A 144,179-nucleotide genomic window follows, 5' to 3' on the forward strand; every position below is an offset into this window, starting at 1 on the left:
CTAAAACTCAATCTAAAAAAAAAGTGAAATTTAATTGAAATTAATTATTTAATATATTATAATTGATATAGATAAAGATAAATCTATACCGGGATTAACAATTTTTACCTAAGAACGTATATAGATATGATTTTAATTTTTAAATGTCATAAAATATATGTAATAAACTAATAAAAATGTAATAAGATGCACATAAAACAATAACTGACGAGTGTGATTTTGTGAATAAAGAATTAACCTATCTAATAATAAAACATTTTTATTTTAACCACGATAACGTAAATGATAACAATATCAGATTTTTGTGTTTTATAAGGAGATGATATTATTTTGATCAGTTGTATTCTATTTTTTACATATTATTATACTTATGTTTATACATATCATCAGACTTTTAGAAAACAAAACTATTTCTTAGTATTAATTTATTTTTTAATAGGTAGACATGATACCAATTATACCCTCTGGTTATAGGGGATATTTAAATATTTTATGTAGTTAAGTATCATTTTTTGATTAATCTATGAGTTTTTATTATTAACTCATTAATGAGGTATATTGTGTATTTGTGAATTAAGCAATTTAACTAATAGCAAACAATAACATGTGTTAAATAATTTAAAAACCCAAAATAATGTTTAAGTTACTTGAATGTTAACATAGTTCTTAAGTGATATGGATTAATGAGATATGTCTGTCTGTCTATCTTATTATATTTTGTTTTATAATTGGGTACCTATACAGTCATACGGGAATACGAGCAAGTTTTGGTTGACATATTAGAGTTGAATAAAAGCACATGATACATTGATACCTATACTAGTTACATATTTTATAGTTTTGGTTTTGTAAAATCAATAGTTTGAAACTAAATTTTTAATCATAGTAATCAAATTATTGTGTTAGTCAATTGTGAATTACTTTTAGTGGCCATTTTTAAATTTGGACTTAATTCCTTACGACGGGAAAAAACTCCGATGCCATTGTAAATCTGACGATTTTACATTATTAACATAATTATTATATGATATGCTGTGCTGCTTAAAAATAGTGTAACAATATTTTTTGAATTTTTTTAAAATTTTTGATGCAAAGAAAAGTAATGAATTATCGCACTTTTCAAATTTAATATTTCTAAAAAACCATTATTCTGCTATTCTGCACAGAGATAACCCCAACAAGACAAGTGCCTAGTACATTGATAACTGTATCCGATTCAATTTATTCTATTTAGGAATTTAGAATAGACATTTTATCGTTCGTAATTTGGTTAGTGATAGCTGCTAGAACGCGCAAAAACAGTAAAACAAAGATTATTAAAACTGATAAGTCAAACTAGATAATTCATTTGTATAATTATATCATAATAATATATTATTAATATGTTTGATTTACATTAGGGCTTGCAACCATAATCGGAATAATTTTAATGGGTATTATTTAAAAGTAGAGAAATTATGTGTTTGGTTAAAGCTTTCATTTATATTTTTTTTACTTTAGTTCCTTTTTAATTAATATTATTTTTAGAGTTTAGGTTATCAGAATCAAAGTAAAATACTATTACCTCAGGCATTTCACTGAAAAATGTTATGGTATTGCAGAATATAATATGTTTAACTTTTGAATATGGTATCACTCAGTACCTTTCTATAGTGTCTTACATCTGAGACTTAATTTTAGATAATATAGATCAACGAGCAAACCTTTTTTAAACATAATATTTTAGGGGCAATTATTACTTGATTTTCGTTTATAAAATTAAAACAAATTTTATGCAAATTTATTATTTGAAGTTTAAATCGAAGTACATTTTTAAGTTTTGCTTGATTCATTTTAATTAAGTCAGAACTCGGAAGTTTAGTAATCTAAATCATTGTTTACGTAATTACATAAGTTTTTTTTACATTATTCATATATTGACATAATAATATAGGTGTTTTCTATTTTATTAACTGCCAATATAATATGATCATATATTATATAAAATATCTTCAATGTTCAACTGTATAATTTATTTTATTCTTATTTAAATATTTTCTTAATTTTTTAATCGTTAGTATTTTACGTGACTAATTATTTAAAAAAATCTTTTGAAAAATGCACTTATGTTTATTTAGAAATATTTACGACCTGTATAAATATACATATTATATTATATTTAAATTAAATGATGTATTTAGTACCCAATTAAAATAATATGATTAGAGAAAATATCTATAGAAATTATTTATTGAATAAAATATATATACAAGTATAAAAATAACAGTAATATAACGATAATAATAATAACAAGATGTTTTTATGAAAATATTTTAATTTTTTTTCAAACAAGTAAAATATCGTCCAATACTGGAGAACCCCAGGACGGTTTAATTACGTCATAAAATATGTAACACAATAACTCCATAGTAACGTGAATAAGTATCCGGAAGGTATCCGTCAATGAGAATAACAACGAAAAAAATCGATTACCACCAGAAATACAATTTATACAAACTTTATAATATTACAGATTTTTACGGTTATTTCTTATTCGTCAAACATAATACAACAAAAATACTACAATAATTTAAAATTTAAAATTGACCAATTGTATTGCACTGAATAACATTTTTTAAATAATTTCTTAGTCATAGTAAATTTTAAAAAGGTAAGCAATTGATCTGCTGTACATTATAGGTGCCCAATATAAATCTAAATCGTTATTGAGTAAATCACTATAATTGATTTTGTTAAATTTGAATTCAATTTTAATCAACTGGATATGATGAAAAACAATTCCGAGCGAAGATTGTCTAACATAACCTAGCCTAACCTAGTCATAGTAACAAAACAATTATTTTAATATTAATATGGGATTTGCGTAAAAATTCTAATTTTTCATTATTTTTTTGTATGTTTTTCTCGATTATAAAAACAGTACTAAGAATTTTTAATTTTTACCTTTCTAAAGTAAAAAATTAGACCCAGTTTGCTATCTAAAACCACCCTCAAAGGGAAAATTGAAGCATTTTATTGACTATATTTATCGTATACACACAGACAAAAAAACACACATCATTGTAAAATCAATACATTCACAGCTCCGCTCAGAATCTAAAATAAAATATAGAAGGTAAGACAAGTATTATATACACATTTTTAATAGTTTGCCACTGAATATGTGCTAATTATAACGATAACAGTAAATAATAATACATTTGTTTAATAATAATTTTTTACTTCGTTTTTGGAGAAATTTAATATTTAGGTATTTATTAATCATATTTCTTTTAACTTAAATAAAATAATTATTAAGAATAAAATATGTATCTATTTAGTTTTTGACCAATTACACTCCCAACAACACAACATTGGGTTGTGCCTATTTAGGCTCTTATATATTTGTGTGTGTGTGTGTGTGTGTGCTTTGACATCACTGCTTAGTGTTTTAATATGACTTATTTTTCTTTATTTTTTTTATTTAGTACATACATCAACATTTTGTAATTTCTACTGAGGAACCAAAAATAAATAAATAATTAATATTATTTAAATTTAGGTTTATTAGTTTGAAATATATCCAATTAAAAAATAAGTATGTTATTAAAGTAGTATTAGTATTATATTACCTAATACATATAATATAATACAATTTTATTGGTTCATTATTTAATACATATATTACAAAAGTTATTTTAATTTTAATCAAATAACGTAATGAATGGATATGAAATATTTTATAATTAGAATAACATACGTACTTGAATATTCTCAATTACGGTATACCATTAAAATGTATCTATTTATTAAATTTAATAACATAGGTACTAATAAATCATATTAATTATATTTCAAGCATAGAGCATATTTAACTTCATTAATATAAATCGTGAAAAAAATTATTTTGACTATTATTTATATAAGTAATTTAAAAATATTAAATCCTAAATGAATATGTATACGGTACATGGTAATAACAATGTATATATGTTTATTGTTTATACATTTCGAAAATCGGTTTTTCATCAAATTCCAAATACATATAACATTGGATTACAGAATTCACATGATGAATTTGGGAACGTAAATTACCATATGTACCTAATATTATATAATATTATATAATCTAATCGTATAAACATTGAGTATATCGTGCGTCGTTGTTTTGATTGATAAATTATTACATAGGTATAATGACATCACCAAAATTGACCGTGTGTACCAGAATTGTAATTATAAACTACCGTGGTGGTAAACAATAATCATTTGATACGATCCTTTAATTATCTATTCATTGTCCTAAAGATACAAAATAAATAGCGTTGTACGACGTGCATATAGCCCATATAGGTACTATATAGTTACACTTAGGCAGGGTTATAATTTAAAATTACCGTAGTATTATACTAAAATTCGCAACGTATATCTTAGTCAATAGAAATTACAATAACAATTTATGATACTATAATATTATAATATAATAATGGTGTAATGAATAATAGATTTATTTATGACAATTTTAGTGCGTTGTAATTATTATGACACAATATTTATAGGTGTAATAGCATAATGGCATAAGTTGTGTATATGGACTATAGTGCATGTTTATACTTACATAAGATTTTTGGCGTTATTTAACAATTAAATACACGACAACATTTAAGATATTCAATTTTTATCAAACAACTAATTGATTATAACATTAATATTATTGCTATTTTGGAATTTATTTATTATACAAGTAAAAAAAATAATTACAATCCAATGAACCAATAGGAAAAATCATATTTTCGCCATTAGATTTGTATTTGTTCGAAGTTTAACCGGTTTCAATTTTTTCAGACAAAATGATTAATGATTATATACTAAATAAATAAAATATTTTAAGTGTTTTTTAATATAGTTATTGTATATAAAAAGATAATATACAAATGACAAAGTATATTAATATAATGTTTTATTTATATTATATATTGTATAATAATCTGCAACTATTATAGATATGTCAGAACGATACATAAATTACAGAAAATTCGTAAAACATTTAGTGCCTAATATGACCTCCGAATCACCAACATTGAAGGTATACGAATACGAATGAAATTTTTTCTCTCACGTGGTTTTCCCGTTCAAAATTATCAAAAAATGGCGTGACACGTCATGGTTTTGCAATAGTTTGGCCTCGGATCCTTATAATATTAGTTAAAGAGACATTGAAATCAATGAAAACTATAAATGCATTTTAATTATAGTCTAAAAAAATATTGTGTAGGGTATAATTAAATTATTTTATCATATGACTATATTATAACTGTAATTATTATTATTATATAACTCACGTATAAATATTTTAATAAATTACGCATAATAACCGTAAATTATCATATTATACAATTAATATTACCTACTTATAAGTATTTTTTATTTATATATATTAACATAATATATGTTATTAAGTTCGTTTGTTAGTTTCTTTTAATAACAACATAGGTACTTATACTACTTTATTTGCATATTCATATTTTAGAAGAAATTTAGAAACTTCTTATTATAGTATCAACTACAAATTACTAGTATAATATAGTGTGAAATAATAGCATCACTGAGAGATATAATTTAATACATTTTGAAATGATGATTTTCTTTAATAATTGTAATCTATTGGTAAAAGCTTTTTAAATTTTAATTTACTAAATACAATTTCTATTCATAACACCAATGAAGTAAGAACAATAAATCCCAAACTTATAACTTAATTACTGCAGCTATATGCATTTATATATTTGTAAAGCTTGTAATTTATACAATCCCTAAAATGAGAATAGTTAAAGTATATCTATTGATATTAAATTATTTTGTTTCGATTACTTTCAGAAATATAATTTATTGTATATTTGAAATATTTTTCGCATACCACATATAGGGCCAAATGGAAATTTGGATGAAAAATAAAAAATTTCGGTTTAGTATAAATACATTAAAATATAAATAATAATACGTATAGGTATATAATTTATATGTATAATATACATTTTTTGCAATAGTTTATCAAATATGTTAATTTATTATCTGCCTGTAAATGAAACCGGGAATACCTATACTATTTATTATTACAAAATGATTAAAAATTGTAAATAACATGTGAATATGTGATAATTAATTGGTACGCGTTAAAGTGTAATTCTAATAAAGTATAATAGTATAAATAATATAATAGAACAATCGCGGGAATTTAAAAAATATCTAGTTAAATTATAAATTATATGGTTTATAACTAGGACTGGGATTTTGATACACTTTTCATTATTTTCCAGAGGTTGCTGTACGATGCTCAACTGGTCATAAATCGGTAACGTGTACTTTTGAATGAAAATAAGAAAATTTATTTTGAATTTTTTGACAAATTTTGATTTTAACGTCATTTTTTCGTTTTTTTAGGACATTATTGGAGTTTTTGGGTCTAAAATTCAAACTTAAAATTTCATTTTAAGATTTTACACACTAACGCGAATTTTATATAAATTTGTTATTTTTTTTGTACATAATAAACAATAAAGTGGAAAATCTTAGATAACGAGTTAACGATTGGCAACAGCGTAGCAAAGTATATTTAGAATTACTATAATATATTAATCTGTTTAATAATCTGTCATAGCAATAAAATCGATACTGACATCTGATGATGATATGGTTTTTAATACAAGTTATATTTTTATACTAAATTTATACTAAATTTATTAAAAATAAAAATAATTTACCTGCATTTTTTCGTGTATTATTTAGAATTTTTAGGGCACTAAAGCATTTTTTTAGGGCATTACATTCCCAGCCCTATTTATAACCTTAAATTGGTTAGTGTATAAAGTATTTCGATTTTTCATGAATAACGCCATTTCATGCCTTTAACGCTTGCAACAGTTTCCCAATTATTGTATAGGTATATACACAGAATGAAAGAATTAAAAATTTAAAAAAAAACTTGATAAACCACCATTTTAAAATATTGGAGAAAAGTGATGTAGATACTTAACTATCTAAAAAAACTGAAGTAATGAGTTTACAGTATAGCTAAAAGAATCATACTGTTGTGTACAAATAAGTGTCTCAATATGTTTCGATTTTTTTTTTAGTTATATTTTTAAAATATACACTGAAAATAACGATTGATAAGTAGCAGCTACTACTTATATTAATACTAACTCTATTTATTTTAATATAAAAATTAATTAAAATTAATAAAGAAATACTTAAAAATCTGAGATAGGTAATTTATGTTAATATTTTAAAAGTTGAATTAAGTCCATTAAGTATTCAAATAATAATCTACATTTTGAAGAGTAGACAGCTGCAGTCTGGTAGATCAGAATATATATAGTAAACAGAATTATTTTTTTAACATAAGACACTAAATATTTCGGTATTAAATTTTTACTGTTTTTATCATTCTCATTATATTATTTAAGTTTTTATTTTTTTTAATGAGAATACATTTTTTATTTCATATTTTGAACAACAGTATTTATGGAGTATTCCTATGTCAAAAAATTTAACTTTTTATGAATTGTTAGTTAGTTAAAAATGTAAATACTATTATAACTAATATTAATTGTTAAATATTAATTGATTTAAATATATCGAAATACTCTAAATAATATTTTGTTTAGGAATATATAATAAAAAATGAAAATTACTTAATGTCATTAAAAGTAAAAAACAAGGGAAATGATAACGATAAAAGTATAATTTTTTAACTTTAAATCAAGAGAAATAATATTTTTTTAATTTTAATATAGTTGTCAAAGGAATGGTATAATGTTGTACGTTACAAAAAATACTTTATACATAGGCCAGTGTACCTAACACAAATTCACAAACATGGTGAAACTATAAACACTTTATTTACGTATAAAATATAATCTATAATGTATAATATATATATAATGTATTAAATTATAATTGAATCTACCTATACATAATATAGTACTAAATAATAAATACCTAAATATTATATCCTATACGTATATTTTTAAATCAACATTCGTCACTTGTTTTTAGATTTATTCGTACATTTATCCATTAGAAAATTTTGAACGTCATATTAATTCTTCAATAAATGTTATGTAAGTAGTTATAAGTAGGTATATTATAATTCGTTAATAATTTATTACAAAATTTTATTATTCTATAAAAAATTGAATTACCTTTATATTATGCTGTTTTAATGTAGTTTAAAAAAGTGTTGTATTTTCTTAATATTGTCAATAAACCTTACAGACTCTATATTTTAATATTTAATGAACAAAATTAATTTATTACTTTTATTATAGGTAAATAATAAAAAAAAATTGTTGCTTTGTAATTACTTCAAATTACGTAAAAATAAAATATTTTCAAAACCTTTAATACTTTTGAGATAATGATAGTGTATTACCTTTAAAGGAATCACCTCTTGTATTCAACTGTTAACTATAATGATATATATAATTTAGACATTTTAATGTTTCAAAGAAAATATTAGTTGTTTGAATTAAAGCACTTTCATTGTAATTTTCTAGAAAAGTACCTAATACTAAAAGTAAAAGTATATCCGCAATCATTATTGTTTATCGTTATTAATTCTAAGCCACGACTTTACAGCTTATATAATTCAAATGGATATGGAAAGAGTAAATAACAATTGTCTTTAATACTTTAAATCTTATCAGCAATAACAGTTTCAAATAAGTATCCGATACTGTTTCACGATATATTGAAATGAGAAAATATAGGGGTTCGTTGTTGTTGATGCCACCTGAATACTTCTTTGTCCATCAAAATGGCCGTGCTAATAAATATATAACGTAATAAAAATCGAGATTAGTAGCATTGAAAATAATTCGTAAAAGAAAAAAAAAAGTTGTAGATGTAAAAGTAAGAGACAATATTAGGTATTCGGAACTTGAATTCATTATTATTTATATTAGAACCATAATATACTATACAAATATAATAAAATCTACAGTAGAAGGTCAACTGCAGTGAAAGAAAGAGGGTCAGATAATTTTTAACATTTGAGTATATATAATAATTAATAGGTACTTATAACCCAGTAATTAATACACAGTCAGACTGTAGTAGTGTAGTATTGAAATACATTTTGAAGCATATATGTATAGTTAATTACTATAAGATTACTTATGCATTACTGAACCATAACATTAAATCGATTTCTTTGTAAAACAAAAAAAATAAATTACACATAATATAAAACAAATTCGAATGAACTATATATGTTTCTGTATGACCTCATTATTTTGACGTAGATACTAATCAAACATATAGTTTTAATGTAGTATATAACAATTAACCATGTCTAATATTAAACAATACGTATCTTTATTATAATTTATTCTTAATATCATAACATAATAATTAAATAATACAATTCTTGGTTCCAGAGACAACGTTATACCTATGACGATTTCATTTAGACATTTACCTATAAATAGATTTCTAAGTGTAATAGATATACTATAGGTACAGAATATCATATATCTATTATTTAATGTTACAAGAACACTATATAGTATATATTATGCATACAAATATTATAAAAGGCTCGTATAACCTGCAGTTGTATTCCAGCAGATATTTAGATATGGCTGATACGGCCGTAATAATTTTCTTTTAAAAATGAGATACCGTATTTTTTCACTATTAATTTTGTTCAATTTTCACCCTTTTATTAATCTGAACAAGTGCCAATCATTATCTACCAAGAATAATGTTCTCTATATTTTTACGTAAGGATAAAAACATCAAATATTCTATCATTATAATCAAAATATAATATATAATTTTTTTTTCATAATAATTTAGAACTAAATAATTATAAGGTCAAAATAATTAAAATATATATTATACAAATGTTCGTCAAATTTTGAATAACCGATACATTATTAATATTATAAGTGTTATAGATAAATGTAGGTACACATATAAGAACTTAAATCAAATAATTTGTATCATCATTTCATTTATAAGACAAATAAATTTAATAATTCAAAAATCAATATATAATTTTAATATTTGGTGAAAAAAGAAATGAAAAAATGTCTAAATGTCCAAGAATTTGTGGAGGTAGATAGAAAATATCTTTAATTTTTAGAGAAAAATGAACAGTAAAGAAAAACGGTATCTCATTTTTTTAGGAAAATAATCCTTTTTACAGATACAGTAACTCAATATATAATTATATATGAATATAAGACACGTGCCATTTTGACAACTTGAGATAAGATGGCAAACAGCCAGGAATGCAAGGTTAGGTCGTTAGGTGCAATATAGGGCACATTTTACATTGTATACCGTTACTGAAATGTTATTTTTCAGCTGACAAAAAAATTTAAAAATTAAATAATATGTAAAAGTAATTTTTTTATGTGCAAAATTTTAATTAGTAGGCGTATGTAAATTATATTATAATATGATATAATATTTACAAATCCTACATCGAGAATGTCTTCCCAAGAATGAATTAAACTATTAAACAATAATAATGAATATATAGGTAAAAATAATTTAGTTTTTATCAAATTGAAAGGTAAACTGTATGGTACAAGTACCTATACCTACATATTTTATCTATAAACTGAAATCAAATTTAGATTATAATTAAATTTACCACTTACACATTTTTTTTTTTCATCATTTATTAATGCCTTGAAGTATGTTTGTTAAATGTTAAGTTGTATACAATTAACTGAAAATATTAATTTTAAAAAACAATTGAAACAACATCAATGAAAACTATAGAAAATTATTTATTGATAGTATTTTCAAGTATCTTGGTACCGTTAAATAAATTAATAATCCATTGTCAGTAAAAAAGGACCGTATGGGTTTATGGAAAATTATAGGTACCTAAAAACCCTCAAATTAACCTAATTTTATAAAAATGAAGTAAGAAAATATAAGCAATTATAAAATATATACATAATACAATTTTAATTCATGCGTGTATTTGATAAAAAAGGAATAATGTAATTAAAATATTCTGTAAATAAAAATATCCAAATGACCACTTATATATTATGATTAGTAAATATATAATATATATATATATAGGAATAGATTAGTTTCACAAAAAATATTTTAATTTCTAAATAAACAACAAGTTTTATACTTTTGAAATCATTAGGAGTGGAGCGATGAATGTATTGGTTTTACAATGAAGTGTTTTTTTTATGAAAATATACGAATTATGTTGTATTAAATTCATAATTTTTTTTTAATTCTTAAAGCCTTAACATTTGATACAATTTTTCTCGTAATTATTTATTTCTGAAATTAAAAAAAAACGGTTTAACGTAAAGCCACATACATCTTAATGAGCATTGAGCAATGAAATTCAAATGTCTACAACATTAGATATTCAAACGTATAACAATGATTTGTCTACAAAAATCTTTTGTTATTTCGTAATAATTCAAAAAATATTAATGTAGGAACTCGAAATATTCCACTTATACTTTAACTCTCGTTTTCTATGTACAATTAAATTTTCAAAATATTTAAATTAATTTCAAGCTATTTATAAACATTTGTAATTTTGTAATTGTTTTATTTTTTCTATAAAATGTTGATATACATACATAAACAGTTATAATTACTTATAGTTTGTATTTGTAAGTTATAAACTTATAAATCTAAAACTTAAATAATTGTATGAATACTTTTATTTTGATTCAATACTTATGCTGTTACGAAGCTAGTACTAAACCATATATTAAGCTTTTATATTATGCTTTTCATATAAAGAGCTGATTTAAAGAGTTTAAATTTTATAATAAAATTACATTCATTAATTTTTGGAGTCGACCATAATCCACTTTTTTAATATTATATTATACAAAGTTAAATTAATTATACATAATAATCATAGAACATCGCATTATAAAACCACTATTCGAGGATTACATTTTATGAAAGTAAAGATTTTTTTTATAACGTACATATTATAGCCTTTTACTTTTTCGTTCTTTGATAAGTTTCGTTATTAAAATGTTGTTAACACCAACAAGTTAAAAGAATTTTCCACCTGTAAGATGCATTAATCAAAAGTACTTTAATGATTTCAATGTTTCAATGTTTTTGTCTTTTATTACAGTCATATATGGAATAAAATGTATTATATTATTATTTTCATGTTTCTATTATTATTTTAAAATAGCGGAGTCAAAGAAAATGTGAAGAAAAAACCTGATAATGACAGATGAAATGTGCCAAAGGCTTGTACACCACTACTTGTAATTCAATTTTCTTTCCTTTTTTTTTTTTTTGTATATGATGGAGATGATTATATTATCTTTGCTGGTCCCTCAATATTTTCTTTGACCTTTAGCAAAATAAACCAGAATTGAATTGCTGACGTTGATTACGTGCTGACGTTGAAAGAATCTTATATTTTAAATTATAAACTTAATGTATATTTCAGATTTCTATTTTAAAAAGTTTACTTAAAAAGTAGAAAATACTTATCATTGTCATAACGTTATTAGTAGATACTACACTTTTTGAAAAAATTTACAAATTTAATGTAAAAATGCATATGATGCACATAGCACATACTTGTATAAATATACTTCATTTAAACTATACTTTAAACTTTTAAAGACAAGGTATTGGATCATTTTCCTACACCAGTTTATAGTTTACACAGTAGATTATATATTATATTAAATTGTTTATTACGAATATTTTTAATAACTGTTAGAATAGTTGTCACTTTATCAGTCGAGATTTTTGAAATTTCGATGGAAAAATAGGAATATATATAAGAAGTTAAATTAATATTTTTAGTTTTAAACATAAAAAACCTTCAGATAATAATACATAACAATAACATAATATATACGTTTGTATAATTATCAAAAAAATCTCTTAACTCTCTTAACTTTTACACCCACCTTGTATATATAAAAAAAAAAAAAAACACTGTATTCACTATAGTACCACCTAGCTAAATTACGTTTATATAACTACTTTTGTTTCTTTTCTAGGCCAATAACCTATGTTGTCGAGGCCTTTATTTATAATAAATAAAATAAAAAAATTATCAAAATAAGCATAATAATACTATAATACAGTATAATACATCCAAACTTTTTCCGTGGGTCCCTATTTTGGACAAAATTCAGCCACAGCGCCCTGCTATGAATATTATGAAAGATAGAACAAAAATATACTCATGATTTATTATGATCCGTAAACTTCGGTGCCTCTAGTAAATCGCGGTACACAGCTTGGGAATCGCTGGTATAGTGGTATAATACATATCGTTGTGAATTAAAACATTAAAACAAATTCAAAATACTTATAAATTATACCTACTAAAATATATTATTGCTTGTATTAATATTTAATAACCAATATGGTACTAGCATGTAATACATTTTTTAGTAATGAAACTATAAGAACAAATTTAGGATCGCATATATATATAGATGAATATTTTTGAAAATAATGTAGTTAAATGAATAGAATAATTAAATGATGTTAAAAAATACAAAAATATAATGAATTTTCTTAATAATTTGAAGTTGTAACAGACTAAAAAATATATTTTACTGCCTTTTTCGTATTAATGTTTGTTGAAAAACTTCATAAATGGTACGCCTTGTCTCGTTTTAGAAATATCTTTCAAATGCGACAGCTTTCACTTTCAAATTTAATATAATAACACACCCATCCTTTTGACATACCCGAAACATTGGCGTTAAATGTCGTGTAAAAGATATTCGCGTATTATTTGATTTTGTGCTGAGTGAAGAATGTATTGGTTTTATACTAAGTGTGTTTTTTCTGCATTATTTTTTTTATAGTAAAAAATTTTTGAATTGAAAAATGGTCCAAAAGTTTGTAAACTTAACTTAGATGTTACTATTATAGCTATATAATATAATGTTATTTTTAAATTTTTTAGATAACTGTTCTTAAAAAAATATGTTCACATCTATGTAATTTGTAAATAATGTAACTGGTTATTAATAGTTAATTAATAATAATAATAAAAAATAATTAAAAAAAATAATAATTATTATTATTATATATATCATAATATTAATACATGTAGTTATTAATCAATGTATCTATGCAATGTATCTGATACTAGCTTACATAGTTGTATGCGAATAGAGATGAGTGATATTTGTATTTTAAAATGTTAGTAAGTACCACTATAATTCACTAAAAGTGTGCCATTTATTTTCTTTTAATAAAGAAAAGATTTTTATTGTTGTATATTAAAACTTAAAAGTATCAATTTACTTATATTCTGTTTACACGATATTAAATGTTTGTTTTCGCCAGTGTTTGCATTAAATATTAGAGTTTGAGTTTTATATTTATATTTTGGTAAGGCAGTTTAAGTATAATACAAGAATAATTGAACTTTTAATATTTATAGTACCTATAGTCTTCGTACGGCTCAATAAGTTTATAAGTGCTTTGATTGAAATTCAATAACCAAAAACTTAATAAAGATTTTTACTCTAATTTAGTAATATTTTTGTGGGAAATTACTAACTAATATTTTGGAATAAATAATAAGATAAAATAGTTTTATATTTTTCTTTTAAATCATTATTCAAAATATAGGTATAGCAGGTATGTAATGAATTACCAAGCATGCTCACCCTTCTTTTACCCATTAATACTGCATTTATTCAAGTTATAATTTTTGAACATTTTATGTATACTAAAAAGGACCATTTACTTAACTTAACCATACTTTCAAGTTGTTATTCTTTTAAACCATATTTAAACAGTAACTTGTGTCGATATAAACTTCTTTTTTCAAAATAGTGTTGCTTCCTTTTTTTACTGTAAATTATTGAATTTTTTTAGATAATGTTAATAACGTATTTAAATCTTAATTTTTAGGAGTAATTATTATATATTATTTAAATGTATGCATTAAGAATAATATTCCTTAATAACGGTTTCATTTAAGATATAAAATATATTATATAATATTTTGACAAGTATTTACTATGCTCAGATAATTTTTAACACTTTATAAAATGTCATTTGATTTATAAACTAATACAATGTTAACCACGTATCACAGCCCCCATATGTTTTACACATATTATCTATGGGCTATTCGGTAAAATGGGTGGTTTGCATTTTGAGAAAATAATTTTGTACTGTCACAGGGCACTGATTGCATAACAAATCTAAGTAATATAAAAGTTGTTTTTTTTAATAGTCTTACTTAAAAATATAAGTATATAAAAATCATAATTTGAATAAATGCATAGTTAAAAGGAAAAGTGGCACTGAGCATTGAGTATGCATAGTTAATATTATATAACTACCTATTAAGGATTCAATACAAATAAATAAAATATATTATCATTTATATTATCTATATAAAAAAATAAAAATTTAAATAATATGGCAATAATATATAAACTTGTATAATAACCACGGTATATTATACCGTGATAATAACTAAACCTATATGATTTCGAGAGACAAGAACGTGAATAATCCATTATAATAATAATACGTATATAATACGACCAATGTCCTTTCATAATTTATAGATATTTTGTAAAATTATAAGCAAGACAAAAAAAAAACAATAACTTGTGTAACAATTACATTTATAACAGGAAACATAAATATAAATACAATTTAATACATAATATCGAATTCAAACCATATTATGTAATAAAAATAAATCTATAAAAATATAATGATATAGGTATTATAGACTCAATATTATGGAGTTATGGAGATCTTTATAGATTTTTATAATTTAGTCATAGGGTGGGACGTGGAGTGTGTAAATAAAATCCCTTCTTAGAAATCAACATTCGTTGAATTATTTTAAAGAGCTAATGTGAGAACTATACATAGCAATTTAAAAATTCGTCAACAATTCTGGATTTTAAGGTTTACTTATTATAGATGTGGTGCAAAAAACCTCTTTTCATTGACATTCTCTCTCTTTTTTTTTAATTCTATCAATTTACGTCTCAATCCCTCGAGCCTCGTAATCTTAACGGTACCAAGTTAATATACACTGTCAATTTGAATAGATAAATTATAATATATTTAGATTTGCTCATTGTCATCACCAATTAAATTTATATGATTAATATTTATTTCTAACTTTAAAAGGTTTAATTAGATTTTAAATCCTAAAAACGTATAGAATTATCTTTTCATATCATTATTTATACTTAGATAGATTCTATATATTTTTCTGTGAGTTTAATATCTTAAACTTATAAATTTATGATACATTACATTGAGCTAGTTCTTATCAAATATTAAAAATATACAAATAATGTCTTTTTAGTTTTACATTAAAATGTTTTATATATCACTGGATTAGAATAAAACTTACAAACGAACGACCTATCCTTTAACTATATACCTGCACCATCATGAAATGAATTGTTCTATTATTTTAATAATATATTTGTAAAAAATAGTTTCTATTTTTATTGTAAATAGTTTATAAAGTATGCATTTCGTGAGAAAATATAGATCTCATGAAAATATAAGTTAATTGGCATTTAAAATTAAATTATATTAATATAAGATACCTACTTGTAAAATGAATATTTTGTCTTAATTGTTATTATAAAACAGTATTTACTTACTAATTTAAACCGAAATACAATTCTAAATGAATAATAAGTTTTAAACTGTTGTTATTATAAAGCAGTGTTTACTAACTCATTTAAACCGGAATAAAATTTCAAATAAGCAATAAGTTATAAATATTATTTCAAACTGTTTATTTTAAAGTTGTTATTATAATCAAGATTTAAAAAGTAACATTTATATTTTATATTGATTACGAAACAGTAATATTTAATTTTTTTTTAAATAGCTGACGATATTCTACTGAAAAATCAAAATAAGTAAAAACACGATAATATATAAAATACATTCCCAAGTGGACAATTTTAATGAGAATTTGAAGTTACGTAAATACAATGATATATACTAATAAAACACAAAAAATAAATGAACGAATTCGTATAAAAAATAAATAAAGCAATTGATTTCTAACTGTTCTGTTTGGTATTCCGTAGCCGAAATCGGACCTTCGGGGTTAATAAGATCGCGTTGTATCACAATCTTTGGCCAACATTTATATCAATTAAATATCATGTCGAGTTTGGACATGAGGGGGCTTTTATAGCTTACGATAAACAATGACTAGACATCTAAATTTTTTGAGAAAATCGAAATACCTCCAAATCGTAGGTATATATAATATTAAATACCTACACCATTCAGTCCCTACATTATACTGTAATATATTTTCTTTCATAAGTACATTTAGTCGTAAAATACATGGGGCAAGCGAAACGTGACGAGTGCTTATACCATCCGTTTTCTGTATCCAGACGATTTAATTTCCTTTATTTTTTTTTATCTGTCAAAAATAATTTTTTTTAAATCACGTCTACTTTTGTTTAAACATTTACTTATATTTATTGTAAATTTTGTTAGTTAATTTGTAAATTGATAATAACGAAAAATTATTAATTTGATTTAAAAACTGGTACTGTTATAAACTTTAATTAAAATCTTAATTATAAAAGTAACAGAAACCTCATAAATACATTGGTATTATTAGTTTTTACTTAGTTTAATTTTGTTGATGAATTTTAAAGTTGAAAACTTTCTTAAAGTATTGTTTTGACGTATACATGTGTTAGATATGAGTTATATTGATTAGGTAGGTATACCTAATATCTGATACCTAGATACCCGCAAGTGTCTTATAATAAATATACTTTTATAGTAAATTAACTTAATTAGTTGTAATACACATAATAACCCATATTCCCTCAATTTATTGTAACACTGTCTTCTAATTACAGGGTATAGTAAGGACGTGTACTTATACTAACACAAATATTATTTATCAGCAGTGCAGTATATTGTATATATTGTGTTGAAAAACACTGAACTAGTTTATATTCTCAGTTAGGTACTAAATAATTTTAAAAAAGAAATTTAAAAAATATACCATGCACTATAGTTTTGAATTAAAATGTTGTAATGATTAAAAATTGTGTACAATATATCATATACGTTAGTATTATGTTATATTGGTTAGAATAGATCAAAATATGCAAATATATTTATGATTATACATTTACCAGACTATAACTTATATAATCTAATAAAAAATACTATTAACTTTATAAATTAATAATTAAAAAAGGCGGATAAGTGGGTATCGCTCTACAGTACAATAGGTATCAAGTGAATCATTGCTGTAATGGATGTGTTAAATTTTTGAATTAAATGATATAGCATTGTATATTTATATCTAAGTATATTTCATGGCATGTTTTTTGATATTGATATTTAAGTTATTTTACTATTAATATTACGGTAGGTAATTATTATTATAATTATTTATTTACAAAATATTACATAATAAAATATAACACATTGTAGTATAATGGGCACCACTGAGTAAGGTCATATTGGGGCCCATGAGTCTTAACTATAATAATTATAGGTTTTATTTATACAATCATTAATTTAATTTAAAGACTATACTTAAGATATTTAGCCCTTAAAAATATAAAAAGGTTAAAATATTGTTGATAAGAAATTAGATTATACAATTTATAATTAAGGTGAATAATCAGCAGTTCGTTGTAAGAGGCAATTTATTAAATTTATTAATTTGAATATAACATAATTTGTTTAATCACATAATTCATAAGGTAGGTCTTATATATATTTGGACCAATATAAAGAGAAGAAGATTGAATGGTGAATTTTTGCACTTAAGGTGTAATAATATTTTTCAATTTCCGTCTGGTGCAAAAATGATGAGAAATGGGATTAAATAAATTATTTTTAACTAAGAAAGTAACTGTTGTTTTGTAAAATAGTTTTTACTGTTAGAGTATTTAATTCTTCATACAGATTTTTAACATGAAAGTCACGGCTTTTGATAAAGATTATTCTTAGGATATTATTTTACGTAATTTGTATTTTATTAAGATTACTTTTATTTTCTTCGCCATATGCAATTATACCATAAGTCAGTGTTGATTCTACTAGTACCTTATATACAGTTTTATTTTGGTTTTTGTTTAAAAGATATCTAAGTTTTTAAAGACGTTAGAGAGTTTCCTTATTTTTGTAGACAAAGAATTGATGTGCTCTGTTCATTTTGGATGATGTCACATTTCTATCTTCTATTATAGAAATTAATTTGTATTTTGTTATTGCAGGGTCATAAGTCTGAGGTTTTAGTACCAATCAATTGAATATAATAATATGTGGTAAATATTTGTAAAATTTTTGTTGATTAGGTAGTGTGGTAAAATAAATATTCTTTTAATTATATTTAAAAATAAACTATATTTTAATAGCCACAAATATATATATTTAATATTAGTCTGGATTTTTTGAAAAATTCTTCCTAAGTGTCACCTGGACCTGGTTACGATTAAAACTGTGTCATCTTCACAGCAAACGAATTCTTCGTTTAATGTAAGTGATGTGATGTCGTTTATATGCACATTAAATAGTAGCGGAGATAGTGCAGTGCCTTGTGGAAGTTCACATGTGATATATTTATCTGGAATTACTGTCCCATTTATATTTACAAGTTCTATGAAATAAGTAAGAATCAGTCAATTTGTTAGTTTTGATAATAATACCAATTATTTTCGGCAGTGTCAAAAGCTTTTGCCGGGTCTAAATATATTGAAGCACATTTTTTTTTTATCTATAGTGTAGTTACTACACTATAGATAAGTATAAACTGTAGTATAAATTGAATCAACTACTTTGTCGATTGATTGGTTAGTGCCTCGTTACGGTCTAAATCAAACCATATAGTTTGGGAGACAAGCGATTTTAAGATTCAAGACTATTATGAAAATTTGATTTTATTATTTTCTCAAACACCTTTATAACATTTTATACAAGTGAATATAATTTTCCACACTAATCGTATTCTTTTAAAAAAAAAAATGGGTAGATTTGGGCAGTTTTAATATATTAAGTCATATTGCTTAGGAAATAAAATAATTTAATATATATATGATAACGGTTTTTTAGTATTTAAGGTGTTGTTTTGCCATAACCAGAAGCTTTGTTATTTTAGTGAATTAATTACTTTTATGATTTAGGCGTTAACTATTATTTTATAATTATTTATTGTAATCGTTGAATTTATATCTAACGAGTTATTTTTCTGGTGTTTGTTCATTCAATTTGGTTGATTTAATTTTCTTCGAAAAAGGTTCATTTATTTTATTACTAATATTTAATTATTATAATAATATATATTTATGCGATATAAAATTCCTCAAATGGTATGAAAAAATATTTTAAAAGTATTTAAAAATATAGTCTTGTATGTACAATGTAGGTACCTAGAAATTCCAAAAACCAAAATTTGAATAAATTTGTTATTAAAAAAAAAATAGAGATGAGCTCGCTTAACGAGCGTATTAATATAAATAGAGGTTTTTTATAATCATAATGTGTACATTCTACAACACACATAATAATAAAAATATTATTGTTGAAAAATAACTACCTTATAGTGCAATGATGTTTTAATTTACATTTTTCATAAGTTCTTATGTTCTATATAATAAACGATCCAATCAATATAAAAAAATGTCAATTTCAATAACAATAAACATATTTTTAGTCATTTTGTACACATGTGTTTGAGAATTTGGTGGCGTTTTAAAGAAACTAATTTTTTAAAGTGGACAATAAATATTGCTTAGAAATAATGATGATATACGTGACATTTTTCTTCAAAAACACTCAGAGCATATTACAATCATAAATTTTTTTACATAATAGGTATTCTTATTACTTCGCTGTAATAATGCATATGTATTTTTAAATTAATATACATTGTAAATATTCATGTCACTATCATTAATAATTTGCTAATATTTTTATGGTAAATAAAATGTGTGTATTTTAAATGCTGAATTAATTTATAATAATTGAAAAACACTTTTACAATATAATTTTAGAATTATTTCTTAATTATATTACATATGAGTAGTAAAACTATCAAAACATCTCAAGATATTTCACTGAGATAAGCTCTTTTAAGACTTCTCCATGCTATACACAATTCTCGAAAAAATATATTCAGAAGCAATCAATAACAACACTGACAATTATTATTTGTCTCCATTTTTATTTTATATTATGTATCCAATTCATTCCATTTTCATAATTTATATTAGGTATTAGTTCACTATTTTTTCTCCTATCAACAGTTTTAAATACACATTTTTGATTTTTTTCCATTTTCAAAAACGTTAATACTTATGTGATAACTGATAATGAACAATATCATTAAAAGAATCACACGCTATTATTTGTCACGATTATTTTTGAAATTGAAGTGTTTATTTTTATAGTATAAAAGTCTATAAAACAACATGTAATACTTAAAAATTGCTAAAAATATCATATATAACTTATAATTCAATACTGATGTACTAGAAAACGATGTGAATAGGTTCGTAGACCGTATTATAGGTAAATAACTTAAAATTAGGAAGTATAAATATTGAAAAAATTTAATTCATGTATATGGAATATGATAATATTAGTGATAGTGGAATGTTTGTTTTTCAAGTTGTTTACAATGTTTTTTCGTCATCTTTTAACAGCTGTTAAAACAACTCACGAGGAAATAGGAACCCTTGAGATAAATTGTCATGCTTTTTGGCTGAATACAAAAAAATATTCAATTGACATAAATCGATAAAAGGAGGTATTTTTAAGGCACTTTTTTTTATAAATAAATACTTTTAATATCAATGTTATGTAACTGTATACATTTAAAATGCATAACTTTAATACTATAATATATTTATAGTATATTAGTTTATTATAGTTAATATGAGAAAGTCTTTTAAATAAAATACCTGATGCATATTTTTATTTCTATTTTGCATTGTTTGCATGAATGGAAGTGTTAAGAAAATATATTGAATACTGTAAAATAGAATTAACCACCAACAAGTTTCCGGCAACGAGAATGAAAATTGTTTCTTCGTAAACTCCGTGCCGGAATAAACATCACGTTCGGGCTAATGAACGCTCTTAATAATACCGTATATTATTATAGTTCATTGATGCAGTTTTTAATGAGAAAATGTTCGATGTGGTCCTATAGGTATCAATTTTGCACGAATAAAAAATAATAAGTAATATATTTTCAATAATCATAGTTATATGAAGAAACGATCTTTTAAAATAAATTAGTACAAAATAATGTTTTGTGATATATCGATTTAAAAGATTATACACACAAATCAATATTATAATAATGATATTTTTGTTTTTACCAAAATCATTGCTTATTTGTAAAACAAATTTTAGAAAGCATACTAGCCAATTTTAAATAAATTATTGAAAGTTAAAATCGTATTATATTAGGTACATATTATATTGTTGAATATTAGAAATTTTTTTAAATGTTTTTTGGTGCAATCAAAAATAAGATCACAATGTATTAAGCATTTTTAATACATAACAAACTAATAATTATAATAACATAGAATAATATATACTGAACTTACAATACAATATTTTTGTTTGATATGTTAACAATAATTTTAAACAATTATTGTTTATACATATAACACCCATTAATCATTATAAAGAGTTGACCTTAAGGTTATGGACATTTGCGCCTAAAATAAAAAAAAAACCATTATATCCTGATATATAGCCTTTATGTGCGCATTTAGCATGAGACGTTCCAATCAGTCAATGTTTAAGAAAAAATTGAAAAAAGTTAATAATTTCAAGTCAAATAGGAGCTATCGGCTATAATATTATTATATCATGATAAAGGATAAATACTTATAAGTATTTGGGGAATATAAATTTTATAATTTTATGTATAATTCATATCGAATATGGTCGGAAAACAAAACATCCAACTCATATAACTATAATATTATCTATTGAAAAAACTTGGGAAGTTGGGAAAACATATTATTCATTAATTATACAAAAATAATATTAAGAATGTTTTTTTAATAAAACATTTGTCTTTTCAAACTTACTTTGTATGAACTGTGAGTAAATATTATGTTTAAAACATACACCGAAACGCTCAAACATACTGTACATTTTTATAATGGGTAGAAAATCAATACCATATAAACTAGAAAATTATCTTAAAAACCAAAGTTTTCTAATATCAATATTATATAGGTATGATGCTATTAAAATTAACCTTTATTTTATTGTATTTAAAAATGTAATATAAAATAAATTATATTTTTAGAATTTATTATTACACTATTTGTGGTTATGGGTGTTATGACTTATGACTTGATTACTTGAATAGTTTTATAGTAGAGTAAAATACTAAATGAATGTATTAAATATTCTTATAAAAAATAAACTACAGATATATATACATTTTTTTTAAATCTTTTAACAATCGATTTTGGAAAAAAATACTTATTTTTTTTGTGAATAAATTATACATGTTATTATCAAAATTCTAATTATTAAACAATAATGATAAATATTTTAGTACTATTAAAATTTTAACCTTTTATAAACGAATATGAAAAAAGATATTAAAATAATTATATAATATTTGTCATACACAGTACACACATACGGGTTATGAAAGTAATTTATTTAGAATAGACAAAATGGTTATGTCTTATGTTACAATGAAAATTATAGAAGTTAAAATACATTTTGTAACTGTACAATTGAGAACCTATATTATAGCGTAGTTAGATCCCAAAGCTACATTTACAAATATTCTTGCTATTTGAATATTTTATTTAGTTAGGAATTTAGAATAAATATAGATTTTATAAAACATAAACATTTATTAATCACAAAAGCATTCTTATATTAAGTTTTCAATTAATTCTAAAAAAATAATTTGTTAGTTATCAATTTATCATCATCAATCTACAGCTACATATTAAGTTAAACTTAACTATGTTTTTTTAATTATTTTTTTATAATATGGTAATTTTCAATTTATTGTTGTTGTTTTAAATAACTACGATTACTAACTCGTTTTAAATTTTATTTTTCCAATAATTAATTTGTTTAGTTAATCCTGAGTATTATACTCATATTTGCTAGCAATTGGTATTTTATGTGCATATATATTATATATATCTTGTTTCAATTTGTTACAGAATTTGGTTAGTGCCAAAGAAGTTTACTCACTACCTACTAACTTATAGTATAATTATTAAATTATTAGTAAAACCTCGATAAGACGGAATCGCTTGGGACCATGCAATTTTTCCGTTTTAACGGGGTTTCTGTCTTGACGGGGTTCAAAAAAATTAAATTGAATTAAAATAAAGATTATTTATTTTAAACCAATATAATAAACATAATAAATTTTATATTTATTTATTTATAATTTAATATATTTTATTTTTAGCCAATATACATTAATAATTATTATATTTTTTGAAAAAAATCGGTTATTGGTTTTTCTTTTTTAGTCCGTAAGGCCTACTATTGGACACTATTGGACACTGTGAGGGACAATTTTTGTAGTTCTATACATATCAAATTTATTAGTTTTAAATGTCATCGTAAAAGTACACGCATGTATAGTGATTATCTTGGGTATCGACAATACGAAAATAAATTTGACGATTATTCTAAGTTTGGTTTTTCATGTTATATTTACGTCTTAGCAAGGAATTTTTATCAAATTTTTATACAGAACCGTGTCCGTTTCCGGCTTGGCGAGGTTTCCGTCTTGGCGGGATAAATTTATATATATTTTAAAAAAGGACTAAAGAAATTGTCCGTATTACCGGGGTTCCCGTTTTACCGAAGTTCCGTCTTATCGAAGTTTTACTAATATAATGTACCATATAAACTTAAATTAAATTATAAAAAACTCATTCATAATTGATCATATATGCATACGCATTAATAAATCGTGATTTTAAATACAATTTTAATAATAAATAATGATAACAATAGTGTAAATTATTAATAATAATAAATGTGTGATAAGATTTTAATAAATATTTTAAGATAATTATTAAATGCAATGTAATTTTAATAAATTTTATTTTATTTCGTAACTAAAATTTAATCTTGAAAGATTACACATCAAGACTCAATTATTATTACATGTAGATCATGTGGTTTTATATAGAGTAATTCATAAATTATAAATTATTTTTTCATACTGTTTTTAATTATTTATTTTCCTTAAATCTACACTAACTTGAATAAGTAAGTTTTAATATTATTTTTTATGTACTATGATTAAAGTATTATATACATATATTAAGCAATGTTTAATGGTTTATTCTTTTACTACAAATTAATAGCAACTAAAAATGATAATTTGATAATTTTATTTTATTTTATATAAATAGTTTTTTTTTTACATATTTTAACAATATGTCACTGTGCCTATTATCAACAATTTAAATTTAAAAATAAATTAAATTTTACATATTTGTTAAAAATGTTTTGTTATTTTTCAATTTCAGGGTCTGGAGCATTTTTAGCATAACCAAGTTTTTGTAGCACCTGTTTAATGCCCATATATACTGAAGGATCTTCTATCGTACCTGATATCTGAAACAATATGTTGATTTTTAATATATTACAATATTGAATACATAAACGTTGATTAATTAATTAGGTATTATAACATCAATGTCGTATATTTTATTGTAAGCTTGGTGGACTTAATTGAAAGTAATTCGTTGCATTAAATTACAATAATAGGAATTAGAATATCAAATCATGAATAAATGTGTGAATGTTATTCATATTTTTTTTATTTTTTAAATAATTAGGAACGAACTTGTCTACCATGATAGTTTTTATTGTAAAATGTTAAGTTATAGTTTGAATTCTGATATTGGTTATATTTTTTATAATATTGTTTAGTGTTGTGTTTTTTTAGGTTTCAGATACTTCCATGTTTGGTGAAACTGAATAAAAAATAATTTTAAGTTAAATCATTACGAGTTATAAATTTTAAGTTATGTTAAGTTATATGTTAGTATAGATATACTGATTACTGGCATACCTTATACAATTTATTATGATATGTAAGTAAGTATTAAATTATTGACTTACAATCACTTTTTTTCCACTAGCTAAATTTGATAATGATTTCCTAGCAGTTTTTCCCGATCGCGTTCTTGGCAACCCTTGCACAGGTGCACATAAATGGAACGACGCAATTGGTCCAATTAAATCTCGAACATTTTGTACGATTTCATTGTTAATATCTTCTTCTTTTTTACTGCAATCTAATTTCATTATGTTCAACTTACAGACATTAAAAAAAAATTATAAATAAAAATGATAAACCAACTTTTATTTTTAATATAAAGACATAATGGTATTTCTCCTTTCGTAGTTTCCGGGACGCCAAATACAGCTGCATCTCCAACATCCGGATGAGATAGGATTACGTCTTCTAATGCCGATGTTGACAACCGATGTCCAGCTACATTAATAACATCATCATCTCTAGCTGTAACGTATATATAACCATTTTCATCGGTGTAACCAGCATCCATTGTGTCATAATAACCCTGATGTAATATTTCACAATATTAGTCATATATTTTTGTATATTTAAAAATATTTATTAGAAAATATATAGTTTTACTATGAAGTTATTGAAGTATGTATTAATGAATCGTTCTGGGGCTTTGTACAAGCATGACATGACTCCCGGTGGCAATGGAAGTTTGACTACAATTCGACCCAGTTCCAATAGCTGACACGGACTACCGTCTTCTTTTAAAATTCTCACTAAAATTAAAATTAATTATAGTCATTAATTTTTCTATGCAGGTTGAATATTTGTATTTGTACATTTTATTAAAATCAAAAATTATTTCACTTCGTGTTATTTGAGTAAATTTGTAAGTACATAAATGTTATCAATTGACCACCTATATTCTAAAAAGTTACCGTCATATCCAGGGAACGGCATTCCAGCAGAAAACATAGGAGGTTTTAGATTATGTCCAAATCCCAGACAACTAGCTGTAATTGAATGACCAGTTTCAGTTTGCCACCAGTGATTCAAAACAGGTACCTAATCAAATAAACCAAACTTAAAATATTGTACCTATTTGATAATATAACTAATATATAATATACATTTGGAGTGACTCATTTAATGTAATATTTTTTATTATTAATAATTACTACACTTACGTCTTTGAAAATATTTCTTATACATAATTAAGTCATTATGAACAACATTTTTAGAAATGTTTTCATCAAAAAAGGTAAAAATTAAAAAATGTTAACGATTTAAAATTATCGAATAAAAATATTTTCAAAATTGTTAATAGTTTTTGAAATAATAAGTATCTTACGTGAAATAGATTACTCAATATTGTATAGTTTTATAGATAACATTTTTATTTTTAAACCTACATTCAGAGCTTTTCCAGCCCAAGTTAATGTTTCATGATCACAATGTTCTCCAGCCACAAATAATGTTCTTAGCCTGAGATAAAAAATATTTTAATTTATAAATTGATTTGATATTTTTTTATTTATAGTGGAACCTCGATAAGTCGAAATTCAAGAGAAATGCAATTTTTTCGACTTATCAAGGTTTTTGACTTATCGATGCACCACTGTATATTATATTATATTATATTATAGTATAACTTACGATTTAGTATTATATTTACTACCAAATTCCAAAACTGGATCTTCTCTTTTGATAACTCTTAAAGCAGTCGGTGCCGTGAACAATCCATTCACTTTATGGTCTTGGATTACTCTAAGATAACAAATTTGTTTATAATACACAAAACTACACATATACATATTTTAAATTCAAATCGTGTGTTATAAAAATAAAATTAATAATATAATAGTATATTGTTAATAATAATAATTTGAGTTTTCTATCATAATATATATATATATATATTCATATATAAATTAAATAACTAAAATTCTAGTGATTATTTCCGGAATATCATTAATTCATATAAGTATGCGATTAATAAATCCTATAAAATCTTAGATAGTATTAATTAAAGTGTTTCAATGATTATTAGATAATACACAAACCATTTTGTTGATATAGGTATTCTAACTAATTTAAATTATCTATAAAATCATGATTTACCTAAAATATTGTCCAGGATCTGGTGTCCTATCCGGTTTACCTTCATACATAACTGATGTGATTCCTGCGCAAAGTGGACCATAACATATGTACGAATGTCCTACTACCCATCCCATATCAGATGCAGTCCACCAAACATCATCTTCCGTCATACCATAAATGCAGCTCATTGTCCAGCATAATGTGGCAATATGTCCTCCAGTTGGTCTAACGATTCCTTTAGGTTTATCTAAAAAAATTAATGTATTTTAACTTTTAAGTATTACACTCAATATAACTTTAAGTATTTATTTAACATATTATATGCTGCAATTTAAAAATGTGTAAAGTAAATCATTGACATTTTATTAATTTTATTAATTTGTTCGTTTACTCTTATATATGTACATATAGATAAGATACATGCATTAACATAATGTATTTTAAACATTAACGATTTTTAAAATAATTTTACTAATATATTTAAAAGATAATATACAATACAAGTATAATGTAATACACAAATAATTAATTTGAAAAAATTGTTTTAAGAACTAAAGGAATATTTGTCCATAATATATCTTATTAAATTAATGCATTTAATAATTCAATTTTCATTATTATACATCGTTTAGAAAATATTTTGCACATACCCGTGGTGCCAGATGTATATAGTATATAAAGAGGATGATTTGCTTCCACAGGCACACATGGATGATGTTTAGCTGTTGATAATGCATCAGACCAAAGTATATCAATTCCTGGAGTTAATGGAGAAGGTTCCATGTTTGGTCTTTGGTATATAATGCAATGTTTAGGTTTTTCTGACACCCGGTCTAGAGCAGTGTTTAAAATATCTTTATACCTAGATTAAACCACAACATGATGAATAATTATTGTTTACTGTTAATTTTATTTAGTAGTATAGTTTTTTTCTTTCAAATACCTTACTATTTTGTTCGGTTCAATCCCACAATTTGCAGCTATTATAACCTTAGGAGTAGCATGATTGATACGTGCACAAAGTTCACGAGCTGCAAAACCTGAGAAATTTAATGCATTTCATAATAATAACTAGGTATAGTTATACATTTATTGTATACATTTTAAAATTTTTTACACGTATTATTAAAATTAATAATTTCAACATTTCCTAAAAGTTCACTAAATTTCTATACAAGTTTCATATCAATATAAATAAGGTAATTTGATTTAAATATTGATATTATATAACTACAATAATCGTATCATTAAACACTAGAGGTACATGCTTGAGTTATTTTATAAGACATTTTTTTTTATCGATCTTAAAATACATCGTCAACTTGGCCATTGGTATATGACGTGCATTTTTTTCTTACCAGTGTTTTTAATTAACTAATATTATTCAATTTGTATATTGTATCGATTTTTAAGAAATAAAATTAAGTTTTTAGTGTCTTCCTTCTTAAGAGTTCGGCTCAAGAGCTTGGCAGATTTGTTATAATATGTGAAATTGATTGTGGTAATAAAAATTTGTTTTTTCTATTTTTGTATTTCATAAGATGTCTTTAGTCTTAATATTACTTACAACTAATAAATATAAAACCTAGCTAAGATATTATTTTTAACTATCAATCATCGAATATGTTACTAAAAAATATTTTCCGAATTCCATTGATCGTGAATTATATACTCAGTCTTAGTGTCTCGGTAGTTAGAATGTATACTTATTATATTTTGTATATATTATTATAATTAGTTTGCCAAAAAAAAAACAAAAAATATATGTATTACATACATATTTTTTCAATCATTTATACATATTCATACCAATAATATAAATTGGTATACGTATACACTAACCTAAATATTATTTTTTTTATCTTTATATAATCTTTATATATCGTTTTTTTAAGAACTTGATTTATGAATCAAAATTTTGTCAATTGCTGTTATAAATTAGTTAAAATATCATTATAAAACATAAAATTCTTTAAAGTGTATCATTTTTAATTTTACGAAATATACACACCTAAAATATAATAAGTAACATTAAAAATGTATGTAAAATAACAAATTTGTATCTTAAATTTACTTTTAATTTGAATGGGGTAAGGAAGTCAATTATTATCATAATACAACTTTACCTCCGAAAACGACAGAATGAACGGCTCCAATGCGAACCACAGCTAACATTGAAATTATTGCTTCGGGTATAAGAGGCATATAAATCAAAATACGATCACCTTTTACTACACCTAGATTTACCAAAGCACCAGCTAATAATGATACCTTAAAATAAAACATAAGAAATTGTATATTTTTACAGTTTGATTTTATCTTTTAGTACAAACTTTTTCATATAGATCTTCATAAGTAATTTTTGTCACGGATTCAGTCACGGGGCTATCGTGGATTAAGGCGACTTTTTTACCTTTACCTGCCTTGATATGACGATCGACTGCATTGTAGCACGCATTTATTTGTCCCCCAACAAACCTAAAATATTAATGGAAAATATTAGCTTTTACTTTAATTTGTATACAGTTATTGAATTATTTCAAATAATCTGTCTAATATGTAATTTTAAGCCGGTCAATAAATAAATATATATTTATGTTTGTGGGTGTATTTGGGAGAGGATATGTTCAATATGCCATCGCTCCCGGCTTAAAATCGGTACCTACTTTCCGCAGCCCTAGTGTAAAAGAATGGAAAACTATTGACTCTTCCATAATAACACAATACTCTAATATTTTTAGAGAAATTGATTATTGTGAAACTAATCTGATGAGATGAAAAAATAATAATGAAAACCTCTTTTAGATTGGCGTTAATAGCTGATAAATGTTATCAAACTAATTTATTTTTAAAATAAACCATCGCATTTTTCATATGATTCTCAACTGATATGTTTACTGTACAATTAAACATATCACTTATAATATATGTTGAACATGTAAAGTAGGTATTTAACACTTTAACAGTAGGTATATCCTACGACTAATTTCCTAATAAATAATATATCCACCTATTTAATGAACACATAATCGTTGGCTGAGTAAATGTTACATGACGTATATTATTTAAAAAAAAGTGATTCTCCTACTAAAATAATAATAAAGTAAACGCTTAGCTTTATAGTTACCGATCATAAGCGAAGATGAAACAAAATATAAAAGTAATTTCTAATTATATTCATATAAAAATGATTTGTGATCAAACCAATATGAAAACTTATTTAAGACCTATGACGATTGCAGACACAGTATCTAATTTTTTTTTTAAATACTAGAAATTCTTTTTCAAACCCGTTTATTTATTATTTATTTCCAATTTAATGTTACATTATTACACCTACTATTTGCCAAAGTAAGCGATGGTAGACAAGTCCACGACTTCTAATTTGCAGTGACTATATCCTGTAGTATTATTATTTTCTCCTATAATATTTTGGCAACCACATTATAATTTAATGGAATATATATTATATTTATATCAAAAGTAAATGTATAAGCAAGCTGCTAAACTATGCAGTAGATAGAACAATATTCGTAGATAGCATATGACACCAAAAAACTTTATATAATTATAAACATTATATATAATTTGACACGTCATTAAGTTTTTCATTCCTTATAATCATGTAAGATCAAAATAATTTAAACCTGATACCAAAACTTAAACAATTTTGAACTTTTAAAATATTAACCCATTCTGAGGTACTATAAAAATTTACAATTAAAAATGAAAAAAAAAAATCTAACTAGTTGACTCAAAATAATAAAATATCTTAGTGCTGTTTTAGAGTAGGCACCTTTTATATAGTATTAATAATGTCCTGTTGTGACTTGATCACTAATGATTTTCAACCTTGGGTAAAGTCTTTAACCCTTGGAGATCTTGTTTAAACCTAAAGTAATAGTTTTGATTGTATATACCTTTTTATTTATTAGAAGCTTTGTAAATAAATATATCTAATACACTTCAAAAATTATAATATATAAGTATTATATAAGGTATAAATTTAGATTTAAAACACAAAAGAATTATTTTATATTATAGTTATAGATTATATCTAAGTCATACTCAAAAAATTTTCATAAAATAATTAATAAATAATTTAAAGTATGACTTAGTATATATAAATATAAAATAAAATAATATAATATTTTAAATTAATATTAAACAATTAACCTACAGATATTGTTATAAAAATGTTTGTACTTGTTTTATTTTAAAAACCATAGGTATTAAATGTGTATAAGACACATAAACTAAAAGTACCTATATTTATATTTTCTATTAAATCAACATGGTTATTAATATAAGCTCAAGGTACCCAGGTTAAGAATCACTGTTTTAGATAATTTTGTTATTATAATAATATTCTGAAATATTATATTTTTGTAATATACTTAGATATATATAAATATAACTATTAAACATTATTCACCAATATTATACTCATAATTATTATTATAAATTGTATAATTTTGTTAAATATAAAATATAAGTGTTTAATTATTATTGTATGAAAAAATATATACAAAAACAAGATAAATATCTTGTATTTAAATCTGAAATCATATGGGAAAATAATTAAACTGTTTTAATATTTACCAATCAGTTAAAGGTTGAGCACTATTGTCTAAAACTTTATCCCAGGGCTTATACCAATCGACTACAGTGCCGACTTCAGCCCAAAAACCTTCAGGATCTTCTAAAGATCGACGGTATGCTTCTTCATAATTTGTAGTTGTATATGTATTTACTATAATAACGAAAAATAAATTGTAAAAACTCTTAATAAAACAATAAAATTCTGAATACAATAATTGTAATAAAAGAAAATAAATTATTACCATTTTGATTTACACGGAGTGATTTGTTTCGATTTGGTACCATATTGTTGTCCACGAAATTATTGTAAACTAAATTAGTGGAAATGTCCATAATAATAGAGAATGAAATGTGTAATGTTTATGCAAAAAATAATTTAAAAATATGATATACGTACATATAATAAACAATAAAAATAACAAAACACAGAAACAAAATGTAAGTTATTACTTCAACGTATAAAGAAATAAACAGAATTTAACTAAATAAGACACTCCTGCCAGTAATTAAAATTAATTTTCTTTATTACACCCACGACTGTTTTTATTTAAAATAAATAATTAACATTAGAATTTTAAACAAACACATTGAAATTAAAAAAAAAATGATACTAAAATGATTTGAAATGCGGTGTCTAAAGCTTTGACAGTGCTGTTCGATTAACGACCTTTGTTTAGTTAAATTATTTATAATTATATGTAGATTAATTCATATTTGTAATAGACAGTTAATGCCATGTATCTAATTTCATTGATGAGTTAATATTTATATCAATTGTTATTATCATTGTACGAAAGAATTATAAAATAAGCAAAAATACTTAAAAAAAAATAATGTAAATATTATGTTTTTTTTTTTCAATTTAATTTCATTTAGTACACGTAAAATATTTAAGACTAAAGTATGTTTAATGGCTCTTTTCAATTTATTAATTACAAATTTACACGGAACATTTTTTAAGCTGCAAAACTATCATATAATTTTATACTAATAAAATGTACATATTTCTATTTAGTTTCACGTTTAAACCAAATGGTTTATTCCCAATAAAAAAACCGGCAATAATAATTACTATAGGTTTTATATATTTTTTATAATATTTATTTAATAATTTCATTTTTTTAATTTGTTATTTTAATTAAGTCATAAAACCGTGTTCGGAAATTTTACCAAATGAACTCGATGAAAAATTATACGTGTAATACAAATGTCCCCATTTGTAATTATAATTCAAACAATCAAACTCACATCCTGGTATTGTTTTTGCCCTATGACATACCTACTACTATACATGATGTATATTATGTCATATAGTTTAAAATAAAAAAAACCTTTTTTTTAAAGAAATCCTATATTCATTGTTATTATATGTACCTATGTCAAATAATATATATATATATGTATATGTGTATATAAAACAACGATAAAGTTGATTATTTCATATCAATGAGTTATATAAGATTTTTTGTTTCATAATGGTTATACATAGTTAAGCGTAGTAAGTAAAATCATATACAAATATGTATTAATTAAAGTAACTCTTTTCAAATTATTATTTAACGAAAATGTTTTCAATTCTTTTTAATTTTTTATTATGTATTAAATCAATTATAAAGTTCAAAAGAATTATAGAGGCACACTATAGTTTTGAAGTTAAAATATACTATGTTTCTTGTTTCTAGGCGTGTATTATTGTAATTATCCAAGTGTTTATTTGTTTAAATTCTTTTTAAATTGTAAATGAAATTTTATTTTATTGCGTGGTATTAAATATTTACGAAAATGGTAATTTAGCACGGTTGAAAAGTAAACTTTCCTAATTTGTTTTAATTACTTAGTAAATTTTTTTTTATTTGATTCACAATTTTTTCTCGATACAAAAACTTTGAACTTATAATTTCTATAAGAAAATTATGATTATATATTTGGTTTCCGAATAAAATATTTATGAAGAACTCTTTTGTAACCTGTTATAAATTTTCAACTGTAAAATAATTTGCAAATTTTTGTCATTTTGTTAAAATTTTAACTCCAAATGCTTATGAAAATAAATTGCTTATATATTTCAAATATTATATTTTTATATAACTGTAAGAACAACTTATGTAATGTCTTGTATTGAATTTTTAAGGTAGTATTTTCTCCAAGAAAATTTTTTATCGGCATTTATGAAAAAAGAACTAAAAATTAAAAAATGTCTATAAATAAATCAAAAAAGTTATTTTGAAAATTTAATCACAATAAAAATTATCATGGATCATAAATCAACATAAATCCAAAATTAATTATAAATTCCAGTAAAATTTTTTTTTAATATAAATTGAAAAACTTTTGACGAATCTGGTATTCAATTTTAATATCGCAAATATAAAAAAAAACCATTTTCAATTTTTTATGAATTTCTAACTACAAAATTACTTGAATATCTTCGAGATTTTACGAATTTTTCCAAAATCCTAAGTTTAATATTGATTATAAGAAATATTGTGACTGTGTATTTTTGATAATTTTAAATGAACAGCTTATACGAATCTTTGTATTACATTTTTGAGTATTTTTGCTCAGCAAATAATTTTTCATTGTCATTTATAAAGAAACATTTTTTAAAAATATTGGAAAATTGCAAATGTCTATAAATAGTTTAAAGAGATTCAAAATGTTTTGAAAATTATAATATCTATAGAAAATAATAATATAAACATTTGGTGAAAATTTCAAGTACCAACAATTATTTTGTAATTACTTCAAACAAACAAAATCGGATTTTTTTATTACCGGATTTGGGTAAAATTTCCGTTTTCCTTAATTTTTTGTTTGTTTTTCCCGATTATTTTGATAAATACTAGGAATATTTTACCTCGCTTAAGTACAAACTATATCCAATTTCCTATCCGAAATCACCTTCAAAGTTTAAAATAAAAGCATTTTTCGATTACTTACCGGTTTTATCGTGTACACTGAAACAAAAAAACACACATCATTATAAAATCAATACATTCATCGCTCAGCTTAAAATCTAAAATAATTAAAGAATTCAATAATTTGACTTGATTAATATTAAATAAATAAAAATAAATTTTTTTTTAAAGTACATTTTCTAAGATAATTGGCAATAATGTAATATACGTATCATGCATACAGATGACATGCATTTTATTTTTAGACAAGAGAGTCAGCTTTTTTATTTTACTGTCGAAGATATTTAATATTTTATTACATAATGAAATATGTCACAAAAACTTGAAACATAGAATTTTTTCAACACAAATATATAGATCATTTTAATGCATTGAGTAATTGGGTACTATTATAAATAAATTATTATATTTAAGTATATATATAAGCATAAAATACTATTGTAATAATGTAAGTATTCAGTATTTCTATGCATGATACTGTATTGCTTAAACATTTTGAAGATATGTTTTTTATCAATATAAAAATTTTAAAACACTTAAATAATTACTATAATGTCAAATGTACATAAAAGTAAAGCATTAAAGTATTTCATGAAATTTTCAAATACTTCTCCTAATTTATTTACAGTCGAAAGGTCCAATTTTCCGCTTGTTACGTGCTCATAGTTTGTAATTTTTGAATAAACGAACCATAGTGACGTCAAGTCGGATATAATATAATATATTCTTTATTATTATACAACATGTAAATCGTACGTTTTACATCTTTATTGTTATTATCGTTTTTCAATTTTACAACCGGAACCTACATGTAGATACGAAATATCGCAAAATATCAAATTTATTATGTCAAAACATAATGTAAACGTTTCGAATAGAAGTAAGAGTATATATACACATCTATACGTTTAAGAAATACCAAGAATTAAATTCGGTAATTTTATAATGATTCAAAACAATTATTATCAAAGAAATATTAATTATTGACAATTTCACCAATATATAACTGCTATAAATAAGGAGCGGCATGTATTTTTTTTTGCATCTCAAATTTCTTCTGCATCTTATTATAATAAGCTACCATACAATTTACAAGCACAAGATGGCTAATGCATAAAAGTTAAGTTATATTGTGACAATACTGATAACTATAAGACTTAAGTACAATATAATATAATATGTACTTTTGTCCTATAGGTATTATTGGCATTTCGTATGCTTAACAAAAGCTATTTACAACTTTAAGCTTTTATAATTTTTTAATTCATTAAAATATTAAATGCATGACAGTATAACCATTCAGCACCGTATATGCGCCACACATACATAAAATACATGTATCTATTTTACCTACTTAGTATGATTAGAAAAAAGTGGTCTGACAATAACAAAGAAATGGTCTATTGAAAATTTGAGAACCCCTATGAAAATTATCCAAATGACAGCACTACTAATGATGCTATAGGCCTATAGACCGTTAAATCTGCGTATAAACAGGAAGAATTTAGTTTAAAATAATTTAAAATTATAAATTCAATAATACCTATGTAATATATAATCTTATATTTTTAATTAGTATGTACTCATAAAAATCTATGCCAAATTTCGTATGCGTGCTAAAAAATTCTGGGTCCCAATAATTGGTACGTACCCCAAAAATCTGGAGCCGCAATTCGAAAGAAAATTTTACCACGGGATACAACTAACAGCTACACCTAATTACGCCAATATCCGAAATGATAAAAAAAAAATTAATCGTTATAAATAACTTTTAGTATTTGACCATTAGCAATACTGAAGTGCTTTACAACAAATCCGGACTTAGGATTTCTAATTATTTCTATTAAATTATGTACCTACCACCCTTGTTTTTATTTATATAGCCATAAATATACTTACATTTAGACTTTAACTTTTAAGTATAAACAGATACAAATAAATAATAACTAATATAACTAATACGCTTGTTACCGTAGAAGATAAAATATTTCAGTGTACGATTTGAACTTAATCACCGACAAAGTGACAGATGTAATTGAACGAAACAATTTGTTCCGGAAACTAACCGAAAAATAATAAACCACATTATACGTTGGAATTGACTTTTATACATTTCAGGAAGCCAAAACATAGAACATACGATATTGTAATATCTATTTACGTTAGACAAGTTTGACGAGTAACTTGTAAAATTATATCATAAACGTTAATTTAATCATATAATTTAATTTATTTATGGTGAGGTACGTTCTGTTTTAGATTTGGAGTGGATGCTATGAATTTATAGATTTTACAATGATATATGCATTTACTTTTTTTTATGTTAACTGCACAGTGCTACGGTGTATTAGTGTTTGTACTAGAAAAAGTGTTTTGATCTTAAACTCTTAAAGTGGTTTCTGATACCAAATTGTATTTATAGTTGGTACATTTGGAAGGTCAAATTTAAAAATGCTAAGTACCTACTTTTCAAAATAATTGAAAAAAATAAAAAAAACAATTAAGGAAAATGAAAATTTTTACTCAAAACCATTATTCAATAAAACTGATTTTGTTTTTATTATTCAAAATTTAAGATTTGAAAAAAATTATAAGCACAATCATTTTTTAGATTTGAAAGTTCAAATTTGGACAAAAATTGATATTTTAATGAAAAATAACGATTCAAGTTATTTTATTGTAATTCAAAAATTGTATTGATATAGAGACTTGAAACTTTTACGTATATTGTTATAATTAAAAAAGAAGAATGATTAATAATATGCTTTTCACTCGTGTTTTAACTCATGCCTCAAATTTATCATTAATATAATATTATTATTTTTTAACAAAATATGATCTTAATATGAGTGAATGCAGCTTAAATGAGTTATTGTATACACATAAATAAATGATTTAAATTCATAATCTGATAGAATATTAACGTAATCTCATTATTAATTACGTATATTTTATTTATTTTATTTTATACAAAGTATATACAATACACTGTATACATAAAAAAATATCGTTGGAATTTATCGATAAATTATATCTGTAAATGCATGAAAATGCGATAATAACAAATTACCTAATAATTAAAAATTTTCGACTGTTCTAAAAATGTCAATTTTGAAGATATCAAAAAACTACAAAGATTACAGCTGCTCAGAAAACATAAATCAATCTAAATCTAGTGTCAAAAATAGTGGTTCATATTTAAAAAAAAAATTTTACTGCGCATGCGCAGATAAAAATATTTAAAAATTATAATTTATCAAAAACTGATGTATTTATATGTCCTGTATGAATTAAAAAAACTCCAAATCAAACTCAAAGTCATACGTTCGAAATATTTCCTGTTACCTTTAAAATGTAACACACGGTATACATAATAATTTATGTTGTAGTACATACTATATTGTGATAAAAAATTTAATTATATGGATTGTGCAGGACGCCCCTTATAAATCTAGCCAATAGCCATGATTATTTTATAACTATTAATAATATTATTGTACCTAAAATAGATAATATATTGTTTAATTAGTTTCTAAAAATAAAACGGAAATTAATTAACTTTATGTTATTATTTATAACTGTTTTTTTTTTATTATTAACTAGTTTGTAGTCATTTTTTTACAGCCAATAACTTATTATTTTTTTCTGAATTATATACGTATTTAATCTATAAATATAATAATTATATGAATAATAATTTTAATATTTTATTACCAAATCTTTTTATTCCATTTAAAAGAATATTTACAATTTATACTAAAAGTTGCATAACAAATAAATTAGATGATATGAAAAAATGAAAACTCTTTAAGTATAAGTATACATAAATATGTATGAACTATAATGAAGATATGATTAAGGAGTCAACCCATAAGGTATATAGTTTTACATTACAATAGAAAAATATACCTACATTTTCTTTATGTCAAATAGTAATATTCGAATCTTATTCAATTATACTGAATACAAAGACTCAGAAATATTAAATTTAGATAGTAACAATATTTATTTATTAAACTCATCATAAAAAAATTTAATTTTCAACGAAAAAAAAATTATATATAGGTAACAATAATGCTGAAATTCTGGCTTGTGTCAGTTTTAGTTATCGTCAACTTTTTTATATGAAAATTCTCAACCTATAATAAGTGTTGTTCGTAACTATGATGAAATCAATATACCATCCAACCACCAATTTAGTCTAAAAATAATAATACAATGTAGGTATTCAAGTTCTTTATTTACTTGTTTAAAAAGAATTACCTAAAAATATTATAAGAAATCTTCTTTTATGTACATAAATTATTATTTTTTATACATCATTTAACATTGAAATTATGAATTTAATTCAATTTCAAATAAAACTATACGCCTAACAAAATCAAATGGAAAACTCCCAAATCGTTTATTTGAGCAAATAAATCATAAATAAAAACTTTTATCGAAAAATCTTTTAATGGGTATTATGTAATAGACGATATAGTTACAGGGTCTATTATAGTCATTTTCATCAGAATAAATATAAGTACCTATAATTACAATGACAGATTTTCGTCTAGAAATTTCTAAAAATCTTGTATCTAAAAGCTACAACATTAGTGGAAAAATGAGCTACCTACTTAAAATATATATTAAAAATAATCCCCAAAAAATAAAACGCAAATAAACCGTGTATGTCAAACATAAAAAGCTTTATTTATATATTTATAATTTAAAAAAGCTGCTCACTAACCACAGAGGTACAGATGTGCCAGATGTAGCACTAAAAAAACGAGGTTCGTTGGTTCGTACTAAATGGATGTGCTCCACATGTTATGTTCCATTGCTTTTGGTAAAAAATAAAAACTACTTTAAACTTTGTCATAATACACACAACACATTGAAAGGGTAAGACTTTTAGTAAAAAAGTATAAGCATTTACATATATAGCCCTGTATCGTTATTATATAAAAATTTTCTATTCCAGATTTTGTTCAAATTATTCATAGACCCTAATATAATAGTACCAATGGTGGTTTTAGAAGGAATTCAGGTCATCTGATCTACAATTAATATTTATTGATGAAATTGAACACTTTTTAGTTTTTAAGTCCCTGAAATAATATTTTACTTATTAGCCATCATTATTCGTTATTCAATTGAAAATGAATTATAATTTTTGATTATAAATGTAGGTAGATACTATATTATATTATTTATACAATTAAATTATAACTATAGTCTATAATATATAATACTTATTATTTATATATTATATATTTATATATAATGGCCTGTGTTCTTAGATTACCTTTTCGTAAATAATCATCATAATAATATTAACTTTCGTAAAATCAAAAACCCATAAAATTTATTGATATATATAAAAAAACATACATATAATATCAAATATATCATATATTTATTAGAAATAAGTGTACGTTTTTTAGTTCTGTCACAGAACTTCTGTGTTATAAAAAAGTAAATATTTGGGTGTTAAAAATAAAATAACTTAATAACGTAACAAGTTACAGTTTAACTATTTAAACACACTAAAACTACACCAATCTTTTTTGCTGACTATAAAAAATTATCTATTTATAAATGAATTATTAAATTCGGTTAACAAATTAAAAACACATTTTATTGGAAAACAATTTTTTTATCGATTTAAATTGTATTTTACTATTTTTAATTATTTTTTATTAGTATATAAAAATACATATGTACATGTTACCTGATAAATAATATATATTATAAATTTAATCATAAAATAAAAGTTGTTTATAACAAAATGTTATATAATTTTTATTTCTTTATTAGAACATAAAGGCACATTTCCCACCTAAAAGCTAAAATAAATTTATTTCAAAAAATATTTGATTGTTTTACATAAATCGATTTTTTCCTTAAATAGGGGGTGGAGGTGACTATATTATCGCAGCACAACTCACTCAACTATTAAAATATATTCTTTAGACCTCTAATTAAATACTAGAAAGAGTCCTGCTAGAATGCAGGCTTAATTGTAAAAAAAAAAATTGAGTTATACATTTTTGTTCAAGCACAATCTAAATATTATATATAATGAAGAAGGTTTAATACTTTTCCCAAATCGGCCAAATAATGCGCGACTATTAACTACAGTACTACACTATTCGTCACACCCGCTAAACATGAAAACTATTTTCCCAGTTTTAAAATACATGATGATACTCGTTTGCTTACAGTACGCAATTTTTACTTGTAAACTGACAATTCGTTTGCGTAGGTACAACTAATCTCATTTTCAATTTAGAGTAATATTGTAACTCGCAGTACTTAGTGCTATTTAATGAAAATATTTATTTTAAACATTTCGATATAAGATACACGTATTAATTGAATTGAGTACCTATAATCAAGTTACAATTTTTACCAGTTATAATTTGGCTACGTTTTGTATTATTATACAGAAATATAAACCTATTTTAATTTAACGTGTAATGTCAACAAGACACGAATGCCAATGCTCTTTAATAAGTTTTTTGAGTTTTGGTAGACATTTTCTATTGTTGATTTACGCAAACGAGTTCTACTTTTTGGTCATTTAAATGCATGTATTAAAAATTTGTGTGCGCAATTGAGTTGTACATTTGTACGCAAACGAGTTTCAAAATAGAGAAATGTACGCAAACGGGTAAAGTCCAAAAAAAAAAAACAAGTCAACAACAAACTTACGCTTTTAACGCCATACAGTCCTATTCAACAGACAACAATTGTAAATTTAATTTTAAGAGTTCATTGATATTCTTAGCAGTTTTTCTAAGCAAATGGAAATGAATAGTTTAAAATTACCTAGGTACTTACAAAATATACCTAACAATATTGTAGCAAAATTGAATCTTTTATTGTCATTTTAAAAATGTTATAATCATAATTTCTATTCATATAAATTTTCAAATTATTAACTGAAAAATAATCATAATGAATATGTTTTATCAGTTGTCGTGTAGTCTTCGAATACAGAAAATATTTCATTGTTTGTAAAAAACCAATATAATATACCGTAAAATGGGGGTGAATTGCAACAATTTTTAGATTTTATTTAACTTTGAACTTAATTTAAAAATCAGACATTTTTACTACTATTAAAGAAAACAATTTTTTAGAATTCTTATTACCTTGTTTATCATATAAGTATAATTCAGAAATATAACTTGTTAACTTTTTTTATTATATTTTTTTATATGACTGTTGCAATTAACCTTTGAATGGGGTGAATTGAAACATTGGTTTAAAAATCATGTTTTATTCATTTAAATCAATTCATGGGCGAATTGAAACATTTGAAACATTAAAATATTTTGTTTTTTTAAAAATAGTCAATTTTTCGAATTCATTGGTATAATTTCAATTTTTTCTGATTATTTTAGACAACTGTTGTCTGACAACATAATAAATTAATAAGTATCTCAAGTATTATAAACTTAAAAATATCACAAACAAAATTTCCGTCTTTGAAATCGCTTTATTATTTAATAAATTATAACAGATCAGGTACGTATGCAGGGAGGGGGGTTGGTGTTCAACCCTCTCTCCCCGAAATATTTTCGTTTAACGAGAAAAAAATTGTTTTATTATGTTGCGGCACAATTTATATTGCTAAATTTTGTAAGCCCCCCTACCGAAATTTTTTTTGTATACGTGTCTATAACATATGTACCTCCTAATCACTATATATATATTAAAGTAAGTAATATATTAAAATTACATCTAAACATCATAATACGACAAATTAAACAAATTTCAATCTTTGAATTTACTTAATTATTATATAAATTTAAAAAAAAAACAAATTGAAAAATGTATTTACGCTATTGTTCTGTAAATTTCAGAAAAATTGGCAATATTTTCTATACAGAAAAAAAAATTATTGTGATAGTGATATTTTAACAATATTAACAGGGCTATAGGATTTTGGAGGTAATAAAATGAGTAAATTCATAAATCATAAGCGTGGACAAATTATTTTTCCGGGGAGGTAGTAATAATCCGATCATGATGATTTTTTTTTCAATTGATAACATTTATTATTATTAGGTACTATGAATTTAATTCTTATTATATCAAGTTGATAACATTAAAATTTAATATTCCTCGACTTTAATAAACAAAATATTTGTTGCCTTGTTACCATTCGCCTACCAATTGCAATTCACCCCATTTTAGTATTTTACGATAGTATTTACTGGTTAATTATTGTAAAATGTAATCGCTAAATGACGTAATCAATAAATGACATCATAATATATCAATCACATTAGAACAAAAAAACGTCGGGTGTTAAAAACTCGCTACTAAAATTAACAAATTAAAATTTCGAAATTTCTAATTGAATCTTTAAATTTAAATCAGTGATTTTAATTTAATACATTTAAATATTAGTAGGTGAATTACAGTTTAGTTTGATTACGTTTAAAATTAATTATTGCAAATATCATATTTTTACAAAATTGAAACTTTTTAAGACTGATAGGTATAAGTGATATATTATTATGTTTGATGAGATAAATTATTGTTTTAGGTATTATTATTTACTTTTGTAGTTTCGTAGGTTACTCATAAGTCATAACTCATAAGCAATTCTCAGCTAAATATACCTACCTAAATTTGCATATTTCTTATTAGGAACTTACACATTCAAAATATAATACAACTCCATCAACGAGCCAGCTATTCCTTTTTTTAAAGAACAGTATCAAATAAGCAATGATGGCCTTTTGTTCGGGGTACGTAGAACCACATCGCCTATGCTCAGACTTTCAAAAAAAAATTTACTAGAATTAAAAAGAAATGTGTCTAACTGTCATGTGTAACATGCTTTAATATTAAACATCAACACTTATGTTCCTAATATTTTATCAAATTATGCAAATTACTAAATTAGCATTTTATATTTTCTTTTAATATTAATCTAGACCAGAGATTCCCAACCAGGGTGCCACGAAATTTATTTAGGTTGCCGCGAAATTATTTGAAATATATTTTTAGTCTATATAGGGCATATGGTGCCTTTGGATTTTTAGAAAATGACTAAGGGTGCCGTGAGTCAAAAAAGGTTAGGAACCTCTGATCTAGACTGTCATATTTAAAAATAAATAGTATTTTAAAATTACTTCATATTATAATATATTATGTGATATACCTACTTTAACTGTTTGTATTGTAGGTATATAGGTAATGTTATATTGTTATCTATATTTTAAATTTGGTAACAACTTACTATCTCTGAATATTTATATCGTGTCATGTTGACACCTCAACTGTCGATGTTAATAAAAGTAATTTCTCTCTATAACTGTTCAAACAAATATACCAATATATTTAATAGGTACCCATATGGCTATATAACTTACTAAATCTAAAACGACTAAAACGAGTATAGTGACTTTTTGCAAAAAAATACCATAAAGGTTATATTACTTAGTCATAAAGATAAAAGTTTTAATCATAATAATTTTTGGTAGTTGGTACACAACTAAGGAAAAACATTATGGCGACAAACCATTTTGCTTAAATTGTATATTTTTTTAAATAATAATAATATATTAATATCAATCTATCTATATACAGGGCCGTCCCGAAGTGGTTTTTGGGGCTGTCCCACCCCCAAGTGTACAATATGTATATGTCAGTTGGCATATTGATACATTAAGTATTTAAGTTGGCACTTGCCAAATTATAATTTTTTTCATACAATTAATAAATAATTTTGTAAATACTACAAAGTACAAATATGCCGGCATAATAATTTATTAATTGTATTGTAATTTATAATAATGATGAAGGTATATAAGTTAATTTTCCGATTACCAATTGTCCAACACAAATACTATAATACAATTTAAGTACTAAAATATAGTTTGTTAAATAATTTAAAACATTTGAATTTTGATTTTTCAAATAGAAAAATTAAATTTTTTAAGTAAGTTCAATTATTATTTTAATTAAATTTAACTTATGTTCAAATAGTTAAGTTTTAATTAAAACCAGTTACCTACCTAATTTTTAAGTTATTATTTTATATTTAAAAAAAATAATATAATATCATTGTAAAAGATTAGCTCCTAAACAATATAATTCTAATGCCATAACTCAAGCTGAATTCACAATGCATCTATTTTATAGAAAAGAATTTAAAATAGTTCTCGATACTCTGTTGAAACTAACAAATGAAAATTTAAAATCATGTATTTCTTCTATTCAACCACTATTTACTTAATTTTCTAAACCATTTAATAAAAGCAATATTATATTATGTTACCAAGTGGCAAATTATAATAGTTTTATAAAAATACAACAGTGTTATACATTTTGTTATTGAAAATATTTTATTGTAGTATACTTGTGAAGATATTATCAAAATATATATATAAGAGATAGTAAAATATGTTTACTGACTACTATATGTTTGTAATCTGTAGGTAGCAAATAGTTGTTGAGCAAAGCAAGAAAATTTTTTTTAAGTTTGCACATTAATGCATCTCAGCCCCCCCCCCTCACCCTTATTATTTTGTTCAGGACGGCCCTGTCTATATATCTATCTATCTACCTATTAATATAGTTATATAAGCCACAAAAATTAAATAAACTAATAATGACTCAAACTACAGTAAGTACTTATTTATTAATATAAGTAAATGCACAATAATAATTTAAATTAATTATAAATCTTGATTCTTTATAGTTTAGTGTTTATACAATAAAAATATACATATAATAAAAAATTTAAAATTTATAAAATATTATACATTAATAATTCAATAATATATTTTAATAACTATAGAATAATTCTTTAATCTATTTTTATCATTATAAAAATAAAGAAAAAATTTAATTAGTTCTAATAGCTTTTAAACACATTTTGGTGACCTTTAAAATGTATAGCGTGGAATCCACAGTTAAAACTAATTTAATTGCTATAATTACTATTGTAATTTCATTTTTTTATATTGATGTATTTTAACTAGACCTACCAAAATGCATAGTGTGGTGGAGCTTACATATTGTATGTCTTTCAATCTAACTCACGTGTCATACAGTGTATATGCATACCAAATTCTTACTATAGCTTATTTATAGTTAATATAAAAGCAAATTGATATATTATCAAATCTGTGAGAATATAAACTGCTTAAGAAAAAACATAGTTTATACTCTTTTTTATAAATTTAATATTGAGAAAATTGTATTTAATATTAACTGTAAATAAATTGTGGTAAGAATTTTATATATATATATATTAGATATGTTATTTTACGCACGAGTGAGATAGACACAATGCTTACATTTCTAAATTGTTGGTACTTTTTAAAATAATCTTATTTTTACTATATTGGAGCAAACTAAAATTCTATAATAATATCACAATTTTTTTAGTTATATTAGTTAAATTATTTTAATTAAAAACAGATTCTAAATAAGTTTAATGATTAATCGTACATTAAAATGACTGTAGTTTTATAGATAATCTAATCATTTACAATCAATAACATAAAAAAAAAAAAAGAAAAAAATAGACTCAGTTATTTAAATACTATTGTACTATAAAATGTATAAAGTATGTATCTATTAAGAGTATTTTTTTTCAGCCAGTTCTATTAAACCACACAAATACATATCAGTTGAAATTAGTCATATTTTTTAGATTGTAGGTATAGAATAAAAATATTAGTTAACAAACCAATGAATTGTGATTTCATAAAATTATCACACTTTCATATATTGAAGAGTAGGTTTAACATTTATAAAAATTAATTTAAAAAAAATCATCTTAATATTTTTCTTTTTATCTCAGAATCTTCTTTTATAAATGCTAGGGATCTAAATAAAATTATCTTAATTCTTAAAATCATACTTTAATTAACTAAGTCCCATAAAAAACAAAAAATATACACAAATAATATGTAATCACATTAATTACAACTTTATTAAAGTTTTAAAGTTCACTTTTTTTATCATGCACCTTGGTTGTTTTGAAGTGCTTGATTCTGTTGCAAAGACAAAAAAGCTAAATGCCCCTTTGGACACTTGTTTGCATAATGACCTTTAAATCCACACTGAAAAAAAAATTGTTTATCAAATAAATGAAACAATGTGAATTTACTGATTCTATATAAATTAATTTCTAATAAAATGTAAAAATTGTATTATTACCTGGTATTATAACATTAATCAAACACTTACATATTATTACAACATAACATGTAGTTAATAAAGAATTAAATACTTTTTGATAATAAAATTAGTTAAGTTTAAGAATTTAAAATAAAAAAATTAATATATTTAATAACATAAACTAAAAAATATATTTTCATACTATAATAATTGGAAATTAATGTTTTTGAATAAACCTAATATTTATTTATTAATCATAATTAAAATTTATAAATACATGAATATTATACGAAGAAACTGTATAAAATTGTCTGGAATTTAATATTATGTAATTACTAAAGAATGTATTTGAATGTGAAATCAAATAATATGTAAGTTGGATTTCTCTACAAAATAATCTGTCAATTTCACTGTTTTTAAAATTTCAGTATTGAATACAAAACATTATCACCTTATAACATGTAACTTCTTCTAAAGGTTTCAATTTTCTAGAAAATCCTGCTTGAGCATTTGTTGGCAATGGCTCATTGTTGACCTCAAGCTCTGGTTTAATTTTTACAAGATCTGATACCATTTTATGACAGTACATAGCTTTATGTCCTGTGTCACCACAAAAATGACATATAACTACAAGTTTTTTAGAATCTTTTTGATTAGCATCGTATTGTTGATATGCTGGAAGTTCAAATCGAGGACTATAACAAAAAATAATATGTTAATTTATATGAAATACAAAAATATATATTCAATTTACTATGAATTATTTTTTTTTAATACATTGGCTGCATTCTGATCCAAATTGGGATCTTAGAGTTTTCCACCATTTGGTGTCAAATATAAATTTTAATACCATTTGTAAATATAAACATATTGCTACATGAGAGTAGTTTTTATTTATTAGAAGCTATTATTATACATAAAAATATATACATTATACAAAAATATAAAATATATTATTAAAGGAGGTAGATTTCATTCAGCATTATTTTATTTAATATTAAAAATGTATAGTTTTATAATGACAATTATTTAATGTTTGTTAAACTTAAATTTAAGACCTATATATTTTAAAATCTAAACTTTTAAATGTTAATACTTATTTTCATTCAAGAAAAAAAAATACAATTTACATTTTGTAAATTTTTATTTTATTTCAAGGAATTCCTTACATACAGGGCCCGAATTTTTCTAGAAAACTACTAAGGAAATCTCGGTGGGCTGCTCAAAATATGGGCTAGTTTTGAGTGTTTGGTCATATTTTTTTATTATTTTTGTAATTAATTAGTACAAACATTGGTAGAAAATATAATTGATTTGAATTATTTTAACTGTACAGTAGCTGTAGCTATAATTAAACGTTAGAAATTCCTAAAACTAGGTAGGCCGATAGCTTGTCAATCCGGCGGTGCATATATACGTTTTTTTTTTGTTAATTTATAAAACTATATTTTTAGGATTTGTAAAAATATAATTAGCACTTTTATTTTCAATGTGGTCAGTTTTACATTTTAAATTAAAAGCTTATTTTTAATAAAAAAACACAAGTACTTTTGAAGTTTTTTCCAACATTTAACATTTGATTGATCTTTAAAAAATGATAAATTCTTATTTTTTTTTTAAGAAGTATTAGACTGTATACTGAGGTTATATTATAAATTTATAAATAATATGATTTATTAGTAATAATACATACTGAACAAATTTACAGTTTGGACCGTCCGGGCAAAATCCAGACACATAATTCATACAGAGTACTCGGCGAACATGTTTATGTTTACAATGTGGGCCATGGCGACAAAATCCTCGATCATACCATGGACAGTCTTTTAATTTACTTTCAGGATCAATATGTAAAAATGGACATTCTTTGTTATGACATGCATCTAAAGAGATTAAAGTAGCATTAAAATATATAAATAAACTTTAATAATAAATAAATATAATTTATTAAAAATAACTATTATTTCTTACTAAATCGAGCATAGAAATAACATTCAGGCATTTTAGTCATGTCATATTCATGTAAGAATTCACACTGATCCCCTTTTTTGCACAAACCACGTAACCAATGTTTACAAACAACAGTTCTATCACCTCGTACATGTCTCATTGGACACAATGCTCCTTTAGAACAGGATCCTTTTGGATAAAATGAACAAACTGCAGCGATAGATTCTAGACAAAAAATATAAATTTCAATATTTGAGTTAAAATAATTATTTTTCTAAGTAAAAAAAGTATTAACATAATATTAACAAACATATCCTATGTATAAATAGTTCGATCTAAAAATGAAAATATTAATTTGTACAAAATAAGTATCATTAAGTCTATTAATAAGTAAGTGTTAACAAATATTTTATACATATTTTCTTTAAAATATATATTATTTATATCGTATGATTTCATGATTTCTATTCTAGTAAAATAAATAAAATATTAGTACCTAGATTTCTGATAAAACATAAATAGCTTAAGTAACTTCAAAGTTAAAATTACAAATTACTAATTAGGATTTGACAAATAAATAAAAAGTAAAAATAAAATCACAAAAAGTTTATTGTGAATCAATCTGATACAAAAATGTATAGCAAATTGTAATAATGGTCAAAATATTGTAATATTGTATAATATTAAACATATTTAAAAATACCTTTTTATAAAATATATTGTGTACTTTGTTTTTGTCATACAGTCATACAGATTATCTTTTAAATTCTGTTATAAAAATCTAGTCCAAATTGCAATAAATATTTTAATCATTCCAATTCATATTTACTTTTTGAAAATACGTAATTAAATAAAAGGAATCTTTATATAGAAACAAATTAGTATAAGAATGGCTTTTATACTACCTATACAACAATAAATAATAAACATTTATCCTGAAAAAAATGTTTAATTAGTGACTTACTGTCCATTCCATTGAACGGCAGAGGTAAAGCTCCATGTTGTTCGTCTAAAGCTATTTCAACATTGAACTTAATGTCATCAAATCCTGCCACAAGCAACTCCATTTTATCTAGGCGATAAAATACGTACAGCTAATTTAAAGAAAAACTTGGCTACTAAATTATACTACATAATATTTTTTTTACTTGTAATAATTCTGAATAGTAAAATAATAAATATACTGTTTATTTTCGAATACATATTCTAATGTCGATAAGAAATGATAACATATTTGATAACCAGTTAACCAATTGATAAGGTTTTTGGACCGTGGTTAACGCTCAAAAATGTTGGTTTTCCCGGTCAAAAATAAAAATGACACACTTCAGTCACCAATTCAAACCAATCAACAGTTCATTCTTAGTTCGTACATTACATATTATTCAAAACAATAGACAATAATCTTTAGTTTGCCCAGTTGCGTGCACGTCTTGTTGTTTTTCTTGCGGTGTCCGGTTGTTGTGATTCTTTTTTGATAAACTGTTATTTACATTTGCCGATCAGTGACTGCGGTTAGTCTTCTCGTCCGTAAAACAAAAAGTGACGAGCGCCGCACCATGGCCGATTGTCCTCAGTTCCAGTTAATGCCTCAAGTGATGCCCGTATATCATCCGCAGCCGCCATCGACACAGCCACCTCCACCACCGAACGCGTTCCCAATACCGACGGGGCAACCGATGTTTCCAATGCCGCCGCATTTTGGCTATCCGCCCATTGCGTGGTCGCCAATCCATCACTATCCGCCGCCGCCAACGCCACAGCAACCGGTCCACGAACACGCTGAGGAGGATGACGATTACAACGCACAGCAAATCGCGTTCAGCAATAACAACAATAACAGCAGCAGCAACAACAAAAATATCAATTCTGCGGAAGACTCGCAAAACGATTTGGAATTGCAGTCACCCCAGCGCCCGAATCGTCAGATGTTCACACGCAATGTGTCCAACAAGGTAATCACCACAAATGAATTCAGTTGTGTTTAGGAGATTGAATGCTTTTATATTTTAATACTTGTATTATATTTGCGTGAGCACAGCATGGCGAGAACTTAAGTTTGTGGTAATGAGAGATCTAGTCTTAAGAAGTGGGATTTATTAAATATTAAATAATTAATATAATTAATAAGAACCCTTTAGAAAATGCATCTTCTTCATAGTATCTAGGTAGGTCTAATTAGGATTTAAAATTTTTTATCAAAATTTAAAATCCCTGTTCTCTGGTATGGAGATTATGGGGTGCTTCGTTTTATAAGCTGCCTGTAATCTGTATAATTACAATAAATCAAGTTTAAAAGGTAGAATGAATTATTTTAGCTCCTGTTTTTATTGTTATTTACCTTTTGTCTACAAGTTTTTTTCAGTTAACTTAAAATACTTTGAATCTACCTTTTAAAAAGTAAATTAATAAAGTAGGGAAATAATTCAGAATTTCAAATACAGTGAAACTTCCATATAACGGACTATCAATTTACGAAATTTTCTGTTAAATGAAATATTTTTAAGAACTATGACCTTTATTGTTAATGAATACGTAATTCTATTTAACAAATTCCTCCATATTACAAATATTTTTTGTTGCTTATTCGACTTTGTTATATGGAAGTTCACTGTATATCCAGTATTTTTAATCTATGCTATTCTATGATTGACTTGGGGTCACATGTTTTTATAATAAGTTTAAAATTTACTAATTTTGAATGTAGGTATTGTCAGTGCAACCATATAATTATATTGATATATTTTTAAAATACAAATTATTATCTATTTTAAGTATAAAATCTTAATAAATTTGAATTTTATCACTAGTTTTCCTAAACAAGAAAAAAACCGATAACTTTCAAACATTTTTAAAATACCTATTTATGCAAATGTAATTTTTAACCAAACTGTTAAGATTTTTTTTTATTCCTTGTGTGGCATATTAATTATTATAATGGATAGATTAGAGTATCCACTTCAGGAAACAGTCTTTATGCTTATGTTAAGAGGACGTAATACCCGCATGTGTTGTCTCCGTCTAACACAGTGCGACATAGCAAATTTGCATTCATCTGTTTCAATATTGTCATGTTAGTTTTGATATTAGAGTAAACTGACCTATTATAAAATTTAAAGGTAAGATTATTACCGAGGACCTCACTTAGCCTTTTATTGATTTTTTATTTTTAAGTAAGTTATGATTATTACTTTAAAATGTATAGTTTCAAAAAGATATCAATAAAAGGCTATGTGAGGTCTCTGGTAATAATCTTATCTTTAAATTTTATAATAGGTTCACTCTAATATTGAAACAGGTGAACAAAAATTTGGTATGTCGCACGTGTGTTAGACGGTGACAACACATGCGGGTACTAAGTCCTCTTAGTTTATTTATATATTTTATCATATTATGTATTGTGTTAGGACCTTTCTCGATACACATGTTATGATCAACTCATTATAGATACTGGGATTAATTACTTTTTTCAATTTGACAATATAGGTATACTAACTAAAATTATTTATTTTTAATTATGTTTATTTTTAGTTTGATACACGACATGAAGAATTCAGAAAATACTTAGAAGAAGTAGGTATTTTGTCTACATTCACTAATATTTTATCAGAAATGTACCAAGATCCTTTGCGACCTAATGATCCGTTGGGGTAAGTAGTTTACTTATCAAAATAAATAAATTAAATGAATAATTAAAATATAATTATATTGTGTTAAAGATATATCCGAGATAAATTAACTTCTTCTCGGCCCGAAACAATTGAACTTCAAAATCTTCGCATTTGGTGTGACCAATATCAAACAAAAACTATTCGCCTGGAAAAAGAGTTAAAGCATGTAATTGAACTGTTAAGGAAACATGAACCATACATTACTGATGATTCTCTTTTTAATGAAAGTACAAAAGAAAATGACTGTGGTGCCTGTGTATTGGATGTATCAAATCTTTTGTTGGAAAATAAAGAAGAAAAACTTAAACTTGGAATGATAAAAAAATATAACAAATGATAGTTAACATTAATTCTACAAACAACTTAAGAATAAACTATGAAAAATTGAAAGATTTTCAGAATTTGTTGTTATTGTAACTTATGTTTAAATCATTTTTGCAATTGTATTCTTGTTAAAGATAATTTTTCAATTTTTCTGTTTCTAAAATTGGACTGTACTTATTAAATTTTAATGACGTTATTTAAATTAATAGTTTTATGTTGGATTTTAAGTTGTTTAATTTCTCTACTTGGAGAATTATTCATTAATAACTTATGTTACAGTTACATTCGTATTTTGAATGTATTTTCTCTTTAAAATGTTGAGAAAATCCATTGTTGAAGTTTATTTTGTGCTCATATAATAATTTTGTTTTTAATATCCTTATTGACTTATTTTGGTTTTTTTTTTATTGATTATCTTTTTTGAAATTGTCTAATTCTAATTTAAAATGATTTATTATTCAAATTAATATGTATTCATATTAGATTGATGATCTATAATTTTTGTTTTTTTTTTTTAAACTTTTTTGTTAATATAGATCATTGTTATTTGATACTATGAGGTACTTAACACTTTGTACGTTCATGATAATTATTTTTCAATTTATATTACTTACATTTTTGTTAATCCATCCAACATTAATTATTATTATTATATATATTTGTTTACTTAAAAATGTGTGTATGTATAATTTGTATGTGTTTATAAATACCCATAAATACCTATATATTTATACAACTTTAATTTTTGTTTGCCAACTCACATTAATTTTTTTTGTTAACTCAAAATATTTTTTTTCACATTTTCTTTTTTTTAATTATTTAATTTTTTCTATACAATTATGATTTTAGTATCTTAATATTAATTTTAATATTCAGACAAACATTATATTTATTGTTTAATATTAAATACAATTAAATTATCTTAATTTATTATTAGTATTTTTATTCTATAATAAATTGAGTTCCTTGATTTTTAATAAAAATATCAAGACTTTTTGTAAGAAATTTGTATTAACTCAAACTTTGAATAGTATAGTGTCTATACTTGTTAGAGTATACAACATATCGTACATATTATAATAATATGTTATTTGATAGTTGAATTAATATACATTTACACTTTGCTGAACCTCGAGCACTTAAACCGTTTCTGAGCCACAACAAATTTTGCATTCAGCACTTTTTCACTCATGTGATTCGTATAAATTGCGTGTAATGAAACTCGAAATCCTTATAATATCCTAATATTCTTATTAATTGTCTTTTTAATACATATTGTGTTAAAAATTACCGATTTATGTTGTATTAATAGTAATAATTTATTACATACATATTTCATAATATGACTAATATATTATATACTAATGTACCAAATTCACTCAAATAATTACATTATTAATTTTCATACATGATCTGTATAATTTCAATGCATATATTGTGTATCATTAGGTAGATAGGTACTTGTTTTTTCAACAATATAAGAATATAATTATTTAAATTTAAAACCTAAAATTATACTCAAATGATAAATATTTAATACAATACATAAAAAATTGAGGCCTTAAATTAAAACTTATTGATGATTATTAATTATTAAATATTTTATTTACTCTTGAGCAAAATTTAACAAACACGTGGTAGCTAATAAATACTATTGTTTAATACTTCATATTATTAACAAAAATACATTATAACGTTTATACATTGATTTTTATTAGTTGGGTGTTGAATAACTATTACACTCCAGAAGTCTAATCAATTTACGTAATATAAATCTTACCACAGAAAAATGTTACATGTTATCTAATGTATATTGTATTTGTATTTTATTTGTCTGCAGTTATTTTGTATATTATAATACTATGAATGAAGTATACAATGATTGAGAATAGGTACCAAATGTATCTCCATCCATGATGTTAAATGCTGTAAAAAGAAAAATATCCCAATATTGACAGCAGTATCAATGTTTTAATAACATTTGCATTATTTAGTGTACAAAAACAAAAACATAAAATATTATTGCCATACATACGTACAGTCATTTATTCATATAGAAGTGGAAGCACTTTTTTTAAAATATTTATTTTATCATTAATTAAGTACAGGTCATTCCTTTATTTAATATAAATAATATAAAATACACTGTGACACTGTAATAAATATTGAATGTTATTAACTCGCCAATTCACTTACAAAACACCTATCATGTATTATTAAATATACACCCAAGTACATGAATACAGTACTGTGCGAAACAAACGTCGTCGAGAAATACTTATATTATATACAGCAAAACTCGTTAAAGCTATCGAGAACAGAACAATATAAATACGATAAAATGCAATTTATTGAATAAAAAAAAAACAGTATTGTACATTGATAAATGCGTTTCGAATCAAACATCAGTGCTCTACGGTCTCTAGCACGATTAAAGATAGTCTATCTTTAATCGTGGTCTCTAGGTACGTCATATAATATACGTGTAAATTAAAGCAAAAACAATAGAACTTGTTATCGCAATCACGAACGCAAACGGCGAAAAAACCGTATATGTATACAGCTTTCAAAAAACGCACATTACGGAAATATGAAAATAACGGATTGAAAAAACTGGAAAAGTTAAAATCCTGTGAAAAGTGGAAAATATTCGAAAAATCACGTCAGTATAATAATAATAATACCTAATTTTAATCGATCGCACAAAGACCATAGAGTAATAATTAATAATTAGACTCTACGACAAAGAGCTTTTATCTATGTGATCGCAGCGCATTCTTTACGTCATAGTAAACGAACTATTTTTTATATTTTATTATATAAGAAAGAAGAAAAGAAGAATATAATGGTCTTTGAAAAAAAAAAAAAATAAATAATAATGGACATGGTACATACGAATTACAGGCCGTTGTCTGAGAGATTTTCAGTTTTCTCGTTACAGGACAATATTTTAAAAGTTTATTTATGATTCTGAGTCCGAACTACAGTACACACCGATAAAATGGCATCACAAAACATGGACATCGATAAATTCTTCGATGAATGTATAAAAGAACTGAGAGCTTTCGTTGATGACGTTATACACTTATACAAGGCTTGTTGAATGATCTTTTGCAGATAATGTGTGATCCGTTGTCCGGCGGAGACAACCGTCGTCGAAAATGACAGTGCAGTCGGTCGAGTCGACACTCGATCGAGGAACGACTGCCTCCATTTCCGACGACGAGCCAGACAAGCTGGTTGATGGTCACACGCCTGATGGATATGGAAATTGTGCCGTTGAAACTGGTGAAAGGAGAAGATCCGTTGCCCGACGACGAGCTGGCTGGTGATGACCGGCAGGTGAAGGATATGGACACGATGCCGATCAGAGAAGAGGAAGTCCGAAACATGCCGCAACTCATCGCTCCTCGCCGTTGAAGATTTTCGATGGCGTGGAAACGAGTCCGACGAGCTTTGCGGTTCATGCATCCGGGGCGAATAGCGACTCTTTTTCGTTCCGCGGCGATTCCGTCGGCCAAATCACGCCCCCGGTCGTCGCCGATTCCACAGCATCATATTTATTATTTTATTCGTTCACACCGTGCGCGTTTTGGTCTCCACTGTCCGTCGCCATAGTCGTCATCATAATATCTGCATCGTCGACGCGCACCACATCGCGCACTAGCCAGTAGCCGCTCGTCGCTCGTCGTCGGCCATCGCTCCCGAAGCTGAAGTTGTCGAGACTCGCCTGCCGCCATGATGGTTGTCGAATCGCTATTCGCTTCCCGGCAAACTCTCCAGCGACACTCGTCCGCCCGCGAGAACGCTGCACAGGTGACCAGTAGGTTATATCTTACACGCTTTTTATGCACCCGTTTCGCTTTCGCCATCCAGTATCTCCCTAGTCCCTCCTAGTTTATTGTGTCTTCCGATGTACCCCTCCCCCTATTTTACCTGATTTGGTTTTTCCTTCTTTAAAAAGCTAATTATTTTTGTTCATGTTAACACATTTTGTTTTGATTATTGGTTACAATGTTTCAGACATTTAGGTAGACTCAAAATTATACACTTTTTTCATTTACTTACTTCAATATTACAAAATTTAATATGTTGTCTGAGCCCTTCAGCCACATTTTGTTTTGATTTTTTTCAAAAAATTATTAAAAAAAGTTAATAAAATTAAAAATTGTAGTTTTTTTCGTATTATTAAGTGTATAAATCAATTATTACAAAATTAACAACTTTATATAGTGTCATGAAATTGTGAAAATATCATACATTATTCTAAATCCTGATAAACCTAATAAATTGTTTACAATAATTATGTCAGTTGATATAATAGAAATGAATTATGCATTCGTGCCTTCAAATAGAACTAGTTACTAGTTAGTAGTTCGAATAAAATATATTTTAATTGATTTAGCCGATTTAGGTACGTGCATGTTTTTGTGTACGGCATAAAAATGTGCCGAGTTGAAGAAATAAAAATACGTAGGTATCGTAGGTAATATGAAGTTTTTTCGAATTAGCTATATTCGATTTCCATCTAATCATAGGCGCAACTAGACCTTTAAAATGTGGCATACTAAAACTGTTGACAGCTTACCAAAATTGATGGTATTCCACTAAAATAATTAGTGTTAACTGTTAAGTATAAAAAACAAGTGGTGCTGAATTTGAACTTGCCACTTGGGGGTGCTAAAGACCTTTTTGCACCCCCCTAGTTACGCCACTGCATCTAATGCTTCTATACATGAATTAATAAATAAATAATAAAATATATTATGCAATGAATATAATCATTAGCAATATTGCAATAATATGTCAATCAACGTCTTTAATCATTTATTATATTTGTATTGCATGTACTGAACACTGTGTTAGTCTAGTAATAAATACTTTATTAATCAAGAAACTCAAGTATATTTTGGAGTCACATTATTTGGCAATGATGCCAATGTGATTACTTATTATTTCTTTTATTATTCGGCGCTGATGAGTATTGTCAGTATTGAATTACTATTGATTATTTATTTATTATTATATTTGTTTTATATTATTTTAATAATAAGCGGTTAAAAAAGTTGAGTGGTTATCAAAATTGTAAGCAAACTTTGTTAAAACACAAAAAACAACATTGTTTACATTTTACAAATGTAAAAAAATTCAATCTTGTTTCGTGAAAAAGTCTCAACAGTTGAAAGTAAATATACATTATATAATATAAATTATACTTACAAGTTATAATATAACATATGTATACCTATGTATTAATTAAAGCTCTTAACACTATAAAGAATAAAGTATAAAGCTTAAAATGTGCAAAAATAAATACCTAGTTTAAAATATTTAAAACCATAAATTGTAATAAACCAAGTAGGTACATAATAAAATTTGATAAAATGTGTGTAGATAAATTAAAATTGAAATTGTATTAGAATTGTATTATCAATCATGTAATTAGTAGGTACAAATGTAGAATATAATGATATAAATAAATAACCCGAGTATTTTACTAATATATTTATTATTTATATGAATTAATAGTGTGACTGACAAGTCTCATTTGTTTATTTCCCTATTTACCAAAAAATTGAGTTATAATGTTGGAATATAATTTTATTATTGGGTAGGCCGTGGGTAGGCTCTTTAAGCGGGGGCCAATTTTTTTTGCACCGAGGCGCAAAATGTCTAAATACGGCACTGGCCACTGGGTGTTAACACCTAACAGTGTCTCACGCTCCAGAGAAAGCGACGATGGCGTTGTACGATGTCGAGACGAGTCATAAACTCATAACCACCCCCACCTCCACGTGGATCACGTAATCTGCAAGCGGTAGTTTCAAGAGAGGCACATCGCACATCACACATTAATACATTATTAATAAATAATAATTATTATTTCACAAATGGTCGTGAACTCGTGAATATTGTTTCTTTTGAACGCATTTAACCGTTTGCGTATTTATGCCCCCGTGTATTTCTACGCACGCAGTATGCGCTCACTCCTAAATTTGCACTCACAACCTAGTCAACCTACACAACCCAGTTGATCAATTTTTTTTTTGAAATTGACTAATTTCAACTTTTATACAGCATGGTTCAATTTACATTTATAGCCTAATTAGCATTTTTTTAAATGTATATAACAAGTTTCTAATTTATTTATTTTTAAATATAGGTAGGTAGATATAGGTACCTAGTATTTATAAATAGTAGTAGTAGATATAACTAATATTATTAGCTATTTGGTTTTGGTTTCTTACTGATTTCATCTTGAATTATTTTTGGTTCGAAGACATCAAATTACAAAAATCTTTTTCTGAGTTTAGGATCAATGATATCCAATAAAAAACAATTGAAAACTCGAAGTAAAACTTTTTCACTCTGAATTCCGAAATATGTAATGTGTTTTAGTACAATTATATAATTTATATCATTAAAATTATTTTAAGGATCATATGAATACCTATAGTAAATACTCACTAATAGTAAAAAATTTATATTTTAAATTAGGGTTGTCACTTGTCATACATTTTACTATAATAAATAAATAATAATACTAAGACTCCTCATAGACAATGATCGAATGAAACTCACTTGTACGTCGATCCTAATGAGTAATTCATTAGTAGGGTTCGGATTTGAAGGCAATATAATCAATAAAAAAAGCATTTAAAATGTGAATAGGCAAAAAAAGGCATTTAATTTATATAAAAAAGCAATTAAAAAATGTACTACAAAATTAAATATACTAACTAGTTGGTATTAAAAAAAAAATTCACTACCATGTACTTTGATAAATTGTCTTCAGTAAAACGTTGACGGTTTGGACTCAAAATATTTTTGTACACGGAAAATTATCTGTCCACATCCACCTAAGATTTGGGGGCGTATAAAATTAATCCATCGATTGAAAAAATATTTTCACCGAATTCTGTAACATACTTTTTCAATTTAGAATTGTGATTTTGTTGAACTTTCGGCATATTAAAAAAACAGAATATAAAAAAAACGATATCGATAAATATTGCGAAGAACAAAACTCATCCAAAATAAATTTAAACATAACATCTACAATGCACCGTCTTCACAAGCTCTTATCGATTTTTACAGATAATACGTAAGCTATGTATAAATTTAACACTAAAAAGGGATTTTTAAGTACAAAAGACAAAAAAAAAAGCAAAAAGGCATTTATATATAAAAAGGCAAAAAAAAAATACATCCGTCGTCTTACAAATTAAATGAAACACATTTTTATAGAAAAATTATTTTTCTATTATTTTTATTAAAAAAAAAAGGCTTTAGCCATCAAATCCGAACCCTACTCATTAGTATGTATAATGTATATATATATATATTTTATATATAAAAGAGCGTTTATTGAGTGTCTATAATCTGTACAATGAGTTCTGCAACTAAGTAAATTTTAACATAATAATAATAACTGCGAATGGTGTGAAAGAAAACGCAGTCACTTTTAACACTGCGAGTGAGTTAATTTTTTTTAAATTATTTACTATCTTACATACTATAATAAGTAGGTCTCTTTACCGACTTCATTTGAGTCACATTGTCGAATTTTCTAGAGGTTTCTTCATGGCTAGCTGGGAGATGAGGTAGACGGTAGTTAGTTTACTGTGAAACTTTTCTATAAATCATGATAGCCGTTTCTTAGGTATAAACAGGAATCTACGGTTTAACTTCTTACGTTTGTTTTTGTAGTGAGGACCTTAGGTGAAGCTTCTGTAGTTCTGTCCAATATAAGATCTAGATAACTAACTTGGGAAAAGTATTACAAAGTTGTTTATAAAGATTGATAGGCAGAGTTGTGATGATGGTAATGCGGTGACATGTGCGACGAGTGGACTTGGATTCATTAGGTTAGGTTTTATTTTTTCGATAAAACCAGTAGATATTAATTAAGTAACCTCTGCAATGCAATAGATCAAAAGTTATTTGATTTGGGAAAAATTAAAATATCAAATTTGAAAACAGTTATAACTGTTTTTTTTTACTATAGCAAATAAGTAAAAACGTTGTGACTCAGAAAATATTATTTTTTATTTAATGTATAAAAATTTAGTATCTACTAGGACTAAATAATGGTTCTATTGTTCTAATTTACTAAAACAAATTACGAGTGTATGGTATCCTCTTCATAATTAATTCACTTTAACAGTAGCACACTGGCACACCCAAGTCAGGGGCTTTGGAGTTGAAGAGACTCCCTTCAAAAACATATTTTATATTAAATTAAACATTATTATATGCCATATCGTTTCGTCACAAATATATTACATATTACAATTTTTTTTCCTATTTAACCGACAACAGAGAAGACTTGGTGTGAACAATACTACTCCAGACCTTCGTCACAAATTACAACCTAAGCTAGAAAAGAAGAATATATTTGTAAACTTCCACTTTGCCCGAAAAAATCCTAAATGCGTAATCTGAGTGTAAAATGTAAATAATGTTGAACTAAATAAATTTAAAATGTAAGAAAGTGGATTCTAATAAACTTCATGATGAAGTTTCAGAAATTGTATCGGATAACTAGTTCGTATAAAGATTGACACTTTAGGTAAAATAATTAACATTTTTGACGCGTTATTAACATGTGCATGCACGTGGGGGAGCGTTTGCTATTTATTTTTATAGTCACATACTCACATACAAATGATAACAATACATAACTAGGCACAGACGAATACACGACAAACAGCACGTACACACGGGTATATAGGAAAATGTCTTTATATAAACGTTTGGTATCAAATCCTAAACATCTGAACGTACTAAACGAAAACTTTTTTCGAAGAATAAGTATTTATTTTTGAACTATGATTGCATAGTTGAACTATTAGCCTTATTTATGGTGAATGGTAATGTTTTCTTTATTTTAAGTTGAAATAGACGATTCCACATGCAATTTACAACAATTATTATAATTTAAGTATATGTGATTTATAATAAAAAATATATAAACATGATTATAAATTAATTATTAGTAATTAGTGATTACAAACAATAATATAAACATTTCTATTTAGTCCTAGTGTGCATCATTCATTTGGATATATTAATATTTTCAATCTAATTCAATTACACAGCTTAAGGGTAAACTCATTACACAAATATAGCATTTAAGTAACTAGCTATCAAGCTATTTCTTAAACTTGACTCCAAAATTTAAAATTTATCAAAAACGACAATGATTTATAATTAATAAACTACACGGGTAATATATAAGTAATACAAATTAAAACAGATTTTGTTTGAGTTTTTTATATTTGTATAAAAAATATTGTCATAATCTAAAAAAAAATTGAAAACACATTTTTTTTTATAAATAACATTAAATTGTTCACTATAGCGTAGGTACATAATAATAAAAATAAGGAAAATAAATTTTAAAAGCATTTTTTAATTTGATTAACATAATATGATAAGTATTATAGTTACAAAATATTAAATGGTAAGATATTAAGATAAAGGTATTTCATCTAAAGACAAAGAAAGAAATGTTAAAAAAATGTATAAGTGGTGATAGATCAAAAGGGCTTTAAAAACAATTATTTCATTATTATCCAGTTTTTGATACTAAAGCATATAAATATCATTATTCTAAATGATTGCTAAAACTTTATTATCAGTATAATAATTTAACAATTCACTAAAATAAAATTGGTAAAAATTACAGGATATTCAGAATGGTCCCCATAAACCACAAGGTAAACACAAAAAATGAGGAAACCTTGGATCATTCTGTATATTTAATTTTATTTAAGATTTAAGAAAACAAATATAGCTAACATTTTTTTTATAAAAGTAAAGTTTAAACTGTTAACAATTTTAAATGTTGTATAATTCTGACATTTTGGCCTATTTTTGGAATTAAAAAATGCTGTTATTGAAAACCACCATCAACATATTATTATTATATTGTTTGTAAAATACATATTTACTTTGTGATAAGAATTCATTTTTAAGACACTTCAGTAAAAAACACATAGATTTTAAATTAAAAATAAAATTAACTTTACATGTTTACATCACATACCACCAGTCCTCTCTTGGTATATTTCAATTACATCGTCATTTATCATGCCTAATGATTTTGGGGTATCTTCATCAGTTATTCGATGACCATCAAACACAAAACGTAATTCATCCACTTGAAAACCCAACTTGCTGCAGTATGAACGTTTCAGGCGAACCAAGGCTGTGGCGGCTTTTACACGAAAGTGTACTTCGTTAGTCATATCACTAGTGATGACACGCAAGCGGATGTACTCGTCTGTATTGGCCAAAGATTTTTCTTCAGACACCTCCAGCGCACCAGCATTTGCATCAGCAACAGACGTGCTCTGGCGTTGGTCGTCATCAGTGGCTTTTTCCGTGGAGCTGGTAGCTACGTTTGTGGTTTCTGTAGTTTCTGAGGTAGATGGTTCTGTATTTGGCGTTTCTTCGTCGTTCAACATTCTCTACAAACATCAAAAAAACACTTTATGACTTATGTATCAATAAACTTATAAGCTAGTTATATGTTAGGTATGTGTCACTCCAAAATATCGCTAGTTCCATTATTACTCACCGCTAAGGTTTGTTGACGTTCTTAATTCTAGTGCTGTTTTCGTTTCTGGTGCTGGACTTGGTGTAACACTTATGACTGCCAATCAAAGTTAATTTAGCTATAACGCTAAACAACAATTGCAGAATTACAATTTAATGCGACGTCTAACGTGCGATAATAGACATACGTCAACTATATTCTACGAGAGAGAGTATAGTATAAGTATTAACCACAGTTTAGAAGCTAGTAGTTACAACTTACAACAAACTAGCAACTACAGTCTACAACTGTTACAAATTACAACGAATGGCATTCAGTAGCTATTGCTATTGGCGTAATAAGCAATAACGGTAACAACACATGGTATTAGTTTACATGATAAGTATGTAAGTGTGTAATGTATAATATTATTATCAAAGTAAAAGATGGCCGACATCAACAAACATTAATTTTTATTTTTTTATTCAATCGATATAATATATTTTAAAAATACAACTGGGAGATTAAAAACATCGCAATGCAATGATTTTATGTAAGTCGTGTAAAGTGTCGACCAGTCAAATATGGAATAATAGGAACATTTATATTGTAATGTTGTATTGTATTTAAATACAATTATTACGGTAAGATATCATGTATATAGCATATGGCGTATCCCACCGTCACGTATATATTCAGCATCTGTGATACACGCGACTGGTGACCACTGACCATGGTTAACCATATACCTTCAACTGTAGAAGTATAGTGTTATACCTAGGTATAACTTTATGGTTTAATTATGATTGTTATGGTAACTGGTAATTACTCTTTTGTAACTATGCTGGTAACGTTCTCGCGACAAAAGAAATTTTGGTTTAGTCGGAGTGAGTACTCCGAGTACTTTAAGTACTTAATAATTAATACTTATATTGTTTACATACCTAGTTCACAAATACCGATGAATACGAAATTGTAAACTGTAGGGCGTAGGCTGTAGCCTATTAAAATCATTAAATATTTTGGAATACCTACATAATTATTTGATCTGCTTGAAATTATAAAATTATAAATATATGGTAGTAGGTATTCTATGAAAAAAAAAATACATGATAAATGATAATATTATAATATAATACTATAATATTATACTAGTTGACCAGGCAAACGTTTTTTTTTAAGAGTTTAGGTGAGACTGGTCAGAGTATTTTTGTCATCGTTGCCTATACCTACTCTGCAAGTACTAAGTAGGTATTATAAATAAATTAACCTTACAGTATGTACAATTTCATCAAATATACGTATATGGTTGCTAGTTCATACGAAAACCCCATCGAAAAAAGTAGGTACTATCAGTTTTTTCTCGAATTTTTCAATTTTCCGGACAACTTTTTTATATTTTTTTTTGCTGTAAAAACCTTATTAGTACTAGAGCCTAGGGGAATCTAGGAAAAAAAGCTCCTAACAACTTTCATCGAAAAAAAAGCCCCGTACCAACTAAATTCATTATTCGTTATTTTATTATGATTTACATAATTAAATATAAATAATTAATTATAATCATTACATTTATCTATGTAACACTTTTTTAACATATTTGTAAGTATAGCTGAAATCTGCATTTAACATTGTCAATAATTGTCATTTGTCATTAATAGGTACTTACATATTTTGGTATAAATGCAGTTTAGTTCCCACTCGATTTTTTCGATTTTTTCTTCCCAAAATGGCAAAATGTATGTTTTAATGCACCTAATTCAAAAATTCTCGCAAATCATTATTTTGGAAGTTCTTTCTTTCCAAAGTTCACGATTTTACGCATTTATACACATGCATGCGCGAAACGCTGTATACTTTGCTCTCCTGCGTTTTCGTATTAATATTAATGATAATTAATACAGATTTTAGTTTTTACCCTGTGACCTACATGAGGTGATTTTGCATAATAAGTCAAGGGATATTTTCGATTTGCAGAGTGAAGCGACGGTGCCGAGGAGCATAGCGACGCCTAGGGATATTGCAGTGGCGTTAAAAATTAAAATAATTTTTAAATTTTCTTGATATTTCGGAGGGGGGCTGCAGCCCCCTCAGCACTCCCAGTGGCTACGCCACTGGGATATTGTGATATCGAGTTGTGATATTGTGTTAATTTGTTTTATTATTATGAAGGATTTATTCATGAAAATAAAACATTATTATTTATCAGTTTTATTGCCTTTTGAAAATTGAAAGTTGTTAAATATAATAATTTAAATATAATCTAAATTTTTCATCAAAACTACTTTAGATAATAATATTATAACAAGATAAAATAACATAATTAATAAGAGCCAAGAAGCGACAATCCAATACGAAAACGTAGGGAAGCAAAGTATACAGCGTTTCACACATGCATGCATAAATGCGTAAAATCGTAAACTTTGGAAAGATATAACTTCCAAAATAATGATTTGCGAGAATTTTGTATTCAGTGCTTTAAAACATACATTTAGGGATTTTAATTAAATGCCATTAAGTCTAGTATAAAGTGATGGTAATTATTAATTACCCATAAAACTGTCGCTAGACGTTAATAAATAAAATAAAATAAATATAAAGTATTTAGATAACATTATCGTGCATGAGCTTTTTCTGTTCACCAGAACACTTATATTATGCAAATGTAAAAATAAATTAAAAATACTAATTATAATTTTAATGAAGAACGATTTATATCTCATTCTCATATTTGTATTTCGTACTTTTGTAGTTAGACACTTACAATCATTTGTTAGTGTGACGTACCTAAATAATATAAATTTATTATAATATAGTAATAATACATAATATATATGTATTATTGAAGGTACCTATAAAATATTACATTTATAACAATTACTAATTAGGTATATAGGTACCTAATGTTTTAATGTTTAAGTTTATAAGTCATACCTATGTGTATAATGGGTAAACTAAATAAACATATTTACATATAAACGCATGTAGAATGTAGATACTATTAATACATAGATATAGACCTATAATCTAATCATTATTATTATAATTTAGGAAATAGCCAATAGTAGGTGGATAATTGAAAAATTAACATATGGTCATATTAAATTGTAGTTGATAACCATGTATATTACATGTATAATACACAATCTAAAAGCAGTTGTTGTGCAGTAGGTACCTATAAACAATATACTATATATATATATAATATATATTATATAACGTATAATACCAATACTTATTATTATCAGTTATCTACAGTAAATACAATCGAGACTACACCTACAAATGATAAATTTGTTGTACCTTGTATTTTGTAATGTATTTCTCTTCTAGTTTCTTAAATCATGATTATAATAGGTAGGTACATAGGTGGTTAATATGATGTGATTATAATAACTATAGATTATTATAGCTTATAGGTAATGATCATTTCTATTGTGAAGTTCACGCGTGTGAAGGTTTAGTTATTTTTTTCTCCGATCTGGAATAATATTGTTTTCGTGAGCTTTTATTATAATTAAAATATATACTATTATTATACTAAAATTATATAGTTAGAAAACCAAAGTAACTACTTGACGTTGACATATTTATCACCATTCACCATTTATAATTGGTAAGATATTTTAATTAATTATACCTATGGTACAAATCTATTTATAAAATATTAGGTAGGTATATAAATATAATATGTGTAAATACATTATAGTAATTAGTAAATTGATATTATATACAATTTAAATGTCTATTATCATTTATCATCTAAGTACATTATACAATAGTACAATACTAGTAACTAGCTACTACTATAGTAATATACTGATATTAGTTTATCTATTGGCTATTAACTATAGAATTCTGTGTGACTAAGTAGGTACCTATTATTTGGTTAATTCCATAGGTTGGTCTATAATAAATCCAACAAAAAGGGGCGGGACGTTTTTCGCTCAAAAATTGTAAAACTTCTTTTCCTTTTCACCCAAGAATATTATAGCACTTTTTGACCAGATTTTTATAATAACCACTTTGGAAATCGCTTTATTATTTATTTGTGTAGATTATTTTACAAAGCCATTTAGCATTACCCAGAGAGCACCACGAGGAGGCGGCTTTTATTTCTCTCCAAAAATATATTGTGTATTTGTACATATTACAAATTCAAAAAAAAATATTACCAATGGCAGTGGCGGCTCGTGCTAAAGGGCACACGGGCACGTGCCCCACCTAAAAAATTGAGAAGAAAGAAGAAAAATTTATATTAAATTATTAAAATTAAAATTGAATAGGTATTTCTTCCATCATAATATAGTTGGTATATTATCGAATATTATCGAAAAAATTTTTTTATCAAATACGGGTGCTCCTAGATACAATAAGTGCATACTATATTATACGCATTGGGCGGCGGGCACAACGAAGGTTTTAGTATCAAAGGTATCAACAAACTTATTTTATTTTATTTAAAAAATCATCAGGAATTGATGGTAAATTCAATGTTGTCATAGTGGAAAAAGAAGGAAATATTTGTGCCCCACCTTCAATGAATCACATGAGCCGCCACTGACCAATGGCATTTAATTATTATAAATTATAAATTTAATAACTATAATTTAACGATTTATATTTTTTATATTCGCATTTTTTTTTAGATTCTAAACGGAGTGATGAATGTATTTTTGAATTTATAATATCTTCAAATACACAATATATTTTTGAAGAGTAATAAATGCCGCCTCCTCGTGGTACTCTCTGGGTAATGCTAAATGGCTTTGTAAAACTAATCTACACAAATAAATAATAAAGTGATTCCCAAAGTGTGTATTATAAAAATGTGGTAAAAAAATGCTATAATATTCTTAGGCGAAAACTAAAAAGGGAAAGAAGTTATGAAATATTTGGGCGAAAAGCGAAGGGCCATCCTTTTTGCACTGTGATGGTGTGCGGTATGTGCGTTCAACCAAAGGCAACCGCTGACAATTTATACCATAATTTCCTACGATTAACCTTATAAAGGTCCGTTTAATGGCCACGCGAGTGGTGTATCATATGTGCATTTTTTTTATTTACATTAACATAAACGTGCGACGCGCCGATGGGGGGTTATTAAATCTATAATATCTAGATACCATTTTTACGGGAGTTCCCACGGCACCGTGGGTTCAAAAACGAAAAAATGAAAAAAGTACCATTACCAAACCTAACTGTTAAATTAACTCGTAAGTCGTTCAGTTATGTATAGCCATGTAGGTCATCATTAATTACTGTTGCTAACTTTAATAATAATTATTACTGATAATAAATAATGGGATGCCTGCTACTAAATTATATAGTATAATATAGGTTATACTAATTAACTATTAAGTACTAATAAAGTAATAAATTAATATATTCCATTACCACAGACTTCAGTTCTTGTTTTCAGAATGTAGGTATGTGGCATGCACTACATTTTTAATAGAACAATTCTCGAGCAGTTAAATATTTTTAAATTGTATACGGTAGTACGGTACCAACTACCAAGTGTCAAAGTTCATAGTTGGTTTTATTTAGTCTAAAATATTTAACATGCGTAATTAATATATTATTATTGACAAAAATAATATTAACTTATACATGAATAGATTTTTTCATATTTGATTCATAAATCATGAATTCATGCGATTTATTTAATTATTTTGAATATTTATTATTTTAATTTTGATTTCTGGCTATACTTAATTATGCATGTACTTATAATTTATAACACATTTATACGTCCCTAAGCAAAACTAAATTTTTAAAATAATTTATCTAAAGAAAAGTATTTTTCAGTCTTAATATATTAAAGTATACATGATGGCTAATCAAAATTCAAAAACAGACGAAAAATACTTATTGAAAAATGGCCGTGTCTTACTAAAAGAAATGTTCGACGGATTGGCTTACACTTATCCAGTATTTGATGTATATCCAGAGAGTAGAATAGTTGGATTAAAATTGGTTAGTTTATAATTTTTTATTATAATTTGTATTATTACTTTATTACTATTTACTATTACATCATCGAATAAAAATATTAATATTAAAATATTTTTAGAAATCAGAAAAACGAGTTTGTTTACTTGGTGGCGGTGGATCTGGACATGAACCATATCCATTTGGTAAGTATACAGGCGCGAATCCAAGCGGTGGCAAGGGATCTCCCCCTCCTCCGTAGACTCGAGGATCGATACCTATATTATATACATTAATTTATACTTTGTTAATATAATTAATTAGGTACCTATTGATCATTTCAATAAACAATTTCATTTTATGAGAATTTTTACCCTAAAAAAGTTGATAAGTAAAAATTACCTGCTCGTGTTTATTGGAGAATGTGTGATCATACCTATGTAGATGTAAACTATTATCTATTTTTAAGAACCTTGTTGTTCAGATATTCTAGCATTGTCATTTTCTATTTCATTTTATATAAACAATACATTTTAAATATTTTTCTAGAAAGATTAATTTTATAATAATCTACGTTGTCAATGATCCATGGATGGGTTCTATGATTTTATTCGAAATTCAAAATGCATACAGTGACTGATAGTAACTACTGATAGTCGGGGCGTTAAAAAAATTAGCCAAGTTAGGTCTTAGGTATATTACATTATAAATTATAATTAGGAATTAAAAATAAATTATGAGTACTAAATAGTAAGTAGGTAGATAAATAAAAACAGTATTTTCAGCATTTTATTTTTTAAGGAAACATTTTAATTTTTAATTTAAAATTTAAGTAAAAACACTATTTAAATACTACGTTTGGATGTGTAATTTTTCCTATATTTCCTTATCCAAGTAGAAATAAGTAGGTATGTGATTTTTTAATACAAAAACGCTAAAAATTATGTTATTTCAGAACGTAACTACTAGCCATACTATATATATGTATATCTTATAATCATATTATAATTGTTTTCATTTTAATAATAATTTATAATTTTAAATTAATTTATATTGTGTTTACACTATTTACAGGATATATTGGTGATGGGATGTTATCCGCGTCCGTAAGTGGTTACGTGTTTACTTGTTGTTCATCTCTCAATATTTACCAGGCAATCAAATATTTAAATAATTACAATTGTTAGTATGATATCGTCATTCTAACTTCTACAATATTCTCTATTTTATATATGTACTTCAAAAGTAAAATTATTTTTATGTATTAATGTATTATACCTATAGGTAATGGAGGCGTTTTACTTATTGTGGCGAATTATACTGGTGACGTATTTAATTTTGGATTGGCCTGTGAAAAAGCGAAAAAAATCGACAATATTGATGTAAATAATTTTTATATTGATTGTTTATCAAAAAAATTTTTAGTAAAATAACTGTTTAATTTCCAGGTGGCCGAGTTAATAGTGAGTGATGATTGTTCAAGACCAGGTGGAAAAGTAGGCAGAAGAGGAATGTGTGGTTTATTGTATGTTATAAAGGTAATTTATATGATTTATAAAATATTTTCTGTTATCTAATGCAATTATTTAGTTGGTATATGCTTGTATTCCACCTATAATGCCAAATTGAAACATAACTCTTTAGGTGTTAGTAGTTAAAACTGAACTTATAAGTTACTTGTTAAGTTTTAGGTGATATATAAAATAAAATATTTAATAATCAACTATAAAATATTTAAACAGATTTTATAGGTTTATTAATATTAAAATATTTATTGAATTGTTGGAGTATTATTTTATTAAACTAAACATGGAGTAAAAAATATTACTCATTGGATACATTGAAAAATGTACTTTAAATAGTTGTAAAAAAGTATTAAAAATATAATATTAATGTATATTTACTTATTATTGGTAGATATTGGGTGCACTGGCTAAACGTGGTAGTAGTATTGATGATTTATTGTGTCTGGGTAAAAACATCAACGATAAGCTTGCATCACTTGGAATAAGTGCAACTTCATGTAATGTACCAGGTGAAGATCCATCATTTTTACTTCAACGAGGAGAATTTGAATTTGGAGTCGGATTGCACGGGGAAGCAGGGACTTCAAGAATTAAAGTATAATCAAATACATATCATATATTATACAACAATATAATTAATTAACTAATATGCAATAATAACTAGATAATACAAATACCCATGTATTGCATGCAAGGCTGAATTAGAATAAAATATTACTCTAGGTAAGATTTCTAAGGTACCCTTTTGTGGCTTACGCTTACTCCTTAAAGTATTATAAATTACCATATTATTTTTAAACAGATATCAAAATGTATCTATTTTAAATATATTATTTATTATTGGAAAAAAATAACATATTATAATATTATAACATTTATAACATAATATGAAAATATAGTAATATAATATATATATAATAATATAATATAATGAAATATAATATAATATAATAATAATATATAATAGTTAGGTTTTTCAATAATTGATTATAAGATTAACAAACAAAATATATATATTTTTTAATGTTGGGATTATTAAATAATTTAACATCATTCATATTAATGTGATTTGATGTCTTGCTACAATATTTTATAAAAGTTATCACATTTATACAGTCCTCTTTTTACTTAATATTTTATAATTCTTTACCTATTTAAGTACAGTAAAATAGTGTCAGTTTAATTTTCAATAGGTATAGTATAATTTACTATTTATTCTAAACATTATTTCCAAATTAGAAAAAACCTTTATTATTCTTAACCTTCATCCTTGATATGTGTTAACATTTAATATTCTAGAATCTAGAGATTTGATTTTCCAGTTTTTCTCATAAAATTCTTAAATCATTTAGAATTTTTAATGTCTCCTATTTATTATGTTTGACTGAAGGTCTGGACATTTTTTTTTTTATATTATAGGAAATTATTTAATATGCACCTAAGCATTAATTCAGGCCTGATTGCATATATAAATTTCACTTTAGGTATGTCTTGTTGTATAATATATTTAGGTAGTAAGGTAACTAATATTTATATACAATTATATCAAACTAATAATTATGAATATAATTTTAGGCATGTGATGTGAAAGATTTAATCCGTTTAGCAGTAGATAAAATATGTAGTACCCTATGCTTGAAAGAATTCAGCATAATTTGTTTGATTGTGAATAATCTTGGATTAGTATCACACATAGAGTTAGGTGCATTGGCTAAATACACTAAAGAATATTTCGGTATGTATACAATAATATATTGTTTTTTTTATTTTTTTAATTAATTTTTATAAAATGGCTCGCAACTTTTAATTTTTACTAGAATATAATAATAATTAAAATGGTATTTTTAGTTGATAATGTTGGTGCAAATGAGATAAAAATGTCGTGGATGCTTGGATTTTTAATTTTTCTAATGATCTAATATCATACAGACATAATTATAACTAAAAATTAAAATATAATTAGTATCTTTAGCATCTACATTATTTTTGAATGTTTTCTATAGTATAGGTGTGTTATATAATAAATAATAATTTTAACAATTATTCATAGATGAACTTAAAATAGAGGTTAGCCGTATGTTTGTGGGAACATTTATTGTGTCTCTAAATATGTATGGATTTCAATTAAGTGTTATTGATGTGAGTGCCAATCGAGAATGGATTAATTATATAGATGAAGAAACATCAGCTTTTGCTTGGCCGGGAAATAATATGAGCATCAAAACAATCGAACAACAAAAATCAGAAAATATAAAAATTCCAAATATTGATGATATAAATCCTAAAGTAAATACTAATTACCTATACTAAGTTTAATATTGTAATTATTATGTAAGAATCAAACCTTAACACCAAGTATATAACAGACGATATAACATTTATGTTAGGTTTATGCATATGTATAATATTTAATTTAAACACATCCTATTAAAATATTTACAAATTAAGTTTTAAATTGTAAGGTCTTAAAAATTAACTGTATTTAATAAAAATTTACAAAAAACTGTTATTTAGTGTTAAATGTTAATTAGTATAATAAAATAAAAATAATAATTTTTGTAATGAATAACAGATGAGGTGAATATTTTTTTGTTCGAGTTCTAATATTTTATCAAATTATTAAACAGTCTTATAATAAAATGATTTTCAAACTATAGTTAAACTAATTTTAACAAAATAAAAATATTATATTATTGATTTTGCTATAATTTATTAGATACTTAATGGTCAATTATTTCCGTTAGGACTGTTATAGGTTAAATAAATAAAATCAGAAATTATTAAATCATTATGTTATAATGAGTGATTTAGTGCTTATTTTAGTTGATAATCAGAATACTCTTACTTAATGGAAAAATAAGTGCATTATATGTTGGGTACAAAAGTTTATAAAGATATATTTATAAATTATTTTAATATGTACCTAGTTAGGTGTATGTATATCAGAAAAAGCAAGTTTAATACTGAAAAATATATTGAAACAAATTGGAGAGGATCTATTGAAAAATGTTGAGGTCTTAAACAAATTGGATCAGGAAATCGGAGATGGTGACAATGGTTCAACTATTTCACGGTTTGCATCAGGTAAATGACTATAAATATTTACTTACTAAAACAAAATTTTAAAATCTTAAATATATAAATTGAATTATAATTTAGAGTTGCTTACCGTTCTAAAGAATCTTCCATTAAACTATCCAGCCAGTGTTTTGTATTCTTTGGCATTCATCTGTGAAGACAAAATGGGTGGTGCTTCTGGGGCTCTTTATAGTTTGTTGTTGACTGGAGCTGCTGGGCATTTAGCTTCAATGAACTACTTAGACTGGACTGGAGCTTTGAAAAATGCACTAGATACAGCTATGAAATATTCAAGTGCAAGAAAAGGAGATAAAACCATGGTGCTTATTACATTTAAATAAAATATATTGTACATATACTTTATTTCAAATAATAGTATGTTCAGGTCAGGACTAATTTTTATTTAGTCTGATCAAACCAAACTTATTAATACATCAGTTTTTGTCAACTTTTGTAGTAATTTTTTGTTTCCGACAATCAGCTAAGGCCAAAAAACCGCTATAATACAAAGTAGTCAGTTGTTAGTATATAGTGAAGTGTACTCTTGAGAGCAGAAGTCTCTGTATGCATTACCAACATCTATTGCATTTGCCATGCTTAGAAGCCTACTACCAGGGTTATTCTTATATAAGACAGAGTATATTATCATAATTTTAATTTGCTGATGTTATTTTTCAGTTTGATCCAATAATTGCGGTATACCAAGTGTTCCAAGAATATGGAGACATAAGTGCTAAAGAATATAAAACAGTTTTAGAAAAAGCATTACAGCGTGTACATGATGTTTGCGATGATGTAAAACAAATGAAAGCTGAGTCAGTTTAAAAAATTAGGTTTTAGGTTTTCATGTACCTAAATAATAAAAATTTAATGTTGTTATAGATTTGGCAAAGCTTCATATGTAGAAAGTGTTACTTCAGTTGGTAAAATGGATGCTGGAGCTTACGGTGTAGCTTTATGGTTTAACGCCATATATACCGCTTATATCAATACATCAAAATAAATATTATTTCATAATAATCATAAGTTTGAGTAGTTTTTGTAATATATTAGATTATTTAATGTTATTTACTATTATATTTAAATTTATACAAAATAATATTTAAGTAAAATAAATAATAAAAATGCAAAATTTCATTGATCTTATTGATTTTATTTTAAATATTTAGTAAATAGAATTATGATAATTAACTGTAAACATAAGTTATGCATCTGATTATTGATTCATATTTTAACAGAAAAAATATATTGTGATAAATACCTACATACAATTAAAAGAAATAAAATAATATGCAACCTAATTAAATATTTATTTTAACTTAACAAATATAACAAGTGATACAAAAAAATCATTTGATAGTAAGTAGGTATACATAATCCGTAGCATATACTACATAACCATTATTAGGTTTACTTTACTTCTGCCACATTTTACATTAAATACAAAATATAATTTATAATTATTCAAAATTAGTGTAATTATTGAAAAAAAATACATATATAGGAAAGGAACTTAAATTATATTATCTATCTTTATAGTTGATTGATCATTATTTGAAGGTTACTACACTATAATAGTAAGGTAAATTTATAACTTTAATATTATTTTAAACGCAGAAATTATGAAATGGATAATTTCATCAAACTTATAATTAATTTTAATTGTATGTATTTATTACAAATTATTATCCTAGGTTTACGGATTCTAAAAATATGAAAATACATACAAAATATAAAACAATATATAAGGTATTTTAAATGTGTTTAATTTACATTTTTCAATTCAGTAATTCAAAGTTAGTGTTTTATTATAAGATCTGCTTAATAATTGATGGTCATTTATATGAACTACAGATATTTAGATATAGAAGGATCAATTAAAAATCTTTAATTTTTTGTTTACAATACATGAAGAATTACGATTAAAAAATAAATCATTGCCATTAAAAGAAAAAATGTTGCTTAAAAAAGTTATATACCACCACCAGTTCTTTCTTGATATATTTCTATGACATCGTCATTGATCATGCCTAGCTTTTTTGGAGTGTCATCATCAGTGATTCGATGACCATCAAACACAAAGCGCAATTCATCTACCTGAAAACCCAACTTGCTGCAGTATGAGCGTTTCAGGCGAACCAATGGCGTGGAGGCTTTTACACGGAAATGTACTTCGTTGGTCATATCACTAGTAATTACACGTAGACGAATATAATCGTCAGAAGCTGAATTTTTGTCATCAGCGACTTCTAATGCACCAGTATTGACATCACTTACAGTTGGGTTCTGTTCATTTGACTCCTCAATGTTGTTGGTTTCAGATGTGGATGGCAATGATTTGGACGTTTCTTCATCACCCGACATTTTTCTATAGTAAAATCACAATTAATATAAATAATAAGCAGGTAAATATAGAACAGTATTTAAATATTTAAGATATTCTATTTACGTTTATAAATTTTAAACTTTAAAATTAAATCAAGTATGAAGTAGTTATAATTGTTTTAATTATACTTAATAAGCTTATGGAAATTATAAATGACACTTAAATTTTAAATTAAATGAAGTTTAATCAACTAAAAATGGCGTCCAGTATGACAATATATAATACGCCAGGAACAGCAAAATGACGAACAGTACGAATTCGAAATCGTGGTTGAGATTTGAGGTACAATGCACCAGTACAACACAAAAACATAGACGCTTTCCTTAACAATAACATAACATGATTACCATCACTTATGTAGTCTGTTATCATAGAACAATATAAAAATAATAAATAATGCTGTTATCAAACACTATTGTAGTATGTAGAAACCACAGATATATACTAATATTAGAAACAACTTACTGTTTACCTCCATAAATTGAAACAATTTAATTTACCTTCATAACTACAACATACATCATATTATATACCTTTACATGCGACTTTGAATTGAAAATATTTTTTAATTGTTCAAGATTTAAATTCAGTACCTACATTGCTAATAGTCATTAAGTCAACAGAAAAAACTATTATGAATTTATTGAATAATACAAAATATTAAGTAAATTTTCTTTAAATACATTTTATGTTGGCGGGAAAACATTAATTTAAACTCAAATAGCTCAAGTAGTTACAAGTATCTAATATTTATAATCAATGATTTATGATATTATCGTTTAATCTTTTAAAAATACATTGCATTTTATTATAACATACAATTTTATATTATATTACATTTATTATATTTGTGAATATAAAATTATATGCAAATTTACTTTTTTTTCAAAAATAATAAAAAAACAAATATCTCACTATTATGTTGATAAACTTTCATTAATTTTATTTTATTTAATCGAAACTTATTGGACCAAAATCGGGCCTATAAATTAATGAATCAATATAATGATTAACAGTCGATAACTATTATTGATTCAATAAGATATTATGACTTTGTGCAACATATTTTAATTTTTATCGATTCAATAACTCAATTTATTGTACCTATACCTATTTATTGAACCAATATAATTTTGTGCAACCGGCCCTAAACCGTGTTTAATAGATATATAATAAAAGCAACTAATAATATGCAATTTCAATTTCAGTATGACAATGTTCCACGACGGCATGATTCTTTTATTTTTTTTAATTTTTGAATTATTAATCCATAAATAAGAATTAATAAAAAAATCAATCAGAAATGTGATAGTGAACCGGACAGTATATAATTAAATTATATAATGTTGAAACATTTAAACGACTCTAAAAACGTGTACCTATCCAGAAAGACCAATAATTACCTCTTCTACTTTGACACTTACTAAAACACTTAACACATTAAAATTAAATTAATGTAAATACATGCAATTTGTAAGTATTACTGTTAGACTTCACCAGATACACGACGCAACATACAACCTGTAAAAAAATACCTAGTTCATGGAGCCGATGGCAAACGTCTATTATAAAAGCATAATGAAATCACGATCAGTTGATAAGTCATGTAATATATTTTACTCTATGATAATACGTGACATTTATTATTTGATTTGTAGCTTCGGCTGCAGCAGTAGTTGCTTGCTGCAAGAGCCAAGAAGATATTTTATTATTGTTCTGTATTGGAAGGGATTAGTTGTGAAATTATGTATTTTCCTCCTTTTTTTATCTTTAGTAAATATAATTTGTGATAACAGATACCGATTAGTGATAACTGGCTCTGACAACCTGACGGTCTTGTATTTTGGTTTTCATTTTGAATTCCAATTTGTTAGTTACTTTATTCCCATCTTACATTCTAGCCCTGTAGGCTGCATTACTGCAATATTGTGCAACTTGTTTTGATCCTTTTCTCGACATCGTTTTTTCATTGCTGTTGCATTACTTGCATTCGCCATTGCCCATAGTCCATTCATTCAATCAATTACTTATACGAACTTCCGTGATCATGTTTTTAAACAAGATATCTAAGTGTCTGACGACGAAGGCTAACAGCGTCCCGTGTCTTTTCTATCATAAAAATGTAAGTGTTAAAACTGATCACATAATACATTATTAAGTATTTACCCAAATAGAGTAGAATATTATAACTTGTAAAACAAAATCCTGTGCTTATTTAATGCAATTTTTTTCACCATCATTGCCTTAATTGTAAATAATAAAAGTAAATTGGCTCTCAATGTCTTTTAAATTATCTGTTTTGATAAATACAAATAGCCGACCCTATTATATAGTACTATTTATTTAATCTAATTACAATGTCAGATATAATCTAATAGTGTTTTATAGTATTCATATTATTTTACATTAATTACAGGTGATTGATCATTATGAAAATCCCCGTAATGTTGGATCGTTGAATAAAAATGACAAAAATGTTGGAACTGGATTGGTTGGAGCACCTGCATGTGGTGATGTCATGAAGTTACAAATTAAAGTTGATGATAATGGTAGAATTGTTGATGCCAAGTTTAAAACTTTTGGCTGCGGATCTGCTATTGCTTCTAGTTCACTAGCTACAGAATGGGTTATGGGAAAAACTGTTAGTTTATTTGTATATTTGTTGCTTTATAACATATTCATCTATTTATATATATTTATTTATATTTATTCAAATAACTTATGTATTAGGTTGATGAAGCACTTTCCTTAAAAAATACAGAAATCGCTAAAGAACTATCTTTGCCTCCAGTGAAGCTTCATTGTTCAAGTAATTTGAATTATTATAATAACAATAATTTAAATAAGTTAAAATATTTAAAATTTCTACATCAAAATACTTTAATTATCAACCAATATATCTATTTCTTTTTTGTACTATACATTATTATATTTAAATAACATTAATTTTTTTTTATATAGTGTTGGCTGAGGATGCTATTAAGGCGGCATTATCAGATTATCGCATTAAACAACAAGAGAAAAAAAAATCAGATCAGGAATAATGAAAGTGTTAAGTTAGTAATACCACTACACATAATAATAATGCATTACTACTTTGTAATACAAAATTGTATTTGTTGTCCTTGAAATAATCATATTTTTTTTAAAATTATTAAATTGCATAAAAAAAAAAATTGTTTATCATTATATTTATAGATGTTTATTATAGTAATTAAAACATTATCTAATGTTCTAGCAATTTTAATTTAAAATAAATAATTATTATTAAACCTGATTAAAGAATATTTTGTGCAAGATAATATTTTAGGAATATATAATAGCCATGTTGGGGTTTAATTTGAAAATTTTATAAAAAAATGTAATACCTTATAGAAAAATGCAAAAATATTTTTGACCTCTTATCAGTTTCTACCCTTAACATATAAGTTTTTATTTTCTTTATTTAAAACATATTATTTTTTTTAATTTATAAATCTGAATTTTAGGTATGTTACTATGTGTTACAACCACATATGTAAAATATAATTAAACAATATACACCAGTATACAACCATATATAGAATTAATATTAATAATGTTTGAATATTTTTTTAAAGATTAAAATTAATTTAATTATCTTATAATTTTTATAAACTGTTACTTTTACTTATATTTTAGTAATTAATACATTTTAATTTAATAATTTTTTTTTTCATTTATGTATGTAAGATTATTTTGATGAAATTATAAATTATAAAAACATTTTATTTTTAAGTTTTTAAATGCATATAAATAAGGTCTCTAATAATGAATATTTTCAAGAAAGTATAAGTAATTGTATTGTTATTAGTGAAATTGTAGAACAAATTTTAGTTACTTAAAAGTTTATTAAGGTATTAAGGCTTAGATAGTTATGCTTATGACTATTTTATTCATATAATTATAGTATAATTTTGAATTAGTCAAGATTTAAAATTTATTAACTTATTTTGTATCTAATCTTATACTTGTATATTCGTCAATTTTGAGCATACAGGCATATACCATTTAGTTAAATATTAAAATACTGTACTAATTTTAAATTCATACTATAATATTGATACATTGTAATTATATAATGATACTTAAAAAAAAACAATTTTTGAACATATTGCAGGATTGTATTATAAATGCATATTTTAATGAAAATTTGATCATCATGTCAAAAGCTGAATTAGGCTTTTTTAGGCAATTGCATCAAAATCAAAATGGTTTGGTACTAGTGAAAGAATTTAGTGCGATAACAATTTTTTTATAATAATATTTATGTTATTAAGGAAATTAAAATGTAGATTAAATGCTGGGGAGCATGGGTGGTCAAATAGTAATTTTACTTAGGTCAGAAAATTGTTTAGTATGCTATTGATCTGAGTGATACCCATTATTTTTTAAATATAAATTAAATTAAATGTTAGTGCTTTTAGTATACATCATATTTCAAGGATATAAATTTAAGGTACCACTATATTTTTTGTCTTGTGTCCCAATGTTTTTTAAACCTACCTACAACTATTAGAGAAAAGTAATTATACATTTATCTAGATTTTTTGTTAGCATCCAGAAAATAGTTTGTAGAGTTAAGATATGTGGTTTTTAACCAATGCGCCACAAGTATCCTTGAAGTGTGCCAAGTTTGTAGTAGATGAAGTATGACACATTAAAGTAATAGAAAACCATTTAACTACTAGTTTAGATAAAATCAGTCCCTCACCATAACTATATGTTGTTTTACGCAGTGTTATTAAACTAAAACTAATAAGGTTTTGCAAAAAAAAAAAATGAGGTAGAAATGGTTGAGGTTTCATTGACTGCCGCTGTGAAATTTTTCTTTTCTCAAAATTGAAACTTACTATCACATAGAAATAATTAAAGGTATGGAATATACAGTGTGATCACGATTTAAGGTACCACTAAATATCTCGGCTGAATGACCTTGTATTGAATTAAATATTTTAGAAGGCCTAGGCGATACCTAGATACACATTTATTTATGATTTAAAATTTTTTTACACTTGGTGTGCGCATGCGCAATACAACTTACATTTTTTTAAATGGAAACACCATTTTTTTTTTTACATATTTGGATAGATTATTTTTTAAAAGTTTTTTGTATAAAAAGTTTTTTTCTATTTACAAAATTGACCAAATTAGAGAAGTCACCATTTTAGTTAATACATAATTTGTGTTTAACGAAATTTTCACTTATAACCATTGGAAATAATAAAATAAATGTTCAATTTACCTTATCTGTTTACAAATAATAATTTAATAATATTGTATGTCGTCCAGATAGGTATCAAGTATGTGATAATTTTTGTTTCGTTGACTGATATAATACAATTTCAATTTTAACTATTTTTAAAGTGGAATTCTATTTTATTTTTCAATAGTTTTAAAACGATAAGATAATCAGATAATGTAACTGTTAAGGTTTTAGTTTGATGAAAAGATCACCTTGGTTTTATTCTTTAACTAGACCCGCATCAAAGTTTGTGCGTTATTAAGTGTTCCTATAATTTTTTAAATATGAATGACTGAAAAAGTGGAATTGATTTTAATTTATGGTGAATGTCAGCGTAATGTACGCCTAGCTGCTAGAACATATGCCAAACGATACCCAGAAAGATACCACCCACCTCATAATTATGTTTTACGACTTTTACAAGGGTTAAGTCGAGCAGAAATGACCTTGCATTCAGCTGAGATATTTAGTGGTACCTTAAATTGTGATCACACTGTATTATAAAAAGAAATCTGTTAAAACCATAACTTTTTAAAATGGTAAACAGTTTGAACAACTGAATTTTAATGACAATTTCTTTCAATAACCTAACTTAAACTCAAAACATAAATATCAGAATTGAACAGATATTGTACATGATTATAATTAGGTATTAACTATGAGAATACTTAAATTATATATATTATAAATTGACAAAGGTATATTGTAAATCAATACTCATTAAAATTGATAAAGAACAAAACTAAAATTCATTATTAACCAATTTCTGTGACATTGCAAAAATAAACAAATCATTCAAATCAATAAATACTAGTAAATCAGAAAATATTTTTACACTCATTATTGCTTCTAATATTAAATGGCATTATCGTGGCTAAATATATGATTTAACCATGGACATTATCATAATACATAATCATATGTTTATAAAAATCATTTATATACAAACACAAATCACTTAAGATAATATTTGTTATAATTAACTGAGAAAACATTAACTTGGATTTGAATATACAAAATTATAAATACTTTAATGATAAAAATTGAATGCAAAGAAATACATTTTTTTTAAATTTAATACTTATTTTAGGAATGTGAATTCAAGATAATCACAGTTTTAAAAATTTTTATTTTTAATACTGTCATTTTTTTTTTTAATATGTATATATATTATATACTATATACATGATCCTTAAAATATTTTAAAAAATAAAAATACTGTTTAAGTTTAATTCTCATACTTAGCTCTGCCAGCCTATTTTGAGTTATAAGGTAAGCATCTAAATAAGATCTTATTTAGTATAACAAAAAGAAATAGACATTTCCATAATTCTAAAATGTCTAATTTTTAAAAGCCAGTTCAGTGTCAGCAAAGTAGACTTATTTAAATTCTCATATACTTTGAATTCTGATTAAAAGTTTTAATTCAGACTTGTCACTTTGAGTCATTGCTAGTTAATCTTTTTTCTTTGGTTTTTTCGGGTTACGACTCCTGGATTTGGCTTTGCATAACGGACAAATTGGAGCATTACGATGTATTTGTTGATGACACGATAAGCATGATTTCATTGGTGGTGGTTGTTGTCTAAAAAAAAAAAAAAATAGTATAGATAATAGTCCTTAAAAATTGAAATATATATTTATGTTTGAACATTTTTTTTATAAAGTTAAGTGATATTTTAGACATAAGTATTTATAATTGTAATATTTGAGACTACATATAATAGAGATATTAGATAGTTTCAAATTTTCCACAAATAATTGATAAATAAACAAATTTAAAAAAAATGTAATGTCATAAACTATAGCCTCTGCCACAATTTAAAATATAGTATATAATTAGCATATTATCTTAAATTGAGGTCTATGCTGAATACCAAATTATATTTATTATAAATAATTTAAGCCGAGATAAATTAATAATTTTAAATGCCTGTTGATTTTAATCATTTTAATAGAAGAAACAACTGATTATAATAATAAGTAATAACCAGTGGCGTATTTAGGCTGGGGTACTCAAGGTACAACCAAAGTTGGGCGGAGGGGAATAGTACTTAACTTTTACTATGTCATAAAAAAAGACAATTTCATTTTTATTCAAGAAATAATGTTAAAAAAGTTGTTTTTATGAGCTCTGTGAAGAATAAAAATTAGAATCATTAAGAAAAATTTAAAATATTTAATTTAACATTTGATTACGGTATTAATGAAATAGAATGGAGATTTCAAAGTTTCTGAATGTTTTAAATTTTTTAGACATATAATCAATTTTATTAATTGTACTAAACAATAAGGAACTATAAAACAAAGCAACAGAAATACTACAAAAAAAGTATGACCAAGATATTTCTCCAAATTTTGCCCACCAGACACTATATTGTTTCGACCATATATCAAGGATATCATCAAGTCTAAGACAAAGAAAGACTATAGAAATGTTATAAATAGAATATTCTCCTATTACAACATACCCTGATGTAAGCACTGCTTTTATTTTATACTTGACATTACCCATCATGGTTGCAGCAGCAGAACGATCATTTTCAAAACTGAAAATAATAAAAAATTATTTACGAAATACTATGGCTGAAAAATGTCTGTGATTTATCAATTATTTCCATTGAAAATAAGCGGATACAGCAATTACATTTAGAGAAAGTTTTGGATAAATTTACTTAAATGAAGGCTCAAAAGTTCATTTCTAAGTATATAAAATGTTATTGTTTTAAAATAAAAACTAAAAAAATATCAAATAGTAAAACATTTATTTTATTAAATATATTTTTTAAGTCCTTCCTATAGGCCCTAGGGCCCCAGTTTCACAGTACGCCACTGATAATATCTATTATATATTATTAATACTATCTATTTTACTGAAATTGTACCTTTAAAAGTTTAAACTATGATTAATAAAACACACATAATACAGATAAGATAAAAAAATATGTTCCACAAAAACAATACATATATTCTACATAATTTGTAGAATACACATACATATCGTTTAAGTATAAGTACCTGAATGTTGGTGGTCCAGGAATTGGAGGTATTGGTCTAGTATCTACAGGTCCACCATTTACCATTTTGCTACTAGTAGCAAGTTGTTGAAGTGGAGCTGCTTGTGATCCAAGAAAAGCCGCCACTGCAGCTTGAGCATGCTGATGTGCTTGAGAAAGGTTTTGTACACTATCACCATTGTGCCAATCTGAATTAGGGGGAGTTGACACAGCAGGTTTAATTTGTTTATCAAAATAGGTCTGCACAAATAGACTGTAATAAAAATAGTTCAAATTAATTAAAAACAAATAATCTAAGATAATTAGAAAAAAAATTGTTACAAATTGAGAGGGAATTTTTTATTTTCATATGTTTAAAACCATAATCTTAAATGTTATTAAATGCTATATTACATGTTAAAATATAACTATCCAAGAAAAATGTAAAACGACAAATTCTAATTATCATATTTACATTAGATCAAATTCTAAAATTAAAAATTAAACAAAATTAAATTACTGTTAATTTAAATAATATTGAATGCAATTATGTCTTATAAATATATATTAGAAAGATAATGGATAAATATTAAAGAACAATAAAAATAGTTTATATTATTATTATTAATTATAATAATTAATAACATTGAAGAGATTAGGAATATGGTTGTTGTTCTCAATATGTTGTACCCGAATATTTCTAATAAAAATTATAATTAAAGAAAAGTTGGAAATCGGTAAATTTTGGACATGCAGGTAATTTTCAAATAAGTACTTGACTTTTGAATTACATTCAACTACTTATTTAATAAAAATTAAACTGGGCAACTAAATTAATTTAACAATATCTTTTTTCATATTATTGTAAACATTTCAAGGTTGATATAATTTAATATTTTATTGCTATTATGTGTGCATTGCAATATAATTATTTATTGTTAACAAAAGTATTATAATAACTGTACATTTTTAAAATTGTTTAACTATTGTTTAAGGCAGTGATTTTAAAACTGGGTGCCATGGGTATCCACTAATTGTGCCGCGGTTTTTCATAAATTACCGATTGCATTGAATTGTGATATAAGAAAATGCGGGTATGTGTCAACTATTCGTTCAAGAATTAAAAATATTTGTTAGCCCATCAATCACATATTTCTAATTAAATGTATATATAATTATAATTAATTCAAAACAATTTTGTTCATCTAAAAAAAGGCCAGTGTACCATGAAAATTTTTTGAAGTGTACAGTGTGCCATGTATAATAAAAGTTTGAAAACCACTGGTTTAAGGTTTCATTTTAATTGATGAATTATTATTATATGTGCCAAATAATATTTTTAATTATTATAATAGTTTCTCATACTTATAAATAAATAAATAAATATTATATTTTATTTTTAAAACTCATAATTAAAGTTTTATTTAAATCATATTTTTTAATTTTATATTAATAGGTACAATTAAAAAAAAATTAAATGAGATTTTATTTATAAAAATGTCCAATTTGGCTTTAAAAGTAAGCATTCCTTCCTCCATCAATTGCACAGACTAGTCGACAATAGTGCCTCATCCCTTGAATAAAAAAAAGGTTGCTCTGGGGTTTTCTTGATGTTGCTCAGGCGTTTGATTGTGTCTGGCACGAAGGGCTATTGTTCAAACTATTATTTTTACTTACCCTGTTATTTCTCTTGCTTAAATCATTCTTATCAAACCGCACATTTTCAGTAAGATGTGAAAACAAAACTTCTGACCCACATCCTATAAAAGCTGGTGTCCCTCAAGGCAGTATCCTATCGCCGACTCTATAATATATACATAGCAGACTCACCCCAATCTATTAACACTACTCTAGCTACCTTCACCAATGACACAGCCATAATCTCAACCAACTCCAAAATAGCCACCGCTGTTAACAACCTCCAAGACCATCTAACCCAACTACAAGATTGGTTTAGCTTATGGAAAACAAAATTAATGAAAACAAATCCACTCACATCACCTTTACTCTCAGGCCTAAAACAATCCCCCCGGTTTATATAAATAACCAAAAAATTCCAATGGACAAATCGGTCAAATACCTAGGTCTCATTCTTGATCAAAGATTAACTTGGGCTGATCACATCAAAGCTAAAAGAACTTCACTTAACCTCAGGCTTCACAAATTAAGAAAACTTCTCCAAGGTTAGGTTAGGTTATAAAATTCAAAAACATTATTAAAAGTCACTAATAAAATTCTAATTTATAAACAAATTTTACGTTCTGCAAGACATACAGAATTAAACTCTGGCAAACCTCGAAAAACTCAAACCTTATCAAATTCTAAGTGTTCCAATCAATAACTCTAGGTGTCCTCTCCAATGCTCCCGGGTATGTCAGCAACCGCACCATACACCACGATCTCAACTTACCACCAATATCCTCTTTTGCCTCTCATCATTATAACAAATTCCATAAAAACACCTTTAAGCACTCTAATCCGCTCATATCTAAACTCTCTTCTTGCACAATACCTGACAACCCCCTCCGTTGTATCAAACACAAATGGCTGCGTGATTTACTAAATATTATTTAGCACTTATTTTTTATAAAATTTTATCTCCCCCCAAGTTCATAAATTGGAAGTAGTGTCACTGGACACTCCCTTCCCTCACATTGTCACGTCTAGTAATTTATTGTATCTAATTTACTTATTGTTTTTCTATGTAAACAGATTGTAAATGTCTTATATAAAAAAAAAAAATTTTAAATAATCCTATAACTAATATTAATTGTAGAATAGTCATACACAATAATTTACTGATACATTTAAAAAAAAATGCTTACTCTGGTCGCACAAGATCACTTTCTTCTTCATGAAGTTCTGGTAATCGTTCTAGTCCAAGTAAATCTCTACGCATAAGGTCAATATCTGTCTTAAGAGGTTTATATTCATCATGGACTTGTTTAGCACGTTCCATTGATCGATTTCTAGATTCTTCAGCTTTTTTTATTACACTTTCCATCTACATGATACAAATAACAATATATAAAATCATAAATTTATTATTCAAAGATTTAAAATTTTTAAACAAACAGCATTTATATCAGCATGTATCTGTCTAAGTTCTTCAACATGTGCCATTTTTTCTTGCAGTAAAAGTTCCAATTCCTTGCGATATTCAATAAGACATTTATCTTCTTGATCACTTGCTTCAATTTCTTTCAAAATGTTCATTTTTAGTGTTTCCAGTTTTTCAGTTTTGTCTCTAAAATAATAGTATTGTATATTGTTAATGAAAAAAAATATTTCAAAAAAATAAACAATTTAAATGTAATCGGTCGACTGCTTATTTAAGAAAAAAATAAAGATTTATACTAGCAAGATTTAAGATATACCTGCAAACAAACGGTTATAGATTGTTTAGGAGAATTACCGATAAGAATGTGTTTGTACATTCATAAATAGAGGTACTCAAATCAGGGATGTACACAGGGGGGTGTTTTGGGTATTCAAACACCCCCCGAAATACTTGGGTTTTTGCATGGTTGTTTACTTATTCAATTTTAATAATAATTTTGTTATATTAATGTTTGTATTTAAAAAAAAGTATTTTAAATATACCTAATTTTCATAAAATTGTTTTGTATATTTATTAAAAATAGTTTTACTGTTCAATAACTGATCCCATAACTGAAACACCTCTCAAAACTATTTTTCTGCGGACGTCCCCGACTCAAATAATTTCTCAAAATGTTATGGTAAGATATTGTCGTATTGACAGGGGTTATTTTGTGAGCAACGGGTAACCGGTCCAACCACCGACAAACCAACTTATCCATTGTTCACCACGTTGTCAAACACCGTGAAAAATCTATCGCATGACCATATAGACAACAGCAGATCGCGGGTGGATGACCGAGAGGGACGTCCAAAAACACGGATCACGGCTTTATTAGAGACGAGGTTACGAAAACGATTGATAAACGACGAGTGAATCGCCTTGATCAGACTATGAGACTGGAATCATGGGACAAACAAGTAACAGCCCGAACGCTCCATCGGGGTCTAACTTTCGCAACGAGTATGTAAAATATCGTTCCTCACCTGATGTCTTTCAACGCATCGAGCTTTTTGAAAACCTCGTCGCTTTGGACTTCTTCGGTCATGTTTACGGACATTATGGTGTTGGCACGCAGACCACGATCAAAACAACAACAACAACAACGACGACAGCACGATAGGTGCCCTGAAGCGGTGAAATCGATATTTTAACGCACGGCGGGGCGAGCGTCGTCGGTGGTGAAACAGCGGATGGACGGGACGATGACCACCGCGGGACCAGATGTGCGGACATTCACCGTTATCAGTGGAGCGTTATCAATATACGAAAAGGGTGTTTGGTGTTAGCAAAATCCATAAAGATAATAATATTCTTCGTCGTGCTCGACTGAAAACGCATGATCCGAGGGACATCTCGGACGTTTCAAATCCCCTTGTTATAGTTGTTTAAATTTTAGTTTTACGACAACGAGCACAATGAACTGACAGTGACAGCTATCGGACAAATCGGAGTGATAAATGATAATCATAAATAATAATAATATTACGGCGAGCGATAATAGTTTATTATCGCTTGGCTTCTTGGCCCTTCCGAACGCGCGGTTTTCTTTTCTTCCACGGTGCCGCCGCCACCGTTTGACTCTTCCACGGCCGTCTTTGTCATTAAAAAATAACATAATTACAATATCCGTCGCTCGGCGCGGGCCAAGCAGTGCACGCACAGCTGAATCAGCTGATTCTGACGTTCGTTCAGTCGCAATAACGAAGCTTCGTCGACGTCGTCACTACGTCAGTGTATAACACCATAAACACTGTCCAGAGGTCTTTATTCTGATTACACACACACACACACACACACACACACACACATACATACATACACACATAAACTCATCAACACAATCGCACGAATCACGCGTAAGTATACAATACACACACATATATACTATATATGTACTTGTATAATACATACGTCACACACACGACGATTCTCTACAGTCTATAATAATAATATTCTGTCTATATGCGCTCATTTTATTTGTTGTAGCCGTAACAGCACTGCTGCGCCGCGGACTGTAACGTTACGTGTGGCAATTGATCGCAGTCGATCGCTTTGTGTGCTGTTGTTGAGTTGTTCCTGATCTCTTCCGCGTTTAGCAACTTCGGCGGTTCCTGTTATTGTGTCAGTGTCTGTCCGCACACGATACCACACCCCCACGTTTTGCACATCGTCATCATACATCCGACAAAATGGTCTTGTTGAAAACCACCGTGGTCGTCCTCCTGGCCGTCGCGTGCGTTTCTGCCGCCAACTCGACGGTCGCCAAGCAGTCGCAAGATCACGCCGAGCTGAACCTGCCCGTCGGTGAGTATCCGCCATTCGATCGCAGTAACGATTCAGGACGACAATTGCGACAGCGGCGTTAGCATTTTAGCAATAATAATATTGACAATAGTATGTTCAAGGTCAACGGCGATACGCGACACGTACGCTTCGCTGGTGGCTTCGATAGGTTTTCTCTCGGATCGCCATTGTTCGACCAGCTTGTCGCACTCGCCTATCCATTACCAGAAAATTAAAATAAAATAACTCGCAGGGTTTTTACGATTACACCCACACCACCCACATATTGGAACCACTGGTTCCGTGGCGTTTCGATTATGACGTCCGTACTCCGCGCACGGTCCACCTCCCTCTGCTCGTCACCCACTGGACTTTAGCCGTGGTGTTTACAAATTACGTTACCGACGTCACATTATTTGTGTTGTGATTTGTGAGCAATGTGAGCGCATAGTTGTCATTGTTCTCTAGGCTAGGTTATTTATTAGTTATTGATTTATCCCAACCGATTATTTTCTATATCGACTTTAGATCCGCCCCCTGACAGTTTTTCTCTTGTTATAACTGTTTTTAAACACTGCTTAGTGCTTACTGTGTTCAAGGTTGAGGAATTAGGCCACAATGGTTTTGACTGTGTCACTGCAACTAGATGATTGAAGAGTTATTTTTGTTTATAAAAATACACCTAATACAATGAAACTGTCTTTACAACATGTAATATTTTCCATTTATCTCAACCGACTGATTGAATTATAAAACAGATATAGTGGTTCATTGTTATTTAACAATAGCCTGTCTTTGATAACTTTTTATATTGTGCAACTATAATTTCTTATAAATGCATCATCATTTATAGTTGTTTTTTTATTTTTCTGTTTTTTATACTGATTGGGTAAATTATTATCTCAATCAGTGTATTAAATATTAATATTGAGATAAATTATAAAAATGTTATCTTGTTTTACAAACAAATAAATGAATTTGTATTAAAAAAAAAAAAAATATATATTATATTTGTTTATTATTATACATAAATTAGTTTAAAAAATATGGTATTCTAGTATTTCAACTTATTATGTTACAATTTAATGTTAAACCACATTGATTAAATATTTAAAATTGTATTTATTTCTTCATCGATTCTTTATCATTAAAATAATATTTTATACAAACAAAATTATGTTTTTTTTTATGGTTAATTAATTGTTTAATATTTTTCTTTTTAAACTACCCTAGGCATCTTTATTTAAACAACTAGAATTCCTTATAATTTATAAATATTAAATACAGTAACATGATCAATAAATATATATATATAATTAATAATTACTTAAACAAATATGTATACATGAACATGTTTGGTGTTATATCTCCAGTGAGATAGCCTAAGTCATATGGCTTCAAGTGTTTTAAAGCACTTATTATCTTAAAGGTTGTCAAGAAGTTGTTAAGAAGTTTCGATGGTGTGCAGCTCTAGTTTTTTTGCATAATATTAATCGGAAAATTTTGATATTGTGACCTGATGAACGAGAATGAGAAACCATTAATATCACCTCAAATAATCTATATCCATTTTTCTTTGATATCATATTAAATTATTCGTACACTGACCATTGTTATTCATTTAACAAAAAAAACAATTTAGGATCCAATATTTTCTATAACTACCCATTGAAGCCATGTTTAAAATGATGTTTATATTGTATTTGTTTTCAAGTACTAAAATAAAATGAACCTATTTGAGATCTTTAATTGCGTAGAATGTTATATCTTCATTTTGAAGTTAATCTTGTAAGGCTAGATTTAGATAATGCATAATTGTTTGACAAATTTTGTTTAATCTTAGTAACATTTCTTTAACATTAAAAGTTAATAATTAAGTTAAGCAATTAATTAGGTTAATTGCTATTGTCAGTTATTGTTATCACTGTATTATAATATAATGGTAACAATTTTATTCTGGATTTGTTTATTTTGCTCGAACTTCAAATAATACGTATTTATGATTACTCTCCAAATTTTGAAATACTTTGTATAGTTTTCTGATAATAAATATGTATAGTCTTAAAAATATATATAGTATATTTGCATTAAGTAGAATCTATTTTGTTTTGACAGTTTTAATATTGTCAGTTTTCTTTATTTTAATTTTAATGTTAGTAATAAGTATGTAAAATGTTTATGTAAAAAAAAATGGGTACCAAAAAATGTTTATAACTTGCTTTTTAATTTAATATAACTAAAATATAGATAATATTCTTACCTTTAATACGTAAATTTACTTTAATATTATAACTTATGTCACAAAATAGATTCTACTAAATGCAAATTTTCTATGTTGTGTATTTACAAGATGAAAACAACACAATATAATATAGTCTGTCTAGCGAGATAATGCGCCAATTTTGTGCAACTCCCCGTGTCACCATGCTATCAAAACTGGTTCGCTTGTGGCTGGGTATCATTGGGGAATGTGTAGGAAAACTGATTTTGGTCGGTCTGCTGTCCGTTCTCTTGTTGGACGGAGTATAGTCACCATGTTTTCTTCAAATAAAAATTTCATAATAATAATATATAATAAAATAATATGATAATATAATATATTTAATTTTAATAGAATTAAAAGTACATTTATCATTACATCAACCAATATTTTAAATTAAGTTTTCTTACCTTGTATATTTTAAAAATTAAAAATATGTATTAACAAATATATTAATGTATATTAATGTAGTAAGTTTAATAAACTAAGAAATTTGTTAGGTATTTATTTTTTTGCAAAATAGCACACCTAGAGAATTGTATCTACTCTGTTATTTTAGATTCTAATTTTTAGGGTATCATAAGATTATGTAGTACTGTTTTCCTTGTTTAAACGTTAAAAAATAATTTTTTTTAATTTAAATACCAATATTAGGTTATGCATTGGTGATTTTCTAGTATCTATTTAAATTAATTTTAGTATTTATTAAAAATAATATTTTAGAGCAGAGGTTCCCAGACTTTTTATGGTATAACCCATTTCAGAAAATATTGAAATTTCAACGAGATACTGATGAACTTTTTTATTATCCGATAACTTGACAGTATCTTGTATACACTTAAAATCATCACATATAATCAATGATACACCTAAATTTATTTATCAATGTATAACATAGTTATACAGAAAATACTGTATCATATTTATTTTAATTTATTCATAAAATCTGTTCTTTATGTATACATATTTCAGTAATATTACAGTAATTACCATGTAGTAAATCATTGTAAAAACCCCAACCATGTATAAGGTTTGTTCAAAGCATTGCTTGTAGGTTGGTTTTTGTGGCAACTTTTTATAATTTAGTTAATGTTGTTCTTGCGAGAAATAAAATCATCTTGGTTATTAATCTAATTTTAAATATTTAAAAACTTAATGTGACCCTTGTATAATGGCAATCTAAAGTAGGGGACACAAAAAATGAGTGCTGACTGTCATGCGCTAAGCGGTTATAGTGATTGTTAAAATCTTAAAATAAATAGTTTGTGGTTTATTGGATTTGATGGCAAGTTTATTAATTGGTTGCTGAGAACCAATTGTTTCTATGACGAGTATGAACCATGGCCACAGGGGCTAGCGCTCATTTTTTGTATCCCCGACTATAGTTTATGGAGGGTATGGTTTAGCATTTACACAATTATATTTTCAAACTGACCTTTTACTTGTGAGAAAAAATGGACTTATTTTAAATTTTATTAGGTACTGACCAATAAATATGTTTTATTGAATCTCATATCATATATTATAACATTAATTTGAAATCTAATTATAGTTGTTGATGTGTTAGCATTTATTAAACAATTTTGATTGAAAAAAATATTATAATCTTTGTTATACATGCTTTAAGATGTTAAATTCCTTATAATGTTGATTTGATAATAAATTATTAATTTTAATTTGACTAACTGAAATTATATGTATGTATTCAAATACATTATATAACTGTTTTGTTTTCGAGATTGATAAATTTATGCCTTGTGGATTATATGTGTAATGAAGAATATTGATATTGCTTTTACTTTGATTGTTTGGTTCTGTAAACATTTTTGGGCTATAACATAAAGAAGTAGAATGTATTATTATTTATTTATTTGTTTATTGATATACATTTAATTATTTGAATCTATTTAATATTTTCAAAAATAAATTTGACATATTAGTAGGTTAAATACAAAATTGTATATTTACATTATGTTACTTATAAATACAAACTGACTAATCTAAGTATTAGAAAAAAAGATCCAGTTAATCCATTAGCACATTAGCTTTAATTTTTATTTAACATACCTAATAATGTATTCTTACTATTGATAACCATAGATGGACTTAGTAGGTGACTCAAAAAATATAAAAATTAACTCACTATTTTTCTTTTACAATTTATTAGTTACTTAAATAAATTAAAATAATTATTTGGAACAAGCATTCTTTTATTGAGTGATTATACTTTGGTTCTTGTTGAAGAGTATTGGAATTAAACATTTGAACCTTGAAAAATTCTAAAACGTTAAACATAAAAACTAAAATTGGAATCAAGAAATTGATTAGGTTTTAAGTATTTTTTTTTTTGTTAATAATTTGGTATTTATTTCATTATATAATAGAGATTACTATAATAATACATTTTTTAAATTATTATAATATATCTCTTAAAAGCAAAGCTGGTTTCAGTTTGAAGTAGGCAAGTCACAATAAATAAATTTAAATTAATGTACAATATTAGCTATTTATATTGAATAATGTTTATTCTAAAATCAATAAATTAATTATTGATAATATAATGAATACCTTATGATGTATATAAAAACATTTTAAACTTATTATTAGTAAACAAACATAATTAATAATATGTATATATTGTACTGCGCATGTTTATTTTAAACATTTTAGTTCAATTGCCAATCATTATTATTTTGTCTACACATTTTCTATTCTTCCATTTGTGAACTTTCACGCGACTACACATTTATTGTTAAGATTTATAAAATGTAAAAATAATGTGTATTTTAATATTTTAATTATTTATTTTCAATAGATTATTAGAATTAGTTGTTAATCTGAAATATTTTTTTTTGTTTTTTTTTTAGAACTAATTAAACCATTATCATCTGGAACCAGTACCACTTTAGTTCCACCCACCACTACCACTAGTTTACCATCTTCATCTAGCGCCTCAACTACAACAAATAAACCTTCAACCACAACTTCTTCAACGACAACTGCTCCATCAACAACTACACCTTCAAATGTTACCACACATGCACCAAATATCACAACTACTACACCTGTTACACCAACAACTACACCTGTTACACCAACAACTACACACTCACCAAATGTCACAACGACTACCCCGAGTCCAAATGTTACGACTGTTGTACCTCCAACTCCAGAACCATCTCCAGCACCATCTCCGGCTAGGAGTTGGGATGGTCCAAGTTTCTTAGGTATTATTGAAATTAATTCATATTAAAAAGATATAAAAGTAATTTTTATAACATGTTTCTATTAATTTATTTCAGGTGGCATGGTCTTAGCTTTTGGTATTGTTGCAGTCGGATTTGTTGGATACCGATTCTTTTACTTGGGACGTGGTGGTGCCTACCATACTTTGTGAACATTGATAATCTGATCAAATTATAAAAAATATAATATTTTTTTTTATATATAGGGCTATCTAATTTAATTCAAAAACCTATATGATTGTAAAAATATTTTACTGATTAATTATTTAAAAAGTAGAGCACCCTTTCTCAAAATTCAGTGCTCATTATTTATTTTTTAGTGGCATATTTAAATGCTTCAAACAAAATTAGGAATTTGGAAATCCATCGTAGATGATATTAGTATTGTTTATTCAGTTCATATTTGTTTTTTTTTTTTTTTTTAAATAATGAATAGTTAACATTTGACAAACTGTTCTTATTCAATTTATTTTGGTGATAACTAATGTAAAATTATTTTTAAGTATTTTTTTATATAATTAAACGCTGTAAAGATAATTTTGTCTTTTTTTTAAACTATGTTTCATGTGAGTTTTATATTTATGTATTTATTTGTAAGGAAAGGGTATAAATAAGTGTTAAGCAAATCAAAAATTATTTGATTTTATTTATATCAAAAAAGAATGTTTAGCTTAACATAAAATGACATATTTGGTTGAACATGATTATTATGAACTATGATTCATTTAGATGCTAAATTATCAATAAAATAACAGATAAAAAGTTCAAATGGGTCAAAATGAATTGTGATAAAATTAATTGTATAAGGAAAATAATTTTAATTACATTTTTTTCTATTCAGTCATAATCAGCTGTTTGATAGCAAACCCTTGACATATTTTTTAGTAGTTATCTGTAGATAATTATTAATGTTTAATGTATGTTAATATATTCCAATTTAAAATAGTAATGTAGTAAATTGTACAAAAATATATTGTACCAGTAGTCAGTATGTTATATTATTGCCAGATACCTAAATTAAAATATTAATCTTAGCATCTTAAAACCCCACTACTCTGCTAATTAATACTCTAACACAACAACTATACTCATTTGAAATACAGTTTAAATGTATTGAAATTATTAGGAAAATTTTTTACTGGGGACTAAAATTAGAAATCTATAGATTATTTTAAAAAGGGAAAACATTTTAAAGTTGTGATAATATTGTTTTATAATGAACTTTAAGTTATATAAAAAATATATTTTTGAAAACATTAATTCTTTTCAAGGTAATGATTAATGAGTGTTTACTGTTGAAAAAACTACCTACCTGTATTATTTAGTATTATACTATTATGTACAACATTGATATATTAAAAACCGTGTCATAATATAAGAGACTCATTATCCTAGGTATTTAGGATCCATAATAATCAAAGATAATGATATTAATTTTGATGTGGACATGAGGATACTTATGTGTGGGAAGTAGGTGTTATAATCTAGGAAGTTAATTTGGCTCTGAGGTCTTATCAAGAAAACTAAAAACTTGATTATACATAAGTACATGACCTTGTTATGACCAGTAGTATGTGTTTTTAGACTTAAACTCTGAGAAAGGTGGAAGAAACATTGCAAACATCGTTTGAGTAGAAAATTGTAAGAGTATTTTATGGAAACCGACACTGGGGATGGAGGATATGTCACAATAATGAAGAACTAAAAACTTGTTTTAAGACCAGACTATTGAAATTACAAAAAGAAGACTAATGGGCCGGTCACTCTTGGAGGGAGGAGGACTCGCTTATTGAGACGATTATTAAAAAAATATGTTGTAGCAGTAGCACCAATGTAAACATTATTAAAGAGAAGTTGCAGAGGATAAGGAAAGATGGCAGCTAATTGCTTAAAGAGTTGGTTTTAAAGGTCGAAACCTATTAAAAGAAGAAAAGTACTTATAGAGACATAGAGTAGGTACCTATACAATATACATTAAACATTTTGTTATTATAATTTATGTAAGCTCGTATTAAACTGTAAATTGTAATAATAAAATATATAATTTATTCGCATTTAGAGAACTGTAAATATCCATAAATTGTAGGTATTTTTATTGCTGATTAGGTATTATGTTCCATGCTGGCGAGAAGCAATCAGATTATAATTTTAGTTCAGAATCTTTATTTATCACCATAACAATAGATGAACATTGATATTAACTACAGTCTACAATAGGTTTTTATTTTTTAGATAATGCACTAATTAACTTGTTTAAAAAAAAATATTTCTATGTTTTAAATTTAACTAATAACTTTTTTTGTAAATTAAATATGAAGAATAAAACCGATATTTTATAGGTACCTCAAGATTATTGTTTTATAATGATACTTTAGTTTTTATTTAGTACCTACTTACATATTAGTATTGCTGTTATTACGATTTTTAACTGTTCATCAAACCCAATTAATGTGTGTCTACGTGTCTTCGAGACTGAATTTTTTAAAGGTGATAGCAGATAGAGTCCGTAGAGACTTAAGACTTAACAGACATACAGAATACTTACGGGGTTTACCTACCATTGACTTACAAATTTACAATTCACAAACGGCATTGGACATTGGTGAAAAGCATAATTAATAATATATTTACCAATATGCCACTACGCCAGTGCATGACAATATAGGTACCTACAGTACATATTCAATAATCAATATTCCATAAATTCAAACATTTCAAATAGATAACAAACTTATAAGAAATGTATAATAAATGCCTATATTATAATTTATTTTTAAATAAACTAATAAATTACTAACGGTTTGGAATGTTAGCAATGTTAGCATTAAAAAAGTGTGAATATTGTTGAACATTTATAAAAATTATGTAGATACATAGGTCATAAGAGTTAGGTATCTACCTAGGTATTAGGTATACTTACTTAGGGTACTTTATACGCGAATGGGAAAATATTATATTATTGTAATATTGTGTAAACATCATCAACGTATGCAACATGGCATGTAGGTACCTGTCTAATTATTGTAAATAGCCATAAAAAAAAGAATGTTTTTTCGAGTGACGTGAGAATTTTACTAGATTTTAACAATACATATTTTGTTTCAATGCCACGATTTGATAATAGCTAGGTAGGTAGGTATAACTATGGGTTGTTATATGTGGAATATTGTTTTTGTCAAAGTTCAAATAAAATGCAAGTGATTTTATATAGGTACCAACTCGAATTTCGTATGGTTGAAAAAAAATGAAGTAGCTGGTATCGTAGAATTTAATTTGGCTACATAGCTATATGGTTAGTTATTAACTACTCATTAATTATTATTAATAATTTTAGATTTTAAACGGTGTAGCTTTTGTAGTATTAAGTGATATAGACATCCTAATTAAGTAGTAAGTATTTTAACTGCAATTTAAAAAAATAAGAAATTTTGCTTGAACTCACTATATTTTTATGAGCGTTATGACGAAATTGGATATCTAGTATCTACACGTAAAATAATAACGATTTCTGCTCAAATGATTTTTTTTAGTTTGTTATAGATTACCTATTTAAAAAATATATTTCAATAATACTTAATTTATCATTTTCTTTACAGAATAAAAATGTAGACCAATCTTAAGACATATTACCTATTAAACTGACAGACCGGTCTTCGTTTTTTGTATCCAAATTGATTTATCACTAAATTCAAATTTAACACATCCATTATTTCAGTGACTTAATCAATGCCTCACACATACGATAAAGAGCAGAGCTAGTTCACCGGTTATTAATATAACGTTTAAATTGTATTTAATAATTTCTATTCTGCTCTTGTTTATATCGTTGCCCTAATCTACAAAACGGTCGTTTGTCATAAGCTATGCCTATCATAGTCTTATCAAAGCAGCGCGGTTTATAAATGTTTAAATACTATTTTTTTCACTTCATTGCAGTTAGTAATCGCAGTTATACTTATTATAAAAAAATATACATAGAACATAGGCAGGTAGGTACATCGCCGCGTACAGGTATATAATATTGTTTATAAATCTACGTAGGCTCCATAATAATATGATTGATGTGTTTTAATTAAGTTTTAACCGCAGTCGGTTAAAATTATTTACGGTTTACGGTATACGTAATTACAATCTTCCGCACGGCAGGTAAATAGGTGTGTACACTGTAGTACACGTCTTTTATTATAATTAACAGGTAGGTAGGCAGGTATAATACTGCCGAACTGCTGCAGTGCGTATATTATAATTGTGTGTATCTAGAGGTATAATATTGAGCGTATGATATTACTACTGCGAGATACTTACTTGTAATTTAGGTATAGTCCGCGGAAAATGGGCGTTCGTATACATATATTTTAATAATTTATACGCACCTTAATATTTTTTCAGAACCCACGAAAAGATTGATTTTAATGGTTCACGTGTACGCCTTTACGACATTTCGTTTCGTCCGAGTGCGCACATAGTATAGCTATATTTTATCATCATTCCGTACGAGTAGATGGATATTATTATTGCCTAGGTATAGGTATAATCAGCAATATTATATGTTCACTAGACTATTAATGCGGTGGGTCCGAACGTGATTTTAAATTATTGATGCTGATTGGTTTGTAAAAAAAAATTATATATTTATTCGACGGTTAAATAGGTGCTCAGAGATATTATTATTATTATACTATAACGCACCATATATTATATTATTTATATTACACAGATATTGTGTTTATATAGTAAGTCGTTTTTCTCGACTTGCGAGTTACGGTATACGCGCAATTACGATTTCGCACGCCTACCGCGGTTTATTTAATATCATATATAGACGTAGCATAAAACGTTTATGTATATATTATTTATCACGATAAGTCAGTGCGTACGGTATATCTATTGAAATGTTGAGAATTTATCACCCGAATTGTAGTGTATATAGTAACGAGTTATTATTGTAGCAATAATTGAGATATTGAATGTTTGAATGTATGTAGTTATTGGGGGTAATAAAATTATGCTACTTTATTAGAGTCGTTTTTCAGATAGGTAGATAACCTAATAAAAATATGAAGTGTAAACTGGTCTCCGATTTTTTAAATTAACGGTTCATAGGTGTACATATTAATATAGTATACATATATTATTATACAACGCTTATATACGCCGAGTCCCAACTCCCGAGATAGTTATAATAATTCTTATTGATCATATTACGTTTCTCTTTTTACAATATATACCTATACACAATACAATTTGTGTTGTTAATATTATTTTAGACTCTTATACGAGTTATACAATATACTCATAATAGTCATAACGTTTAATTTATATAAATTAGTTACCCACCTATATATATTAATATATTATATTGCTTTAACCAAACATAACCATCACGGACTCGTATACGACTTTAAAATGCTATTAGATTATATTCAAATAACATATAAAACTATTAATTTCCGTCAGCGGGTATTGTATACAATATCAAATGACTACATATAATAATATGCACACAGTACACCTACTGTTAAACAGTCATCGGTGCCCTATAATGATTTTTTTGTTTGTTTTTATTTGTTGTAACAATTTTTTTTTGAGCGAAAACATAATTTCATGTTTTGCGCATAATAGTTATTCATTATCTAATGCATAACACAATAGTTTATTATTATATGTAGGCCTACCTATAAAGATAAAAAACAAAACAAAACAGTAAAGTGCATTTTTTCTGTTATGGTTTTTTAACCGTATAAAACGGCAAAAAACAAGCGAAGTGATAAAATGTAGATTAGGTATTATTATATATATACCTTATAACGAAAACAAGTTATTATTCTTCATAAATCACTAAATCATTGTACAATCGCATACTAGCTATTTCAAGCACTTTTATATCTACCAATGCAGGCGGCGGCAATAGTTATCTTCTCGACTTCTCGCGCGTTTTCTATTGAAATATATACTTTAAAAACAGTTACAATTTAAAAACACTCTAATCTATTAATTACTTCTGATGTATACTACAGCAGATTTAAAGAAACATTTGATTTTTTTTCTAGTACATCACATTATATAGCGACGGCCTTAGCTACAAATTCTGACGTTTTTCTCTTGAACAGATGCCATAGATTAGTAGGTAGCTGCCTAATTATAACTATTAGTATACTTCTTATGTGCTTTACTTATATTATAATAATATTTAACAATTTTTTTAATGTGTTGGTGGAATGGTAGATGATGACTAGCAAATAACACGTATACATAGGTACATATTTAAGTATTAAAAAATAAATATTTTTACTAATACTATATAGTATCATAATGTGTTATAGAAGTTGTAGAGGTTTTGGTGTCATTATACCGCAAGGAGTTTAGGCTACATAATGATTTCTTAACTTTTAGCGATAAACAAACAATTAGGTTAATACATAGATAATTATATTTTTTATATTTTTCAGAGCAGTAAGTCAGTTTTAAGAATTTGTAATACTTTTTTCATGATCAACATAAGAAACTACTGCGTAGATGTTTCAATCCTTAGTAATTCTTTTTTTTTTATCAAATTACAAAATGTGCAATATCCTTCAGGGGTTTCACAAGCTCTAATCTTTTAATACAAGTCTAACCTAAGAATATTGTGAATTTTATGTATCTAGTTATATGTTTTATAGTCATGATGCTATAAAGTTGTGTAAAATACGACTTTAACACAATGTGTTTGATTGTATAATTTTGTTTAACTATTCAAACTTTAGGATTTTTACTATACTAATCATTAAGATAGAAACATACATTTTTCCAATCAATGCATTCTAAGTTTATCTACTTATTTTAAAACTCAATCATGTACTATAATGTTTCTTACTGATTTCCTAGTACAAGTACTGGTATTTGCAATTTACTTTATTGCTTAATAAATAACAATAATCTGCGGTAGTATATATATATATATATATATATATATATATACATATTATCTCGGATGAGTAATGGGTAATGTTTAATTAAAAGTAAGATTTCAATACAATATATAATATTACACCCGTATGTGATGTCTCCGTCTTACACATATATAATATAGTAAATTTGCGTTCAGCAGAATCCATTTTATGTTGTTAGCTTTAATGTAAGAATACATTTACCTATTATCAAACTGAAAAATAAGAATATTACTAGAGCATCACATAGACTTTTATTATTATTTTAATTTTAAAGTGAGTTATGACTTGTGAGAAGTTTAAAGTTTTAATATTTTACAAGGCAATAAATTTAATAAAATTAAAATATCAATAAAAGCCTTGTGATATCCTAGATAATATTTTTATCATTAAGTTTGATAATATAGGTAAATTTTCTCTAATATTAAAGCCCACAACATAAAGTGGATTAAACTGAACGAAAATTTACTATAATGTGTGTGTGTGTAAGACGAAGATAACACATGCGGCGTTCTCTTAATACGTATTTTATTTAAATGAATCTAAATAGTGCACATAAATGTATGTATACATACAAAATAAAAATAAATATTTTCAATAAAATATAATTGAAGTATGAAGAAATTTGGAGGACATGGCTGCAGTATTTTTGTTATTTGTTACAGCAATAATAAACGGAAATTGTAACAACGTTAAAACAGAATGCAAGTATTATAACTGCTTGGTCGGGAACTTATTAAGTGGAAGGATCTTTTAAAAAAAAAGTTTTAGCGATAAGTGAAAAGTTTTCTGGGACTGGTATAAAACTATTCTTCTCCCTTGTAATTATTTGTTCTGGAAGCCAGCGTTTTTATGTGCTTGGACCCAGAGATATTGAGGCGAGGCGAGTGGTTTTGAACTCGGTATATTTGAAATCTTTTAGGACGGCAAATTAACTCGATCCTACTAAGTCTTTTGTTTGAAAATAACTTTTTTTTTCATTGGATAATCATTTGTGGGGAGCTTCTGTCTGAAATAACTTTTCTTCTCATTGGATAATCATTTGCTTTCTGTCTCTGTTTTAATTTTTCTATATTTCAAACAAATTATTATTTCTGTATTTTCTATACGTAATACGTTAATGAACACTTACGAATTTACCTAGTTGTCTACACAAAATTATCTTATGATATGTTTAAAATAAAAATAACGTATTTAAAAAAAAACTATAATTATTTTGTAGTTTTTTAACATAAAATATACACACCGTGAAGAATGGAGATAATGTTGTTGTATTATTATTATTATTATTACTCATTAATATTTTTGAGCAGTATACATATACTCTATACAGTATACACATTATAAATACATTATTTTTATAAATGTTTAGTAATTCCTTATTGATGTGAATATATTCACGAACCTATTCTACTATTATTTGATTTGTATTATTATTTTTTTTTAGATAATTCTACCTTAAAAATCTCTTGTATTTACATTTTACTCAGTTATTGAGCAAATTATTTAGTACGTGCTTACATCACACGATATGCGTACTTAGTTTGTTTCCTTATATATTATATCATAAAGCTCAAAGTTGTAGATCTTTTATATATATAATATTTTTTGTGTAATTGAGCATGTATATTGTATGTATTTATATTATTCTACTTACTACTTCTGTAGTTATAATACGTTTTTATAGAATTATTATTCCTCACCAGTAATCTTACCTTCTATACCTCTCATACCTTTCTCAGAATTTAAGAAGGTTTGTAATATTTGTCGCCCACTTTTATTAAAAAAAATCTGGTCAGTGCAGTCATCGTTCATTTGCTTTTATGAGTGTTAAATTTAGTTTGATATTAAACTAGATAACACTGATTTATTTATTTTGTATTTTTGTAATCTTATCATGATTTTAAATCAACGATTTATGAATAGCTTTAAATATTAGGTATGCTTTGTAAATAATAAAAGTACTCTTTAATAATTTATTAACATTACTATATTATGTAATATAGTATTAATGTTTCAGTTTAAATTGTGATAAAAAAAATATATGTATATATTGATATAGGTACAACTATAAATAATTGTTTATGTTATAATAACATAATAAATTCATTTTTATCATGTACATGTTTATTAACAAGTATTATTAACTATTTATATATAATATATATTATAAGTAGTTTAGTTTGTTAAAATACACTCGTCCAATATAATATAATATGTGGTATGAGACTATCTCGATTGTAAATAATAATAATTAATTTCGTAAGTAAATGTTTACGTTCTTCTTAAATATATGATTCGATGGAGTGTTTGATAAACTAATCAAATTGCAGTATCTACATTTCACCTACTTGCTAGTATTAACAATTATTTTCCTATTTAATTGACATTTGTGTTTGGAAAGAATGTATATAGGTAGGTATACTTAATAATATGTTGAACTATATAGGTATTAATTATATTTACAATTTATGTTATGGAATTTAAATAACACAAACAATTATATAAATATATAATATGTAAACGAGTTCTTAGAAATAAAGGGTTGAATAAATATTTGTCATAATATTTATTTTTCAAAATTAATTTTCTCTAAATTATATTTAACCTTAATATTTTTAAATATTGTAAAGACAAGTTGTATTTGTTCTCTATGAATGAATCATCAAAGATATAAATTATTAATAGCTAATTCCATAAATCATTATTTGAAACGATAAGTTTATATAAATCAGTTTGTTATATAAGCATATTATTTATTTTCAATAACTAATTTAATTTTAATTTTAAAGTTATCATATTCGATTTTTAACATTAAATTGGGACAACTGGATCTGAGTGGTTACCCGTTAAGTAATTAATTGTACTTTAAAATTAAAAGCAATTTATTTAATTTATTAAAATAATTAGGTATAGGTAATATTATAAGCTATGCGATAAAAAAATTTAGGATTATAGTTATATCATAATGTGCTATAAAATATTGTGGTTATTTTTATTTTTTCTAGATTTTTCAAGTACATATCTAGCAGAATATCAGATTTAAAATTGATGTTACTGTCAGATATTTCCCTTTGGTTTTGGTATGGTGACTTAGTTTTTGAATTTGATCATAAAATTGATCCCTTTGGCCATGTTTTGTATAGGCAATCCTTTTGTTTTGTTTTTCTGATAAATAGAAGAATTTATTGTGAGATTTTTCTTTAACCCCTTTAGTTTTTACACAGGACTGTACAAGTATGTTCATTGTTTTTGAAAGGTCCAACATTCCGATGTTCATAGGATAAAATTGAATTTTGGCTTTCAAAAACAACGGGTAGCTAAAGGAATTGGAATATCACAAATTCTCTGAAGTCATTAGCGGCACTCGTCCAGATGGGTCGAATTTTAGGAGTCACCCAATGAATCTCAAAGCGCCTTTATATTGATGATAGTCCAAATCTTATACGGTAATATTTGCGGCCAGCATCCTGGTACCCGCGATAACATTATTTTATTTTGTTTATTGGAACTTGAGGAAACTTATTTAATAATTAAAACTGGTACTTACGCGATAGTACAAAATTCATACAGAATAGTTCAACCTAACATTTAATATTAATTATTTTTTCATTCAAATATGTACATTTATTTAATTAAAGCAATGTGTACAGATTTTATTAAATAAATGTACGATAAAAAATCAATTATATAATGGTTTAAAAAAATTATGGGTAAGTGATATCCGTTTCCATAAAAATACTTGAAAATTAATGTTTTTAATTTTTGAGAAATTTATTATATTCAAAGAAATTATGTGTTATTATATAACCTTACAACACACTTTAGGACAATCATTTTTCAACTCTTCTTAGGTATCGGATATTTTTCATTTGATTTTGTGTCAGACATGCCTGCTCACAGTTAATATGTCGGTATGCCAGTTATTATATAAGTGACGGAAAAACGGGAAGTTTTACACATTATCAGTTTTCGACAAAATCGATTTTTTTTATTTTGCTGTAACTCAAAAACGAATCATTGTAAATACTTGAAATTTTTACCAAATATTTATATTAGCGTTATCTATTTACGATTAAATTTTCAAAATATTTTGAACTTTTTAAGCTATTTATAGACAATTGAAATTTTCGATTTTTCTAAGTTTTTTTTTTTGAAATGACTATAAAAAAATTGGCTATCCAAAAAATCTTTAAAATTTAATACAATGTTTATTATAAGTCGTACTTATCTTAGTAAAAAAAAATCAAAAATCGTTAGTCACAATTTTTGTTTATAAGCATTTAAAGTTCAAATGTTTACAAAATATGTTAAAATCGCGAAAATTTGCAAGGAATTTTGAAGTTGAAAATTCGTAAAATTTTTATGATTTATACCTAAGGTAAAAAAACTCAATACAAGGTTATCCATAAGTTTTCCTTTAAGTAACTGTAAAAAAAAAATTCTAGCATCAATATAGAAAAAATGTTATGAGCATATGAAATTTATTTTTTTACGAAATCGAGTAATATAACTACGATATATTACAATTTATATATAGGTAATAATATAATATATCCTACTAATTATTCTTGACTGACAAATAATCTCCGTTCAGAATCGTTTTTCGTATACAATGATACCTGTCATTGCATTCAAATTTAACACGTCCATTATAGTGGATAGTGACTCATTTCTATTATACAGCAGAGCGATACCCACTTGCCCACCTTTTTATCATTAAACTTTAAAATATTTGAATATAAAATTTTTATAACAATTGTTTACTTGTTTGACTTATACTTGTGTGAAATACAACTATATATCTATTAATAGCTATAATAATTCAAATTATCATAAGTCTTTATAACTATACAAATGTATTTACTGTGATATAGTGCATTTTTTTAGTTCTATTATTATTTATTAATACAATAAATCTCTGTTAATTATGAATTATAATATACAATTATAATATTATAAAAGTTAAAAGTATTAAAAAATTATTTTACTTTAGTGTAAACTCTATATACATGCTATTGTTACAATATGTTTGTGAATTACATGGTTCTAAAAAATAACTAGTCTAAATGCTTTTTCAAAAAAATACAATTTGATTCAAAGGAGAATTGAAACTTTTTTGTTTTCGGCGGAAACAGGCTTTGTGTACATTTTCCATCTAGGAACTACTGGGTATTTGATACTCGATGAAATAATATTAATATAAGTAAATTTACTTATTCTATACCAAAACATTTAAAACGGATAAATTACAAATATATTTTCTTAATACTTTACATATTGACAAGCTCTTTTTACACCCTCAATTAATTTCCGGCCATTAAAATATTGTTATCAGTAGATATTTATTTTATGTGCCCTCTCTATTTTCTTTCCAATAAATTGTTTAGTCCATAAATCTGTCATTAATAGTCTCTAGGGTCCCACATGAGCCATTCTATATGTCTGGCAAAAAAATAATTATAGAAGTGTAAACTCTAGTTGATACAAAAAGCGCCTCGTGTTGTTTCAAGTGTGAAGTTATTTTGTGAACAATGTTTAAACATATAGTATTGGTTGAAAATATTGAACACAATATTCAAAGAGAACTATAATAAAATTAATGAAATTATTTTACTTTAACATCAATATCTAAGGAGTTTTTTTCTCTGTATGGATAATACATTATTATTGCCACGAGAAAAAGTTATTAAACTATTAGTGATTAGTTTATTTTGACTTAGTCAATTTTTTTTTTTGCGAGTGAACTTTAAATAGCCATAGAATGGTTGAGTATTAAAGCAATATTAATGTAATAGTGCACGCTTATTGAAATAATTGCACGATTGAATTTTTAAGTAAAAATCTAAAAACCTATCGTTTTAAATATCACACCACAAATTCGACGCATGCTCGGTTTTCAAATATTGTAGACGTTATTACCCTAGCGGAGACACTATATATATATCTGTATCTATCTATACATCTTTATATATGTACATAGGTATATATTGTGTTAACGCAACAGACACAAATGTACAAGGGTTTTGTGCGGACGATAAACTCAGAATTTATCGTTCCTAAGCTACGCGATAAGGGAGGTCTTCTCTATGGTGGTTTTCGAATCGAAGCAATTACAGGCACCAGAATTAAACGTGTTATTATTATTCACCCCAGTCGGGCAGCGGTGCCGTCGTTACCGCCGCGGAGTTCGAACGATTCAACCCCCAAACGGCCGGGGGCTAAATCGACTTACACTAACCGGGTGTACATCGTTATCAAATTCGTATCAAAACCGAATTATATCGAACGGACCGCGAGGGAGGAGAAAAAAGGGCGAAAGAAAAAAAAATGCCAAGAAACTGGAATAACAAGTACATACAATATGAATGGCGAAGGGATCGCGTCGACGACTTCTTCTATATTCGTGTATGAGGGACGCCCGAGATAAAGACGATTTGATTAGTGCAAAGCCGAATGCGCGATATGGTGGCTGTACAGTATACATTATAATACAATACTGTTATAAATGGCTGTTGTATTGTGCGTTTACTGCAGTTTTCTCCATGGCACGGATCTCGGGACCACGTGGTTTTTACGAAAACTTGTCCATTCCGAGAACGGTTTTATTTTTAAACAAAAAATATCATACCACGACAGTATTATACTAAGAGTTTGAGGCATTTAAGTTGAACGCACTGTATTAAAAATACTAGGGTAGCTGTATTTGGCGTTTTTTTAAATGCGTGTAAAAATTTGCTTGAAACGAATATGCAGTGTACCAGGAACTATTGTTAATATTTAATTATTATTCTCATTAATATTTGACGTAAGAAAATTATCAAAGCTTAAATATTTCAAGGTGGGATATTTTAAGAAATAAAAAACAGAATACACGACGGACAAATAATACACGGACTTCTAAACTATTACGCTTGCATTTTGTAGTATGTTAGAAATTTAATACATTTAAAATTATTTTAAACGATGTTAAATTGTTAACTATATTGTGACAGACACTTTATTTTATTATAATAAACTATATATGTATATTATTTTATTATTATATTTATAGCTTAAGCAGAATTGCTTTAACTTATGCTGTTGAGACGTTGTTTGTAAGTACAATATATTATGTATAAAAATATATACACGTGAACATCGAGAAATGTGGTTCAGTCCCAGTAATATGTTTATTTTATTTGAAATTTTCTACGATTATTGTTTGACACTTGTCTACAAATAAAATTAAAAGCCATTATATTAACTAAATTAATTTTAAAATTCAATAATAATATGGTAACACGGCGTATTGTATAGGCAAATAAGCTTCACTTTAAATTTTTCATCTCGGTATTTACAATATTTTGTAGTCATACATATTTAGTAAATTACACGAGCAATGAAAATTCATTAACAATATTAAAACGAGAGCATGCTATCCAAGAAATTCAAGATAATTAATTACTGAAGGAACTATTACTAAAAATATTTTCTCGTACAAAAAATATAGTAATAGTAATATATTCTACTACTTAATGATGAGAAAAATTATTATCTTATGTACATAAATTCTATGCTTGTTTTTAGTATATAGAAAGAAGGTACTCAAGCTCATATTAACATTTTACTCCTGTAAGAATTTATTTAAAAACTTTATAAGTTAATTTACCTCTACAGGTATGTAGGTATTACATATTATATGGTTTACTAGATTTTTCGCGTTTATCAATCTTTTTAACTGACATTTGCTTCTCATGGGTAATACATTAAAAAAAAAGAAAATAATTATATTTTACTCACTGCTCTAAGAGAAAAATTTGAAATTATATTGTATACGAAAATATATAAACTTAGTATTTTTATTTTTATCCGAAATCACAAGTAAGAAAAAAGTTTAATTTTACTTTATTCATATTTAAAAAATAATTCTTGATTTTGAATTATATTGTTAAATTTTGCCCTTCAGATTTTGTAACAGTATAATTAATTACGCATTTGTTTTGTGTGTTTGATCGTAACAATTTATATTAAAAATCATCTTTAGTAACCTAACCATTTTAAAACCGTTCTGCTGGCATATCTACAATTGTATATGCACAGTAGTGTAATGACCGAAATTAAGCCATTGTATGACTTTACCAGTATACCGACTGAATGACATATTTTATATCAGAATGCATTAATGGATTTTTCATGTTTGTGAATGAAATATGAAGGACAAGAAAACAAACGTATACTGCGAACGCCTAACGGTGATCACAATATAGCAGCGAGTCTGGTTGAGGTGGTATGGAGCGACGACGAGAAATATTCTGTTATGCGCGTACCGGTTAACAGTCGGAATAATTATATTATTAATTAGTAGGTACGACTGGTACGAGTGCAGATGACGATGAGAAACGGGATTCGAGCTGTATCTGGGCGTACACTGTACGCGGTCGTTGTGCGTGAAAAGTTTCGAAAAGATTTCTATAGTCCGGATATTTCAACAGTCCACGTGAAATGTCCAAATAAAAGTGGGCGTTTGGCGAGGGCAGTTGTTATGAGATATTATTTGATTCGTTAAACTTCAAATCTCTACCAGAAAAACACCGTCGGGTAGCTGGGAAGTCTTACGTTGTACCAGAAACTCGAGCCCGCGCAGTATCACGGAATAGTTTTCGGTTTTGGCACGACGCTTGCTACAACGACGACAACAAGACGAGCGAAGCATAGAGATAGAGAGAGAGAGAAAGCGAGAAAGGAGGACAACGGCAAAGGGTTAGTCTTATATACATTTATGGTGTGTACGTGCGCGTGTGCTGGTATATTGCGCGTGTAGAGGAAGAAATTCCTTAACTCGGGAATTTTCCGAACTGGGGAGCGACGCGCCCGTTCATCTTCGTCGCCTGCAGCGCGGATGAGGGTATCCCCATTATCATTTGACTTCTTGTGCAGTGTGAGAGATTTCTCTCTATCTCATTTAACACCCCAACGAGTTTGTGACACATTATACTACCCGAACGGCGCACTCGTATTTTCTTCACTCGGCGAAACCGCATCCGCGATAGTGTCAAATTAAATTAAACATCGTAAAAAAAAAAAAAACATTGTAGGCCGGTCGCTGCCGCGCCGCGCGCCGTTGCAGTATATAGTTCTTTTTATTTATATCCTTTTTTGGTTTCTCCCGTTCTTTCCGTCGACACCAATTTCCGACGCCGCCAACGCCGCCGTTCATAAGACGAATTTAATTAAACCGTCAGATCTGAAACCTGTAAAGGTCAACTCGATTAATCTCTGCCGCTGCGATACGCGTTCGCCCACGGAAATCTAGATGATTTGCGGTTAAGACACTCTTACGCGATAAATTATTATTTAAATGCGAGTTTATAATTATTTTATTTTCTTTGAAACACTAGCGGTTCCTTATTATTTTAATAATGAGTGTTCCGTTCACTCTCAACACGCGTTCACTTTACTGTTTTTGGAATTTCGACGAGTACGAATAGCGAAGTTTGCACAAACAAATGATGCGTGAAACAAATGCTGCGTTGATTCATTTGGTCCATAAATTAGTTATCTTTTGGAAAATATAATTTCATATCAAACAAAGTGTTTTACTCAAAATTAAATTAATCATAAATATAATTTTACCCATAGATTATATCACAATTATCTTTTTGTTAAGTATGAAAGTAGATTACATTTATAAAAACTAATGAATTCATAGCGATATTGTCTGTTTTAGTTAAAAAAATAATTATTTTTTGTTTAGAGTGTAGTGTATTTACGCTTAATTGTAACTAACGCATACATACAAATTTCGAGCAATTAAATAATATATATTTCCTAAATAAATTAAACTTTTATACTAAAATATATAATATAAATAATTTACTAAAAAATTTATATAACTAATAAAACTGAACATTTAGTTTGAAAATTACATGTCACGTTGTCTTAAAGCAGTAAATCTAATGAAAATGTTACATGGTATTGATTTTCAGTTTAGATTGTTCTATATGAGGTAATAGTTTGGTTTATTTTTATTTTTCCTATCGTAATAGTTTTATGGGACCTGACTATATATAAATATTAAATATATATATTTATAATTAGACACAAAATTATAAGGCCTGTTATATGTCGATGAAAAATAAAACAATATCATTTTCAACATACAACCTATCAGTAATAAGCATTTTTAATACTCAATTTTATTTAACAGCATAACGTAATATAAGCAATAAGCATAGAAGTATACGTAACCGTTCTGGTATTCTGGAGATAAATTTTCAACACTATTGATTTGGATACAATTTGTCTATTTGACTATATATTTTACTGGTAATGTATAAGTTTGGAATTATATAAGTCATACTGGTTTTAAATGATGGCCATAAGAAAAAGTTTAATTATGTCAATTCATTTGATCCGTAAATTCACAATTTAGGTTATCTCTGATTGGCTGATTGAATTTATTTATTGTATGGGAGAAGCATATTGTTGGCATAGGTAGGCATTTTCTTTTTTCTTTGTCTAACTGTGTTTTTGAAAGCCCGATAAATTAATGGCTGAATAACGTATTTTGAAGAATGGCACAAGTGTTTTCACTAGTTTGGTTGCTTTTAAAATATATTGACCCAATCAGACGATCAAAACAAAAACCAACAAATTACTTTTTGGTGTCATTGTGTGAGACTAAGATGTAAGATAATTAGACGCTGTAGGTGAAGTAGTTTTAATCTTGTTGTTTTAATTAAAATTATTTAATAAATTACTTAACTTTCAATAGTTGTGGTTGGTAAAAAACTAAATTCTTATGTTTTTTTTAAGCTTGCACTGCCGTACATGCTTCTATTATTTTGAATTATTAAAAAAAACAGCAGCTAACGTTTGCAATTTTGAATACATATTACAAAATTCAAAATTATATAAATTTGAAATAAACATAAATTATTGGTACTATATATTTAAATTGAATCAAAACGGAAAACATTAAAAATATTAGATAATACAACTATAGTAACAAATAATTTGAACTATATATTATATTCTGTATAATTTTTTAATTAATTCTATTTTGTATCAATTTCACCCTACGGCTTCCTAAATATTTTGGGCATTTATGAACTGGATAAATTTTTGCATCTGTTGTTTACTGATGTATATAATGTACAGTCTCATCCATATACAACGTTGATGCATTGATACTGTTAAACATATTTTGAATTCATTGTTAAATCTTTTGGAAATGTAATTTGCCAGACTATTTCTCCACAGAGACAGTGTCTTTGAGTGTGATGTTAGATAGTGGGGATGGTCGTTCGTCATAAGCTCGTGACGTTCCCCTTTGTAACAATTTATATTGTTTGTACCATTGACATTTTATACACAATGGAAATAGTTAAATTGTGTAGACTGATTGTGTCATAATAATAATATTGTATTAGTATTTATAAGCAGTAAATACAGTCTAATCAAAGTATTATATTCATTGATAATATGTAGGTATACCACGATAATACGACAACCACACAATTTTAACATAAACAAAATTATGTTTAATAATAATTCATATTATGAAGGTTAATAATATAGTGCATATAATTTTATTTCATTCCCTAAGAAATTATAATGTGAATTGTATCAAAATAATACTTTTATATTTCTCAACATAACATAAGTTTATTATCGTTTAAAATTTAACTAGTATCTATTTCCAATAGTAATGTTTAAAAATATAAATATAATATTAATTTTCGTAACATATTATTTTTTACAGATTAGTTTTGGTTTACGTTTGTTTTCGTTTTATATTGCCTGATATATATTTATAGTAATAGATAAATGGTATTCAATTATAATAATTATACGACATATTGAAATTTTTACATTTCAATAAAAAATTGCATACATTTTTTTGTGTTTTTATAATCGTACACGATAAAGATTCAAATATCCAATATAGTTTCAATTTAATAAGTATTACAAATCGACAGAGACAAATAATATTTAAAGGAATTTTTGTGAAGACTTATTTGAATTCGATTAAATTGTGTATAGTAATGTAACTGAAAATAAAAACGATTAAGGATATTCAAAATAAAAATATATCTAATGCTCTTTTTACGTCGTTTTCTTATAATTTAAATAAAAAAGTGAATTTCTTCCAGTAAATAATTCAGAACTTTTTTATTTTAATTTGAGTATTATATGAAATTGTGGAATGATGTAAACGGGATAACTGAAGGGGAAAATTACTAAAATAATCTTGACAATACTATACAGAATACTATCTCAGTGTACACTGAGAAATATCGAGTTATACTTAGACTAAGCTTTATTAAATAAATGTAAGGTATGAATTTATTTTTCTCGAAAATAAACTTTAAACAATCTTCAAAATATCATATCTTTTAATAAATCTATTGAAGTATTGAATGATATTAAGTGAAGCAAGTTCTTATATTTATTCATTGTATATCATTTTTGTCAGCATAATAATTAGACTAGTTATATATAACTAATAACTATATAAGATATTGTGGTTTAGATTTTTTAAATAATATAAAAAGTGCATAAATAAAATGTCAGAATTCCTAAAATCTTAACTATTATAATATATCTATAAAAAAAATTATTAAAATTAATTTGAAATATATTTAATTGTTTTAGATGTACTATCGGAACTATTAATCATTAAATTAATTTAGTACCTACCAGTATGATTTACTGAAAATAACTTAGTGTTTTTATAAAATGAGTTCAACCATAGTGATAATTAATAAAATTAATTAAATTATACTTAAAGTGAAATAATAATTATTATTACTTTTGTCTCAACAATAAATTATTTTCTACTGTGAATAATAATGTCATATGCATCGTTGTTTTTATTTTTCCTTTTTTTTTTACTTGAACAAAAATGTTGGTTGGAGATAAATGTATAGATATGCCAAAAGTAATTATGGCAAGATTCAAATATAGGACATAATAATAATAAATAAAAGTTATCTCAAGTGCTTGCAAAACAAATTTTCAGTTAAGTTTTTTTTTACTACAGGTATTAGATATAGAAAGAAATTTGTATAGGTATATAACACATCATATCTATGCATAATTCCAAATTAACTTGTTTTAATCAAAATATTATTTATTTTTTTACATAGATTAAAAATATGTATGTTAAGTACTAAGTACTTATTGTAATTTGATGATATTAAACTTGACATATATTATAATTTTTGATATTTATATATCTGTTGTGTTAAAATAAAAATGTACATAAGTAATAAATTAAAATATTATTAATATTTAAATTATTTTATGTAATATGTATTAAACTATTGAATGCAAGATAAAAATTATAATACATTCAATAGTTTTATAAGCAAGCAAATAATTTTGCTTGTTTATAGTAATCAATAATTTAATTATAACGTTTATATATTATAGGCATGAATATGAATGTTAAATTTTGTAACTGAATTATTTCTATTGTTTTACAGAATAAAGCATGTACGTTTCACAGCACATTTTTTAGAATTTAAAATAAATCGCGATGACTTAGGGATATAATATTCGTCGTATGTATTTAGTAAGGAGGGGGATAGTTAGGGTTTCACATTTTGGCTTTTTGTATAGTAATATTAATATTAGGTGTATAATTATAAAAATGTAAATATTACTTAACCCATTTTTAAACCTTTCTAATCATTATAAATTACTTTTTTACTACATAGCAATAAATATAGGTAAATAATATCTAACTTCCTATTTTTTATAATTGATCTTTTTATACACATAATTTTTGACTAGATTTTAGTGTTTTTCAATTTATATATGCTATTTTTCAATTTAATTTTATATTTGGTCGTATTAGTATAAATTAGTAAATTTATTTTCCTTCACGTCTTACGGGCCTCACAGATTTTACTTTGACTCTAGTAGTCTAGTGACTACACAGCTATTTGAAATAGATTTCACGATTTCAAGAGTGGTCCAACCAGAAAAATAATTCAAAAATAGAAAACACCCATTTTGTAAGTATAATATAATAACAATTAACAACCATTGAAAACAAATCCCACGGACGTGCGACACGGTTAGACTTTACATGTATTGCTGTAGTTTGATATTGTATTGTATTTGGTTAGTAATAGTCATATACATAATATTACTATAATTATTGTGCGTGATGCATCTACGAGTGTTTTAACTTTAAAGCAATAATTATTTGTGTCAATCTTTCTGGTACGTAAGCTGTTAAAATTTCAAAAACAAGTAATTGATATTGTTTAGTACGATGTTAGAAATTACTATACTGTTGTATTAGGTATACTTATAAGTGTATGTATGTTTTAATTAAATTCATTGTATAAAATATAAATATACATTTCGATGTAAGATATGAGACACAAAAATTGTGGAATTGTATAATATTATACAACAATGTGTTTATAAGGTATTTAATCTGACTTGTTTTAAGGTAAACAACATTTTTTTTTTATAGTGATAAATGTAATCTGCGAGAATTAATAGCTAGTTGGTTAAACTCAGAATGAAAAAGAGTTTAGCATATCTCTAATACAAAGGAACGAGGAATATCATTTTTAAATATAATTTGTATTAATGCTATATAGATCATAAAATGTGTAACTTTGAAAGGTTTATTTAATCCGTGTTCATCTGGAAAAATATCGATACTTATTCTTCGTTGAATATAAAGTTAAATTATATTTAAATAAATTAATATATTATACCTAACCTGTATATGCATATTTAAACAAATTGTAGTATTACGAATACCTATACTTACCTTACTTTGTATTGCTTAGTAATTGCATTCAATGTAAAAAGGGTCTTGATTTATTATTATCGGTTGCTGCGGATCTTCTGAATAATTAAATGTAATTTTCGCATTTAAGTGTGCGTGATTATACCTACAGTGGCATTAAAAAAAAAAAAACACCTCCGAAAGAAAGGCAGAAAGACTTGTTTATCGTATACACATTAAGTCGACGTATATACAAGCTATTTGTTATTTTTTTTTTATGGAACGCTTGTAATTCCTTTTATACCTATATAGCTATAATATAGCAATCTAATAAGTTAATGTGTGATTAAAAATAAATAAATAAAATACGATTTGACCAATAGTGAAAGGCGGGATAAGGGAAGGCGATCGCTATATAGCTAATAATAGTATAGACAGTATAGTGTACTTATTACTAGTATATTAATATCATAATATAATAATATGAAATGTGCGCATCACACGTTTCAAGAATATTATTGTGTAGGTATCTACAAATATCTCTTAATAAATTCCTGCAAGTGCCTAGCACGGGAGTACTCTTTAAAATAACAATCTAGTTTTTAAAGCGACCGGTCCAGTCGGGCCTGGAATCGATCTATAGTTCTATAAACATCACTTTCAATACTATATCGATCCACGCGGTGACAGAGTGAATATTGTTTACAAGAATGATTTTGTCAGTTGTGTATCGTCTGCAAATTGATAGGCATTTGGTGAGATGTTGTCATATGCATCCATTGCAGATCTTTGCAGAGGTTTACATAGAGAAATTAGCTTTTTCCAATGGATTAAGAGCGTATTTACTGCAAGCCAGCTTGTATATAACTATTTTCACTCGTCCCCTCCCTATATCGCGTATAAAGTAAGTATATAATCTTCACCACCGTACAGCGCCTGCGAGGCATCGCGACCACGACGGCGAACGAGCGGGGTGTGAAAACGTAGCTCTATATAGTACGACGGAGTAAGGTACCGGTATATTATATTGTAGGGGATGTTTGCCGGTGGAATTTCAATCTTCCCGGAACTTGGAAGAACAAAAATACATCAAGCGTGACAGCGGTTGTGTGTGTGTGTATGTGTGTAGTTGTGGAGGGCTGCGGAATAAGGCATCACCATCGAGGCCGCGGTGCACACGACGGTACACAATATGGTCTCTTGCTCGGTTTCCTTCGCAATAAACTCGCGTGTTGCCGGTCAAACGGGAAAAGTTTGCCGAAAAATTATACGGGAAAACGAGCGGAAAATTTTGATTCATAGGCTTCGATCTCCCGGCAAAGTTTCCACGCGCGCTGACGTAGAACATAAATCCGAGAATTAATGGCTCGAAAAAAAAAACAACAACAACAAAAAAAAACGCTTAAAACCGCTCGAGAGGGAGATTTGCGAGTAGGCGCAAAGACGAGTAACGGCCCTCGGTTGTGCTTTATAAAATAATACTGCAGAAGGTATCGCACTCAACTCCGTATACGTAAGTCCGCAGTGTCCGCACAGTATAACGCGCAGAAAAACGCACACACACGACGAACATTATAATAATAATATTATAAGACTCAATCGCGTCGGTCGTACATGTCTCAATCCCGTTTCGACGGCCTAACAGCAGTAGCATAATAATATTATCGCGTGTGTTATATATATATATATATATTATCGTTATTATTATAATACACTATATTATGTTGTACGCGTATTATGCGGGAATATATTATTACATACAACACGATATCAGTGATATCACAACATATACATATTTTTTTTTTACAGAAGTCGTCCGGTAAAAAAAAAGGAGAAAAAAATGTCCGTGGTTTATGGGTGACATATCGTTGGCTGTATAATTGCCGTCTCCCTCACCTCTCTCCCGTCAACTGGTTTCACGTAGCTTCCGAAACGTGCTGCCTCTTCGTGGCGTTAAACGACATTTTTTTGCCCCTTCCCCCTCCCCCGTAGCTGTTCCTCTCACATTACACATCAGTTCTCTTTCGTTGTCCGTTTCGTCCGCTCGGAACAAACCGAACAATAATCATCAGAATAATCACAATCGTCACTGTGTGTGTGTGCCGCGTGTCCGTCGTTAAATTATTATTACCAATCATTAATAAATGTGAGCGGTTGCGTGTTCGCGTCCGCCCGATAATCGGACCAGCACAAGGCCGGCCGTGTAAAATATAGGTACGCATTGACTTATTAACAAAAAAAAAAAGCGACTTATTCGTTAATAAGTCAATGGTAAAATACGCCGTGGCGATCCCACGACAGTTCGAAACCGACGTAGTGACGGCCATTGTACCTATATAATGACGATAAGTATGTGCCACCGCGGAGCATATAATAATTAACCGATATTAACGGGATTCGAGGTCGAAAGAAAAACGATAAACTGCAACGGGAACGGATACTTTATTCGTATACAATATTATTATTCTTAAAATCCGTCGCGCATCATGCAGAGGCGTATGTTTATACATCCGATACGATATAAATTATATAAATATATTGTATTATACACGAGTAAATCGTGTGTATTTAGACGCCCGTGGCGACTTACCGCGCGCCGGACTATACGCTTTAAATCTGTCTTGGTACCTACGTATATACTGCAACCTGCAGTACTATAAAATAGTAAAAAGTTATTCGTTGGGTTACGAGTTGACGACAGAGCAGGGGAGATGCCTATATATATTATACAGACCGGAAAATGAAAAACCATAGACAATATTATCATCATAGTGGTTTTTATATCGATATATTATGCAGACACGGATGAATATACCACACACACTATGCAGTCGACGCGCAACTGCGTCAAGTATAAATTGGTCTTTATATTATAACAGACGTACCATATTATAGAGACGCGTAGTCAACTATTTTATTATGACAGTGATGGTGGGGGGGGGGGGTAGTTGATATTTAATTTTGTATTGAAATATAACTAATGGGTAATGGGGAGCTTCAAACACTCATCACGATTGTAGTCGTCATATAAATAGTCATAACAATAATATTAAATTATATAATATATGAAACAAAATCGAATGAAAACGAATTTTATAGACATTTAAAGTAAATAATAATAATATATAATTTTTCCGCACGAAACCGGTTGAAGGGAGGTATTGCAAAATCCAAGACAATTGTCTGGCTACTGACTACGACACTGTTAAGACCATAAGAAGTAATAATGTTGAAGTAATTTGAAAACGTGGTGGACACTAATACACTATATATTATGATTTAATACTATTTATGACGATACCGTTCATATTGCGCGAGTATAAATACGCATAAATAATACTCGTTACGGTGTTAATTAATACGAATTTTCTATTGTATGAAATTAATAATTTTATGCAGCACAAGTGTATATTATATACGTGCAGTACGTGGTCTTATAAGTAGTAAGACAACCGTAATATACTAACAAACACAGCATTATTAATAATACGATTAACAAACAAAAACAGTTTATGTTTGCCGGAAAGGGTACATAAATGGTACCAATTATTGAAGTTTCACAATATTGGAACATTTTGCTGGTCAAAGTTATTTTAATCATCAATACGAGTCGGTTAAATAACCTTTTAGAATTTTTAAACTTTTCTCGGGAAATATAATACATTTTTTTATTAAATTCAAAATAAATGAATGTAATATATTGCATATTATATATTGCATATTGCATATTGGTGGTATTATAATGTAAGTGAATGTTATAATTTACATTCCATTATATTGTGATCGCATAATTTTGCACAATGAGTAAATTTAAAAAATGAATACTTACAAATTGTGTTTTAATTATTATATGCATTATAATATATTATAAATTTAATGCATGACACGGATGTAACGTTATTATATTAAATTTTCTTAATAATAAATAATAAGTGTAAATTAAGCAACATAATAAAAATATAAGTGAAATGTGAAAGATTTTGTAAAGAGATTTTTTAAATGTAGGTTTTCTATTTTATAATTGATCATTTCAAAGTTTGTTCTGCAACACATTACATTTATGATTTATTACAGGTAGAAAAATGGTTTTTACATTTTCTATCGCGAGATTTACCACGAAATTTTCAGTTTGTCTGTGTCGCATTGCATTTCAGTCAATAATGAATATCTCTTAGACAAATTCTAACTGTTTTACGCAGTAATGAAGTTATGCGAATACCCATTTAATGTGTGAGAGTTTTAGACAGATGTTAGCGTATTATTCATCAAGATTGTATTATTTACACGATCTGCCGTTTTCCCTCGTCATTTGAATTTCTAAAATTTGAGCAAAACCATTTTCAGAAACGTATTTACATACATTGAAACTTGTCAATTACTTAGGCATAATAATATAATATTAAAACGTAATCATCGTACAAAACAGTTGCTACGTCATGTTGTAAATTTATTATCATAAGTTCTATTAAATGTTAAAATAAATAATTTATCTTATTTTAATTGAGACACACATTAGGTAACATACTAACATGTGATAAAATAAGTGTTACTTTTATTTTAAAATTAGTAAAGATAATTCTATTGTTATTTGATAGAAACAGAAATATTAAAAACAAAAAGATAAATATATATAATATGTATACGTAAGATTTCATTAACAAATCATACCTTTAATATTTGCTTAGATCGAACATAATAAATTACCCCCCCCCCCCCCAAAAAAAAGAGAGAATTAAAATAATAATTATTGTACCTAATGTATGAACTACGAGAAATGTTTAACTGCACATCGAACCATTACGAAAATTAAATAAGTATAAATTGTCCGTCACAGAAAATGAAATTTAACATAATATTGTATAAGAAAATAGAAATTAACTGTGTGTATATAAATGTAATACATTATATAATAATAATGTATATAATATTCATTATTCATTGATAAAATGATTTATATTATGTGAATAGTAACGTAAATTATCCAATACAATTTAATTGGGAATTTTTTTTAAAATTTTAATTTTTAACGTCAAAATCGATTATATTTACCCATCGTATTATGTATAATTAGAGTACTCGCTTTATGTTATTATTACTGCTGTTTACATGGCTATCATTATATTTTTCGGTTTCCATTCATATTTGTATTTATTATGTATATTGGAATGTACAGTATAGTCACGTTTCCCCCTACTAGTCTACAACATAAATTATATTAATATTGGCATATTAATTTTTTTCTAGGGTAGTGGATGGATGATTGAGTTCTAGTTGAAAAATAAACCATGGTCGAAGAGTTATTATAATTTACTATAGGCGTGTAATTCAATTTTCCGTATCATTTCGTCTGACGCCCTTTTAAAAATTTGTCACGCTCCCACCTCTCGCCACTGACCAGAGATAGTCTCGTCGTCATCCGGGAAAATTGCAACGAAACGTCGAGCGTCGACAGTTGATTTACCGCCTTTGTCCTTACATAGTTTCCAGTCCGTTAGTTTTCGTGCGCCCCCCTTTCGCCACTGCTGCCGTTGCCGCCACCGTCACTCCGGCGGGATTTCATTCCACCGGAATATTTCTTTGCGCCCAATATGCACGTTAATTGCGGCTGTTTCATTCACCGAGCTTTCTCTCCATATTCTCTCTTCCGCCTTCTTGCACTTACTTCCCAGCATTTTTTGTTTTGTTTTTAATTTAATTAAAGCGCTCCAGCCATCGTCGTAGTCGTCCCGGTATGGTGCCGGCGGTGTACTTTTTTTCAAAACAAAGTTCTTTATACGCTAGAAGCAACACTTTAAGTCACTGGATACCTGTTTTGCGAGAGAAACGAATTCGTCAAGTATAAATGTCCAACTTTGCGGTCGGTGGTAGATTTTAATCCTGCCCTCACTTCACTTTCAAAACTATCTATTAATTGTATACAATATTATGAGAAAAAATTATATCTACCAAAAGAAACACACCCTATCGGCTGTCCTTCATCTCATGTCCTCGCTTTTCGGTAGTACCTACTTATATTTGCGAACAACTATTATTGTTTCCAAAAATAAAAATCATTCCACTGTCCACCATATTAGACAAGCGCATTGAAAGTTATTTGAGGATTGTCTTAACTTCAATCGATCCGGATATCGATTCATTATTTTCACAAAAAAGCAATTTAAAATTTCACATTAATTTTATTATTTTTTTAAAATTGTTTTATTTTAATTATATATTTTAAATAAATAAGGTTTTTTTCTTGTGATTAAAAATAAAATGTAATAGCTCGTAAAATATTTCTACTCGTTATTCGCTATGATAAAATTATAAATAAAATGTTCTAATTCTACTCACATGATGGGGTCTATTCTTCACAAAAGGTTGTATACTCTTGTCTTAGACTATTATATGGCTTAATATACATAATAAATCTAAATTATGTAAACACAAAATGTTCAAAATATGCAGACCGATTTAATTTAATAGTTGACATAAGTGAATTTATCCCAATCGTCTAACGTCTGAGTACAAATATGTGTTTAAAATTCAACTAGTCCATCTGTACGAATTTCCCCGGTACATTACACTTGTATGTGAAAATCATCATTTGGGGGGTCATAAAATTGAGTACCTACATTTTATTGCATCAAACATGAGTTGCGACCTTCTCGTGTAGGTATCGTACCTACACATATAAATTGAAGTAAAATAAAAAAGAAACTTATTACATTATTGGTTTTACTATATTATGGTATGAGTTTTTTTTCTCTTAATAAAAATATTATACAGCATCCTTATAGATTGGAATACAAAATTCATGATTAAAATTTAAAAGTGGTTCTTAAATGTATCTGTCCTAGATTACAAAAATTATGATTAAGCCATGTATGTAAAAAATATAAGTATTTAATCAGTCCACTATACGAGTTACTAACTATAATTCATATTAGTATATTACTGCGTTGCGAATATCTAAGGTATTCAATTTAGTCATGTTACATATTGACAGATCTGCTTACTAAGCTCATGCTCTGAAATACGTAACTGTGTAAGATTGCAGTTTATACAGTGCGAATTATGTATTTTTATTATCGTATTCATTAAGAATTTTATCAAGTTATTTAAAACCTGCTATGTAGAATTAAACCTATATCAATATGTGTTATAAAATATCTAAAATATAATAGAATACTTAGTTATCGTATAAAAAAAAACGTAATTGGGTATAAACTTTGACGTGTTTAGGTTTTAGACATTGACAAATTCCCAACTGTAAAACAAATTTTCTTCCTAATACTCAATCGTTAAGATAATATTGTATAATATAAGAAAAAAATACGTTATTCGAACAATAAATTGTTGTGTTACAGCTACTGAAACTACATTACGGATGTTTATCTTGTTCTTACTTTGTAACTGTCACAACACCGATGGCTTTTTAGTTTTTAGGCTTTTTGAGTGTCTAGAGAAAGTTTTTTTGTATTAGGATTTATGTAATTTTGTTAGAGGTTTTAGAATTTTTAAAAAATTTACTTTGTTCAGTTTTTTTTAACTTATCTCTAAAAGAAAGTTATAAGCGTAAATAATGGTAGATTTATTATATTTATTAACAGTAAATAGAGTGCATTAAATTAAAATTATTTGTTATTGTAGATAGGTATTTAAGTTAATATTTTTATAACTCTTAGAATATAAGTATAAATATTATAAACACATAATATTATTTTAAATTATAATAACAAAATGTTTGGTTAATTCGTTATGCAAACAATTTAATTAGATTAAATGTATTTTTGTAATTTTGTTTATATCTTTATACTTCAGTACAACATTGTAATGTTATACAAACGTTATTTTTTTTTTGATTCTTTTAATAAATTTATACACAGGTAAAAATAAAATATTTTTTTTTTAAAGTGAGTTCTTTTTTACATGATGTGTCTTGAACATAATCTTTAATTAAAAAGTATTCCGATTAAAAAAAGTTACCTAATTTCCCAAAGATAAACATAAACATTTTTTTTTCGGAACATTTAATTGTTGAATTCATTGATTGTTTTATTTAACTTGGAACAAATTAACTATAAAAGTTTTAATTTTAAAGTCAATTTATTTATAATATACCTTGGAATACAAAACGTAATGGTATAAACACAATTAACAAAGATACATAATAAAAATGTTGTTTTTTGTATGATTATAATTATAAGTTTAAATATTTGTTGTTATAGGTTCTTAATTATATAATAAAAAGAGAATACTCTTCTAATAATAGGTACAGATTTATGAACTTTAATTTGTTTATGATACCCAAAAATTATAGTTGTTATTACTGTGTATTATAATATCAGTAGTACTTTCATATATAATAATAATAATAATAATAGTTGAATAATTGTTCTCATCAATCATTAGTTGCAAATGTATTTTAATTACCTATATGCTTTGATTATTATTAATAAATTCTGTTCAACCGTTAAATAAGTGGGCAGGTTTATATTAAAGACCCATGCCGTTTAAATAGTCATTATTATGTACAGACCGCAGTCAGTGTGGCGGTGTAGGGTATACAATATTGTTATAGGACTTTTAAGGGTGTGCGACACACGCGATGGCGTTAAATATAGAATTACCTTTATAGGCAAAACTTTAAGCTCGATTTACTAGAAATGTACTGTAGATCTTAGTTTGGACGGAATTTTACGTATAAATACCTATACCGCAAGTGGTTACAGTAACTGTTACGGTGCTGTGAATACTGTGGCGCAGGTAGATAGTGTGACGGAGGGTGATTGTTATGGACGGGGTATATATGCTGGAGGGGGAGGCGACTATAAGCAGAAATCTGTTATGGTGATTATATTATATGGAAAACTTTGCCATCTCTGTCTACACTTAACCCTTTCCCGTGCAATTTGCTTGTATTTTCCGTTTCCGCTCTCTATCTTTTATTAACAAAGTTTCGGGCGTTTTCATGACGCCACCACCCACCGCCGACCATTGTTTTGATACGGTTGGATTATCCGTGAATGGCGGTGGTCAAATGAAATTACGATGCCGATTTGATTTCTAAACGATAACTTTGAAGGGCTCCCTCCGAGAGACAAAGAATCATATTGCGTTAACTTTTATATAGCTTATGGTTGTTACGAATTCAACTTCACATCCCAAATACGTATATATATATATATATATACACGCACACAAATACATGAATATGACTTAATATAATATTCGTGTAATTAATATAATATTATTATGTTTTGACTGAAAGGCGTGTCTAAATTGATCAAATTGAATGCGCGGTAAACTTTCATAGTTTTCGTTAGTCTTAAATGAGTTTCATTCGCTGAGTTAAATAATATATAAATACAATAAATACATATACTGTGTAGCTATTACAACAAATGCTTAGTAATACAATTTTATGACTGTAATTACTGCTCAACTACAGTTACAAATAAGCCAAAATAAAAAATGTTGATCGATATAAAAAAAAAACTGTACATTGTGTTATATATGCATATAAAAAATACTTTTAATATACTTTTAATACTTTTTGTAATATATTCCCTAGTTAAACCCATCTAGATGTATAGCCTTCGCAATTATGGAATAATGCAAAACAATCTAACATCAACTAAATTTAAACATTCCAAAATATTACACTAAGAAAATTAATAAATGCTCCATACTATCCTACATAATATTATCTCATCTAACATTATATTTTTTATGTCTCAGATTAAATCCGTTTAAGAAGAAGTAAAATTATTTTACAAATGTTTCCATAGCAGTTTAACCAGAGCTTGGTAAGTTACCACACTAAGCACACATAGTAGGTAAGTGATTACATATGTAAATTCTTACATGAAAAAAATCTACGTGTACGTAGGTTCCTACTAATTATATAGAGGAAAATAGTATACGTTCTTTCCCAGTATTTTGACTAGTTCTATTTCTTGTAGAAGTCTTATTAAAAATGCTTGTAAAAATTTCCATTCTGAATTCAACTTAAAAAGCGGAAAGGAAATTTGTATTCGTTATATTCCACCCCCTCCTCAAAACAAGATCATTTCGATATAGGTATTTAAATAGAAAGTGCTATGAATGGGTGGCTATTTCTGTCGGGTGTGACACGATTGCGCCCACCCTACCTTTTTACTTGAGAAAAACGCAACACGATTGCGCTTGAGCCTATATATATATAATATATATGTAGGTATTGCCCTTTATAGCATATAAACATTTATTATATTTTTTTTTTCATAAATGTGTATTGTGTTCCCAATAGTACAAAAGAAATACTATAATTGTATAATTAATAGGTATTTATTTTATATATATTGGAAAAATACGTTTATGAAAAATGAATATGACAAATGTTTATAATGCCATGCATTAATAAAGTATACAGTCGAACTTGGTTAACTGGAAATTTTAACTTTGACTTCAAGTTAACTAAGTCAGACTGTATTTTGTAAACGTGTATTGGAAAATTGTTAGAAGGGCAATACCTATATTAGAGGCTCGAGTGCAATAATGGCGTGTTCTTTGCATGTAAAAAGGTAGGGTGGTTGCAATTGTGTTTCACTATTTCTGTCAAACATAATTCAGGCACATAAATACTCTTAATAAAATGTGAGTATTGTTCCTATAAACATAATGTTAATATCTTGAAAATTTTTTTTTTTAAATAGTAAAATATCATTCCACATTTTGAACTTCAAAGTATACAAAAATATACTGTCGGTCAAAATAAAGTATAATTTTTTAATTCAATATTAGTAAAAGTCATATCAGAGTGATTTTTATGTATTGGTTATAGTAAATATATTATGACTTATAGACATTTTTTAAACATACCATAGGTACTTACAATAATTAATTATAGTTATAAATATTCGTCTAGAACCTAAAAAATAAATTTCAAAGTGCATGGTATTTTCCAAGACATTGTATGGTTTGCAATAAAATAACCATCAAATTAAGTATGAACCAATAAAACGTAGTACCTACGTAAAATAAATATTCAAAGGTTATTCAATCATTAAACATTAAACCGGAAACCAAAATTTATTTATTTAGGTATCGAAAATAATTTTATTAGTGGATTCCATGGTTGAACTAAACTAAATCGTACATTCTTAAAATAACAATATATATTAATTTTCAAGTGTATTTTTTTTGAGATAAACAAATTGAATTAAAAGACTGCAAAAAAGAGTAACATAAATCTGAATTACTGAATAGAAGTTGATATAAGACGGTTTTTTGTTGTTTCTGAAACGAAATGTTATTCAAATCACGTAACGGTATGAAGGCGGTTAGCTTATATAACGCAAAGAAGGGTTCTAAAATATCTTCTGATCTATATCAAACCATCTAAGTACTCTTAGAGAACAGGGTTTTTTTTTTTATTAAATCGAAAATATTGTTGTTTTTATTTCAAATCTATTATTATGTTACTATATTATTTGTATAAACACTATATGTACCTACTAAGTAATTTAATTTATAATTAAAATATAGTGAAGTAAAATGTTAAAACAAAAAATATTTATTAAGATTAATTAATTTAAACTAAGATATAGTATATAATATTATAATAGTTTTTTTTTTGTATAATTGAAATAATATATCCTTTTAATGGATACAAATATTATTATTGGAGTTATTAAGGAAAATAATAATAACAAATTGTAAATCATATTATTTTAAGATACGTTTATTAAGTTTTAAGTATTCAAAAATGTATTTAATATATGAGTTTAATCTTCTATATGATAGGCTTTTATAATGTGTGCACGATTTACGTACCTAGTTGGAAATTTGAAAATACTGAAAATAAAAGAAATCAATTAGTGAATGACGTATTTTTTATAATAATTTAATTACTTGAAATAATATATAATGTTTGATGTAATACATTTTTTAAATTTCTATATTACTAACAGTTTAAGACAATCAATTAGACAATATATATTTAATTTTTTAATAATAGTTGTTTCATTTCTTGTATTTTTTTGTATAATTAATTAATATTAAAATTGTTTATTTTATTAATTTATAGTTTATTTGTTCATATTAATATGTTTTATATAATATTAGTTAACTAGAACTTATTAATTATTATGATAATAACTGAAGGGAGGGATAAATTACCGGATATGCATTGCGGATTAATTCGTAAGTTAATTTCGGATTTCCGGTTTATTGGTTATATTATCGGTCTATTTCTATATGTGTAAAAGTTCAGTTCAAAATAGGTTTGTGTATATTGTTGTTGTACTTATATCCTAAAGTATTATACATGCACACTGTGAAAGCTTTCGGGACATTTGGTTGTTGATCAATGGCAACGCGGTAACTTAATACTTGATGATGGGGTACCCGCGAGCCAGTGAAAAGGGGATGTCTTACCTTGGTGGGCAATTCCCACAGGAGCCGTTTGAAAACGTGCCGTCGCTCCGTGAACAGATATCTCTTTACATGAAAAGGCAGCGTTCGTATAGAGAACGAAAACGTCTGTATTTTAAAACATAATATGTCCTTTTTTTCATTGAAAAAAAATGTTGTATATATGATATATACATTAAAATAATTTAAACCATATTTAAATAAATTACAAGAAACATAATTCCAATAATATATTGTTTTAGTTATTATTAAATGTCATATTTAAAAATGTTTTTTCAAAGATAATAAATATTTTATAATTAAACAGTACATTTAATTATTAAGTATAGACTATAGAGCATATTCATTTACCTAACCACACTTTTTTTTTGTTCCAGTGTTAATGTAATTTGTTATCATTCGATACCTAATTATTATGATTTTGATATTGGTAATACGAATTTCCTTAATAAAATATAATAATTACAGTTATGATAACATACTAACATGGCGATTTGGATAAAATATTTTTGTATAACGCTCTCGTTAATGCATATTGGTAATTCAATATATATATATTATTATTATTTTAGTGGTTTTATGAATAATATTTTACTTATATTATTAATAATGTTTAACTCGAGTTCAGACAATAAAAAATAGTGAACAATAATATTGAAAGAAATTAATATATATATTATAACTTTATTAATGTTAAATCTGTTTGAATGAGTAGTACTTACAGAAGAAAAATGTTTAGGTTAATATTAGATTACATTTTTATTTTAAATAATACACTATACGTAATCTGTTTTAAATGTATACAAAAATATTTTTTTTATTTTCTTGACTTTGAATCAGGTTTACGAACGTGTGTACCTCTAGTGTGAACAATTCCCAATTTTTTTTTCACCCAAATCGATACTAAGAAACGAATTGGCATTAGGATATAAAAAAAAGCAAAAACTGTATCGAATATATTATTGAATATAGTGAGAGTACTGTTTCTTGAATTTTTTTTTTTTATAGAATTCTATCAATATAACAAGAATAAATAAATGGTATCACATACACGGTAGGTATACCTTATACCTTCAATTGATTTGATTTAGGTTTTAAATAGGTTACTGTGTTTGTACGGTTAAATCGAATAATATAGTATTTTACCTAATAGAATTTTGTATTTGTTTATTTAAGCATTTACGTGTTTACTAATTATGAAAGATGTAATAACGAACCTACCTAAATGATCGAAAAATGATAATGTTTGACGTAGGAATAAATTTTTTTTTTAAATTGCCAAGATTTTAAGATTTTTTTATAATTAACTTCTAGATAGTCGAGAGTACAATTAGCTTATTAATATAATATAAATGTTATATTATATAATTTATATAAAATTAGAGTACCTACATAATTTAATTTAAAATTTTAACAAAATATTTTCAAATTATTATATAGGTAGTATGTGAAATGTTCGGTTATTGTTTATGTTGATTTTGAAAATGAATTTGGTACTATAATATTAAAATGTTTTTTTTTTGTTTTATATGATTTTTATAAATAATGTATACTTGTAATAATGTATGACTATTAAAGTCATCATGTTATCATAATTTATACCTTATTATCGTTTAGAAAAAACATTGTTTATTTAAAAGTTAATTTTCCACACATATATTATTTAAACAGACTTTATATCAAATCAATATTTTATTAGAAGACAATATTAAACTATAAATGTAGTGGTTAAACATTTTCAGATGTTAAATACATAATTTTTTTGCTAAAAAATATCCATAATAATATATTTGTATCAAACTGCGACTATATAGTTGGTTTACAGGCACTATTTAGGCAAACCGTTCCGTGTGTTATTACTTATCATAATAATAATAATGTGTGTAATTTAATTACCGTATTCATATACGGGCACTAAATTACAGTGTAAGTACTCAGCTTTGTAATTAAAATATTTCTTTGTAAATTTACGTTGTAAAATGTAAATATAAATATATATATAATCCAAACAAAGTATATATACGCATCTCTTGTAGCAGAAAATACGTTTACAAAATAAATGAGGACAAAAGTCCAAATAATATTTATTATTCTATTTCTAGATTGTTTTAAAATATTTTCAGATCTTTATTTTTGAAATAAATTTGACTTTTGCTTTATTATCGTCACAATATCATGCACGGCATTGTAGATTATTAAAAAAGAAAAAAAATGCATCTACTATTTGTTTTTGTAAAAAGGATATATTTATTTTTTAAATTTAAAATTTATAAAAAAAGAAAAAAAAAGAAAGATAAAAGTGAATTCTTATTTCTGTTAGTTGTTTAATTATATCTTATAACAACGAATCATACTAAGATCTGCTATCCTGCTATCCATACCGTCAGGAGTTGTATAATTTTGTGGCAACATAAATGCCAAAATTTAAAAATCCGCAGGTGTATCTAAAAGATGAAAAAAAAAAGTTCGGTTGTACCTCAATAATATCGTTCATCTGGTATACCAATATACTATACGTTTACACGCAATCGTCATTCGGATGTACCGATACTTTAAAATTCATAATGCGTTTGTAGAAATCAATTAAGAAATAATCATAATGCAATAATACCATCAATGTACCATCGTCGTTGTCATGCACGTCCCGTTTCTTGACCCGCCTAAATTCTAAAACCGATAAATATCCATAGTTTTTGAGAAAAGACCTCTACATAGATACTGTAGCCCCTGCAGGATTAAAACGTTGTTATTTCCATCGTGCCACCGCCGACAATAAATCACCGTTCGCCGCGGTGCGGTCCATTCGAATTTTCTATGCCATTGATTAGTTTATATGAGCTTTCTACTCACTTCGCGTCCTTTGGGGCCAAAATCTGCTGTATCAAAACAATAAACGTGCCAAAGAGACGGGGACGCACCGCGCCGTGCCGTAAACAAGATTACTTTCTGTGCGTATACCGACCAATTCCCTTGATCTCTTTGCCAGAGAAACGAAAAAAAAAAGAAAGAAAAAACAATTTATCCGTGTTCCATTACTATCTGAATACAAATTGGTTTTTCGTATTTTGTGGGCTCGTGGCCACCCATATAGGGTTCGTGACCTGTGTTTTTCCGTTTTCACATATACACCTTTTCCGAGAAAACACGGTGACCGTACTGTATACATACATTCATATAATATATATATATACCTATATTATATAGAACCTGGGCAACAAGTAGAAAAAAGAAAGCTAAAATAATATAACATAATATATAGGCAAAATATTATACACGGTTTTCACATTTTCCAATTCAAACCTGAGAATAACTTAAATTTTAACTTGAAAATAAATAATACTTGGAAATAATGGTATATTAACAAGAAAAATAAAATCACAATATTATTAACGAGAAAAATAGTTGGCATTATTTCGATGAATGCATTATGATTTTTAAATCAATATTTTAATTGCCAAATACACAACAATATTATGTGATTGATCTATCAAATATTTGGAATATGATTTATTTAATTATTTGTTTGGTTTCTTTTATTTTTTTATTATGTAAGTATTTCGATTGTTTGTGAAGATATTTCATACAATCTAAAAATATCAGTATTATTAAAGTGATTGCATTACAATTTATAAAGAGACGGCCTTTGAAATATTTGTAAACAATGTAATAGAAATTAGGTTTGTTTTGGTATTTTTTATAAATGTTTTAGATTACGCGATTTTATGATATTTTGATAAGGTTTGTAAAAGAAGAACACAAGGAAATATATCACCGTGATCTGTAAACTAAATATATTATGTAATAGGTATAAAATATATAATTATTAGTACAAATATATTATGCATGGTTGAACAAAAATATAATTTATATGTTTGTAGGTTCATCATTACAAATTATTAATATTAAGTACGAAGAAATATAATACTATAAGAATGAATATAAGTAAAAACGATATTTCTTGTTATAATTAAATAAATAACGGTATTGGTACTGGGAATGTTCTATCATATTGAATTTTATTTTTTATTAACTTACCTAACATCGTTTTATTACTATACTATTATTTATTTCATTTTTAATGTATCGGTGTAAAAATTTGCCTGCTACTATTATTATTCATTAGTTTATATTGTAGCTGTCCTTGGATATTTTATAAGTTATTTGAATAAACTATAAAGTAATAAGTAAATCGCAAAACATAGTTTAAGATTACATAAAGTTTGAATTTACTGTAGTGACATATTAAAAACACAAACTCATTATGTCGTAAATCATTCGATAATGGGCCTAACCGTTCAATAACATTTCAAAGACATCAAGTCAAACGAGATAGTAAAGATGAGAAATAATTACATGAATTTTAAATTGTTAACTACTGCGCGGTATGTTGAAGTTAAATATATTATATAAATGCTAGAAATAAAAATTTAATAACAACTTAGTACAACGAAAAAAATATTTCGATCGAAATAAAATGCCATGAATTATATTAGCGTTACAATAATATTAATAATAATTTATAGGTGAGCAAGAAGCGGGAATTTCCTTTGACGGTAGTACACTAGCACTCAACCAGGACAACACTCAACAATTGATTTACAACACAAAACTAGGTAAATTATTATAAACCACGAAATAAAAAAATAATAATGATATAACTAATTTTAGTAAAAACTAAAAGTAAATGTAATAAAAAAAAAACTAACGGCCAATAGCCATCGATCCCGATGCGATCAAATTTTTGTTAAAGTGGGCTAGCAAAATATATATTTCAGTGTAGGTACCTATGAGCTATCACCTATCATATAATATTATTTTCTATGCCTTTTTTTAAATACTAAAATAGGTTATTAGTTATTACAGTGTTTTGTCACTATTATCGTAAAAATATATTTTGACCACATAAGTGTTTTTATTTTAAATTATAATAATTTTAATTTTTTTTAAAGTATAAAAATTAAAAAAAATTAAACTTATTGGCCTTGATTGTTTTTTTTTTATAATATGTTATAATTGTATTTAAACATTTTAATCAGAATTTTTACTGAATGGTAGTATGAAAATGTGGTTTTCATTAAAGTCTATTATTGTTTATATGGATAAAATGGAAACAAGTTTGAGGCAATGTGATTTTATTGTGACTGAATAGATAATAGAAACTTTGTAACTTTTCCAACGCTGTCATTTTCTACAAAGTTATTTTCAAGATTTTAGTTCATTTCCTTTATTTGTCATGTTACAAGACAGAGCTTAAGTTTGGCTTAAAAAAATTTAAACATGATTTCAAATAAAATAATTTTGCGGAGATAAATACTTCTTAATAAATAAGATGTCAAGTATAAGAACTAAAACATTTTGATTAAAAAACGACTTAATTAAAAAAAAACATATTGTTGTGAAAGTGGAAATAGGTGACATTTGATCGTAAATAATCAAGTTTACGTTAGAAGCATTCAAATTTTACTTTATTCAAAACTCATTAGTAAAATCTTATGAAATGAATTAATCTTTATTTTGAACAATTTCAGTAGAATTTATACAATAGTAGTATTATGTACACTGATAAAGTTTCTGTCTAAATGGTTTCGCTTAGACAATACGTTTAATATTTAAAAAAGGAAAAGATATTTTTCATAATCAATTTTGTTAAACGTCTTTCAAAAGTTTCAAGTGCTTTTATAAAGGTTTTTTTTAATAAACCGCATCAAGTCTGAGGTCACCAACACTAGCAGCACTATATACAGTTTCTACGAAACAGTCATGAGTTTTATATGATATGTCTCGAATGGAAAAAATAAAACTAAAAATACAATATATCGTCAGACCAGTCTGTTCGAATGTCGTTGGCGCGTGTTGAAGAAGAACCGTATAATAATATGCAGAGAGACGCATCCGGTGGAATAGAGAGTGAGAGTGAAAGAGAGCGAGCCGGCTGTAGCGCGGAAATGGTTTCTGGTGGTGCGTTAGAAGCAAAAACAATTGCGGCGCCTCTTGTATCAGAGGAAAAACTGCGTGAAACTTCCGCGGCGGACCAAGTTTCGCGTTCACGGTCTTCTGGTGCCGGTCATAACAGGATGTGCGCGTATCGACGATGTGTATTATATGGCGGCGGCACGTAGGATTTACGACGCGTGGAACTCGAGATTTATTGGCGGAAAGTGTGGAAAAAGAATACTCGCGACACGCAGAGAGCACACATCAGGAAAGAGTTTTCTCGTCCTTTTTTTCACCATATACGCACATATCATTATCCGCATATATACACATACACACACACACACACACACATATATATATATATATATATATATATAAACGCACGCGTGTGTGCGTAGAGTGGGACGCGATTCGGGCGGATATCCGATTTTCTGGAACGCCGCCAGGATTAACTGCACCGCCGCCGCCGGCTGTTTTTCCCCGTCCGCCGCGCGCGGTCTACCCTCCATGTAATCGTCTGGATATTCGTCCTGCTGTACTCCGCCGGCATCGTCGCGGTGCCCTTGTCGCCCGCCAGACCAACCCCTCTCGTCCGCCGAAACGGGCAGGGCGTTTTTCCTTAATCCGTACATATGCTTCCGTGCCACCATTACTTACCGATCCCCCGCGCAACCCCCTCCCCAACGCCGCTGCGTATTACGGCCCATTGATATCGATCTCACGCATTGTTCTAGAGGACTCGTGTACTCGTCGTCGCGGCCGCGGAACGGCGGGGTGAGGGGTAGGGGGGTAGGGGGTGACTCGTGCACGAGGACATAAACCATCAATAACGCGGACGATCCCGGATAACAATCGACTCTACATGTCGTTCAGTGGTAAATTATTTTTTTCTCGTCGTGCCAATAATACATTATTGGTAATTTCCTCGGAAACCCATAATATATGTTGTATATACGGATTCGACGGTTTTACATAGGTCTTTTAAACTCGATATGCTCAATAGTCGAACAATACATATTGTATACGCGTGTATAATATATTATAAACTTTCTCCGTTATTACATTACACATATTATTAACGTCCATTCCGCATTCACGACGTACACCTATAAATACGTATACCGACCACTCTGGAATATACGTACGCAGTTGCGGCGGTGCTGTAATATAAAAATTATACTGCGCCAAAAGGAGCACGTGCGAATACTCGACTGACAACCACGAGATCTTTTTAGATTTCACAAAGGCCGTTTCTTACTTGTGCAACGCTGAACGGTCCATTACGCACTCCGCTCATTTTTACGCACTTTGTCTCGAACCCGGATGGTTAGGTTAGGTTTATATATATATATATATGTATATAATACACACACACACACACACATATATATAGCGTATAAGAGACGCTTAGCGCGCGCACATGCCGTAGTAGTAAAAATGATTTAGTGTCGCTAAGCGTATTTTTCGCACGACGGATATGGATGGAGTGGGCGGAGGATAAAAATGGAAAACAACCAGGCAGGCACGTAAAAAGTAACACGTGCCGCGCGCGTGGTATTTGTCCGGGTTACGTCTTACTCCGAAGCCTCTAACCGAAACACATATATTACACGGATATATGTGTATGCCAATCATAAATAAAACGGGGAGGAGAAACATAATATAGGGGAAAGACTCGGTGATCTTTTGTTAAGACTCGACACGAAACGTGCTCTGAAGGTTAACCGAGTTTTCCTTTTAACCCTCGGCACGGAGAAGACGAAAAACCAGGCAGTAATTGACGTATAGTCCGGATAGCCTTACGCCGGCGTATACGTCTCGCCCAATCCCCATCACCATCAAATACCCGACCGCCGTCACCACTCTACCACCGCGCCGACAATGGTTCAGTCGACCAAAATGAAACTGCAAACACCGAGCGGAATTTTATGTATTGGGCGCCGACGGATCTTGCGGAATACGAATGACTATATAAGGGTTCTCATACGAAAATTCGTAACACAGATGCAGTCTGGGAATCGATATATACTTTCGGGAATGCACGTATCATTGTTGTGGAAATAGTATTATCCGGTACAGCTCGGAAGAAATTTATTTACAAATCTGGGTTTTATTGTATCAAAACCATTTACGCAATAAAAAATAAATTAAAATAAAACGTAAATTGTATAAACAAATGTATATATATATATAGCAAATATAAACCGCAGAATACACAAACAATTATGTAAAAACTTAATGTTGAATAAAAACACATAAGATTGTGTTTATTTAATTTAACTGAATTGATGATGGACGATAAATTAAAGCTATCACGCAGAATACATAATATATAAAAGACACAATTTAAAGCTATATATATATATATATAATATATAGATGTCAAATCAATTCTGATGTTTGGGATAATCTCTTAAACTATACATATATATTGATAAAGGATATATCAATAAACTTTAGTCAACGTTAGCTATTTACGATCAATTTTTTCTACATCGTGGAGAAGTTGATAGACCTAACTCTTATCCTCGGAAAATTAAGCGATGAAATAGTAGTACACGTGCGGCGCCATCTGTCAGATTCTTAAAGACTTTAAAAATATGTTTACGGAACCACTCACTTGACTGTGTTATAATGTTATTATATTAAATAAGTAATGTAAATAAATTTAGGTATATTATTTGTTAATTTTTTCCCGAGTGGAGATTGGTAATACAGTAAGTTATTTTATAAAATAAATATTTAAATTAATTTATTTATATTTTGTTTATACTACTATAGTCTTTGCAGTGTTATAGTGTATAATATGCCTATAAGCATAATAGTGCTAAACGACATACCAACGTGAGATTAAATTAAATATGTGTATTGTGTATAATATATTAATAATATTATATATTCTATTCGGTTGAGGAACTGATGTAAGTATTGTGGTTTAAATTATTTAAAAATTTTTACTAGTTTTATTGAATCACATATTAATAAAATACCACATTATGGTCTTAAATTTTTATTTTTTAACGGTTTAATTAAATTGGGTGGAGATAATATTGTACCTGGTTCAGACGTGGTTAATTTCTTATGGTCTTGTAAACCTAATGTTGTTAATGGATTTATCATATATATAATATGTGTGTGTGTGTGTGTGTGTGTGTGTGTGTGTGTGTGTGTGCCCTTGTGTGTGTGAGTGTGTATTTAAATATAAACATTAGTTTTGGTTTTACTTTTACTTTTAAGGTCAAATGGCTAAATTTAAGAGAAAAACTGGTAAATAAAGTTCAATGTTGATTACTCAGTTATAAGTTTGACAAAATAAATGTAATTTTAAACATTATAACGTTGGATTTTTAATCATATTATTAAAGTTTTCTTTCAAATATTTTACTAATATTAATCGACCAGGAATCTCAGTAAAAGATTAACAAAATTGCAATGTTGGAATGAAAATAGAATATCATACGCAGGTCACTGAATGCAACACGTGAACTTCTGAAAGAGACGTTTGAAATGGTGATGGTTATCATTTGTTTTCTATAGAACAATGGCAGAACCCTTTAAAAACCTCGAGGGATTTTCCCCTAAAACACATACCGAGATTGGATACAATGTATTATCATTTTCCAAGTTCAGACCAAACCTTGTATCACAATACAGCATCACACGCCTCGAGCGATGTTCTGTTCGCAAGGAATATAGATATGGGGTGACAATCCGTTAGGACTTGGATATGTTGTAGTATATAACATTCGGAGCGGGTTAAAAACATTACACACACTGTGTTACAGTGTAAGGAGTAGTAGAGAAATAAACTTATGTTGTATGATATGTATATGTTGTACCTGTAGTGTATTATAAAACGAATAAATATAACATTTTAATATAATAAATTAATAAATAATCAAAATTATATACATAGTTGTATTTTTGTTGTATATTAATTGTATGTTGTTATAAATTATAATGCAGAGAGGATTCGGTGTTTGAATTACAATTTACATATTGGATTCAATTATATTATTTTTTAATACTTAGTAATAAGTATTATTCCAATAAAATCAAATAAACATAAATTAGCATAGATTTTATACTTTCCAAGTTATAAGAAAATGTATTTTATGTAATTTAAATCATGGAATGATCGTAAATATTGTTTATTAGGTAAATAGTAAATACAAATGTACGGTTGAAGGGTAAGTGAAATTTCTAATAAATTAATATAAATGGTATTTTTATGTATATAATAAGTTATTATGAAATAAAAATAATCTAATAGTACCTATTAGATAAAGTATCAATCAAATCTGAGTAGTATTTTAAAAATCAGCATTCTATACTTAACTTTTTCTGTATGGTAATGGGATTCTTGTAGATCAATAAAAGAAAATACAGTTGATATTTTAAGTTTTGGAATTTAGTTGGAAATACCCCCTAAGATAATATTACGGTACAGTGATAAAACTATAATATTTTAGATAAAAAATATTTTTTTTTTTTAAGTTGTGACTACTATATTTCTATTGAATAATAATTATCACAACTGCACAATATTTTAATGTGAGAAATGTCACTGAAAAAGTTACTTCCTTTTTTTGTAAAATTTGAGAAAAATATTAAGTATTTGTGTTCGTTCTAAAATATAATTGTAAAAATATAAAAATGTTAAAAACTACATTTTTGCTGTTTGACAAAATTAGTTTTTCTATATCTGCTGGCCAGACAAAACAAACCTAAACAAAAGATTTCGTAGATGTATTTTATATATTTGAATTATATGTTATTTGCATGTATAGGTATATATAAAAAAATGTTCGTGAAACTCTAAGTGAACTAAGTGAACTCTTATTCACATTTAGGTACTCAAAAACAATAAAAAGGCTTAATTTATGATAATAAACACACAAACAGAGCATTTTAACCTCACTAGCCTACAAATTTACATATTATGTAACACTTACTGTATATTTTGTACTTTAATTTAAAATCATAAATGTTATACAAAGTAATTTCAAATAATTTTTACACATAAAAAGGAATTTTGACAATTAAAATAATATGGACTCTGAATAATGTTTGTTTTAATACCAAGCTCACTAAATATTAATATGATTTATATCTAAAAGTAAAGTTAATAATAATTAAACATTGATTACATGTTTTAATTGAAGGATCGATAAAAGGTAATTGCATAATATTAAAATAATAGTTTAGTTGTAAAAAGATATATTGTTTTTTAATGGAAATTAATTGGTTTTTTATATTATTTATTATTGTAGTGAATCTATTTTTAATTAACACATAGTGTTATCAATGGATAATTTTATTTTTTATAAGACATAATGAATTTTATTTTTTATTTAAATCGTTGATGCGTTTTACTTGATACGATTCTATTTGATCTAAGTGTTGTGTGGAGATTAAACCAGAAATCTGGTCATTAATTAAAAACGGATTCTTTGATGTACTACGTTCTTATCAACGATAATGGAGATTGAATAAATAAACCGGATTATTGGTGCTTACATGAATTATATCAGTATAGGAGTAGACGGCATAGACATAAACAGAAAATCAATAAAATATTTAATTTAAAAAAAATCTTGATTAAAATTTTTTTATAAAAGATAAACGTCACGTAATAACAGAAAATTAAGTAAAATTTAAAAAATATATATTACATTCATAACTACCTTTGCAGTACATATTGTATAATTTACATATTATTCTGTTATAGTTAAAAATAATATATATATATATATATATATATAATTATCATCTTATTTATTTTGTAAATAATTATATTTTGTACGGGTACGAGTACATAGAACTAATAGAAATTATATCAGATATGAAAAAAAAATCTTGACCCGTCTCAAGCATCCATTTTGTTTTTAACTATTTGAGAAAATAAAGGATTTGAAAAATTAATCTCTACTCAACTCGATTGGCGATATCATTAGTATAATAGATCGAGAGAATTAAAAAATATACAATATATAATGCTACGTCATTACTTGAATGAAAAGGAGTAGTGAATGACCCAAAAGGTTTCAAACGGGTTATTATTGTTTGTTACTGACATTTAAATTAAAAGTAGCTATTAACTGATTGTTAGTAGATAAGATGACATTATCTATATTAACTATAAAGGTAGACGGTACAGTAATTTATCAAATAAATCGAATCGAGTAGGGTGTAGGACGTAGGTATTAACCTAATTCAAACAGTACGGTTTATATATTATAGTATATTATTATATTTTTCACTATAATTCGATGTCAATTTATTTTGAATTTCACTCTCGTCGTTATAATTATTTATTATTAGTACGTACAATTATTTTTTCATAAATATTTGCGTAAGTCTGACGAATTTATTTTTCAAAAATAATTTATATTTTCAGTGTTGACATTTACTTATACTGTTTATACCTATTTATCTTTACAATGACAACATCGTCGAGAATCCGAATTTAAAATGATTTAGTAAAACTGAAGGTATGTATTGTATATATTATAATATTTAAATTGGTGTTGTTATATGACTAGTAGTTTTATTTTGTTTGAGTATTCTTAAACGTCGTGTCACCGAAACATCGTATTTGTCCGTCAAAATGTACATACCGTGTAGAGATCTACCTTTAAATACTGTTCAACTTGTATTACCTCCTGACACAACGTTGTTTGTTACATTACGGTTAGCGGTTACCGACTTACCGTAATACAAACTATACATTATAGGTACAAATGTACAATATAATATACAGTCTGCATAGACGACCGCTGACTCGACACTACAGTAATCGCGTTACGGTTTCACGATCCGGACCACCGCGACCGGTCCACGTCGGCCCGAACGGCGTGCAAGCAAACACCGGCCGCGTGCCAAACACACATATTACAATAAGCGCTGGTCCGGGGAGGGTCAGTGGCGGCGGCCTGTACTGCAGCAGTGGGCGGACAGCGTTTTCTCGACAGCAATGCAAACACACTCGTGGAAACCCTTTTCGAGGAGGCCCTTTTGCCGAGCCGCATTCGTATCGTAATATGTACTCGGGGGCACAAAACATTCATTAAAACCGGTCACGTGATACGCCAAGGCCGACGTAGGGTGGTGCGGGCTCGACGTTTATGGTGAGCAGTGAGAGGGGTGAGAGGGTGAGGGAAGAGAGACGTTATTATAACTACAGTATTATAGTAGTATATGGAAGTAAAATATGCTTGTATATGCGCGATGCTATATATTTATGTACGTGCTCCGAGGATTGAGGGAAAATATTTATTTAACCACTTGTGAAAATAATGAGCGACGACCACTGCGGTCGCGTTGGTTGGCCGACGAGGGTTGATATTCGCGACGATTAATCTCGACGAAATGATAATAATTCGACGATTTTCGCACGCGTGTCCGACCGTACGTCACAAGGACGAAATGAAAATATGAGATATTATTGATTTTTATCCCAATTTTAGTGTTCGGTTTTCGAAAGCGACCACCTGCCCAAATCACGGCGGCAATATTATTTTATTATTTAACGATCGCCGGTGGGTGATATTTCGTTTCTGAAAATATCGCGAATGACACATTACTGCACGTCTTATAGTCGTAGTAAAAATAATATCTTGCCAAATATATTTTTGTAAATTATCTTTATAATGCTGACGAGTGAATAGTGTAATGTAGCAGGACAAGAATCGTAATTTTATGCTCATATACCTATATAATATGTATTGTATACCTACGTTCAGTTCCGAACGTTTAAAGGCAAATAAAACGAAAAATATAAACGAATCAACAGATATACACGTGAACAATAAAA

General features: G+C 26.4%; 9 protein-coding genes and 1 long non-coding RNA gene across 16 annotated transcripts; 4 read left to right on the forward strand and 6 right to left on the reverse strand.

The window, feature by feature from the left end:
• Positions 1-25,374: 25,374 nt before the first annotated feature.
• LOC132921770 (acyl-CoA synthetase short-chain family member 3, mitochondrial) lies at positions 25,375-33,427 on the reverse strand. 2 transcript variants are annotated; one of them, XM_060984967.1, is made up of 15 exons: positions 33,141-33,427; positions 32,986-33,054; positions 32,744-32,894; positions 30,475-30,619; positions 30,268-30,412; positions 29,085-29,181; positions 28,792-29,003; positions 28,160-28,388; positions 27,695-27,805; positions 27,451-27,523; positions 26,977-27,103; positions 26,669-26,814; positions 26,369-26,591; positions 26,128-26,303; positions 25,375-25,617 (listed from the first exon to the last, which is right to left on the reverse strand). In XM_060984967.1, exons 2-15 carry the CDS (start codon positions 33,026-33,028, stop codon positions 25,513-25,515), a joined length of 1,983 nt encoding a protein of 660 aa, XP_060840950.1. In that variant the 5' UTR covers positions 33,029-33,054; positions 33,141-33,427; the 3' UTR covers positions 25,375-25,512. The 2 variants fall into 2 exon arrangements, with proteins under 2 accessions (XP_060840950.1, XP_060840949.1); XM_060984966.1 differs by having other exon boundaries at positions 32,986-33,427.
• Positions 33,428-47,524: 14,097 nt separating this feature from the next.
• Positions 47,525-50,948, reverse strand: LOC132922045 (cleavage and polyadenylation specificity factor subunit 4). Its single transcript, XM_060985349.1, has 5 exons — positions 50,714-50,948; positions 49,771-49,974; positions 49,493-49,682; positions 48,251-48,494; positions 47,525-47,741 (listed from the first exon to the last, which is right to left on the reverse strand). Exons 1-5 carry the CDS (start codon positions 50,814-50,816, stop codon positions 47,640-47,642), a joined length of 843 nt encoding a protein of 280 aa, XP_060841332.1. The 5' UTR covers positions 50,817-50,948; the 3' UTR covers positions 47,525-47,639.
• Positions 50,949-51,085: 137 nt separating this feature from the next.
• LOC132922046 (conserved oligomeric Golgi complex subunit 8-like) lies at positions 51,086-54,211 on the forward strand. Its single transcript, XM_060985350.1, has 3 exons — positions 51,086-51,704; positions 53,281-53,399; positions 53,469-54,211. The coding sequence occupies exons 1-3, from the start codon at positions 51,309-51,311 to the stop codon at positions 53,755-53,757; spliced, it is 804 nt and encodes a 267-aa protein (XP_060841333.1). The 5' UTR covers positions 51,086-51,308; the 3' UTR covers positions 53,758-54,211.
• A 9,284-nt stretch (positions 54,212-63,495) lies between these two features.
• LOC132921407 (small ubiquitin-related modifier-like) lies at positions 63,496-64,686 on the reverse strand. Its single transcript, XM_060984427.1, has 2 exons — positions 64,330-64,686; positions 63,496-64,219 (listed from the first exon to the last, which is right to left on the reverse strand). The coding sequence occupies exon 2, from the start codon at positions 64,214-64,216 to the stop codon at positions 63,788-63,790; it is 429 nt and encodes a 142-aa protein (XP_060840410.1). The 5' UTR covers positions 64,217-64,219; positions 64,330-64,686; the 3' UTR covers positions 63,496-63,787.
• A 2,915-nt stretch (positions 64,687-67,601) lies between these two features.
• LOC132921542 (PTS-dependent dihydroxyacetone kinase 1, dihydroxyacetone-binding subunit DhaK-like) lies at positions 67,602-75,959 on the forward strand. Of its 5 annotated transcripts, XM_060984613.1 has the most exons (15): positions 67,602-67,900; positions 68,934-69,037; positions 69,145-69,297; positions 70,096-70,263; positions 70,361-70,424; positions 71,293-71,400; positions 71,503-71,600; positions 71,667-71,756; positions 72,136-72,339; positions 73,320-73,479; positions 73,795-74,030; positions 74,672-74,828; positions 74,904-75,142; positions 75,501-75,637; positions 75,705-75,959. In XM_060984613.1, the coding sequence occupies exons 4-15, from the start codon at positions 70,117-70,119 to the stop codon at positions 75,823-75,825; spliced, it is 1,761 nt and encodes a 586-aa protein (XP_060840596.1). In that variant the 5' UTR covers positions 67,602-67,900; positions 68,934-69,037; positions 69,145-69,297; positions 70,096-70,116; the 3' UTR covers positions 75,826-75,959. The 5 variants fall into 5 exon arrangements, 3 of the variants coding, with proteins under 3 accessions (XP_060840596.1, XP_060840595.1, XP_060840597.1); XR_009660902.1 differs by lacking the exons at positions 68,934-69,037; positions 69,145-69,297; positions 75,705-75,959 and adding an exon at positions 75,280-75,438 and having other exon boundaries at positions 74,904-75,207; XM_060984612.1 differs by lacking the exons at positions 68,934-69,037; positions 69,145-69,297.
• On the reverse strand, positions 70,261-72,261 carry LOC132921548 (uncharacterized). Its single transcript, XR_009660903.1, has 2 exons — positions 72,123-72,261; positions 70,261-70,496 (listed from the first exon to the last, which is right to left on the reverse strand). It is a non-coding gene; the product is annotated as an uncharacterized LOC132921548 (long non-coding RNA).
• Positions 75,960-76,113: 154 nt separating the features above from the next.
• LOC132921547 (small ubiquitin-related modifier-like) lies at positions 76,114-77,554 on the reverse strand. The gene is made up of 2 exons (XM_060984620.1): positions 77,272-77,554; positions 76,114-77,190 (listed from the first exon to the last, which is right to left on the reverse strand). Exon 2 carries the CDS (start codon positions 77,184-77,186, stop codon positions 76,794-76,796), a length of 393 nt encoding a protein of 130 aa, XP_060840603.1. The 5' UTR covers positions 77,187-77,190; positions 77,272-77,554; the 3' UTR covers positions 76,114-76,793.
• A 1,454-nt stretch (positions 77,555-79,008) lies between these two features.
• LOC132921546 (iron-sulfur cluster assembly scaffold protein IscU) lies at positions 79,009-80,493 on the forward strand. Its single transcript, XM_060984618.1, has 4 exons — positions 79,009-79,330; positions 79,625-79,849; positions 79,939-80,017; positions 80,170-80,493. Exons 1-4 carry the CDS (start codon positions 79,256-79,258, stop codon positions 80,250-80,252), a joined length of 462 nt encoding a protein of 153 aa, XP_060840601.1. The 5' UTR covers positions 79,009-79,255; the 3' UTR covers positions 80,253-80,493.
• Positions 80,494-83,197: 2,704 nt separating this feature from the next.
• Positions 83,198-90,024, reverse strand: LOC132921543 (zinc finger C4H2 domain-containing protein). 2 transcript variants are annotated; one of them, XM_060984615.1, is made up of 6 exons: positions 89,554-90,024; positions 88,543-88,714; positions 88,293-88,471; positions 85,490-85,741; positions 84,943-85,020; positions 83,198-84,056 (listed from the first exon to the last, which is right to left on the reverse strand). In XM_060984615.1, exons 1-6 carry the CDS (start codon positions 89,625-89,627, stop codon positions 83,927-83,929), a joined length of 885 nt encoding a protein of 294 aa, XP_060840598.1. In that variant the 5' UTR covers positions 89,628-90,024; the 3' UTR covers positions 83,198-83,926. The 2 variants fall into 2 exon arrangements, with proteins under 2 accessions (XP_060840598.1, XP_060840599.1); XM_060984616.1 differs by lacking the exon at positions 84,943-85,020 and having other exon boundaries at positions 89,554-90,021.
• Positions 90,025-90,262: 238 nt separating this feature from the next.
• On the forward strand, positions 90,263-96,895 carry LOC132921545 (porimin-like). Its single transcript, XM_060984617.1, has 4 exons — positions 90,263-90,426; positions 90,557-90,874; positions 95,981-96,340; positions 96,416-96,895. The coding sequence occupies exons 2-4, from the start codon at positions 90,760-90,762 to the stop codon at positions 96,508-96,510; spliced, it is 570 nt and encodes a 189-aa protein (XP_060840600.1). The 5' UTR covers positions 90,263-90,426; positions 90,557-90,759; the 3' UTR covers positions 96,511-96,895.
• The last annotated feature ends 47,284 nt before the right edge of the window (positions 96,896-144,179 follow it).

This window comes from Rhopalosiphum padi, chromosome 2, assembly GCF_020882245.1.
Source record: "Rhopalosiphum padi isolate XX-2018 chromosome 2, ASM2088224v1, whole genome shotgun sequence".
NCBI lineage: Eukaryota > Metazoa > Arthropoda > Insecta > Hemiptera > Aphididae > Rhopalosiphum > Rhopalosiphum padi.

What these genes read in the sequence shown, in the direction of transcription:
- LOC132922045 (XM_060985349.1), bottom strand. Translation starts at nt 50,816, where the DNA reads ATGGAGTTGCTTGTGGCAGGATTTGATGACATTAAGTTCAATGTTGAA. An exon ending in GCCGTTCAATGGAATGGACA is followed by an intron (nt 49,975 to 50,713) that starts GTAAGTCACTAA and finishes TTTTTTGTCTAG; the next exon opens with AATCTATCGCTGCAGTTTGT. An exon ending in CCAAACTGTAAATTTGTTCA is followed by an intron (nt 48,495 to 49,492) that starts GTATGTATTATT and finishes TTTTTGTTATAG; the next exon opens with TCCTCGATTTGAACTTCCAG.
- LOC132921407 (XM_060984427.1), bottom strand. Translation starts at nt 64,216, where the DNA reads ATGTTGAACGACGAAGAAACGCCAAATACAGAACCATCTACCTCAGAA.
- LOC132921546 (XM_060984618.1), top strand. Translation starts at nt 79,256, where the DNA reads ATGTTTTTAAACAAGATATCTAAGTGTCTGACGACGAAGGCTAACAGC. An exon ending in GTCTTTTCTATCATAAAAAT is followed by an intron (nt 79,331 to 79,624) that starts GTAAGTGTTAAA and finishes CATTAATTACAG; the next exon opens with GTGATTGATCATTATGAAAA. An exon ending in AATGGGTTATGGGAAAAACT is followed by an intron (nt 79,850 to 79,938) that starts GTTAGTTTATTT and finishes CTTATGTATTAG; the next exon opens with GTTGATGAAGCACTTTCCTT.
- LOC132921542 (XM_060984613.1), top strand. Translation starts at nt 70,117, where the DNA reads ATGATGGCTAATCAAAATTCAAAAACAGACGAAAAATACTTATTGAAA. An exon ending in GTTTATTGTATGTTATAAAG is followed by an intron (nt 71,757 to 72,135) that starts GTAATTTATATG and finishes TATTATTGGTAG; the next exon opens with ATATTGGGTGCACTGGCTAA. An exon ending in GTAAAACAAATGAAAGCTGA is followed by an intron (nt 75,638 to 75,704) that starts GTCAGTTTAAAA and finishes ATGTTGTTATAG; the next exon opens with ATTTGGCAAAGCTTCATATG.
- LOC132921545 (XM_060984617.1), top strand. Translation starts at nt 90,760, where the DNA reads ATGGTCTTGTTGAAAACCACCGTGGTCGTCCTCCTGGCCGTCGCGTGC. An exon ending in CGAGCTGAACCTGCCCGTCG is followed by an intron (nt 90,875 to 95,980) that starts GTGAGTATCCGC and finishes TTTTTTTTTTAG; the next exon opens with AACTAATTAAACCATTATCA. An exon ending in GGATGGTCCAAGTTTCTTAG is followed by an intron (nt 96,341 to 96,415) that starts GTATTATTGAAA and finishes AATTTATTTCAG; the next exon opens with GTGGCATGGTCTTAGCTTTT.
- LOC132921547 (XM_060984620.1), bottom strand. Translation starts at nt 77,186, where the DNA reads ATGTCGGGTGATGAAGAAACGTCCAAATCATTGCCATCCACATCTGAA.
- LOC132922046 (XM_060985350.1), top strand. Translation starts at nt 51,309, where the DNA reads ATGGCCGATTGTCCTCAGTTCCAGTTAATGCCTCAAGTGATGCCCGTA. An exon ending in CACGCAATGTGTCCAACAAG is followed by an intron (nt 51,705 to 53,280) that starts GTAATCACCACA and finishes GTTTATTTTTAG; the next exon opens with TTTGATACACGACATGAAGA. An exon ending in CGACCTAATGATCCGTTGGG is followed by an intron (nt 53,400 to 53,468) that starts GTAAGTAGTTTA and finishes ATTGTGTTAAAG; the next exon opens with ATATATCCGAGATAAATTAA.
- LOC132921543 (XM_060984615.1), bottom strand. Translation starts at nt 89,627, where the DNA reads ATGTCCGTAAACATGACCGAAGAAGTCCAAAGCGACGAGGTTTTCAAA. An exon ending in TACATGCTGATATAAATGCT is followed by an intron (nt 88,472 to 88,542) that starts GTTTGTTTAAAA and finishes TGTATCATGTAG; the next exon opens with ATGGAAAGTGTAATAAAAAA. An exon ending in AAAGCAGTGCTTACATCAGG is followed by an intron (nt 84,057 to 84,942) that starts GTATGTTGTAAT and finishes TTTTTTTTTTAG; the next exon opens with ACAACAACCACCACCAATGA.
- LOC132921770 (XM_060984966.1), bottom strand. Translation starts at nt 33,076, where the DNA reads ATGGACATTTCCACTAATTTAGTTTACAATAATTTCGTGGACAACAAT. An exon ending in TCATTCTGTCGTTTTCGGAG is followed by an intron (nt 29,182 to 30,267) that starts GTAAAGTTGTAT and finishes TAAATTTCTCAG; the next exon opens with GTTTTGCAGCTCGTGAACTT. An exon ending in AGTAAATATAATACTAAATC is followed by an intron (nt 27,524 to 27,694) that starts GTAAGTTATACT and finishes TTTTTATCTCAG; the next exon opens with GCTAAGAACATTATTTGTGG.